This window comes from Dama dama, chromosome 19 (genome assembly GCF_033118175.1).
Source record: "Dama dama isolate Ldn47 chromosome 19, ASM3311817v1, whole genome shotgun sequence".
Taxonomy (NCBI): domain Eukaryota; kingdom Metazoa; phylum Chordata; class Mammalia; order Artiodactyla; family Cervidae; genus Dama; species Dama dama.
Genome location: NC_083699.1, coordinates 58,372,917 through 58,517,095, shown reverse-complemented (window position 1 = coordinate 58,517,095; position 144,179 = coordinate 58,372,917).

The following is a 144,179-nucleotide window of genomic DNA, read 5'->3' as shown; positions in this document are numbered from 1 at the left end:
ACAGTAAAATACTTACAAGGACATAGGAAAAGATGAAACAGTTCAACCACATACCAAGACTGATAAACACCTTAGCATTTCTGTGTTTAAATATTCTCTACCACCCTTAACACATATGGAACTGTTCTGAGGAAAACCAAGAGAAACACACACTAATCAACTAATAAAATGATGGCAGATCCAAGCTAGAGAAGACCTAAAGAAAGATATCCCCAAGCACCAGGATCTGTGCCTACCACAAATCTATTCTTCTGTCTACTGTAGAATGCTGATTTTTTGTGTTATCTTGACTGATACTACAATTTCCTAACAATCCATCTACATGCATTCTGAAAGAGCATACAGAAATCAATTGAACATCAGAGTAGGAAGAATATTTGCAGATGTGTGCACATGCATGTGAGTGTAGGCAAATATGCTACAGCACATTCCATCTTGGAAGACGTGCTCCTTAAATGAATGTAGGTAGCAGTATACACTGAAATATACAGAAATTTCCATTTCCCATGTATTTTCTGGATTCAGAGAATCAGAGACCAATATAGAAATGTGACAGATGCTGCCACCTTAATGGAAAGGAACTGCCCAGGTGAATGACTGCACAGAAATGAAGAATGAGACATTTTAGCCTTGACTTAGAGCTATAAGTCCATGTTTGTGTTTGTTTTCCAATTTTTTTTTAAATCAGGAAAATATATTAAAAATAATCAACTCTTATTGTCTCTATACTTTGTAATTTATGAAGATATATTCACCTCTTTTGATTCCTGAAATAATCCTGTAAATTAGGGGTGGTAGATGTTATTCTACAAGTGGAGATGGCAAAACCCTGGGAGATATTTGAAGTCTTACTTATTTTATAAGAAGGGAATATTATCAAACATTCTTGCACAAGCCCAGTTATCCTTCCATAAAATTTCAGACAAAAAAAACAACAACAACAAATACAAAGGGTTATACCAAGGCCCACCAGAAATATTTGAAGCCCAAACAGAGTGAAGAGTAGCAGATGGCTATCTTGTAATTATAGTCTGCATATTAAGGTAAAACAGTGCTGCAGGAAGAATGAACTAGGAAGGTTGAAGCGAGGGTAAAATGAAGAATTTGGAAAAGATGGTGTTGTGGAATAGTTTTTGCTGTTGTTATTGGTTGTGCCAACTCTGTTTTTAACTTTCAAAATCCATATAGACAAAAAATATTTATTGTTGAATTTTTGGCACATTTATTGTTTTTTGGATGTGGACTATTTTTTTTTAAAACTCTTTATTGAATTTGTTACAATATTGCTTCTGTTTTTGGTTTTGTGGTGGGCACATGGCATGTGGGATCTTAGGTCCCCAACCAGGGATTGAGCCTGTACCCTCTGCATTGGAAGGTGAAGTCTTAACCACTGCACCACCAGGGAAGTCCCCCTGGCACTCTTTTAGAATATTTATTTGTTGTCCCTCCTGTGGCTTTAAAATAACTAATCTTCCCTGGTGGCTCAGACCAGATATAAAGCATCTGCCTACAATGAGGGAGATCTGGGTTCGATCCCTGGGTCAGGAAGATCCCCTGGAGAAGGAACTGGCAACCCACTCCAGTACTCTTGCCTGGAAAATCCCATGGACAGAGGAGCCTGGTAGGTAACAGTCCATGGGGTCACAAAGAGTCGGACACGACTGAGTGACTTCACTTAAGTTTTCCTTGCTCCCAAGGCACCTCTCCATCTGTAATCAGAAACTCCCAAACTTCCCTATTAGTTTTGCTGAAACACCTATAATAACCTACCAACAATGTCTGCCCAATTTAAACTGCAAACCCATGGAGCAGGCACAAGGAATAATGCTCCATTGTTTGTAGTTTACCTTGAGCAGACTCGCGGAATACCAAGCCATATTCCACCCCCTTTATCCTGCCTGCTTTTGTGCTCTGGTCCCCTTGCTCGTCTAGCACTTTGCACCTTACTGGGAAAGTAAGGCTGTAGCCAAACAGGTGAACATGGAGCTTTATTTAGAGTTTATCTCTTCTGCCTGATTTCTCTTTCTACAAAGCTTGCAAACTTAGGTCTGAATGTATGCTCTCCTGAAACCAGAAATGTATGAAACTGATCAAGTCAAACCAGTGCTGTCACTGATCTCCACCCCAAACCTCAGGAAACAAAGCCAGTCATGATATCTTCAGCTTTTATCTTCCTTTCCTTGCCTGACCTACAGAGTTGCAGATAGGATGCATCTAAAATTGGAGTTTAAGAGGAATATTTTTTCAATGGGTTTTTACTGGGCAGGAAATGCTATATTTTAAAGAGTAGCCCTGTTCTTATAGCTGGTACAGAAATCTGAAATCATTTAAAACCAGCAAGAAAGATAACAAAAAACTGAAGTTTATAAATTCACAAGATAGAAAAAAGAGTTGGCAGTTATTTGGATCATATATTCAGTGCAAAGAACCAATTAAAACATAGATAATTCAGGATCTTTTGGACTTAGTGGGCCAACCAACAGCATAAATGGAAAACAAAAATCATTATTTATATTACTTAAAATATATCACTGCAGCTATAACTTCTGAAAAATTGAATGAATACATGAGGACCAAAGTTCTGGTCAGCACAGAGTAAACCTTGCAGCCGGCACTCGTGTGGTCCCAGTTTCTTTTCCTGGCACAGTGCTAAAATGGCACATACAACTTGCATCAGCACTAGCACGTTGCTCATTTAGCATTTAGGAAACAGTGAATAGCAATTATCAGTCGAATAGCTGGGAAGCGAAAATGACCTAGTAATCAGAGTAAATATACATTATGCTGTCATATTGTAATGTGTAAATATTGGAGAAAAATAGCAGAAGAACATGGACATTCAGAATCTTTCTTCTGAAGACTTGCATGAATGCAAGCGCCGTCTTGGCTCTCCCACATGCTTTTTGGATGATGGCTATTAAACACAGGGGTTTGGTAAATAGTAGTTCATCCTCATCATTTGCTCACTTAGAGGTATCATGACCAGAAAGGCATTGCCCTGTTTTTTATAAATCCTAAACTTGGCTCCCAAGGACCAGGGGACATATGGAGAGATGATAGCAGCTTGGTGGGAGTTTAGACATCATAAACCTTACACAGCCAGTTGCTGTAGCTGCTTATTCCAGTCTGACTCTCTGTTAATATTACAGAACCCTTCTTCCTTTGTGAAGCTTGGAAAATATTAAAAGCTGCCAATGTCATTTTGCTTATCATCATCTTCCAAGCAAATCAGGTGGGGATAGTATCAGTGTTAACAAAATTTTGCTAAACTGAGCACCTGGATTAGATGCTATGATTCATAAGGGCACAGAAGAATAGTCAGGATCTTTATTTTAGAAGCTTCTGTGACTACACTATACTGGAAAGATTAGGATAGCTGATGGGAGAAGTTCTTTAGCAAGGTTCTAAACAGCAGGCCCACACAGTTTCCCCACTTTTTCTATTAAGGGCTAACAGAATAGATCTAATAATGTCTCCACAACTGAAGAGAAAGGTGGGTGATGACTGTAGTAAATGTTTGTGGTTTTGGAGGCACCCAATATTCTTTTTCCATTGCTTAAAGCTTCTTGATATTTCAGGGAATAGAAGGGGGTGAATTCTCTACCTGTGTTGGGTGACACGTTTGTGAGTTGGTAGATTCAGGTGTCTGTCCTATCTCTGTGGATCATGGCCTTCCCTCGAGGTTCTCTCTGCCAGATTCTCTTTCTAAGACAGCCAAGCAATAAGCATGTACCCTAACTTTGCCAACATCTGCTGGATCATCGAAAAAACAAGAGAGTTCCATAAAAGCATCTATTTCTGCTTTATTGACTATGCCAAAGCCTTTGACTGTGTGGGTCACCAAAAACCTTGGAAAATTCTGAAAGAGATGGGAATACCAGACCACCTGAACTACCTCTTGAAAAATCTGTATGCAGGTCAGGAAGCAACAGTTAGAACATGGAACAATAAACTAGTTCCAAATAGGAAAAGGAGTACATCAAGGCTATATATTGTCACCCAGCTTATTTAACTTATATGCAGAGTACATCATGAGAAACTCTGGGCTGGAAGAAGCACAAGCTGGAATCAAGATTGCCAGGAGAAATATCAATAAGCTCAGATATGCAGATGACACCACCCTTATGGCAGAAAGTGAAGAAGAACTAAAGAGTCTCTTGATGAAAGTGAAAGAGGAGAGTGAAAAAGTTGGCTTAAAACTCAACATTCAGAAAACTTAGATCATGGCATCCGGTCCCATCACTTCATGGCAAACAGATGGGGAAACAGTGGAAACAGTGGCAGACTTTATTTTGGGGGCTCTAAAATCACTGCAGATGGTGACTGCAACCATGAAATCAAAAGATGCTTACTCCTTGGAAGGAAAGTTATGACCAACCTAGACAGCATATTAAAAAGCAGAGACATACTTTGCCAACAAAGGTCCATCTAGTGAAGGCTATGGTTTTTCCAGTAGGCATGTATGGATGTGAGAGTGGGACTATGAATAAAGCTGAATGCTGAAGAATTGATGCTTTTGAACTGTGGTGTTGGAGAAGACTCTTGAGAGTCTCTTGGACTGCAAGGAGATTCAACCAGTCCATCCTAAAGGAGATCAATCCTGAGTGTTCATTGGAAGGACTTATGTTGAAGTTGAAACTCCAATATTCTGACCACCTGATGGGAAGAACTGAGTCGTCTGAAAAGACCCTGATGCTGGGAAAGATTGAAGGTGGGAGGAGAATGGGACAACAGAGGATGAGATGGTTGGATGGTATCACCAACTCTATGGACATGAGTTTGGGTAAACTCTGGGAGTTGGTGATGGGCAGGGAGGCCTGGTGTGCTGCAGTCCATGGGGTCACAAAGAGTCGGCCATGACTGAGCAACTGAACTGAGCTGAACTAACTTTGACTAGTCACACACTGCTGAGAGACAAGAAAAGAGTCCACTCACTTCAGCAGACATGAGATTATGCTGAGAGCTTCAGAAACTACCTGCACCTGATTTTTCTAAGTTGGGTTCTAAGGCCTTCTATTCGGTCATTGTCCATTAACATTCTAATAATAAATTTTTGGTCAAATTAACTAGCTATTGGCCAGTTATTTCTATTGCTAGCGATCAAAGAGCCCTAAATAGTTTTTGGTTTTTTTTAACTTTAAATACTGAGAATAACTACTTATAAAAGCAGAGAGTCAGAAGGACCACAAAGTCTGGAGTGGATCTCTGGTAGTAATATAATTGGTTTGAATATGGAATCATAGCATTTAGATTATCTAAATCAAAAGGATAATCTTAATACCTCAAAATGGTGCTTCCTCCCATTTTTCTAGGTTCGTCTTTACTTTATCTTGTCACAGCTTGATTAATGAGGATGGAGTTGGGCCATCTGTGCCTTCTGACCCTAATAGACCTATAAACAATAAGACAAAGTTACTTAGAGTGATCTTGATTTAATGTACACCTCAGATACTGTCTATACTCAGTAGGCAGGGTTACAAAGAAAACTGCTGTGACTGTGACCAGATGGAATAGATTCCCTTGTCCATAACTCAGCAGCAGTTAGGAAGTGTTTTATTAATTTTTGAAAAGTCTTTACAGAATCCTGAAATCAAAACATTTGTTAACAAGGATATACAAGTTATTTGTCTTAGCTGCTATAAGGAAAACAAACAAAAGGTACAGTTTCTGCCCACAGAAAGCACACGACCTTTTTGAAAAGGTTGCCGAATAAACAGATTCGACAGTTCTTTGAGAAAGAAGGTACTTTTTTTTTTTTTTTTTTAAGCTGAAGGGCCAGGAAAAGCAGAATTCTATTCACTGTGAATTACTGCTGATTCTTAGCACCCAGCTGATTTCACAGAATTAACCCAGTCTAGGCTAGGCCTGGACAGTGTCACTGCTTTGTCAGGGCCATTGTTCAGCTGATTTAACTCATTAGATGGCCTCTATGAAGGACAGCTAAATGATTTTAGTTGTAGGGGTGTGTGTGCGTGTGTGTGTGTGCATGTATAAGGGGGTATCAAAGAGTGACTTAGTTTTCTGCCTTCCATGACCTTCCTTGACAGTAGAAATGGAAGGAAGAGTGTTATCTCAAAGCAGTGTATTTCATGTTTTAAATTCTTGTGAGGAGGAAATTTGTGAAAAATCACTGGTGATGCACAAATAATAAACAAATATTTGAACTGAGGCTCAGAGGATGAGCACCTTATCTACTTGTTCTCTCATTGGGCCCACACATGTCTGAATTCTTTTAGAATGTACTGTTTGCTAGAGGTTTAATCTCTGATACTTGCTAGGTCTATTCTCACATGGCTAAATCAGGCCAGATTGATTACATTTTCCTGCTCTTATTTGGTAGAATAAGGAAGCAATAGAAGCAGTTATTTACAGGTTCCCATTTTGAGACATGGGCTTCCCCTGTGGCTTAGCTGTAAAGAATCCACCTACAATGAGGGATACCTGGGTTCGATCCCTGGATTGGGAAGATCCCCTGAAGAAGGCAAAGGCTACCCACTCCAGTATTCTGGCCTGGAGAATATATATATATTCTCCATGGACTATATATAGTCCATGAGTTTGCAAAGAGTCAGACACGACTGAACGACTTTCACGTCACTATTTTGAGACAGCATGTGAGAGAATTAGAGTTCATTATAACATTTAACCCTTTTCCTCACATTATAATAAAACATAGGAGGCAGAAACTAGTCTCCATTTTTTTTTTTCAAGCAGGGAGAAACTGAGGAACTTTCCAAATATAACTCAATGACAGAGTCAGAATAGGAAGTCCAGGTTTCTGACCTCAGGCATCTTGTTTCACTAGGGCATGTTGCTTCCCTTTGAGCATAAAATAAAAATAGCCCAACTTAATCAAACTGTTTGCCAAGTTCCATTCTACAGGGAACTTTTATTTTTGTAGCCAAGAGAAACAAACACTTTAAAACGGCAATTTTAATGGCAGTATTGGGACAACCTATACTATAGCTTCACAAATGGAGTACTAAAAGCCCATGGGCATATTTACCTATTAAGAGTTGTGTTAGAGAAGGAGAGCAGTCCACAAAGGTAAATCTTGACCACTTCCACCCAGCTGAGGAAAGTCTGTTGTTTAATTCTGAAGCCGAAATATCATATACAGTGATTTCCCTCCTCTACTATTTTCTTCAATATTAGAAAATTATAGCTCCTACCAGGCAAGGCCTACATCTTGTCCCTGCTTCTCACAGATAAATGTTTTCTGAATGAATTTATGAATAAATGAATGAACCATCTTTAAGTCAAAAATATTTTATGTATATTTCTATCCAAATAGGAAGCAATGAGTAGACAAATTGAATCCAACAATAATGTAATAATAGTGTTTACTGAGAGGCAAGTACTGTACTAGGAGCTCTATGTATATTAGTTTAATCATTGAAACAATTCTATAAACTATGTATTATTGTTAAGAGAGTGAAAGTCGCTCAGTCATGTCCGACTCTTTGCAACCCCATGGACTATATAGTCCATGGAATTCTCCAGGCCTGGATACTGGAGTAGGTAGCCTTTCCCTTCTCCAGGGGATCTTCCCAATCCAGGAGTCGAACCCAGGTCTCCCTCATTGCAGGCAGATTCTTTACCAGATGAGCTGCAAGGGAAGCTCAAGAATACTGGAGTGAGTAGCCTATCCCTTCTCCAGAGGATCTTCCTGACCCAGGAATCGAACTGGGGTCTCCTGCATTGCAGGCGGATTCTTTACTAACTGAGCTATCAGGAAAGCCCTCTGTCATTGTTAGCGCTCTTTCAAAAAATGAGAGAAGATGAGATCAGTGTGATCAAGTTTGTACTCATTGTCTCACAGCTGTCAAGGTAAGGAAGAGGGATTTGAGTTCAAAGCTAGTGCTTCTGTGATTTACTGATACACAAATAGCCATGAAAACTTCCCATTAGAGTATGAATCTCCCAGCAAAAGCCCCTCTGCATTGACTAATATGTAGGTGACCCTTAACCTGACTATCCACACCATGGGACAAGGCAGGTTTCTTTTCTAGAAGGACATTGGCTCAATTTCATTTAGAACATGGAGGGGGAAAACATGGAAAAATCAACAGTTAAGCAGGCTGTAGACAAATTACAGCATTTCAGAGAAAAAAGTTGTAAATGAGAACATTTCTGGTGTCACTTACAGTTTCTGGAGAAAGTTTGGTTCCTATTTTCTTGGATAGACACGAGTCAGGGCAGCAATGAGATAGCCTCACTCAGAGGTGGGTGCATTATAAAATATAACCTTTTTCTGAACACCTGTTTACCCTAGACTACAGGTAGCCCTCAACTTTCAGTCTAATGGTCCCATGACCTTGGAGTCCTTCTAACCTCTCAAAAATAGGCTAGAGAGCCTTTCCTCAAGGACTTCCTATCACTTAATCACATTGGCTTAATAAGACACTTTGATTTTGCCCGCCTTTCTTCTTCAGTTTCCATTCTCATTTTTGCTCCAGTCTCCATTTGCTCATAATTATGAGCAAAAATACCCTGATATTCCCAGTGAAAAGAAGGATCATCTCCATTTCCCTTCTCTCATCACTAGTAAAGTTGTGTTCTCGGTACCCAAGTTCACTTGCTATGGAGCCTGTCTTCATTCTCCTGAGCTCTGAGGGAAGAAAGGGCACATGATAACAGAATATTTTGTTTTCACAGAACAAGATACTTGGAAAAGAAAAAGAGATCATTTTGATGTTTGGTATAATTTGGCTCTTAGTTAAGGAAAATTTGTTTTGTTTTTGTCTTCTTTGGGTCAATACACAAGAAAACCTATCCTGAAAGTTACCTGTCAACATTATCTGGCCTTAGTAACTCTGATCCAGACCAGAGATCCCAAGAAAATGTCATTGTGTGACATGACATGGTGTGATAAAGGCACCAGGATGAGGAGGTGAAAATGTACGCTGAGACATCTAGGAGGGAAGGTAATGTGAGAGCAAAGATGATACACTAGATCTTGAGACTAGAGCTGCTTTGTAATATTAAAGTATGATTCTTCTCCTGTGTCCAATCACTTGTAGAGGCTACACTCTGGATGAAAATCTGGACACTCCCCATTCTTACCATCTTGTGTTCAAGGAAGAAAGGAAGTAAGATGGCCCTGCAGCTCCATTGTGACCACTTCCCATGGAGTACCACACACTTTATTATTGATGTAATTCCAGAAATACGTGTGATTCTTTCTGCTGCTTCTAACTTGACAAGTGTGACCCACAAATCTCTAAAGAATTTTGCTCTGCTAAATATTCAGTTCAAGAGAGTGTTTGACAGGGGAGAAAAAAGGCAAATTAGCAGAGGCAGAAAAGAACTGCACAGAAGAAATAAAGCAGTTATGGGAATTTACAAAATAGGAAGGAACTTTTTATATACCAAAGATTTTACTGGATCCTACTGGAAGGAATGAATCTACCATATCTATTATTAACATTTAACCGTTATTTCCATTAACTTATAGTATTTCAGAAAAGAGGATAATCAGCTTGTGACAGTATTATTCCCTTATAATTCCTTTTGTTTTATTTTATTTAAAATATTTTAGGGGTAAGTTATTGGGAGAAAGTATCCTGTTTCTTAGTGAGAAGAAAGCCCCACCCATTTTTACATGGTGTGATGATTCTAGTCCAAATGCAATGAGTTTCTGGAAATGGCAAGTGAGACACTTGTTGCCATGGTGATTGTTAATAGTTCTGACTCAGATATAGTGTTGCTATAGCAACTGCATCTGAAGCCCTTGGGAGGTGGTGCAGTCTTTTTTTTTTTAAGAAAGAGGCCAGGAAGAACCATTTTAGTAGCTTCTTGCTGCACTGCAGTGACGAAGCTTTCAAGGCTATTTCATCCAGATGAAAGATTGCCTTGTTCCTGCACTGATGAAGCAGATATGTCACACTGCAGGATAAATATAGCTTCATATATCTTAGTAGCAAGTACAATATCTGCCTGTTAATGAATTCTAATTTTCTGACTGCAATGTTTCTAATAACATAGATAGGGTCAAGTGAATATCTTGGAAAATCTTTAAATGCCAACTGGCAATACAAGAAAGCCAAAGGTCAAAGATCAAATAGTGCAAAATCTTCGAGATGTAGACTGTTTCAGCTGAGACACATCCTTACAAGTGTGGGGCACATGGCTAAGAAAACATTCCAAAGATCCAATTTGGATGGTCTGGGTTTGGTTCTCAGTAGTGCATGTTTATATAACATCTTACACATATCCTGTTCTTAAAATAGTGATTGGCATACAGAAGGCCCTCAACAAATATTGTGAGTGAAATAATCAATTTGCAAGGCATGGACAGTAGTGTTACTTTTCCCTAAGACCACTCATATAATTTGTCATCATTCAGGGCCTTTGATACATTCTAGAACTTTAAAAGCAACCCTTCTGTGTAACCTCTTTTCCAGTCAGTAGATGAGAGCGATTCTCTAAAGACTGCACTGCTAAATCAGGATTTGAAAATGTTGGGATAGCATCACTGACTGGACCCTAAGACTGCCTTTTCCTAGTGTAATCCACTATCAACTGCCTCTTTTTGTTTGTTTGTTTCCTCCATGGACACTTGAACTATACATTTTCCCTCCTCCACTATAAAGCTCCCTTGAGGGCTCAAACTGTGCTCTGTTGTCTGTGCATATTTCACAATACCTACATGGGGGCTTCAGATAGTATGAGCCCAGTAAAACCAAATTAAATACAATAAAAGGAAATGTTTTCTCCTACTGCAGCTAACCTTTTGATTGGATTCCTTCTTCCTGCCTCTGAAGATAGCAACTAGTTGATTTGAGAAAAGCATAGGTGTTAATGCAAATAGTTATGCAAATAGCCGGCACTAATGGGAGCATTGCCTTTTAGGTGAGAAGAGAGGAAGGCCTCTGAATAATTTAAAGAAACATTGAAATTCTCTGTTATCACATACCCTGGAAGCAAACTGCTTGTTCTGCTCATTTGAGATCTAGACCTGGTTCTGTTTATACAGTAAATATTTGTGGTATGAGTGACAATCTTTTTCTGGAATCCATAAGCTTTATACACAAATTGTTGCTTCCACAGATAGTAGGCTGTCTTAGTTTTTTGTCTTCTTGGTGCTCTCTGCACAGCTGGAAGCCATAACAGAATGTTGGCTATATGCTAATGAACAATCTACGGCTCATTAGGCCAGTGTTGAAGACAGTTATTCCCTTAAATAAAAATAATTTTGCAATGAGCTTACCAGGATGGCTCTTTATAATTTTTTCTTTTCCCATGTTGTTAGACTGTACTTTAAATGTTTGAAAGTGCCTGGAACCTGCCATTTCCTATCTTGATAGTTCATGACTGCTTCTCCCTTTCTAATCTGTTTCTAAATCTTTCAGTGACTTGGTATTAGGCTGCTTTTTTCTTAGTTCAAAACTTTTAAACATGAATAGAGAGTTGACTTGAAATTTGTTTAATAAGCATTTTTGAAAAATGGGGCTTCTTGTGTAAGAGATCACCTGGATAGTGACTCCTAATTAAAGTTCTGTCATGTCTTCCTATGAATATGCCTATGAAGATGAGAAAAAGGTAGAAACTTGCAGTGGCACTGAAAATGGATGACTGATAATCAACTTATTGTTGGCATCTGAGGGAATGTCCATTCACTTACAAGGTGTCTGGATCTAGATTAAAAGACTCAACTGTTGACTTACCTTTATAATGAATAACCGAAGTACTTAGGAAGAACTTCATCTCTCCTTCCTCACCCTCAGGGTATGCCCCTTGGTTCACAAAAGCTCTGTTTCATATAAAAACTTGGCAACTGCCCCTCCATCACTTTTAGTGTAGCCATAATGCTGTCTTCCGTTTTTTCCCTTTTCTTTGTTCCAGACGAAGACCTTTCTCTCTCTTTAATTGTGATTAGAAAATAAAACAATATTAAATTTATCATCTAAACCATTTTTAAGATTACAATTCAGTAGTGTTAAGCATAATCAGTAGTGTTAAGCATATTCATCAGCTTCCCTGGTGGCTCAGACAGTAAAGAATCCACCCACAATGTGGGAGACTGGGGTTCAACATGTGGGTCAGGAAGATCCCCTAGAGAAGGGCACATCTACCCACACCAGTATTCTTGCCTGGAGAACTCCATGGACAGAGAAGCCTGGTGAGCTACAGTCTATGGAATCACAAAGAGTTGAACATGACTGAATAACTAACACTTTCACTTTCTTCAACCATTTTCATAATATTTGAAGACCTCTCTTTTCATATCCAACTAGAACCTGTAACACCAGAAAAAAGGGGGAAAATAACTAAGGTGGGAGAAGAGGAGATTGATAAAGCATTACATCATGGGAAGTATGGAAGTAAGTCTTCACAAGTAAAATATAGTTGAGAAAAGAGACAGAGAGAGTGTTGGCTATAGTATACATGAACCCCAACTGTTCCAAGTGTCAGAAAATGAGGAAGTGGGCCACTTCAGCTCCCTGTTGTAGAAGTCCCTGTTGCAGATATCAATCCAGATGACTTGTATATCAAAGAAGAGGACTCAGCAATACTTAACTATATAGGGACTAGGAACCAAAATGGTGGCATGAAGAAATATTGCAGAACAAGGAGAGTAAAGTTATTGTGGAAATTCAAAAGAAAAAGCATAACTATGAGGAGAATTTTCCAAGATCCAGAAGATGATTTTAGAAAATTGACTTTTTTAAAAGATTAGAATACATAAAATCTAGGAAAGGGAAGCAGGAATCTGAAAGCATCATAAGATAGAATGCAAAGACAAATGGATAACATATAATATTTATCTAACACTGTGCTCAGCTCTGTGGACTGGTATAAATCACCTGAACCTAAGAAGCTGTTGAACATTAACAGATTAAAGAATGCATAGAAATCTAGATGATATGCAATAACCTGTTAATTAAGGGCCAAAGTAAATGATATAGATCTTCTGTGCTCTGGGCAGTCAGGAGGAGACAAGATCAATTTTGGTTGGAATTATCAAAGACAACTAAAAAGACTTAGCTCAGTAGGAGAGAAGCCAGAGTAGAATTCCAGAAAGAGGCAGTAGCATGAGCAGAAGCTCTTATTGGTTTTGGGCAAATGCCATCCTCTTCAAACTGTCCTCAGATAGTCTTATACTCAGAATTTTTTTTGGTCAAATGTTTAACATTTTAATATCTGAAATATTAAAAAGACACCACTTTCTGGTCCATATCTTCTTACTCATGCTCCTTTTTAACTTTTTACATAAGGTTTAACTAACCTATCCATCTCTAGCTTATGAATTTCTTCTCTCAGACAAAACTGTAAAACATCAAGTATCTAACATACTAATTTTTTTAACTTCAGTCAGATCCAGAATTTTTCAGGCATTCTCTTCTCACAGTAATGTTGTGTCATAGTCAGGCTGATAATAACCATCCCATTTACAGGCAATAATAGTAAAAAGTTAAAGGAGTTTCCTTCTATAAAGCAGGAAAATAGTTAGTAGTTAAATCCAGATTTTTTATTCCTCATCTTATGTTGTCAAAGAGACAAGGAGGAGCAAGAATAAGGGAAGAGAAAGATGTTGAAAATGAGCAAGTAAAGATGTTTTTCTTAATTAATTTAAAAGATAGGAGTAGATCTGTGGGTGTTTGAAGAAAGAACTTGACTTTCCTCTCCAACCACAGGCATATATACCCCAATTATCTACTCAGCTGTGAAACTAAGGATGTTAGGATTAGAGTGTCATTTTTGAGGAAGAAAGGTTAAGGTACATAAGATATGGGCCTAGTGAGAAGGGGAAGTCCATCTGGATAGGAACTGGGACCATCAGGTTCAGCTCTTCACCAGGTTCTGGAAGAGCAGAAGTATAAAATGTAAAAATCACTTGATTTAGTAAGTGATTACAGTTAAGTAGAAGTGACTAAGAAGCAAAGAACAAGGAGTGAAAAACCGAAGAAAGGAGAAAAGCTAAGAGGAATGATGCTCCAGGGAAGAGCCTAGTGTCTATAGGGGATGTTTCAGATAAAAGAATATCACATACCCAGAATTGTGATGCAAGTTTGGTGACAGCTATTTGACAACTGACAGTTAAGAAATCATACTTACTTTCTTTTTTTTTTTTTTTTCTTTTATTTATTTATTTATTTATTTATTTATTTTTTCAGTGGGTTTTCTCATACATTGACATGAATCAGCAATAGATTTACACGTATTCCCCATCCCGATCCCTGCTCCCACCTCCCTCTCCACCTGATTCCTCTGGGTCTTCCCAGTGCACCAGGCCCGAGCACTTGTCTCATGCGTCCCACCTGGGCTGGTGACCTGTTTCACCATAGATAATATACATGCTGTTCTTTCGCAACATCCCACCCTCACCTTCTCCCACAGAGTTCAAAAGTCTATTCTGTATTTCTGTGTCTCTTTTTCTGTTTTGCATATAGGGTTGTCGTTACCATCTTTCTAAATTCCATATATATGTGTTAGTATGCTGTAATGTTCTTTATCTTTCTGGCTTACTTCACTCTGTATAATGGGCTCCAGTTTCATCCATCTCATTAGGACTGGTTCAAATGAATTCTTTTTAACGGCTGAGTAATATTCCATGGTGTATATGTACCACAGCTTCCTTATCCATTCATCTGCTGATGGGCATCTAGGTTGCTTCCATGTCCTGGCTATTATAAACAGTGCTGCGATGAACATTGGGGTGCACGTGTCTCTTTCAGATCTGGTTTCCTCAGTGAGTATGCCCAGAAGTGGGATTGCTGGGTCATATGGCAGTTCTATTTCCAGTTTTTTAAGAAATCTCCACACTGTTCTCCATAGCGGCTGTACTAGTTTGCATTCCCACCAACAGTGTAAGAGGGTTCCCTTTTCTCCACACCCTCTCCAGCATTTATTGCTTGTAGACTTTTGGATAGCAGCCATCCTGACTGGCGTGTAATGGTACCTCATTGTGGTTTTGATTTGCATTTCTCTGCTAATGAGTGATGTTGAGCATCTTTTCATGTGTTTGTTAGCCATCTGTATGTCTTCTTTGGAGAAATGTCTGTTTAGTTCTTTGGCCCATTTTTTGATTGGGTCATTTATTTTTCTGGAATTGAGCTTCAAGAGTTGCTTGTATATTTTTGAGATTAATCCTTTGTCTGTTTCTTCATTTGCTATTATTTTCTCCCAATCTGAGGGTTGTCTTTTCACCTTACTTATAGTTTCCTTTGTTGTGCAAAAGCTTTTAAGTTTCATTAGGTCCCATTTGTTTAGTTTTGCTTTTATTTCCAATATTCTGGGAGGTGGGTCATAGAGGATCTTGCTGTGGTTTATGTCGGAGAGTGTTTTGCCTATGTTCTCCTCTAGGAGTTTTATAGTTTCTGGTCTTACATTTAGATCTTTAATCCATTTTGAGTTTATTTTTGTGTATGGTGTTAGAAAGTGTTCTAGTTTCATTCTTTTACAAGTGGTTGACCAGTTTTCCCAGCACCACTTGTTAAAGAGGTTGTCTTTTTTCCATTGTATATCCTTGCCTCCTTTGTCAAAGATAAGGTGTCCATAAGTTCGTGGATTTATCTCTGGGCTTTCTATTCTGTTCCATTGATCTATATTTCTGTCTTTGTGCCAATACCATACTGTCTTGATGACTGTGGCTTTGTAGTATAAGAAATCATACTTACTTTCAACGCAAGATTGTATGCCTCTCTCTGCTTCTTTCCACAGTGGTTCTGACCATGGACATGAGGGAACAGTGTCCATAGTCATGCCTTAGTGACAGCAGAGAGCTGTTGTGGGGAAGCAGGATTCTGGAATGACTAGAGGGATAACTGGTGATATGACGTTTTCACATGACAATAAAGTAGCTTAGGGAAGTCAAACTGGTTTAACAGTCTGATGTAACTTTTGCTAATTTGTATCTTCTTTATCCTCCATGTACTCTTATGCACTTGATTTTTGTTTAACAATGTTAATTCCAGTGTGTCCCTTCTTCCCTGTTTAAAAGGTTTATGAGAAATCATATGCAGGGATATAACGGCCAGAGGCCCTATAAGGGAGAACAAACATGGTAACACTTTTCTTCACTACCCTTAAAACTTACAGAGCTGCACTTTGGCGTACTTTCAAGAGAATAGTTAAAAATTAGCATGCATTTTAATTTGTTTTGTTTCGCCCAGAGAATTAATTACCATTCAGGCTGCAGTCAGTCACATTCCCCACAGTATTTTAAACCTGGAGAAAACCAGGCTGCTGGAAGAGTCTGACTTTTCAGGCTTATCTCATACTCCACCTTGCCTGACCTGTTTGCTGCCAGAAATATAATTCTGAACCCTAGAAGCACTTGGTAACCCTTTCATTATTTTAATGTGTTTTGGATATACATCATAAAATATTTGATTTTCCTCCTTTCTTTTCCATTGAATTAACATTAATAGGCAGTCATTGTTTAGTTGTTGGTTCCTTGTCTGCCCTGCCCTGAATTCTTTCCAGTTTCTAGAACCTCAGCAGAGAAAGTCATTTACCTAACCCATGGATATGCCCATCTTCTTGAGAATTACTGCCACTGCCTTGGAATTATATTAGTTTTCTAGGGCTGTGATAACAAAGTACCACAAACTGGGTAGTTTAAACAGCAGAAATTAATTGTCTCCTAGTTCTGAAGGCTAAGTTAGTCCAAGGTCAATGTGTCAGCGCAGTTGGTTCCTTCTGAGGCTCTGAGGAAGAATCTGCTTCGTACCTCTCTCCTAGCTTCTGGTGGCTTGCTGGCTGTCTTGGTTTGCTTTGGTAGAAGCATCACCCCAATCTCTTTCTTCATCTTCACATGGTATTCTCTTGGTGGGCATATCTATTTACAAATTTCCCCTTTTTATAAAAAGAGCAATCAGACTGGATTAGAGTCTAGCTTAGTGGCTTCATTTCAACTTGATTGTTTGTAAAAACCCTAACTCCAAATAAGGTCACATTGTGAAGCCCTAGAGATTAGGCTTTCAAATCTTAATTTGGGGGGTACAAAATTCTATCTGTAACAGGAGTATAGACTTTCTATATCAGAAAATACCAGAAGACAAACATGCTTAAAGAGTTACTTTGGAATGCATTCCTCCTTGGTTTGGCTAATTTATCTGGCCTTTATCTTTCTCTATTTCTCTTCTTTAATCCTTTCTTGACCAGGACTCTCCCTTAGAAATCTATTTTCTTTCAATCTTAGTTATCTCTTTTAAAATATTTCTTTCTTTCTTTCTTTCTTTCTTTTTAATATTTATTTTCACTGCGGATACCTGCTTCTGCTCCCTTTATTCGAAAGAAAAGTTAATATCTCTCTGAACCAGTGATTATCAACCAGGGAGGTAAAAATACCCTGGGTTGAGTAAATCCCCAGGTTGTGAAATGTGAAATGTGTTCAGATAATTTATTCCTTATAGCTGTGTAAACATCCAATTCTGGAAATGACTTGCCTTTTTAAAAAATATGTTTCAGAATAAACCCTTAATAGTCTCCCATTTATTGATATTCTGATATGTTCTCTTGAAGAAGGAAGTAAGAGAAGTTATAGTCAACTTGCAGGAATTTGTATATAATGAATAGACCACTTTATTTATGTCCATGGGAGTGTGTAATACATGTGACTCTCATCCATCATGTGTGTCAAGGAAGAAAAAAGGATGAGACCCCAAAAGTTTTTTGATACAAGGTACCTCCCTTGGGGAAGTAGAGAATAATTTGTTTTTAGTCTAGCGATCTCCTATTAAGTCTAAATCATATATTTTGTGTAAATTCTCAGATAAGACAGAGCTAATTTTGCTATAAGTGGCAAAATTTAATTGACTGGCTTTATACTTTGATATTCAGTAAAGCTTTGTGTGTTAATAAGTTTAAATCAAATTATAAATATCAGTGATCAGATTCTCAGATGAACATCATCAACACTGGGCAGGAAATTGTGAAATCTTATTTTCATGGTGCAGATACTAACAATGTACTGTCATTTTGACATACAATTTCTTTACTTGTGAATTATGGTGTTTACATCAATAGCTGCCAATAATTATTTTTATAAGTTTTAAAGGATAATTTCTTCAAATGTAAAATTATAAATCTCATACTAACATAAAATGAACAAATGTCAAAGACTTTTATTTAACTTATTAATGAGGAAGCCAGTAAGATGCAACAATTAGTTCCCCCCAAATTTAAACACACACACATATAAGTAACAAGAAACAAATTTAGTAATGAATGCTAACTTGTCAGTATCCACAAGGCAATATTTCAGGCAAAAAACAAATCATTTGCCTTCCTATGGGCAAGAATCCTTTTCCATTACTGTATTTTATAACTTACAGAGCTGTGAAATACTTCAAAGGCAATGAAAGGTACAGGCTTCTTCAAATAAAATGACCTGGAAGGAGGTACTTGACAAGATATTCAGTAATCTATTTTTGTTCATTTTAAAATCTTTAACAATTTTTCTGAGATAAATATTGGAGTCCTTTGTTTCAAATGAAATGTTCTGTGGAATCAATCTCTAGTCATAGCTCATATGAAAAGGATAACTCTGTATGTGCTCTACACTCCAGTGCCATTTTGGCTAGTCTTTCCTGTCCTATCCTGTCCTTTAGCTTCCCAAATCTTCACCTGAGCTTCCTTTTCAGGTCTACTATATCATTCTACTTTTCTGTATATTCTTGTTGACTTTACAGTAGTCTCGCTCAATCCTGATCCTGGGCACAACATATGTGGGATTCTTAGTGGCAATGGTAATTTCATTTCTTAGGACCCAGGGTCATTGTTAGTAATTCCCTTCAAATGATCCACTGTCTTATTGTCCCAGCTCCTTATAGTGAAACTCAGATCCTCAATTAATTTTCTGATTCATGCTACTTGTTCTTGAAAGTACCCTTCATTTCACTGACCTATAATCAACTGTCTATTCAGCTGATCTCCTAGACTTGACCTTTTTGCCAAGGTGCCTTTCCATTTCCTTTTCCTTGACTCACCCAAGAATAACTCTGTACGTGCTCTACACTCCTGTGCCATTTTGGCTAGTCTTTCCTGTCCTATCCTGTCCTTTAGCTTCCCGAATCTTCACCTGAGCTTCCTTCTATATAATCCCAGAATTGTAACAGACCAATATATTAAACTTCACTGTTATCTAGTAAAATGCCAAAAGTTGTTTTTCTTGCCCTAAAGCTGTCATTCGCCCCCACTTCAAAATCCAACACAGTGATACAGAGTATTTTCATAAGAGATCAGTATTTATTAAAACAGCATCAAAAAAATCACTAGTTTTAATCTGTTAGGTCCACTGAAAAATTTTTATTCTTCCTTCCCTCCTCACCTAGTCTCTTGACTAGGGTAGAAGCATAGCCCAATGAGAAAACTTGTTAAGATAGGTAATTTTGCTAAGTAAAGGACTTAGCAGTCCTTTATTATTATTACCCACTCCAGCATTCTTGGGCTTCCCTTGTGGCTCAGCTGGTGAAGAATCTGCCTGCAATATATATGCCAATCCCAGTCTGTCAGTAAGAACTGGGAGTAAGGACTTTCTCAGCTGGTAAAGGACTCTCTCAGCTGGTAAACAATCTGCCTGAAATGTGGGAGACCTGGGTTCGATCCCTGGGTTGGGAAGATTCAGCTGGAGAATGGAAAGGCTACCCACTCCAGTATTCTGGCCTGGAGATTTCCATGGACTGTATAGTCTATGGGGTTGCAAAGCGTCAGACACAAATGAGCGACTTTCACTTTCACTTTCAAGGACTCTATACTAAATATGTTAAATGCTTTAAAAATCTTATTCTTCACAATATTCTCTAAAGGGAATACTATTACTAGCCTCATTTTATTGATGAGAAAAGGCTGAGTAAGTTGCCAGTGTCACCCAAATGATAACTTTTATAACCAGGACTCAAATTCAAGTCTTTCTGACTTCAGAGCTCACTAAACTCGACATCCTCCCAGGATAACACACTGATATCACAGTCTATTACTAAATGAGTGGCAACCTTGACTGATTTGCAGTTCAAAACATTTACATTCATTTGTGGTAGAAAAGTTCAGAGACAAATCGTTAACCAGAGGGAAATCTCAGAAAAAAGAAAAGCATCAAAAATAGTGGCAAGGGCACAGGTCAAAAGATAAGGAGGCCCAGATTCTAGTCCGAGATCTTGTGGCAGAAGCTCTCAGGTTTTCTGTTTTCTCATTTGTAAAGTCAGACTTTAAAAAAGTTTATTAGAGTATAGTTGCTTTACAATGTTATTTTCTGCTGTATAGCAAAGTGAACCAGCCATATATCCCCTGTTTTTTGCAAAGCAGAAATAGAGAACAAATGTATCGAGACCAAGGGAGCAAAGCAGGCAGGTAGAATGAACTGGGAGATTGGGATTGACATATATATTGCAGGTGGATTCTTTACCAACTGATCCATAAGGGAAACCCAAGAATACTGGAGTGGGTAGACTATCTCTTCTCCAGCAGATCGTCCCTACCCAGGAATCATACCCAGGGTGTCCTGCATTGCAGGCAGATTCATTTCAGGCAGATAGGAACTGAGCTATCAGGGAAGCCTACATATATACACTCCTATGCATAAAATAGATAAGTAATGGGAACCTACTGTATAGCACAGGAACTCTACTCAATGCTCTGTGATGACCTAAATGGGCAGGAAATCTAAAATGAGACTTTTGTACTAAATAGTCCCTAAGGTTTCTTCCAAAATGGAACTATTTACTTCCTGAGGGGGTTGAAAAAATCCACAGACAGTCTAATCAGTCTCTGAAGCTGAAAGAGAGCTATGACAGCACTGTACCTGGGTTGGGCTTGTGTATAGTGAGATTAATTATGCAAGTCAGTCTGGCTCACCTGTTGGTCTTCTCTTTTGCTCTGTATCAGGACAACTGCTGAGTGAGTCGATGAGAACCAGGCAAGTGTGAAAGCAGTGTTTCTTCCTAGGAGTGCTGTCATCAAAGTGGCAGGTCAGATCACCACCTGGAAGGTAGCTGTGCATTCTACCTTAAAGTCAGTCTCTCAGCATGGAAGAGCCATTCCAACTTGAAGACACTGGCATGGACTCATGTGAAAAAAGGGAGAAGTGTCCGTAGCAAATGATGTATTGTAAGTGAAAGCTTATAACTACAAGATGAAAATCTGGAAAACATGCTGTACAGTTTCCATGGAACACAGCTTGAGGGAGGAAGGCCTGGATGAGTATTGTTGAGCAACAACAGCAGCAGATAGATCACTGGTATGCGGTAATCACAAGTGAGGGTGTCAGAACATCTGTTATTGTGTCTGCCTGGCTACACTTTCTGTTGGAAACTGCTCCTCTACCACTTCAAGCAAATCTGATGTGGCCATATTTCCTGCCACCCAAGGGTGGGCAAATAACTCTAGGTGGCCAATCAGAGTATCTCGTTTCCCAGAGCTCAGATACTGATTGACCAGAAATGGGTATGAGGCCTAAGTAGGGCCAATTAGTGTCTTTTGGGAAGAATTTCCATTGTTATGGGAGGAGAGGAATTTGTTTTGAGTTAATGCTCTATAAAGATCATTGTAAGATGGAAGCAAACAGTGGGCCCCACCACTTGGAAAGAATAAGCCAACATGAAGGAAAGAAAGATAAGGGACATTGCCTAAATACCCAATGCCAAACATGCCTGAAACCAGAAAACACTTAGTATCTTAACTATATGAGCCTCTAAATTCTGCGCCCCCCCCTCTTTTGGACAGGTTTATTGGGGCACAACTTACATGCAATAAAATTCACCCTGTTTAAATGAGTAGTTCCATGAATTTTGATCAATGTGTAAAAATTATATAATCACCACCACAATCAAAATATAGATGATTGCTGTCACCCCAGAAAGTTTCATCATACCCCTGGGCAGTCTCCTACTTTTACCCTGCCCCTGGCAAACACTGACGTGTTTTTCTATCCCTATAATTTTGTCTTTTCCATGCATGCTTAGTCACCTCAGTTGTGTCTGACTCTTTGCGATCCTGTGGGCTGCAGGCCCCAGGGTCCTCTGTCTGTGGGATTCGCCTGGTAAGAATACTGGAGAATACCCTCCTCCAGGGGGTCTTCCCAACCCAGGGATTGAACCTGGGTCTCCTGCTTTGCAGGTGGATTCTTTACTGACTGAGCCACCAGGGAAGCCCATAGTATTGCATTGTATAGATATACCACAGTTTTGTTTATTCATGGGTTCACAAGTATATAGACTCTTTCGCTTTTGGTGAATATGAAGAAAGCCACAATAAATAATTGTTTTACAGGGTTTTGTATGGACACGTTTTCATTTCTCTGGGTAAATATACCCAAACATAGGATTGGCTGAGTACTATGGTAAATATATTTCTGATACTATAAGAATTTTCTGAACTATTTCCAAAGTGGCTGTACTGTTTCGCGTTTCAACCAGCAATGAAAATTTCTATTGTTCTTTTCTTACCAGCATTTCATGTTTTTTTTTTTTTTCCTCTTTTAATTTGAGCAATTCTAATAGGTATCTCTTGTAGTTTTAGAGAAAAATGATGCTAAGCGTCTTTTTAAAATATTTTTCCAGTATTTATTATGAATAAATTGGACCTCCTGGAATTTTTCTACAGAATCATAATTAAATAACCCTAGTGGTGCTACCCAGGCTATGTGAGGAACAGCTTGCTTTCAAATCAAAATCAAGCATCTTTTCATATGCTGATTTTTCATTCATATCTTTAGTGAAGTATCTGATCAAATCTTTTGCCCACTTTTAATTGTGTTTATTTTCTTATTATTATATGATTAGAATATAGATTCTGGATACAAGTCCTTCATCAAATTTAGTTTTGCAAATATTTATTCCCAGTCTGTGATATGTCTTTTCATTTTCTTTGCAGTGTTTTTCAAAAAACAAAAATTTTTACTTTTGAAGAATTTCAATTTGCCAATTGTTTTATTTTATGGGTTATGTTTTTAGTGTCCTATGTAAAAAAAAAAATATACTAAACCCAAGGCCATGACATTTTTTTCCTAAATTTTTTTCCCCAGACACTGTCTAGTTTTAGATTTTTCCATATAGAATTATGATCAATTTGGGTTTAATTCTTGCATATAGTGTTCCTCCCTTTTAAAGCTGACTTAATTTGAGTTTTTGCCTCTGATGTCTAGACTCTTGACTACTATAAATGGAGTTGTTCACAAATGTTGAATGAGAGGTATTTTAAGGAATTATTTAGTGGAAGAATAAAGGTATGAGAATAGCAATGAATTTTATAGAAATAAAGAGACCTGGGCTCTAGATATTAAAATATACAATAAACCACAAGAATTAAACCAGTAAGGTGCTGGTATAGGAAACAGTGTGCAAAAGAGACAACCTAGACAGTCCAGCATATATGATTTTATCAGTATAAAATTTTTTCCCAATAAATAGTGCAGGTAAAATTAGTTTTAAAAATGTAAGTTGTATTTTTACACTCATCATTTAAAAGTAGATATTTAATTTCTAAATACATGGGGTTTTAAAAGTATCTTTGGTATTAATTTCTCATTTTGATATTAATTTCTACTTTAAATGCTTTTTTCTCTGCAATCACCCTGTGTGTTTTCTTAGTCTTCTAATTTTATTGAGGCTTTCAATGGCTAAGTCAAAGATCTCTCTTGATAAATGTCACATTGCACTTGACAGTATGTGGGTTATTTTCAAATATCTTTTGATATTGATTTCTAACATAATTCCATAGTGATAAGAGAACAGACTCTGTATGATTTCAATACCTTTAGCCCATGAAAATTTTGCATTTGTTTTATGCCCCTGGATATGTTCCAGTGTCTCCTAGTTTATAGTCTATGGGAACTTGAATTTCTATCCTACCATTGTGTGAAAATTGTATAAATCTTAATTATGTTGAATTGGTTTATGTTGCTTTTCAGGTCTACTATATCCTTCTACTTTTCTGTATATTTATTATATTGAATTTTGAAAGATTGATATTGAAACTCCAACTAAAATCTTAATTTATCTACTTAAAAAAACTAATATATAATGGAATTATGTGTAACTTTGTTCTGAATTTTCCAAGTCTCCTGGGAAATGTGTTATCATACTTTCATAATTTAAAAAATAAAAAAGAGAAAAAATGAATTATATTCTTAAATAACATAAAAATTCCAGGTGATTAGAATGAAATATGAAAGATTAAAACATCTAGAGGAAAAACTTCTGAAATGACAATTCAGAGTTGACATCTTGGTTTTTTCAAAAATCTATATCTCATTTCATTATTACCCAGGTCACACAAGAATCTAGATTATATCGATCTTCTATGTTGAAAGTGTAAGCGCTCTCTTTTGATGCATAATTTTATTAATTTTTGTCTATTACTGTCAAAAGCATGGGTATTCAGGCAAGATTTGTGAAAATATTTTCCCCACCAAATTAGATATCACTTCTAATATATTCCAGAGGGAATGTTTTATAGTTAACTCTGTGGGTGTGGGGTCTGGGGGACAAAGTCGAGGGCCTGAATTGACTGCAGTGTTTCTGTGAGGTGAAGTCACGTTTTTCTTCTCTTCATAGATGCTTCAGCCTGGGGGATTAGTGTTTACCTTGATTTACTGTCTCATCAGAAGCATGACATCTGCAGCAGTCTGGCTGCAGCAGAATTAAATGAAGCATGGCTGTTTCTTCAAGAGAGACAGGGGAGGGGCAGGAGATGAAGAGAGAACAAAAAAATTTATTGAACTACAGAGTGAGAAGGAATGATTTAACCCCCTTTCACCACAGGCACAATGTAGGGGCAGAGAAGAGGTTTGTATTCAAGAAATCTAGGAGTTAAACTCAAGTTCTTGCCTGGAGAATCCCAGGGATGAGGTCGCACAGATCGGACACGACTGAAGTGACTTAGCAGTAGCAGTAACAAGGAGGCTTTAGACTTTCAGGGAAGCTGCTCCGGGAGTTCAGGGAGGGGCTTATCTGCTCTTGGACCACTCCTACCCTCAAACAGCACCATTCTATCTTTAAGGGAGAAAAAAAGGGAGATTATTTTGTGTTTGGAAATTAACTTCAGAGCCCTGTGAGGACAAATTTTGCCAGAGAAGCATATTACTTCTCCTAGAAGCAAGCAAGTGAGTATAAGAAATGCTAAACTAGGGCAAAGTTGAAGGTCAATCCACCCAGAATTCTGCCTCTGGCAGAGGATCAGGGAAGGGCTGTAGGAACTGAGCATTATTGGGTTCTTTTTGCACCCCCAACACCAAATCTTCTGAGTTCCTCCACTGAATCATTAAGGATCTGGTGCTCATGAAATTATTTAAGTGTTTCTTATAACTCTTGTATTTTTACTATTTAATGAGATAATGAGTTCTTAAATTCACTCAATGTTGTGTAAAGTGGTACTTCTAATTTGTCCTAAAGTTAACCACTTTGAGTTTTAGTGAATGAATCTACATTCATACATAGCAGAGTGTTAGGATTCTCACATTCATTCTCTCCATCTTTTTCATGACTTCATAGGCCTCTCTTCAGTTCAGTTCAGTTGCTCAGGTGTGTCCAACTCTTTGCGACTCCATGGACTGCAGCATGCCAGGCCTCCCTGTCCATCTCCAACTCCCAGAGTTTACTCAAACTCATGTCCACTGAGTTGGTGATGCCATCCAATCATCTCATCCTCTGTCATCCCTTTCTCCTCCGACCTTCAGTCTTTCCCAGCTTCAGGGTCTTTTCAAATGAGTCAGTTCATCACATCAGGTGGCCAAAGTGTTGGAGTTTCAGCTTCAACATCAGTCCTTCCAATGAATATTCAGGACTGATTTCCTTTAGGATGGACTGGTTGGATCTCCTTGAAGGTCAAAGGACTCTCAAGATGCTTTTGAACACCACAGTTCAAAAGCATCAATTCTTCGGTGCTCAGCTTTCTTTATAGTCCAACTCTCACATCCATGACTTCTTGGAAAACCATAGCTTTGACTAGACAGATGGACCTTTGTTGGCAATTTAATGTCTCTGCTTTTTAATTTGCTGTCTAGGTTGGTCATAACTTTTCTTCCAAGGAGCAAGTGTCTGTTAATTTCATTGCTGCAGTCACCATTTTCAGTGATTTTGGAGCCCCCCCAAAATAAGTCTGTCTCTGTTTCCATTGTTTCCCCATCTATTTGCCATGATGTGATGGGACCATATGCCATGATCTTCATTTTCTGAATGTTGAGTTTTAAGGCAATTTTTTCACTCTTTTCTTTCACTTTCATCAAGAGGCTCTTTAGTTCTTCTTCACTTTCTGCCATAAGGCTGGTATCATCTGCATATCTGAGATTATTGATATTTCTCCCTGAAATCTTGATTCCAACATGTGCTTCATCCAGCCCAGCATTTTGCATGATATAATCTTCATGTAAGTTAAATAAGCAGGTGACAATATACAGCCTTGATGTGCTCCTTTTCCAATTTGGAAACTGTCCATTGTTCCATGTCCAGTTCTAACTGTTGCTTCTTGACCTGCATACAGATTTTTCAGGAGGCAAGCAAGGTGGTCCAGTATTCCCATCTCTTGAAGAATTTTCCACAGTTTGTTGAGATCCACACAGTCAAAGGCTTTGGCATAGTCAATGAAGGAGAAGTGGATGTTTTTCTGGCACTCTCTTGCTTTTTTGATGATCCAGTGGATGTTGGCAATTTGATCTCTGGTTCCTCTGCCTTTTCTAAATACAGCTTAAACATCTGGAAGTTCACTGTTCATGTACTGTTGAAGCCTGGCTTGGAGATTTATGAGCGTTACTTTGCTAGTGTGTGAAATGAGTGCAATTGTGTGGTAGGCATTGCCTTTCTTCAGGATTGGAATGAAAACTGACCTTTTCCTGTACTGTGGCCACCGCTGACTTTTCCAAATTTGCTGGCATATTGAGCACAGCACTTCCACAGCATCATAGTTTAGGATTGGAAATAGCTCAACTGAAATTCCATCACCTCCACTAGCTTTGTATGTAGTGAGGCTTCCTAAGGCTCATTGACGTCTCATTCCAGGATGTCTGGCTCTAGGTGAGTGATCATACCATCATGATTATTTGGGTCGTGAAGATCTTTTTTGTATAGTCCTTCTGTGTATTTTCCTACCTCTTCTTAATATCTTCTGCTTCTGTTAGGTCCATACCATTTCTCTCCTTTTTTGTGCCCATCTTTGCATGAAATGTTCTCTTGGTATCTCTAATTTTCTTGAAGAGATCTCTAGTCTTTCCTGTTCTATTGTTTTCCTCTATTTCTTTGCACTGATCCCTGAGGAAGGCTTTCTTATCTCTTCTTGCTATTCTTTGGAATTCTGCATTCAAATGGGTATACCTTTCCTTTTCGCCTTTGCTTTTTGCTTCTCTTCTTTTCACAGCTATTTTTAAGGCCTCTTCAGACAACCATTTTGCCTCTTTGCATTTCTTTTTCTTGGGGATGGTCTTGATCCCTGCCTCTTGTACAATCCCTGCCTCTGTCCATAGTTCTTCAGGCATTCTGTCTATCAGTTCTAATCCCTTAAATCTATTTCTCATTTCCACTGTATGATCATAAGGGATTTGATTTAGGTCATACCTGAATGGTCTAATGGTTTTCCCTACTTTCTTCAATTTAAGGAGTCATGATGTGAGCCACAGTCAGCTCCCAGTCTTGTTTTTGCTGACTCTATAGAGCGTCTCCATCTTTGCCTGCAGAGAATATAATCAATCTGATTTTGGTATTGACCATCTGGTGATGTCCATGTGTAGAGTCTTCTCTTGTGTTGTTGGAAGAGGGTGTTTGCTATGACCAGTGCATCCTCTTGGCAAAGCTGAATTAGCCTTTTCCCTGCTTCATTCTGTACTCCAAGCCCAAATTTGCCTGTTACTCCAGGTATTTCTTAACTCCCTACTTTTGCATTCCGGTGCCCTATAATGAAAAGGACATCTTTTGGGGGTGTCAGTTCTAGAAGGTCTTGTAGGTCTTCATAGAACCATTCAACTTTAGCTTCTTCAGCATTACTGGTTGGGGCATAGACTTGGATTACTGTGATATTGAATGGTTTGCCTTGGAAATGAACAGAGATCATTCTGTCGTTTTTGAGGTTGCATCCAGTTATTGCATTTCAAACTCTTATTGACTATGATGGCTACTCCATTTCTTCTAAGGGATTCTTGCACACAGTAGTAGATATAATGGTCATCTGAGTTAAATTCACCCATTCCCATCCATTTTAGTTCGCTGATTCCTAAAATGTTGATGTTCACTATTGCCATCTCCTGTTTGACCACTTCCAGTTTGCCTTGATTCATGGACCTAACATTCCAGCTTCCTATGTAATATTGCTCTTTACAGCATCAGACTTTACTTCCATGACCAGTCACATCTGCAACTGGGTGTTGTTTTTGCTTTGGCTCTGTCTTTTCATTCTTTCTGGAGTTATTTCTCCACTGATCTCCAGTACCATAATGGGCACCTACCAACCTGGGGAGTTCTTCTTTCAAAGTCCTATCTTTTGCTTTTTCATACTGTTCATGGGTTTCTCAAGGCAAGAATACTGAAGTGGTTTGCCATTCCCTTCTCTAGTGGATCACGTTTTGTCAGAACTCTCCACCAGGACCCATCTGTCTTGGTGTTACAAGGCATGGCTCATAGTTTTATTGAGTTAGACAAGGCTGTGGTCCATGTGATCAGCTTTGTTAGTTTTCTGTGACTGTGGTTTTCAGTCTGTCTGCCCTCTGATGGAGAAAGATAAGAGGCTTATGGAAGATTCCTGATGGGAGAGACTGACTGAGGGGGAAACTGGGTCTTGTTCTGATGGGCGGGGCCATGCACAGTAAATCTTTAATCCAATTTTCTGTTGATGGGTGGGGCTGTGTTCCCTCCCTGTTATTTACCTGGGGTCAAACAATGGTGACCCTAGGTAAATATGGGCTTCCCTGGTGGCTCAACTGGCATAAGAATCTGCCTGCAATGTGGAAGACCTGGATTCAGTCCCTGGGTTGGGAAGATCCCCTGGAGAAGGCTACCCAATCCAGTATACTGGCCTGGAGAATTCCATGGACTGTATAGTCCATGGGGTCACAAAAAGCTGGACACGACTGAGCGACTTGAACTTCACTTCACTTTAAATTATGTGGAGGTAATGAAGACAGTAGCAATCTTCTTTGAAAGGTCACATGCTGGCACTGCTACACTCAGTGTCCCCAACCCTGCACCAGGCCACCGCTGACCCATGCCTCCGCTGTAGACTCCTGGACACTCCTGGGCAAGTCTGGGTCAGTCTATTGTGGGGTCACTGGTCCTTTCTCTTGAGTCCTGGTGCACACAAGGTTCTATTTGTGCCCTCCAAGAGTCTATTTCCCCAGTCCTGTGTAAATTCTGGCAGCTTTATGATGGAGTTACTGGCGACTTCCTCCAAGAGGGCTTATGCCATACCCAAGTCTGCTGCACCCTGAGCTCCCGCCCCTGCAGCAGTCCACTGCTGACCCGTACCTCCACAGGAGACACTCAAACACAGTTCTGTCTCAGTCTCTGTGGGATCTTTGGGTCCTGGTGCACACAAGGTTTGTTTGAGCCCTGTGAGCATCTCTGGTAGGTATGGGGCTTGATTCTAAATGCAATTTCGCCCCTCCTACTGTCTTTCTGGGGCTTCTCCTTTGCCCTTGGATGTGGGGTATCTCCTCACAGTCGCTCCAGCACTGTGTGGCCACAGCTCCAGCGCCTACTGTCTTGCTGAGGAGATGCGGTCTTTCTCAAGTTTCCCAAACATACCATCAAAAGGGCTTGTATATGGTATATCACTTGATTCAGTAGTGAAGGAGAGGGACTTTGGAACTCCCTGAATCCAGAAGCTGGGTGATCTAGGGAAGTTCATTTCTCTCTCTGAGCCTCAGGATCATCAACTCCACAGGAGACACTCAAACATATTTCTGTCTCTCTCTGTGGGTCTCTGGGTCCAGGTGCACACAAGATTTGTTTGAGCCCTCTGAGTGTCTCTGGCAGGTATGGGGTTGATTCTAAACGTGATTTCGCCCCTCCTACTGTCTTGCTGGGGCTTCTCTTTTGCCCTTGTACGTGGGGAATCCCCTCAAAGTCATTCCAGTGCCACGCAGCTGCTGCTCCTGTTGGGCTTCTAATAGGTCTTTCCTATTGTGGTCACTTCCCTCCCCTTCCAACTCCTTCCTTCTTCCCTCTCTTTCTCTCTCTCTCTCTTTTTTTTTCTCCTTGCCTTTCTGCCATATTCTCTGTCTCTGCCTCTCTCTTTCTCTTAGTAATGAATGCTAAGGAGAATTATTCACTGTAGGCCTTTGAGCCATGCTCTTTCTTCCATCATGTTGCACTTCTATTTAAGTCAATGCTTAGTTCTATAAGAGGCAGTGAACTTGCAGATAGAACATGGGCTAAAGAGTCAGACAGAAGTAGGTTCAAATCCTTCCCATATTATTTACTACTTTCATGACATTGAGTTTTTTTTTTAAGCTTTGTTTTTTGTGTGTGTGTGTTTTTTTTTTATTTGAGAATAAATATGCATATCCTGGTGAATCATTTTGAAGATTAAGTGATTTGAAAAATTTTAAATGGTTTGAAAAATATATAGTTCAATATTATTATGATAAAACTTATTTAATTTATTAAATGAATACAAGTCTCAAGACAGGGTCTGACTTGTTATCAAATCTTCCCTGTACTTTGGAAAACAAAGTTTCCCAGGTAAATAGTGAAAACTTCCTCCTTTGCCTAACTGGCAAGAACATGGCAGTCATTGACCAGTAAGTAGAGAAATAGTTCATCAGTTCCCCATTACACCTGGTAGTATCAGTCTTGAAGGAACAAAATGAGGGAACTTTTATCATAGTAAACCTAGAAGCTTATCATGTATGAGCTAATGCTTGCCACTATACTCTACAACCACTTGGAAACTGCCCCTAGTACAAACATTCTCACAAAATATTTAAAAGCCTTGGACAACCCAGTGGGGAGTTCTTGGGCAAGAACTGTCCATGAGCATTTCACCTTTTGGACTGAAATTGCTGGTACTTTGTAGTCCCACCTCACTAAATCACTGAATGTGGGCTTTCCTAGTAAAAGCATGACCTTAGGAGAGGTATTTCTCAGTAGCTGAGGTAAGCCCTGAAGGACCCTGAAGACAGATGCTGTCTGCTAACTGCATTCCTACATATGGGTAGCAAGCTCTTCCCTGAAGGAGGGTTTGGACATCATATATGGTCTTGTCTGTCACAATAAGATATTATCTTCAAAATATGTTCCAGTGCTTTTTATGTCTTTATTACTGCTTCTTTAGTAAAAATCTCTGTCTTTATTCCTACTTCTTTAATGAAATAACAAGTAATATTGCATCTTGCATTATTGATATGTAGTAAAACACTCCAATATTTAGTGACTAAAAGTAACAACGACTTAGTATTTCTCAAAATTTTTTGTGTTGTCTGGGACCAACTGTATAGTTCTGCAGTCTTGGCTGAAGTGACTCATGCACCTCCAGTCATTTTCCTTCTCTGTCATGGATAAAGGATATAATGGGATCTTACTCACATGTCTTGGGCCTTGGTGTTGGCTGGGTCTCTCTCCATGTGATCTCTCACTCAGTAGTTTAGCCTATTTCCCTATGTGGGAGTAGAGTATTCCCAACATGGAAGCTATGGGACAGTCACCAGAATTGGTTGCATTCTATTGGTCAAAGTAAGTCATAAGACTACTCAGATCCAAAGAGTAGAAACATAGATTCTGTTTCTTGATAGGAAGAGTTGTAAAATATTGCTGCTCCATTTTTTCAATCTACCACATTCTATTCTCTGGCTCTCAAGTACAAAATGTACTTACTCTCTCCCCACGAAGCTGTTCAGTGCAGCACCATTATCAAGTTTGAAGTCCACAATTTCAATGTAACTTGGAACAAAACTTGATCATTTTCATTGCCATAGATTGTGTTGTGCTAAAGAGACCTGCCATCTAAGAAATGCAATTTTTAAAAGAGAAACATTTGATATCCTTTGTGATGCAAGTTACTCCCCAATTTCTACCTTAGGTTTAGCTGATTTTTCTGGGTGACTTAATTAAAAACCTTTAGATCTGCCATAATGACTGTAAGCATCCTATGTTATTAAATACTAGGGCTTACCATTGTAGAAAATCAGTTCAGTTAATTTCTAATCAAATTGTGATCTTGATCAGTCTGTGTGGTAAATAGGTCTTTCAGATGGCTCATTCCATCATAAATCTTATTTGAGACAAAAAGTGGAAAAGAGTTGTAAAGGATTATTTGTCAAAAATACCTTGAAAACTGTAGCACTTCAAGAAAAAGTCATAGATGGGGGTTCATTTTCTTAATCTCATTTTTAAAATCTTTTTTTTAATCTACAATTTCTGTAGATAAATAATACTTATATACTTTGCTTGGAAAAAAGTCATCTCAAAATTTCTTTTGGCTCCATGAACCTATTGAAAAATCTATTAATAGCTATGAAAAGTGATCATACACACAGGATTTGGGGGTTTGTGGCTTCTATGAAATCTTTTATGATAATGCTTGAGTTCTCGAAATTTAGAATGCTTATAAATCAGTTGAGGTGTTTGTCAAAGGTTGAGTTCCAGGCTCTAGGAGTCGCGATTTGTGACTGGATCAGGCCAGATGAGGATCAAAGATGTCCATTTTCTTTACAAAAATGCCAGATTAGTCTGATGCAGGTTAGTTTTGAGTTTGATTTCATTTGAGAAACCCAGGAGTTCATAAACCTTCCAATTAAACTCTTTGCTCTTTCCAGAGATAGATATACAACTAAAAATAATAGATGAATCATTTTTTTTTCCTTTCCTCTGGTCCCAGAATACTTAACAAGAATTGTCATCTGTTACATCTGGTTCAGCTAATGATGACAGTGGAGTGGACTTCAGTTGTATGGTTGTCTCATTGTACAAATAAAAATAGGATATGGCTTTGATTACTTAGTTGCAATTTTAAAATTCTAATTCCTTGAACATACCCTAAACTGCCCTTGAAAACTAAACACCAGAGATTAACATTCTTCAATTGCTGTTAATATGTTTGTATTCATTTTCACATAGCTGGAATCAGCATGGTAATCTTCTTTCTTGTAACATTTTCCATATACAAGGTTGCATTTAATTCCCTTTATCAAAATCATCTACATACTTTTATTTTGTCTAGCTATAATATTCCACTGTGACACGTGTCAGAATCTGTTTATTTCTTATTGGTAAGCTTTGGCTTGTAGATTCAACTCAACATCAACTTTATGCAATGGTATCTCTTTTTTAAAATAGGTATTGTGAAGGAATTATCATGTGAAGATATTGTGTAAACTGATCTTGACAGGGCCTTATATTGATACATAATTAGTCCACAAAAAATGGGTAATAAATTGAACCCAAAATGTTGTCAAGGAGGTAAACACAATTTTAAGCATCACTAAGCATGATGCTAATAGATTCTAGACAGGAATATGGCAAGTGGAAATCAATCAAAAAGAAGAGGTGGGAAGAAGCTCCTCCCAGAAAAAAATATACCAACTGTATGCAAATTTATAAACTTGAGTTTGTAAGCATGGCAGAGGGCAGCTGGATGATAGAGCGTTAATTGAAAGGGTATTGTGTGAAGTTTCACAAGCCTCCTCAACAGACAAAATATGCTTCCTTATGGCAGATTATGAAGATATATATTGGTGTTTCAGGAGACTTCAACTCTTTTGAAATCTGTTAGAACTCTAAACTTGGCTAAAAGGAGGACATCTGATAAATTTTTGACTACCTGAAAAAGTAAGAGATTAAAAGCAGGCAAATTCATCCTGGACTTGATTTTGACTAAGAAGGAAAGACTGATTGTTAATGTAACAGTAAATGCTTAATACCAAAGAAAAGGAACACTGGGCTTAGTTATTCATGTGCCCTAGACTTTCAAAGCCAGTTGTTAAAATGCTTCCTTGAGACTTCGAAAGGAAAAATAGATGATGAAGGGCAGAAAGTTCTATAAATGTAATTCAGGCTGTATAAAAGTTTTTAAAAGTTCAATGAGAAAGACAAAAGGAAAGACATCTAAGGAAAATAATGTGGTTGCTTAGGTATTTCACTCTAAGTCCAGATTCATAAAAGACTTTTACAAAAGACATAAAGAGAGACATAATGATGAATATAAAAGAATGACTGGAATATAAGAAATGCACCATGAAGCCTAAGGCACAAGTGAAGTGAATGAGGTAAACTTTAGAGAGACAAAACATTGACAAAAATGGTTCTAACTATGCAGAGTAAGAAGAACCTTAGGTCCATGGCAGGAGAGAGGTACTAAAAAACTACAGACTTGCATATGCTATTCCAGTTTTTAAAGGGAGACATGTTCATGACAGAAGGTATGAACTGAACAACTGAATTTTAGTTTTAATCTGCAACTGAGATTGAATTTTTAAATATAAAATTTGTGAACCTTTAGAAAAGAATACAGGGATCACCAAGAACCAATATGCACTCATCAAGCATGGGTGAAACCATATTGGTTTCATATCATTTTAAGGTGATGATTGACTGCTAATTCAAGAAAAGTGTCATTGACTTAGTACCTACTTATTTCATTGAAGGGTTTGATTATTTTTCCTTCATGTTACTTGGGATAAAATGGTAAAACACTTCATGGATCATTAAATGAATTAATAACTTATAGCTACTGTTTAATACTTAAGGAAAATAGGTCTTTATTTGACTAGAAAATGTTCTATTCTTAGCAGTTCAAGATTTACACCAGTGACTTGAATGAAGGAATATATTGTGTACCATATAGTCCACATGAGTTCTAGATAAAATATATCTCACTAAAACAATTTTATGTAGGTTCTTGTTTTGCCACTCACACTGTTCACTGAATCCAGGGTAGATAAGGTACAACCAGAAAGCTGGAAGAAGACTTGAAGAGCCATAGTGACTGTAGACATGTTTATTCTCTCAGGGCACCAGCAGCAGCATTAGAATTTTCAAAGGCTACCGATATACTAAAACAGACAAAAGTGGCCCATGGCCAAGTGGGTGCACAGGCACAGTGCTACCAAGATCAGCAATATTGTTGTTTACAGAACATAAGGTATGAGGCCATGAGAGAGTGGGGCAGAAGAGCTTGACTGATGCCATGTTGTCAGTTACTTTCTCCACAGATGTTGTTTACTCAGGTTTGAATCTTGAACACCACAAGTGAATCTGAGTCAACTAGAGCCACATTGGACTATACAGATTATAAGAAGGATTTATTGACTATTATTATCTAACCCTCCATCTTTGAAAAAAATTGTTGAGAGTTCACCCCACTGTAGTCGGCTGAATGATGGCCTCTCAAAGGTATCTAAGTCTCAGTCCTTGAAACCTGTGAATCCATTACCTTACCTGGTGAAAGACATTTTGCAGATGTGATTAAGTTAAGAATCTTGAAATTGGGAGATTGTCTTGCACTGTTCAAGTGTAGCCAATATGATCACAAATGTCCTTATGAGAGAGACCCAAGAGGGTCAGAATCAGAGAGAAACACAGAAGAAGAGGTTGGACTATGTGAGCAGCCTCTGGAAGCTGGAGAAGAAGGAACTGAAATCTCTCCTGGAGCTCCCAGAGGGGATTCAGCTCCTGACATCTGACCTCCAGAATTGTTAGATAATAAAGTTGTGCTGTTTTAAGCCACCAATTGGCTCCAGCTAGGGGCTCCAGGTTGTTGGAGGTGAGGTGCAGGAGGAGAGACTAGAGAAGAACTCAGGTGGTTGGTATCAGCAAGTGTGAATATCCTTGGGGCAAAGCTTGGAGAAATCTGCAGGCGGTCTTCAACAGCTGTGCTGACCCTTAGTTTCTTCAGTTGTGGAATGTACCAGAGCCATCTGAAGAGATGGTCACTGGGAACTGCTGTTGCTTCCACTGCATAGAGGATATTGGTAGCTCCTGCTTTTCTTCCTTGTTCCTAACTATCTCTATTCATCTCAGCTATACCTGTTCCTGTCAGGAGTGGTGGTGGTGGTGGTAAAATGAATCTGGTTCTTTGCATCATGCTTGGAAAGGCTGGGAAACCTGGTCACTCACCCTGCACTGAGTTTGAGTGAGGGAAGCTTTTTCTAGCTTGGGAGTTCTGTTTTATTGCGGAGCCGTGCTGGCCTAGGAGATGGGGTCATACAAACAAAATGAAGCTGTTCATCTTTCCTTTGTTGTGTGACTATTCTTAAGTTTTTTTGTTTTGTTTTGTTTTTCAGCAACCCACAGTGTTGCTGAAGTTTCCTTAGTGAACTCCAGAGCTCTCCCAGAAATGTCTTTGTGTATGTGTCCACTGTCTAACTGTGGAGCTTTGTGAAGGGACAGACGCTGATCTCTTACTCCACCATCTTTGTGACATCGCTGTAGAAATAGCTTTTCAATACCAGCTCTTCATTAGGCTTTGTTTCCTTCAAATGCTGCTGCTGTCTATAGAGTACTGTAGCTCTCCATTGGTCCAGTCCCTGTGTCCTGCACTGGTGTTCTTTTCTGTTCTGATAAGTGCCCTCTGCTCTGGCACCATGATTCTTAGTGCACTGTATCAAGAAGAGGGGCGTTTTTAAGCCTAGAATGCATTCAGTCAAGAAAGAAACCTAGTCATTGTGATTTCAGGGGATGTCTGGATAGAACAAATTACATCCATAACACATGGAGGTGTCAGGTCAATTCGTGCCAGAGGAGAAGAGAGTAGTAAGAACTAATTCTTCTTATGATAAATCATACAAACAATTAAGGCCATTCTTAATACCTCAAACAAAAGATGACAGTCACCTCCATAGAGAGATAAAGGGGGAGGGATCTTTTCTGTCTTAGAACCACCCTTCTTATTGAATACTTTATGGGGTTAATAATTTATTACTGGACTCAGTGCCAATTTAACTAGCTTAATCTAACCCTTCAAGTTTGAATCAAAAGACAACACCTTCACAAAAGCCAGAAGTCATAATAAAGGCATGTTTTATATTCGGGCAACAAACCAATGAGTAATCACTACCTATGTTCCAATTAAAAAATGGGATAATGCTATCTTAGTAAGGAAAGAAATAAAACCATCAGATTTCTACCAGGAAGAGAATCAACTCATCGGATTTCTACCAACACCAATCTCTTGATTGTCTTCACTACAACATGAACAGGCCATGAAGGGGCAATAGAACCATACACCATCATAAAAAAGATTTAGCTTTGAGAGCAACCATTGAACAGAAAACCCAGACATAATGAAGGATATATTTGGGTCATATAGAACTTTGGTCATCCTATAGTCAATTTTACAACACCATCTGGCTTTTGGCAACATGAAATATATGTCTAGTCCAAGATGAAGAGTCAAAATGATTTTTTAAAAGTATTCAAAAATAAAATTGGGGCTAAAATACAAGAATATTGAGCCCAGTTAATGGCTAGCACTAAAGATACAAGGTTAATCAGTAGCTTTTCAAGTAATAAGGTGAACTGGCTAAACTGGAAATAAAAAACACTTGATCAGTGAATGGCTTTAGAGTTGTCCTAGTCCTTACCACTACCAAATCCCACAGCTGAATCTGTTTAGTCTCTATCAGAATTCTTAGCACTGCTCCAGTTTGGTTTCCATTGTTAACCAAGGAAAATTATGAGAAATGATAGACCAATCACTCAGAGGTATGTGTTAAGACAAATGTCAAAGACTTTTGTTCTATTGTGAAAAACCTGCCTGCCAAGCAATGATAGTGTCAAAAAGTTCTTTATGATCCAGCCAGTTGAGAATATTTTGACTCCCCATTCACTTAGAAAGAACATAAAGAAGACCTTTACTTAGCATATCAACTAATAGGCATCAAATACTGATAAAAATAATTTTAAAAATGAGACTTCTAAGTACTTTATTATTCAGGAGGATGGGAAGGAGAAACCTTCCAAATTGATAGATTATGCTATTTGAATGTCCTATAATTGAGCAGCGTCATGTCTCAATGTTCTCATCTGCAGCTGCTCAAATGCCTGCATTAACTATTTAACATGATGTTAGTTATCTGCCAGAATGTCTATCCAACCTCTCCCTTACTAACCCAGTTAGTTCTTCAAGACACAGCTGTGATGTTATCACCTCTGAGAAGATGAGACTTCCTGACTTGGGCTGGGTGCTCTCTCTTAGGAGCTCTTATAGGATGCTGCACTCTTTCTCTGTTTCTAGCAGTTTGTGCTTTGTGTTCAGTCTCTCAGTCACATCTGACACTTTGCGACCCCATGGACTGTAACCTGTCAGGCTCCTCTGTCCATGCAATTTTTCAGGCAAGAATGCTGGAATGGGTTGCCATTTACTCCTCCAGGAGGATCTTCCTGACCCAAGGATCGAACCCATGTCTCTTGCATCTCCTGCATTGCAGCTAGATTCTTTATCGCTGAGCCACCAGGGAAGCTCTTCTAGTAGCATTGCCAATTTATTATTTCACCTGTGGGATTAAGTTATTCAAAGGAATGGATTGTCATTTTTATGAATGCTTCTATAGGAAATTCTGATACATTGCAGATGCACAATAATGTATTGAGTCAATGAAAAATAAGTGCATGCATGACTTCTCCATAAACCAGAATAGAACAGATATCTAAAAGGGCATATTTCTTAGCAAAAGTCTCTAAAGATAGGATTTAAGAGCTTAACAATCTCTATTAGAATATAAGTGCCATGAAGGCAATGACTTAGTTGGTTTTATTCACTCTCCAGAACCAAGAACATTGTTTAACAGACAGTAGGTACTCAGTGAAAGTGTTAAATGAAAAAGTGGAAATTAAAGAACAGAGGCTCATTTGAACTAAAACCTTGTTTAAAATGCATCTATAAGAGAGTCTCAAAGGTAACTGTAATTATAACTCAAAGGGTATTTTACAGTTCACAGAACATACTTCATTTAATTCTCTTAACAACATTGCTCTGTAGATTTTATTGTAACCTACCTCCATTATGCAGAGGAGAAAACTTGAGCTGAGAAAATGGCACAATCAGAACTGAAAGCTTAGATCTCTGACTATAAATTCTGGGATTTTTCTGCTGCACTGAACCTTTTCAATCCCTGGCATTAAATGTAATTGTTAGGTGGGAATAAAGCAGCCCCTCTACAGAGGGAACACAGCTTTGTTTCCAAAATAAGCATTTAAAAGATCTGATCATAAAATGGGACAACAACAACAACAATGATTCCCTGAATAACATTAAAAGAAAGGTATAAGATACAGTGTCTAGGGTGCAATTCTCCTTTTTGAAAAGAGAAGAAAAGCAGTCCTTTGATAAAGTGTGACAGTCCTTTGATAAAGAAAATGGATTTGATTTTTTAGCTCACTGAGTGAACTGTCAATATGCATACCTTCAGTGACAAGAAGCTGACAAGTCTTGGAATAATTCAGAAAAAATAATTACTTGCAGGAATTAATATAAGAACTGATTATTTGTAACTGTGTTCTAGGTAATAATAAAAACAAAAAATTGGGAAAACATTAAAAAGGATTCTACTCTATAGTACCTAGGGAAGAAGACATAAATTCAACTTTTAGAGATACAAAGTTGATTGCAGTTGGATTTTTAAATAAACTCAAGGTCTCTGCATTCTATCAGCAGTATGTTTAAGGACCTTGCCCGAAATACATATACAAATGTGATAGTCTTAAGAATGTCCTCTCTGCAAAAATATCTATATCCTAAACCTTCTACAAGGGAATTTTATCTTATATGGCAATATATATATATATATACATATATATATATACACACACACATATATAAATATATATGTATATATTTTGCAGGTGTGATTAAATTGAGAATTTTGAGATGGGGAGATTATCTTGGATCATCCTGGTGGACCCTAAATGCCCATGGATTCTTATAAAAGGGCACAGAGAAACTCCATCAAACAGATGAAGATTTGACACAGATGGAAACAGGGAAGGTAGTGTGACCGTGGAAGCAGAGCTTGGAGTGCATATCCACAAACCAAGGATTGCTGGCAGCCACTGGAGCTGAAAGAGGCAAGGAGTGGATTCTTCCCTACAGTATCTGGAGGGAGAGTAGTCTTGCTAGTACCAGTGAAACTGACTTCAGACTTCTGGCCTCCAGAATTGCAAAAAAAATAAAGGTCTATTTTTTAAGCCACTACTGTGTGGATCACAATAAACTGTGGAAAAATTCTGAAGGAGATAGGAATACCAGAAAACCTGACCTGCCTCTTAAGAAACCTATATGCAGGTCAGGAAGCAATGGTTAGAACTGGACATGGAACAACAGACTGGTTCCAAATAGGAAAAGGAGTGTATCAAGGTTGTATACTGTCACCCTGCTTATTTAACTTATATGCAGAGTACATCATGAGAAACACTGGGCTGGAAGAAGCACAAGCTGGAATCAAGATTGCCTGGAGAAATATCAATAACCTCAGATATGCAGATGACACCATACTCGTGGAAGAAAGCGAAGAACTAAAGAGCCTCTTGATGAAAATAAAAGAGGAGAGTGAAAATCTGGCCATCAGGGGCCCATGATGATGACACTGATGCAGATCAAGTACATCCTATTTATAATGGGCAGTATAACATGGATAACAATCCCTGTAACACAAAATTAAAATGCTAATAAATGGTCCCTGTCTGGCCCCAGCAATTTGGAGCCATTTGGTAAAGGTATACATTCCAGACTGAATATTAATAGGGCAATTCTGAGCTATCTGTCTGGATGGCACTTCCAATGCAGTGTCTTCAATTCAAAAAAAAAAAAAAAAAATCTGACTTAAAACTCAACATTCAGAAAACTTAGATCATGGCATCCGGTCCCATCACTTCATGGCAAATAGATGGGGAAACAGTGGAAACAGGCTTTATTTTTGGGGGCTCCAGAATCACTGCAGATGGTGACTGCAGCCATGAAATTAAAAGACACTTACTCCTTGGAAGGAAAGTGATGACCAACCTAGACAGAATATTAAAAAGCAGAAACATTACTTTGTCAACAAAGGTCTGTCTAGTCAAGGCTATTGTTTTTCCAGTGGTCATGTATGGATGTGAGAGTTGGACTACAGAGAAAGCTGAGCACAGAAGAATTGATGTTTTTGAACTGTGGTGTTGGAGAAGACTGTTGAGAGTCCCTTGGACTGCAAGGAGATCCAACCGGTCCATCCTAAAGGAGATCAGTCCTGGGTGTTCACTGGAAGGATTGATGTTGAAGCTGAAACTCCAATACTTTGGCCACCTGATACAAAGAGCTGACTCATTTGAAAAGACGCTGATGCTGGGAAAGATTGAGGGCAGGAGGAGAAAGGAATGACAGAGGGTGAAATGGTTGGATGGCATCACAGACTCAATGGACATGAGTTTGAATAAGCTCCGGGAGTTGGTGATGCACAGAGAGGCCTGGCGTGCTGCGGTTCATGGGGTCACAAAGAGTCAGACACGACTGAGTGATTGAACTGAACTGAACTGAACTGAAGTTTGGGGTAATCTCTTACACTTATCATAGGAAAGAAATGCACCCACTGCAGGTAGAGCAGCACTGGCAGGTTGTTTTGCTGAAGTGCTACCTTGATTTTGCTGAGGAGGCTTCGTAAAATGAACACAAGCGACAAGTGATTTTGAACTTATCTCTGATCCTTAAAATGGAAAACCTGCTTGATACTAGAAGAGGACTGTTGTTTCTCTTCACTAAGCAATTCAAATTGGATTTGAATTTTGCAGAGAGAAATATGGAGAGAATCATGTTTCGTTGAATGATCCCACTGGAAAGTTGAGGAATGTCAGTTTTTTAGCTAACTCCATAAGGAGTTAGAGGAACCAGTTGGGATAGTATGGGCAGAAGTAGAAATCTTTTTGACACATTAAATTTAGGCCCTTTGTTAAACACCTAAATATACACATCAAATAGGCAATTGAATATATGAAATTGAAGCTCAGGGGAGAGGTGAAGGCAAGAGACAAACATTTGGAAATAATCAGCACAGAGTTAAAGAGAGAGTAAATGTTACTAATATAAATCTGACATGCTTTTTTTCTGAGTAGCTAAAATATTGATGTTTATTTTATTGTTTAGAGATTTGTTTTTAAACAGCATTACTATTTCTTGCCATTTTTCAACCCTCTCTTTGTTAATTAGGGTAATATACACTATCATTGATCCCCATATCAATTATTCTTTAAAAACTATGATGCTCAATGAAGTCATTTCCCCACACACAAGTAAAATGTGATAAAATCTGTCCATACTAGGTAGCTTTATCTCATTAGGGGTGACAGAGATCGGCAGACTTAGTTGTTAGCAGGTTTATTTTTATCAGAAACGAGAACAAGCTGATCTCTTGCTAAAATAATCACAGAAATCAGAAAAGGAATATCATTAAATGCAGCATAGTACTACATGTAATTATGTGTGTGTGTGTGTGTGTGTGTGTGTGTGTGTGCTTTACTGTAGAAAGTTAAATGCTTTTCAGAGCTAACTCTTGTAAGAATAACTTGCTGTGCAAACTACTAGGGATGTTGTAGAATATTTTTTGTAAATTGAATGTTTTTGAAAATTATATATTCTCTGAGAAACTATGATAATATCACTCCAGATACTCAAATCTATAGCTAATATGAAATGTATTATTGTTGTGATACACAAATATGTTCATGTAATTTTATATTTTGAATCAACCTCTTGAGTTTCCACCTTTGCTTTTAGCAGCATATCCAGACTTCTTGAAATGTCCAAGAATGACAAGTTCGTAGGTTGGTTCAAAATATAAAATTATATGAACATATTTGTGTATCACAACTATAATGCATTGCATATTAACTATAGACTTGAGTATGTGGAGTGACATTATCATAAAGAGTTTCTCAGAGAATGTATAATTCTCAACATTCAGGAAACTAAGATCATGGCATCTGGTCCCATCACTTCATGGCAAATAGATGGGGAAACAGTGGAAACAGTGACAGACTTTATTTTTTTAGGCTCCAAAATCACTGCAGATGGTGACTGTAGCCATGAAATTAAAAGACACTTATTCCTTGGAAGAAAAGTTATGACCAACCTAGACAGCATATTAAAAAGCAGAGACATTACTTTGTCAACAAAGGTCTGTCTAGTCAAAGCTATGGTTTTTCCAGTAGTCATGTATGGATGTGAGAGTTGGACTATAAAGAAAGCTGAGTGCTGAAGAAGTGATGCTTTTGAACTGTGGTGTTGGAGAAGACTTTTGAGAGTCCCTTGGACTGCAAGGAGATCCAACCAGTCTATCCTAAAGGAAATCAGTCCTGAATATTAATTGGAAGGACTGATGCTGAAGCTGAAACTCCAACACTTTGGCCACCTGATGTGAAGAACTGACTCATTTGAAAAGACCCTGATGCTGGAAAAGATTGAAGGCAGGAGGAGAAGGGGACAACAGAGGATGAGATGGTTGGATGGCATCACTGACTCAATGGACATGAGTTTGAGTAAATTCTGGGAGTTGGCGATGGACAGGGAGGCCTGGCATGCTGCAGTCCATGAGGTCGCAAAGAGCCAGACACAAATGAGTGACTGAACTGAACTGAATCTACTTACATAGTACAGAGATGGAACTTGCCTACTACTCTCTCATTGAGAGAGAATTGGAGTCTGATTAGTCCACTAGCAGTGTTGTTTCTTACTGTCAAACAGTTCCACAGATGAAGAGTGGTCCTACACAGCCAATTTGACTATGCTTATCCAAGGCTCATAGTATGTGCTCTATGCCCGGGGTACTGAAACTTTAGCCTCAGCCCTCAGCTTAACATCACTTACCAAGGATTAGCTGGTGCTGAGATTCCTTTTCTGGTACCTATCCTTGTATCAGAATGATTTTCTTTCTAAGCCTTTCAGACAACACCTTCTGAAGGTGGCTATTATCAGAGAGTCAAAAGTGCATTATCCTTCCAAAGAAGACTTTATAAGCAATTTTGAAGGAATGTGGCAGGGGCTCCTTATCAACAATAAGAAAGAATCACGATTTAATTCATTTGGGCTCATTCCATTTAATAAAATATAAATAATTCCAAATAAATTCTAGCTTGAAAAAATAAATGTGCTCTCCCACTGTTATCCAACAGATAACTGGAAATAAGAATATAGGGCTATGTTTCCTACACAAGGGAAACAAATAAGATGAGCCCTATGATAGTCCCAGATTGCACCCTCGAGGTATCTTCTAGACCATAAGGTAGGAAGAGAAAATGAAAGCAAAGCCTGGTGTGCTCACTGAACCAAGGAGACAGAGATTAGGGATAGAGAGGTAGAGATGGTATCTGGAACTTGTGGAGCAGAGAATTAGATAAAGGCAAACTGTATATAAAAACAGCTCCAGAAACTTTCATAGGGGTTCCTTATATATGTTGATGAATATGAAGCTATGCATAACAGAAAGCTCAGCGCCACATGGTCATATTAGTACTGTTGGGGATATATAAACTGAACAATTCCAAGAGATACCAGGAACTGAAACATTTTCAAGATCTAATCAGCCAGATTAAAGACTCTTTGTTAAATACCTGGGGTATTCAGTAGAGATCCCAAAAAAGTTGTGCCACATTAGTAGGGGTAAACAAGCCCTAGAGAAATGGATACTCTAGACCTCACCATTCTTGAAAGTGAAAGTGTTAGTTGCTCAGTTGTGTCTGACTCTTTATGACCCCATGGACTGTGGCCCACCAGGCTACTCTGTCCATGGAATTCTCCAGGCAAGAATACTTGCCTGGAGTGGGTTGCTTGCCCTTCGCCAGGGTATCTTCCTGACTCAGGGATGAAAACTGGGTCTCCCACATTGCAGGCTGGTTCTTTACCATCTGAGCCACCAGATGAGCCAGGTACAATGATCAACACAATCTAATTTCAGAACATTTTTGTTACCCTGAAAAGAAACCCTGTCCCCATGAGTAATCGGTCATTAGTCACTCTTTCCTCTAGCCCCCAGCAAACACTCATCTACCTCTGTCCATATGATTTGCCTTTTCAGGAAATTTTATGTAAATGGAACCATATAGTATTTTGTGACTGATTTCTTTCACTTAGCATAATGTTTTCAGGGATCATTCATGTTGTAGCATGTTGCAGTAGTCCACTACATTTTATGGCTGAATAGGATTCCACTCTATGAATATACTACATTTTGTTTATTCATTTATCACTTGATGGGTATTTGAACTGAACTGATGGTAACTTTATGTTTCATTTTTTGAGAAACTGCTACAGTGTTTTCCAAAGTGGCTGCACCATTTTATATTCCTATCAGAATGTACGAGGGTTCCAATTTCTCCACATCCTTGGCAACACTTGTTATTGTTTTTTAAAAATCTTAGTTATTTTAGTGAGTGTGAAGTGGTATTTTATTGTGGTTTGATTTGCATTTCCCTGATGACAGATTCTGAGCTTTGCATGTGCTAATTGGTCACTTACATGTCATTAGTGTACCTATTTAAGTTCTTTCCCATTTGTATTAGTTTGTGAGGGCTACCATAACAAAATGCCACACAATGGTTGGCTTAAACAACAGAAATTTATTTTCTTACTGTCTGGCAGGTGGAAGTATAAAATTAGGGTGTCTGCAAATTTTGTTTCTCCTATGGCCTCTCTTTTTAGATTATAGATGACTTCCTTATCACTGTGTCTTCACATGACATTTTTTTTCTGTCAGAAAACCTCAGAACTCTTCTTATAAGGGCACTAGCCATACTGGATTAGGGTCTCAACCTTATGACTTTATTTAACCACAATTACTTCCATAAAGGCTTCTCTCCCAGTCACATTGGAATTAGCACATCCACATACAAATTATGAGGGGAGACCCAGTTCAGTCTGCAACAACACTTTTAAACTGGGTTGTATTACTTAATTGTTGAGATGTAGAAGTTCTTCATGTATTCTGAATACAAATATCCTGTAAGACGTAAAGATTTGTGAATATTTTATCCCATTTCATGATTTGGTTTTTACTTTCTTGATGGTGTTCCTATAAGCATAAAGGTTTTCAATTTTGATGAAATCCAATTTATCTATTTTTGTCTTTCATCATCTGTGCACTAGGTGCCATATCTAAGAAATTGCCTAAACTAAGGTCACAAATATTTACTCCTATGTTTTCTTCTGTGAATTTTATGACTTTAGATTTTCTGTTTAGTTATTTGATCTATTTTGAGTTAGTTTTTGTATATGGAATATAGTAGGGCTCCAACATCATTCTTTTGCATGTAGATATCCAGTTCTCCCAGTATCATTTGTTAAAGACTATTCTTTCCCTATTAAATTATCTTATCACCCTTGTTGAAGATAAACTGACCATAATGCAAAGGCTTGTTTCTGGGATATGAGTTATATTCCATTGATTTATATATTGAACCTATACCAATGCTACATTCTCTTCATTATTATAGCTTTGTAGAAAGTTTTGGAATTGGAACATACGAACCTTCCAACTTTGCATTTTCATATAAGTTTTAGGATCATCTGTACATCTGCATTTTTATAAGCATTATGTTAAATCTGTAGATCAGGTTTGGAAGTATTGCTATCTTAATATCATTGTCTTCTAACTCATGAACATGGAATTTCTATACATTTATTTGGTTCTTTAATTTTTTTTGACAATGTTATGACTTCTAGTGTGCAAATCTTACACTTCCCAGGTTAAATTTATTCCCAGGTATTTTATTCTTTTTGATACCATTGTAAAAAATGGTTTTCTTAGTTTCACTTTCAGGTGGTTCATTACTAGTATACACAAAATGATTTATTTTCATGTATTGATCTTTATCTTGCAACACTGTTTAAATTATTTATTGGTTCTAATAGCTTTTTGATGAATATTGAAGACTTTCTATATATTAGATCATGTCATCTATACATAGAGATAGTTTTACTTCTTCATTTCCAATTTGTATCCCTCTTATTTCCTTTTCTTGCCTATTTTTCCTGATAGAACCTCCAGTACAATGTTGACTAACAGTAGCAAGAGCGTACAGTCTTGTTTTATCCCTTAGAGAAGAAGGCTGAAAACATTCACTCTTTCACCATTAAGTATGATATTAGCTGTGGGTTTTTTATAGCTGTCTTTTATCAGGTTGAGAAAGTTCCCTTGTATTCCTAGTTTAAGTATTTTTATTATGAAAAGTTGTTGAATTTTGTCAAATTGTATGTATTTTTGATCATACGGTTTTTGCCATTTGTTCTGTTAATGTGGTATATTGATTTATTTTCATATGTTATAGCAACTTTGGCTTCTCAGGTGCCTCTAGTGGTAAAGAACCTGCCTGCCAATGCAGGAGACATAAGAGACGTGGGTTTGATCCTTAGGTTGGAAGATTCCCTGGAAGCGTGAATGGCAATCCACTCCAGTATTCTTGCCTGGAGAATCCCATGGACAGAAGAGCCTAGGCATTTTTAGGATAAATGTAACTTATTTATGGTATGCAATACTATTTACACATTATTGGATTCAGTTTATTAGTTATTGTTAAGGAATTTTGTGTCTATATTTGTATGGGATATCAGTCTGTACATACTTTTCTTGTGATATCTTTAGTTTCAGTGTCAAGGTAACACTGGCCTCATAGAAGACGTTGAGGTATTTTAAGCAAGTGAATGGTGGTAAGACTTAAGTTAGTCAGGAGTAACGTAATTTTTCAGGAAGGTCACTCCAGAACATGGTGAATGGATTAGAAGATGTGAGGATGGGAGGGGTAGAATTTGGAGTCTTGGAGACTAGTGAGAAGATAATGAAATGATGCAAATTGGAAATGATAAGGTTCTGAATTGAGATTGTTGGCATGAGGATTGAAAAGAAGTGCTAAAAGCAAAATATATTGAGGCCATATATGAGAAATCTCATTTTTATATTTTCTAACCTGTATTTTCTTGGTGTTCAGAGGATAGCTATACATGCCCTTGGGGTTCTTTAATTTTATTTCTGCTGACACTGCTGCTCTCCCTTTCTTTATCATGCAAGCATTGGGAAAACTATTCTCTGACTTTATGTAGCTGAGATCAGATGAATTTTAGAAAAGGAATTTTGCTAAAAGGCCCATGGATAAACAAAAGAAAAATAAGAAAAGAAAGCATGCAATACACACAAATGTGCCTCAAAGCAACATCAAACAAACATAATATAGGTTTCTGACATTCCAATAGCTGATTCTTGCCAAGTAAACAAGCCCAGTTCTAATTTGTACCATATACAAAGACCAAACTTGGAGAATTATCTTTTTGTTTCCCTCCCATGCCCCCTTTACTACAGTCCATGTTCAAACAGAAGAGGTAACTGTAAAATTCAATGGTAAAAATCAGTGGTATTAAAGGTACTTTAGTTAGCCTTGGTAAAACAAACTTTCCTTAAGAATCCATCATTATAGAAATAAATTGTCTGGGAAGAGGGATTCACTTTTTCACCTCCCTTAAAGGATAAGGTCATTAAGAAAGTTTTTGCTTTCTTCTGTGTCAGAGTTCATTCTCAGACATTCAGTAATTTGGTAGAGGTATCAGTTGCCCATGTCTCCCAGAGGGTAGAAAGGAGCATCTACTCATCCATTCATTTAACTTTTTCTGATAGCTCCCTGTGCATCTGTCAGTAACTTACCAGGCCCTATATTCACAACAATAAAAAAAAACCTATCCACTGTTCCCAAGGGAAAGGAGTTGAGGGCAACAGGGAACACACCTAAAGAACCATTTCAGTACAACATGATGAGAACTGTACATGTTAGCAGAGAGAGCACGTAAGAACATCTCATTTGAGCCTGATATAAGGAAAGGGTATCTGAGAAGACTTCTTGGGAGTAGTGATTTGTGTTTGAACAATGAGTTTTGATTAGCCAAGAGGAAAAAAAAAAAGATATTTGTGTCAAAGAAAAGCATTAAAGCAAAAAATAAAAAACTATCTGGATTTTGTTTGTATCTGCTTTCAGGACACTGTAAAGTTTCCCAAATAGTTAGGGTTGCAATAATTAGGTTGCTGCAAAAGTAATTGTGGTTTCAGGCCATGAATTTTAAATCATTATAACTATGCTCAAACACATCTTTATTCGTCAAAATAGGAACCATTACAATAAACACATTTTTGTCAATGAGAAATAAGTTTGTTTATTACTCTAGCATAAAAATTTGTGCTTTGGGATTTGACAAATTCTTGAAAAGCATTTTCTGCCTTCTGCTGGTTGTGGAAGCATTTTCCCTGCAAAAAGCAGCTGAGATACTTGAAGAAGTGGTAATCAGTTGGCGAGAGGTCAGGTGAATATGGCAGATGAAGCAAAATTTCGTGACCCAATTTGTTCAACTTTTAAAGCGTTGGTTGTACAACGTGCAGTCGGGTGTGGTCATGGAGAAGAACTGGAACCATTCTGTTGACCAATGCCAGCTGCAGGCATTGCAGTTTTCAGTGCATCTCATCAATTTGCTGAGTATACTTCTCAGATGTAATGTTTTTGCTGGGATCCAGAAAGCTGTAGTGGTTCAGACGGGCAGCAGACCACCAAACAGTGACCATGACCTTTTTTTTTTGTTGTTGCAAGTTTGGCTTTGGGAAGTGCTTTAGAGCTTCTTCTCGGTCCAACCACTGAACTTGTTTTCATATAAAAATCCACTTTAGATCACATGTCATAATCCAATTGAGAAATGCCACGTTGCTGTTGCATAGAATAAGAGAAGACGACACTTCAAAACAATGATTTTTTTTTTATTTTCAGTCAGCTCATGAGGCAACCACTTAAGGAGATTTTTAAACTTCACAATTTGCTTCAAATACCTAATGACCACAGAATGATCAGCATTGAGTTCTTTGGCAACTTCTTGTGTAGTTCTAAGAGGATCAGATTCAATGATTGCTGCCATTTGTTCATTGTCAACATCTGATGGCCAGCTACACACTACTCGTCTTCAAGGCTCTCATCTTTTTACAAAACTTCTTGAACCACCACTGCCCTGTACATTTGTTGGCAGTTCCTGGGCCAAATATGCTGTTTGTTGATTTTGAGAGATGTCTCTGCTGCTTTATGACCAACTTTGAACTCAAGAAAATCGCTTGAATTAGCTTTTTGTCTAACATCATCTCCATAGTCTAAAATAAATATAAAATGAACATCAAGTAATGTCATTAACAAAAAAAACATAAAGTGAGAAATACACATTAAAATGATGTATAACATAACCACATTTATTTAAGAATGTATTCCAATATCAAATGGCAAATTTCAACAATGCAAAAATCACAATTACATTTGCACCAACCTAAATCCAAACCGGTCATCTGATAGAACACTGGAATGAGGCTCACAGATGGCTTCTAAACTCTTACACAAGTTGCTTTATCTGTCTAAGCCTTATTTTACTTTTAAAAGAAAATATCTGTACTCTTATGAACTTTATTATTCTAACACTGTATGCTCTCCTCAGAAGAATATTTTTTGGTCTCTAAATAGGTAGTAGAGATGTCCAGAAGCGACTTCTTGTAGTGTAATTGGAATCCTGGGATGGTTGGAGAGATTTTTGGTGTGGGGCAGCTGAAGGGACTGGAATAGCAGGTAGACTGTGAGGGAGGTAGATTGGAAGTAGGTAGATTGCTGAAGCTTCATTTGGAAGTAGATCAGAGGAGGGCAAGAATGTAGCAATGGTCGTAATGCACTTGGGTTATGGAAGACTGAGAAAGGATCCTCTTCTATTTGCCATACACATAGCTGTGTGTGTGTGTGTATCATTCTGAAATTCATAAACTGTGGCCCAGTATAGCAGCAGTGTGGTTTGTGCATGTACTCAAAAGACTTACAGCCCAGGAATGAATGAATGAATTTCTACCTTTCTTTCTCTTCCTCCCTTCCCCTCTTTTTGGCTTGTTCAGGAGGAATTCTTAATCTTGTCACTTTTCCAGAAAGTGCTAAAAGTACTAACTGAAGAAATGTCATTAATGAGGAAGATCCCTTTATTAAAGTGTACTACATATCAGAAACACAAGCTAGTGTTCTCTGGGCTGAATACTATACATGTTTGGTCCATAAAATATGTTTAAGGATCACAAGCCATAATTCAAAACTAAGATTTCACATACACATTTGAATTTTAGCTTCTTTTATAAAATCACAAGTCTTGATAGCATTGAAACACTAGTCTTAATGATAACAATTTGTGGGGCTTGAAGGCAGGAGGAGAAGGGGACAACAGAGGATGAGATGATTAGATGGCATCACCAACTTGATGGACATGAATTTGAGCAAGTTCCAGGAATTGGTAATGAACAGGGAAGCCTGGCGTGCTGCAGTCCATGGGGTCACAAAAAGTTGGACATGACTGAGCAGCTGAACTGGACTGAACTGAACTGAGTAGTATTTGCCTCCTTTACGTGGGATATGTGCTTCTAACCTAAGTGCTTTGTGTTCCAGTTTTCCTACCTTTACCTTGGGAGATAACAAGGGAACCTCATGGTTTGGAGGGTTAAATAAATGAGTATGTGTCAAGCTCTTCAACCCTTGCCTGGTAGAGAGTAACTGCCATATCAGTGTTTGCTGTGATTGTGATTATTATTCCTTCTCAATTAAACATAGGCTTTACCACTTGCTATTGTTTTCCAACCGTCTCGAGTTACTCATTTATGTTTCCAGCCTATTTCCTGTAAACATTTGTGTTTTGATCCCTGCTGTATGTAGGCTTTTAACATCTGTGGATTTGACATTTGTGATTTTCACCATTCTGAAGCCACCCAAATATCTACAACTCATTGAGAGTGGTGATTTTCTTGAAGCAAAGATTAGAATCACTCATCTTGAAAGCCTGGTTGGTGGAAGTAAACCATTTAGTTTCTGAGTGGGCTTGGCTCAGCATCCACTTCTCAAGGGGTGTTGTTGTACTCCTGTTCTGTGCAGTAACTCTCCTGAGGGGCCATGTAAAGGGGAACATCTACTGCAGTGCTCATTTGACTATCAACATATGCCCTCTTTGTACCTCAGGATCTATGGTATTTTTCACTGTGATACAAGGTTATCCCTGCTTCTATATTAAAAAAAACCCAAAACTCTAACTAAACATAATTCTATGGCTCAAAGGGTTGAAACACATGAAAAAGTTGTGGATACAATTGTGAATAATTTGTATGAGAAGGAAAAGAAGGGATCTAGTTAGAAACTAAGGGGCTGCACAGAGAACCTGCCAGTTTGGCATTTTTAATGGACCCAAGCTCAAGGTGGCAAGGTAAACATCAAAAATGAATTGAAAAGGGTGCCAGGTACTTGGATAAATAGTCAAGGAAAGCAAAAATCTAGTGGGAGCTTACTTTTGGAAAAAAAAAAGGCAACTAATAATAATAAAGGATCTTGGGTGGAAAGTAGAAAACGTATAGGCAAGGCTGGCTGTTGCGGAAAAATAAATGTGATTCTAAGAGATAATGAAGAGATAAATAGAAGGCAGAACTTTCTGACTCAGGTCTTGTGACCATCTTTTCTGGTAAGTGGAGGTGTTCAACAATGGAATAGCTTGCCTGGCAAAGTTGTACTTTTTTTTAGACATGGAAAGTGTTCAAGCAATGGCTGGAAAATCACTGGTCAAGTGCAAAGCCACCAGGCTCTTGCTCGCAGAGGCCCCTCTGCTCATGTGGACTAGGGACATGGGTTCTCTAGTGAGCCCCTGAATCCCTGTCCTGCACTGAGGAAGTACCACAGGACAGACCTACTCTCTCAGTTCATCCCTTACTATCTTGTTTCTGCTGTTCTTCCCAGCTCCTTTGGATTGTGTTTTATTTGACTGACTCTTTAGTTTGATTCCATTTTCTGTCCAAAGTCTCTAAGGAATATTTTACCCATCTAGAGGTCGGCCCAGTCTCCTGACCCTTTTCTGTAGCTTGAAACTGCTAGTCTAGGAGAAAAATTAGAGACTATGTTATCATAAACCTGGTGGCCAAGTGGGGGAAATCTCATTTTTCTCTTCACTTTTATGGGCCTATTTTTCTTTTCTATTTGATGAGATTCCACTGTAAGTAGAATATTTGGCTAAATCACCAAACTGATCTAAAGGTTGTAGATCAGTTCATGTATTTGGAACATGATTGTATGATTTTACAGCTTTTGGAGAAACAGATCATCACATTTTCCTAATAAGAAGCAAGGGAGAAGCGAAGCTGACTATGGAAGTTGCAAAAAGAGGAGGGAAAAGATTTTTCTGATGTCCCGCTATCCTTCCGGTGCTCAGTGTTCGCAGTCGCTTCCAACTCTGCAGCCCGACGGACTGTGGCCCGCCAGGCTCCTCTGCCCATGGAATCTTCCAGGCAAGAGCACTGGAGTGGGATGCCATTTCCTACTCCAAGGGGTCTTCCAAACCCAGGGATCAAACCCACATCTCTTGTGTCTCCTGCATTGGCAGGTAGATTCTTTACAACTAGCACCACATGGGAAGCCCTGTTGTACTAGAGTTATATATGGTAGTAGGACGGCACGCTGCTCTGCCTCCATATTCATGACAGGCTAGAAAAAAAAAAAAGGGCCCTTACGTCTGACCATAGCATTATGCTATAGCTGCATTCGGGGGTCCTCACAGTGCTGCTGTTACATTCCTCTTTGGCTTTACAGGTTAAACTAGAGTGCAAAGTAGAAACTGACCCGTAGCTAAATATAACTGCAGATATCACTTGCCCAGTTCTTGGCTATCCTAGTAGGGTTTGTTGCTGGATCACAAGAGTATAATTAATGTGCCTCTCTTTCCAGCTGACAGAAGTTACCTTTAAAGAATTGGTGAAACATGGTTCTTCTGTAAGTTCCAATTCCCCCATCAGAAAATTATGAAATTCATTAAAAATGTTGCAATGATTATAATAGGTTACTTGCTATATGTGTGCTTTCAAGATACAGAGAAATAATGCTGAAATCACACAATGAGGAAGAAGGGTGGCAGGATAGATGGAGGAGGAGAAAACACTGTGAAAAGTTCTTCCTTGTCCTTAAAAAAATAGAAAATATTTCTAGGGCATAGTGTTCCATAGAACATGCTGAATGGACAGTCTTGTGAAACCCAGAGGCAAACTGGAGTTTGCCTCCACTGACCTGCCATTATGAATAATACCTTCTCTCTCTCTTTCCCCACCCCCACTTTCCACCCTTCCTCTCTCTCCCCCTAGTATCCTTGTCTGTTTTTGAACCTCTGCTACCATCTACTTCTTGGACTCTGCTTGTTTCTCTTTTTCTTCCTTCCTCCTGTATCCTCTAACTTAACTTCTATGCTTCAGTTCATCTCTCTTTCATTCATTTATATAATACGGACCACTTCCTGTGTCCTGCCTGTGTGTATGGGCACCCCCACCTATCCTCAGTCACTGACTCATCGTGTTGACATCCTTTCCTACACACCTATGCCCACACACTTCCTGTTCTACATGCTTCAATTGTTCCTGTGTTGGTGTCCTCCTTTGCCAGCACTGACTCAGTGGTGCTTCCTCTGCAACTGTGTGTTGATATCTGATCAACGCCATTTTAGTCTGACATGCAGACAAAGTACCATTCCAAGTTGTTCCTATGGAGAAGAGAGCATGGAAAATGTACTGGGGAAAGAGAGACAATGCCACCTGACTCTAAACTCAGTAACATGACTCTTGACCTTCACTGTTCTTAATGAATCCTTGCATGCACATGTAATCTTTTTAATGAGCTCTAGGTCATTCCCCACATTAAATGATTTAGTTCAAGAATTTTTAGTTTGTGTTTACTATTTGGTATCATTTATAAAATTTTAATTTTATTTAATGATCTATTCATTTACTTTTTAAAATGATTTTATTTTTTTAAAGAGCAGTTTTATGTTCACAACAAAGTTAAGAGAAAGGTCCTGAGGTTTCCCGTATACCCCTGCTCCCACACATGTATAGATTCCTCCATTATCAGCATCCTCCATCAAATATCTAACTTTTTAAGTTTCAAGTCGTATGTTTTTTTCCAATTTGTTATGGGATTTATCTTCCAACCTAAAACCTTCTCCAGAAGGAGTTAGTTCCCTTTGTCTCTATTCTACAGTAGCAATTTGTGCCAGTAGCAATATGTTTCCATTGTGTCAGTTTTAATGCTGCATCATAGTTATATGTTTACATGCATCACTTTCTCTTGAGGAAGAATTTTTATTTTGTTTCAGTCAGTTCCAAGAAGATTGTATAACAACTACAGAACTGACCTTTCTACACATGTGGCAGAATTAGTCATCCCTGTTCTCAGGAAGCACCTAAATAAACAGAAATAGAAAAATCTTAGGTTCTACAGTGCACAGTCACATAATGAAAATTGCATAATCTGAGGTGGAGGTTCAGAAATAGAAGGATCACACAAGCAAAAATTTAAGTACCCAGAACCCTTAAAATGAGTCTGTGCAATGTCCCTTTGCTAAGGAGCATACTTTTGCTCTATATGGAAACATAAGTTTTATCTGGACACCTTCATGGCCACTCCCACAGAGGGTAGGAAAAAAATCTTGGGAAACTCCTTTTCGGATTCTCTGATCTAGTTGGTTCCTTTCTCCATGCTGACTGCCTACCAGCAGCACCACTGTAGATACCCTACCTCCAATAAACAGAAAGGGACCCAAGTTGCTTTGTTCACTCTGATGTAACTTTTTGTGGTTCTCCTATCATTTTGATGTTTGAGGAAGTTTGGACATGGGATTGGCCAGTGTCCATGAGTTTCTTCCTCAGTTCCTCAGATCCAGTCTTTATCTTTTTAGACCAGGGCCTAAGATAGAATTTAATGAAGAAATTGGCCACAAAATCTCAGTTTGATATTTTAAGTCCCATCATAGTCACAGGTTCTGCCCACACTAAAGGAAAGGGAATTATAAAGGGAGTGTACACCAGGGGAGTAGAAATCCGTCCTCATCAAATTTTTAGTTAATGTTATAGTGTGTGGCCCCCCATAACCAATAAAGGCTTAGTGATTTGTACTTGAGGCTATAGAAATGTATAAAATATCATTCATTCCCTGAAGGAATTAGTTGTAACCATGTAAGAAAAGAGAACATTAGATTGAGGAAGGGAATTAAGATAATTTATACAAGTTGTATAATGCATACACATACGGTAAAAGGTAAGTATGGGAAATGTCAGTGCAGACTGGAGTAGTATAGAAAGTTTTCTGGCAAAGATAAGTCTAAATTATGGACAGAAGCAGACATTGATGCATGTAGCAACATTATTCCTCTATCGGTTACTGTCTGTAGGTATTCTCTACAGATACCATGAAATAGGAAGAGTATAGAGAGAATAACAGAATTCATTTTCTTGAGGGAGCTATGGCTGGGTAGTCTGGTGGAGAGCACAGGTATGGAGGAAGGGATTGGCAGGCAGTACAGGGACTGCTCTCCAACGTTCTAAACCATAGTTTATTAATTCTCCTAATCTTGACTGGGGCTTCCCTGGTGGCTCAGTCAGTAAAGAAGCCACCTGCAATGCAAAAGATGGGTTCGATTTCTGGGTTGGGAAGATCCCCCAGAGAAGGAAATGGCAACCCATTCCAGTACTCTTGCCTAAGAAGTCCCATGGACAGAGAAGCCTAGTGGGCTACCCCTATGGAGTCACAAGAGGTGGACAGGACTTAGCAGCTAAACCACCACCCACCTAACCTTGGCTGATTGGTTCAAACTCTCAGGAATGCTGAACCACATATGGGCAGAAGTGTGGAAGGGGAAGAAGAGAAGGAGTAGAAAGTAAGACAGTGTCCCAGTGGTATAACCATGGGAAACTGGGAATTTCCAAATAATTGCAGAGAGAGAAAAGAGTCAAAGATCATCTCAGGCAAAATAATGGATAACTGTTTAGTTTCTATTGCTATGTAATAAATTCCAACAAATTTAGTGGCTTATAAACAAAATAATTTATTATCTCTCAGTTTCTGTGGGTCAGCAGTCTAGGCATAGGTTAGTTAGGTCTTTTGTCAGTCTTATGAGGCAAAGATCAGGGTGTTAATTTTTGCATTCCTTCCTGGAGGTAAGAGTGTTCTTTCAAGCTCGTGTGGTTGTTGGCAGGATTCAACTTTATGGTTCCTTATGGTTGTAAGACTGAGATCCTCACACTGTTGTTGACTCTTAGCCAGGGTACACCTTAAGATCTTAGAGGCCACCTACAGTTACTTGTTACACAATCTCTTTCATAAGTGCTTAAAATCTCTGTAACTTCAAAAAGGACCCACTCTCCTTTAAGAGTTCACCTAATTGGGTCAGGCCCACCCATAATCTCCTTTTTGATTAAAGTCCTCTTATTATTAACTTAGGGCTTCCCTGATAGCCCAGTTGGTAAAGAATCAGCCTGCAATGCAGGAGACCCCGGTTTGATTCCTGGGTTGGGAAGATCCCCTGGAGAAGGGATAGGCTACCCTATCCCTTCTTGTATTCTTGGGCTTCCCTTGTGGCTCAACTGGTGAAGAATCTGTCTGCAGTGCAGGAGACCTGAGTTTGATCCCTGGGTTGGGAAGATCCCTTGGAGAAGGGAAAGGCTACCCACTCTGGTATGCTGGCCTGGAGAATTCCATGAACTGTCTAGTCCATGGAGTTGCAAAGAGTTGGACACAATTGAGCAACTTTCACTCACTCAATCATTAGTAACTTAATTATAGGAGTGGTATCTTGTCATATTCATAGGTTCTGCATCCACTCAAGGGGAAGGAATTATACAGGAGTACACACCAGGTTGTGGAATTTGGGGGGCCATTTTAGACTTCTGCCTACTACAGTAAACAAAGGAAAGATAAACTTGTATAACAGCTTCTATATTAAAATTCTTTTAACTGCAAATAGTTGTATGAATTCTAAATAACTTAGGCTAAAAAATAATTAGACACATACTAGGCTGTCTTACTGGAGAAGGAAGTGACAACCCACTCCAGTGTTCTTGCCTGGAGAATCCCAGGGACAGAGGAGCCTGGTGGGCTGCTGTCTATGGGGTCGCACAGAGTCGGACGAGACTGAAGCAACTTAGCAGCCGCAGCAGGCTATATCTTACAGATTCCAAGGAAGAATTGGGCAACCAGGCATTAGTAACAGGCTCTGGGAAAGTCTTAGAGAACTCAGTTAGTGGACCAGTTCTTCAAATGAACCAAAGTAATTGTGCCTTTTAGTACAAAAGTATAGTAAAATCCTAGGAGAAAATATGGGGATAAGTGTCCACCATAAATCAGTCAAATACAACCAGGGATAGGGTCTCATAGTATAAATATAGTTTATGAAACCCACTCCTCTGTATTGGAAATAGATAACAGAGAAATACTGATCACTGTGAACTATGCAGCTACCCCAATGGGAATTTATGCCACTAGTGAGGCAAAATGATGCAATGTTGCCAGTTATCAATGAATTTTGTGTAGACAGCATGAAAAATGTCACCCAAATATAAATAAAGTGATTAAAATATTATGTTGTTTAAGTTACATTAAAATATTCAAATTTTCAGTGTTACAGATTTTTGTTTGGATTAAACTGTTGCATTTTAATTCATGCAATTTAAAGAGCATTTAACCACAGTCTATATAGTTTTATCTATTTTCAAAAGTTTTGAAATGTTTCCTGTAAGTTGGATATGTATCTTTCCTGTCTTAGAAGTTTGGAAGTGGATGGGAAATAGTCCCTGTTCCCCAGGTAATCTCACACTATTTCTGACTTGTGAGATGAACAGTAAGGGTTAGACTGGGTGGAGGTAATTTGAGAAAAGTTTTGGCATTGTATGCTAACCATACCTGTCATTAGAAATACCCCATCTGTGTGTCAAAGGATGAAACATACTTCAGCCTTTGGCATAGGTGGGTTTGACACTGCAGTTTCTGATGTTCATAAGCAATACTGAAAAATTATATATGTTTTACGTTTGCTAAGACATAAATTGGAGTCATGTATTGAGGAGATTGAGGTAGAACAGTGAGATGCTTTGCTAGTGAGTGAGCACTACTGACCACCCAGTCCCTGAAACATTGTTTAAACATTTATTTTGTCCCTACTACTGTTGTACATTTTGTAAGATGAGAGGAATTATTTGCAATAGTAGTATTCACCTTGATTTCATTAAATTTCCAAGGTGTGTTTGTCTTTTAATATAATGATCTTATGTGCAGTTTAGTATATATTTATATAATACTTAGCAGATTATCAAGTGCTTTTCTATATATTATCTCTCTTGATTCTTACATAACCCTTTAAGGCTGTCAGGAAAACCCTCTTCAGAGGGAAGAACTCAGAGGGCATTGAAAGGGAATGTTTTCAGATTCTCCACCAGAATCCCTTGTCTTTCCACTTCTACTCCTGTGCCTTTTCAATAAAAAGATGCCTTTGCTACTGCCTGAAATTGTGACTGGCATTAACATACCTGTGAGTGCTCAATAAATATTCATTGTGATGTTTAGGCCATTTTTTTTTTTTTTTTTCCTCAACTGAGAGTCCAAGAATCTCTTAGTTAAATGTAAAATCATCCTGGTAACATTCTTTCTCTTTGGGCTCTGTTCCTGTTAGCTCTTTGAAGCACAAACAAAATAGACTCATCAATTATAATTATTTTAAAATTTATTTCCAATATGGGCATCAGAGAGAAAAGACACTGAACTGTAAAAAAGAAGTGATACAGAATTAGTGACAGGTTGGGCCTTGGGGAATCCCTAGGAGTCCAACGATGCAAGACACTAGTCTTAATTAACAGAAGTGAATCATACACAGGCATACACAGAGTTTAGTTATGCCTTCCAATCCCTTGTTAAGTTAAACATCACTGGACATGAGTATGTGTGTGTGGGAGTGATGCTGGTGGCACAGTGGGCTGGAAGGGGCAATGATAGATGACCATTCTTATATTGCTCTTTTGGCCTCAGTAATCTTTCTGGACTGGTAGTTAGTCTTTTGACTCACAGCTGTATTCTGCTGGTTGGTTATGCCAGGTATCTTTTTTGTAAGTGAAAAACAAAATGAAAAATAAATGCAGCATATCTGTTTGGTATTGTTTAAAGATACAGTCATGACTTTTTAAATGTAATGGTGTCCTCAGGCTCTGCATGGTCCCAAAAGTCTGCTGTGTTGAAGATGTGTATAAAACCTGAAGGTGATATTGCAGATTGAAAAAATATTTTTGCCAAGGCAATAAACATATGATGCTTTAGTGTCCTTCACATTATCAGTCCTTTCTGTTAAAGTCCATTCCTTCACCTCCTGTCTTTACTCCTGTGATATACGTTTTGAATCACTTCTTCTCTCAAGGTGCTTTTTGTGATTTTTGGGGTAGTGATTTGGTATTTTTCCACTTCTCTCTTCAATATTCATTCTTCCAATTTTTGAGTCTCTTTTTTTTTTTTCTTCTTTTTTTAACCATAACAACCATTATCTCAAGGTCTATTGAAGAGAAAAATTATCTTGGTAACTAAATAGCAATAAAGTGGTAGTAATTTCAGAGGAATTTGTGTTTAAAGAGGAAGTTTAAACAACTTTTGAATAAGGGAACTTCCTTGATCAATCAGTAGGTTTCACAGATGAGGAAGTGGGCTCAAAAGTGGTCAGGAATTAACCCAGTTAGTAGAAGATGCAGGTGAGATTTGTCTTCCTCCAAAATCTGATCCAATTTTACTGCCTAGCAATGCTGACCACAAAGGAAAGAGTTTCTTTCCTTTGAGGGAATTCCTGATAATGAGAATAATGAAATTACAGAGTTGTGAGGTCTTGCAGAAAACCCCCAGAATTCACTGTGTTCACTTATTCTGCTCAAGGAAAACCTTACTGCCCAGAAAAAACTTTGGTAAGAAGGAAACCCTGCTTTCTTCTCTTTGTTAAGGTGGGCTCATTGAGGGGGAAAAAAGTATAGCAGCGAGTGGGAAGCAGAGGAGCATCAGTTCTGTGCTATCCTCAGGTCTTCAGTTTCTCCCTTGTGCAGGTCTGTCTTTACCACAGCCTGGACAGAGTATGTCTGGTCATGCTCAGAATGGGGGAGCATAAAATAACTTACCATGTAGTTCTTTGAGGGATGTAGAATCACTCTTAACCTGCCCACAGTGTGTGGTTAGGGGTGAGTAGGTATTTGGGGAATGAAGCTATATGAAAAGTGAAAGTGAAAGTTGCTTAGTCATTCCTACTCTTTGCAACCCCATGGACTGTAGCCTGCCAGGCTCCTCTGTCCATGGAATTCTCCATGCAAGAATACTGGAACGGGTTGCCATGCCCTCCTCCGGGGGATCTTCCCAACCCAGGGATCGAACCCAGGTCTCCCGCATTGCAGGCAGATTCTTTACCAGCTAAGTCACTAGGGAAGCCCTTCACACAATTAGTGCTATGACTGAAAGGAACAATTACATGGAGCTCATGTAGGAGTTATTTAAATTAGCGATTTTAAATTTGCTAACATTTATTGAACACATCCTCTATGTCAGACATGCTATGTTGATTATGTCATTTGATCCACTCAAAAGCCCATGATGTAGGCCCTGATGCTATCACATGTTATAAGTAAAGATGGTAATTAACATGTGTGAAGTCCCATAGTTAATAAACAGCAAAATCAGTCCTCAAGCCTGGGTCTGACTGATACCAGGCTCCCATCTTAAGCATTGTACACAGAGCTTCATGAGGCTTCCCTGGTGGCTCAGATGGTAAACAAATTCCCTGCAATGCAGGAGACCTGGGTTTGATCCCTGGGTTGGGAAGATCCCCCGGAGGAGGGCATGGCAACCCGTTCCAGTATTCTTGCATGGAGAATTCCATGGACAGAGGAGCCTGGCAGGCTACAGTCCATGGGGTTGCAAAGAGTAGGAATGACTAAGCAACTTTCACTTTCACTTTTCATATAGCTTCATTCCCCAAATACCTACTCACCCCTAACCACACACTGTGGGCAGGTTAAGAGTGATTCTACATCCCTCAAAGAACTACATGGTAAGTTATTTTATGCTCCCCCATTCTGAGCATGACCAGACATACTCTGTCCAGGCTGTGGTAAAGACAGACCTGCACAAGGGAGAAACTGAAGACCTGAGGATAGCACAGAACTGATGCTCCTCTGCTTCCCACTCGCTGCTATACTTTTTTCCCCCTCAATGAGCCCACCTTAACAAAGAGAAGAAAGCAGGGTTTCCTTCTTACCAAAGTTTTTTCTGAGCAGTAAGGTTTTCCTTGAGCAGAATAAGTGAACACAGTGAATTCTGGGGGTTTTCTGCAAGACCTCACAACTCTGTAATTTCATTATTCTCATTATCAGGAATTCCCTCAAAGGAAAGAAACTCTTTCCTTTGTGGTCAGCATTGCTAGGCAGTAAAATTGGATCAGATTTTGGAGGAAGACAAATCTCACCTGCATCTTCTACTAACTGGGTTAATTCCTGACCACTTTTGAGCCCACTTCCTCATCTGTGAAACCTACTGATTGATCAAGGAAGTTCCCTTATTCAAAAGTTGCTTAAACTTCCTCTTTAAACACAAATTCCTCTGAAATTATTACCACTTTATTGCTATTTAGTTACCAAGATAATTTTTCTCTTCAATAGACCTTGAGATAATGGTTGTTATGGTAAAAAAAAAAAAAAAAACCTAATTGTGTGGCCTGCTACTAAATGACATGCCCTGATGAAAGAGAGAAAAGAAGAAGGGATGTGTGTGAGGGAGAGAGGTAAACCTGGCCAAATGACCCAAAATGCTACTATAATCAGTAGCCTAGGAAGAGCCCTAGCTATCCTCTTGGAATATAACCTGTGAAACAAGGCCTCCTCAACTCTGTTCTGGGAAGGTGAATGTGCCATTTCTTGCAGTCCTGGATATGTAGGCTCCCCACTTTGCTTGTCTTTGCAGGGCTGTCATTGTGTGATTCATAACTCAGTATTAACTGCCCATGAGGGAGGAGTGAATAGGGGAATTTTTTTTCATGTGACATAAAGTAACCGGGATCAGGGCTTTTCCACAGAAGCATTAATTACCCTTGTCAGTCTAACCAAGAACAAATTTTACTTCAGCCAAGGATCATGGTATTTCATTGGCACCCAGTGAATGTGCAAAGAAGGCTTTGCCATTTATCCATGAGTCTAATAAGGTTAAAGTCTCTTGTGATTTATGATTTTCCCCCTTTCTCTTTAAACTAGTATGGTACCTATTAATAATAAGCACACAATTCCAGAATGTGAGACAGACAGATGGAAGGTTATTGGTGACAAGACCAGGTTAGCAGTGTGGAAATTAAGTTTTTTCAGACTTTTCTATTCTTTGGTTTTCTTACCCTTTTTCTTATTCTATTACTCCCTTTACTGATTGTGGAAACTAATTGAATATTAGAATTAGAAAGAGCCCAAGAGATCATCTAATCTATTTTAAGGAAAAATTGTGAAAGACTAAAATTTGATGAGTGTCCTGTTTGATTCTTATCTTTGATGAGAATATTTTACAACTCTACCAAGATAAAAGTTAATTTATAAAAAACTGATAGTAGTACAAATAATAGCTATTTATAGAAACGCATCTGGTAGAGTGCAGTTAATTTTCACTCTATGGATATAGATTAATTTTACTAGTTTTGCATTTGTAAATTCAGCATTCCTTACCTGACTACAATTACGTGGCACTTGGCATTCTGTTTTGAACCAGTTGTGGTATCTTCTTGGTTCCCTCATCAGAATCTTGGCCTGTGTTCATTTTACATCTGTACAAGGAATATGATGTTGTCCTTTTTATAATGATACCTTAACATTACAGGTAATGGAAAAAAAAGAGTGAGAGAAAGTAAATTACAGAAACTTTTTGTCATTGTTGGACTCAAATCCTTGTCTCTTGACCTTGATTCCAGAAACTGAAATTGACATCATGAACTCTTCCCCAATCTAATTGCCTGTGTTCTATACTTCTTCACGTTTTCTTGACCCTTTGAAATCAGACCACATCTCCAAAGCACAATAATTGATAGCTTTGATATCTACTTGGTATGTATCATTCTCTCCCCTTCCCCCATCAGATATGTAGCAATTACTTTTCAAAAGGTAGGGAAGACGTTAACTATGGTGTATGCTCTGAGGAGCTACTGAGATCCTCTCTGCTTCCTTCTCCACACCCCTTTTCCCTGACTATTCAGAATGCATCCCCTCGTCTGACCCTCACTGACACTTGGGTGAGTACTAACAGCATCATTGATTTGACCAGAAGGAACTGATTCTAAATAAAACCCAAATATACTTAGAGGAGTAAATACTGTATTTCACACAAACGAGTTGATTGAATTATTTCCAGTTTGCACTCTAGATGGACCGTTGACAGAAAGAAGACTGGTTTAAAGGATGTGGACATTTGGTGTTTGGTGGGGAGAGGCTTATTCTGTCACACTCATCATTGATCTGTTTCTGTAGTTCTGGTATTTGAAGGAACTGATTTCTACTCTTAAGTGCTTGACTCCTGAGTCATTGTCCCCTCCTTTATGTGTTCTTCCTTCACACAGGCTAAACTTAGTGGCGAGAAGTTTCCTGTGACTGAAGGTGATGACTGTGGGAACCTCTGAAATCTGTATTGGAGAATTCCAAATTAGTTTGCAAAGTCATATTTTTCCACAGCTTCCAAGAGTTATACATTTTATACCTTTCTCTCTTTTAACCTACTCAGCATTAATGCCTTCTTAAACTGATTTGTTTACCTCTGGTGCCCTCCTTTAAAGCTATCTTCTCCTATAAACTTTCCTGATGGGCCTCATGATAATAAATCACCATTCCTCTAGACCCCAGGTTTTTATCTAGTCACTAGAGATAGGTGTCTATCAGGTTACTTAAACTCAGTTATAATCATCTCTTTTCATGTATAGGCAAGTACTAATGAAGCTTCACATACTGTGGTATTATACAATATGTTATGGAGGTTCATAATTTGTTCAGACCCTTGATCTCTGGATATTGTTATATTCTAGTGAATACCCACTTTTCTATAGTATAGGGGCATCCTTAAATTTCTTACTTAACTTCCTCCCACCTCTTCTTTCTTCCTTATTTCCCTTTTCTTTTTTTTCCCCCTTTTCTCCTCTCTCCTTTCTTCCCTCACTAAGTACTTACTAAGTTCCCAATATGTGTCTAGTACTTTGCTAGACACTATGGAATATGCTGTATCATCCAAATTAAACATTTTTCAAGTCAAAGTTTTAGAGGTTATATGAACTTAGAATTTATAAAAGCCATTTTGCTTGGAGATGATTTTCTTTTGTTTTTGTAGGGAGACATGAAGAATATCTTTTCAAATTTTTACCATTTAGAAAATGTAGATAGAAAGGCCAACTTTAGGTTGAGTCATGACAAAATTTAAACTTTCATCATGGTTAATGAGTACTTGTTTTGGTATATATTTTTAAAATATCAATAACTATGAGGATAGTAACACTTACATACCTTCTGAGCATTTTTTATCTCAGTCCTTTATAAATGATTGGCATGATCAAACTTTGTCTGGGACCCAGAGCTAAAGTCCTTAACTAAGCAAAAAGAAATCATATGCAATGATTGAAGCAAGAAATTCAATTGATTAGGTACTTCTAATTGATTAGATTCTAGACTTGAGAAAGAACCTCTAAAATAGTTATTTTATTAAATGAGGTATTTTTCAAGCCAGGACTCAAATTGACCAATATTAACTCTATTGAACTCTTCCTTTTTCATTCTGGGTAATTCAATAGTACTACAGATTAATCTTTGGAAAAGCATCCTTGAATTTTATGTTTGTGCGAAATTCCCCTTTATTAAACTGTTTCATGTGATAAGATGTAAAGATGAATCCTGCTGGATATGGAGAAATTGGAAACCTCACACATTGCTGGTGTGAGTGTAAAATAGCACATTTGGGAAATAGCTTTGGCAGTTCCTTAAAATGTTAAACACAGATTTACCATATGACTCAGCAATTCTACACCAGATTTACCATATGACTCAACAATTCTATGCCTAAGTCTAAACCCAGAGAAATGAAAATATATGCTCACACAAAATTCTTATACATGAATGTTCATAGTGGCTTATTTATAATAGCCCCAAAGTGGACACAACCCAAATATCCATCTACTGATTATTGGGTAAATAAAATGGAGTATGTTCATGTAATGGAATATTGACAGTCAGAAAGGAATGAATCTTTGTTACATGCTACAGTATGAATAAACCTTGAAAATATTATACTAAGTGAAAGAAGCCAGTCACAAAAGACTGCATATTGTATGATTCCATTTATATGAAATTTCCCAAGGAGGCAAATCTGTAGAAAAAGAAAATAAATTAGTGGTTGCCAAGGACTGGAGTTGGGGGTAAATGGGTGATTGCTAACTGGTAAGAAGTTTCTTTGGGGGCTAAAGAAAATGTTCTGGGATTAGATTGTGTGTGGTGAGGGTTGCATAGTTCTGTGACTATAATAAAACCACAAGAATTTTGTACTTTAAGTGTTTAAATGGTGAATTTTATGATATGTGAATTATATCTCCACAGAACTGTTTTTAAAAAAAAGTAACTTTCAGGATAATATGCGTGAATATAAAAAAAAAATCTACAGTACATAGATTTCCTTCTGTACCAAGAATAGTACCAATATATGTGGGGAAACTGAATAAATATTATTTATCTGGCTAGCTGGAAGTCTGGAAGTTTGAAGTCTTCTGAATTCTAGGCAGTTATTTCAAGAAGAGATTGGGAGAGTCGGTAAAGGCTGTAGAGGTTACTTCTACCACTAAAGGTTACTGGCTGTGGCTGCTGAATTCTGTTTTCTGTTCTTTGAGAAATGACAGTAATGATGTCCCATGGTGGGGCATGGGGTGTGCGTGTGAGGGAGAGACAGAGAGAGTAAGGAAGAGAGACAGCTTGACACATAGGGTTACATTATTATTTTATTACGAATGTTATCATTACCTTTATCTAGGAGAACACAGCTTCTGTGCCTGGGTAACGTCTAGGACTTGGATTTAGCATAGGGAATATGTTAAAATAGACACAGAGACACTTGTCCCTCAGCTCTTGCATATCTAAAAATAATTTTCTTGTTTGTCTCAGAAAATTATCATTTTAGTGAAATAATTTTTTTCTTTCTGAATTTTCAAAGTGTACATTTTTACCCTACAATACTTTCTATGAAAGGAATTTTTAAGGATTACCTATTTTTAAAAATTTAGGGCTACTGAGGTGAAGTGGAAAATTAATTAGAAGCTATGTGAGTTTAAAATCTACTGGATTTTGTTAATTTTAAGAGTGAAAGAATTATCAGTTTAAAGACAAAGAACAAGGCTCTAATTAGTTGATGAATCAATGGTAAAAGTATCTCTCTGAGGTGAAGAGATTTTAAGGACTCAGTGAAGGAGCCAGGTGTAAAAAGAGAGAGAAATTTGAGGTTAAAAATTACAGAGAGAAAGGCAAAAAATAACACTAATGCTCCCCAAAATTCAGTGTTAAAAAGCTAGCACATTTAATGAAACTTTTAATTAGCTTAAAGTTTAAAAAGCACTAATATTTGAGGCATAAATGGGTTTAAAAACTTTGTTTTTCAAAGAGAAATCAAATCTTTATTCAAGAATATGCTATGTATTGTAACATATTTTTAGAAACAACTGTAGTCACAAGTGGAATTATTGTGTGTTTTCTACATCAGAAGTCTAAATAATTCTACTTTAAAATTGTAAGATAAACATATTTTTGTATTATAATATTCCTGAAATTTAAAAAAATGTTGTTTTGAGAAATGGTAGAATTTTTTTTTTCTTTTTTCTTTGTTTTCTGAGTCTTAGTTGTGTCTGACTCTTTGCAACCCCATGGACTATATGCTGTCAGTCTCCTCTGTCCATGGAGTTCTCCAGGCAAGAATACTGGAGTGGGTTGCCATTCCCTTCTCCAGGGGATCTTCTTGCCTCAGAGAAGCTGCTATCAAATCAGGATGCTATTCAGTGACATCAGACAATGAGGAAAATTGGTAAATGTTGTGTTACATTATGGCTACAGAATAGAAGTTTTCTATAATAAATCTAGACTTCGTTAGACAAAGAAGTGTACTAGAAATATGGACCTTTACAAGTCAGGGAATTAAATTGTGTTACCACCTATGGCAGCACATTGGTATGCATTTAATAGCAAAACACTGAAGTCCATTAATATTCTGAACCATGTAGAATTGTCTAATAAATGTGGTTATTTAATTTAATCGCAATTAAATAAAATAAAACATGTAGTTCCCCAGTCATATCAGCCATGCATGGCTAGCGGCTATTGGATTTTACTGTTTGGATACAGAATATTTATATCATCTCAGAAGGATAGTTGGATAGTTCTAATAAACAAAGCTACCAAAAAGATATTTGTCTTTGTTAATGGACTGGCTTTATATCTAAGCTGATTGATTGAGGTTACTCATAAGGCACAATTTTGACACCAACCTAGGGCTTTAATTTCACATAGAATTTTCTCTTTAGAGGCTATAGAAATGTCCTTAAGCATCACAGACATGTTAGTAGATCCAGATACTAGAAGAGAGAGTATAAAATAATTATTCAATTATTCATTTATTCATCAAGTACTCATTGAGCACCTGCTATGTTCTGAGCATATGTTCACTCATGCTAGATCCATTGGTACAAAGAGGAAGATATTGCCCTTGGCCTAAAGAAACTATATCATAGCAGACAGAATTAAGTTAGGCTATTGTGGAGAGCTCAGAGAGTAAAGAATCTACCTGCAATGTTGGAGGCCTGGGTTCAATCCCTGGATTGGGAAGATCCTCTGGAGGAGGGCATGGCAGCCCACTCCAGTATTCCTGTCTGGAGAATTCCCGTGGAGAGAGCAGTCTGGCGGGCCACAGTCCAGGAGGCCTCAGAGTCCGTCAGCGCTGAACAACAAAGCACACAGCACATATTATGGGGCTGGCAATAAAAGTGGGTTCTGCGGGGACACTGAAAGGAATTGGGTAACAAAGGGAAATTACTGTGAGTCCTACTTTTTTTTTAAAGTGGTTTGTGACACTTAAAAAGAAGGTTGGTTCCATGGCAGTGAGAGAAAAGGATTGTATGGACTATTTTTCTTTTATCCCTTACAGAATCTAACATAATCTTAAATTCACAAGAGTTGATCAGTACATCAACTGAATAATTTAGCAAGTACCAATCACTTAACATTTTTAGAGGACTTTTCTTAAAGTAGCTGTCTCTTAAAAATAAATTTCCAAAAAAAAAAAAGACAACCAAAGAGTCAAAGGGAGAACATGTCAGGATGAATCCTAAAAATGTGGGTTAGTTATGTGAGGAGCAATTAAGAAAAATATAATTTTCTTAAACATCAATGTATTTTAAATTTACCCATATTTAATATCAACCAAAAGGGCCTTATAGACATCAATTACAGAGGTTTCTTTTTTTCCCCCTAATTTATGATGTACTATAGATGATTGACAGGGACTATAATAAGAGGTCTGAGCACTACCTACTGGGTTGGAAGTAGTCTGGACTTGATAATACTGAGACCCTGCTAAGAGAGGTTAATAGTCAGGAACCAGGAAGATGTGCTGTAGATTAACCAGTTGTGGTGAACAGTAGGGTGGGCATCAGCTCTCCTGAACATATTTATGGTTTGGGCAGTTCCAAACAATCATTTTATTCTTATAGTTACCACCAGATGGACTGTCCAGTTCCTCCTACTTGATATTAAACAATATGTCTAATAAATATTCAACACTTAGCACATGCAAACTGCACTTGTTGAGCCTCCCTAACAGCCACTAATGAGGACATTAGCTTTCAATTAACTGTGTAAAGCTTTGGGTTTGGACTAGAACATTCATTCAGCACAGGCATCAATTTGTAGATCATTATAGGATATTAGCTGGTTGCTTGACAACCACATGGCCTAGCAGATTTTAGGCTGAGCTCCAATGATAAGCAAGGATTTCAACTCTTAAATTGGGTCTTATTATCTCTTCCACCTGGACTATTATAAAAACTCTTCAAGTCTTACCTGGCAAAGATTTAGGGGAAGCAGCTGCTAAATTCAAAAATGAAATAAAGTATGAAAAAGTAGAATATTTATCTTGAATGCACAGGTAGAAATGTTATAATAGCTTGAGACTGGTGACAATTTCAGCCAAACTGCTAAGAGGACTGCCACAGGATATAAGATACAATTTCACAGTTTAATTTTAGTGTCTTCTTTGGATTTACTAGAGTTTAATAATTATTATTATAATAAAATTTTTCTATGAAAAATGATTTACAAATATTTTCTATAGTTTTGTCTCATTATATACAAGTATTTTCTATTTATATGTCTGTGTGATTGTAAAGCAAACAATATGAAAAATAGAATATAATGTAAATATTACTTTGCAAAAGCAAATTGCTCTTAATGACCTACTATTTAGTTAAGTGTTCCACAAGTGAGGCTTCCCCAGTGGCTCAATGGTAAAGAATCCACCTGCAATGCAGGAGACTTAGGAGAAGGGGGTTCGATTCCTGGGTTGAGAAGATCATCTGGAAAAGAAAATGGCAATCTACTCCAGTATTCTTGCCTGGAAAATCCCATGGACAGAGGAGCCTGGAAGGATGCAGTCCATAGGGTTGCAAACAGTGAGACACAACTGAACAAAAGCATGTTCTACAAGTAAACCTGAATAAGCAGATCTCCCAGATTGTGTAAAATGGCCACAAGACAGTGTTGCCAAGTTGGGAAAGGTAAATAACTTGATTTGTATCTTTTACACTTTTGAGTCATGTTTGCAAATTTTGTGAGCCTTGTCTGTGGAGTCCAGTCATCATTGTGGCCTCTGAGATTACTCTACGGTTTATATTGCATTATATTCATTCCATGAAGCAAGATATTGTTGTTGTTGTTCAGTCACCCAGTCATGTCTGACTATTTATAACACCATGGACTGCAGCATGCCAGGTTTCCCCATCCTTCTCCATCTTCCAGAGTTTGCTCAAACTCATGTCCATTGAGTCAGTGATGCCACCCAGCATCTCATCCTCTGTTTCCCCTTCTTCTCCTGCCTTCAATCTTTCCCAGAATCATGGTCTTTTCTAATAAGTCAGCTCTTTGCATCAGGTGGCCACAGTATTGGAACTTCAGCTTCAGCATCAGTCCTTCCAATGAATATTCAGGGTTGATTTCCTTAGGATTGCCTGGTTTGATCTCCTTGTAGACCAAGGGACTCTCAGGAATCTTCTCCAACACCACTGTTCAAGAGCATCAGTTCTTCAGCGCTCAGCCTTCTTTATGGTCCAACTCACACAGCCATACATGACTACTGGAAAAACCATAGCTTTGACTATACAGACCTTTGTAGGCAAAGTAATGTCTCTGCTTTTTAATATGCTGTCTAGGTTTGTCATAGCTTTTCTTTTTAATTTCATGACTGCAGTCACCATCTGCAGTGATTTTGGAACCCAGAAAGTAAAGTCTGCCATGATTTCCATTGTTTCCCCACATATTTCTCATGAAGTGATGCCACCAGATGCCACGATCTTAGAAACAGGATATAGGTTCTGCCTACTCCTTCCCTATCATTAAAGGTTGAATCAAGTGTATAGTATAGCATACACAGTCACTCAGTCATGTCCAACTCTTTATGACTCTATGGACTGGAGTCTGCCAGGCTCCTCTGTCCATGGGATTTTCTGGGTAAGAATACTGTAGTTGGCTGCCATTTCCTCCTCCAGGAGATCTTCTGGACACAGGGATTGAAGTCACATTTCTTGCATCTCTTGCATTGCTGGCAGATTCTTTCCTGCCTGATCCATCATTGTTGTTCAAATCTATAAATCGTGTCCGACTCTGCAATCCCATGAACTTTAGCAAGCCGGGCTTCCTTGTCCCTCCCTACCTCCTGGAGTTTGTTCTGATTCATGTCCACTGAGTCAGTGGTGCTATCTAACCCCACCTCAGTCTCTGCCACCCCTTTCTCCTTTTGCCTTCAATTTTTTCCCAGCACCAGGGTCTTTTCCAATGAGTTGGTTGTTCACATCAAGTGGCCAAAGCATTGGAGCTTCAGCATCAGTCCTTCCAAGGAATATTCAAGATTGATTTCCACTAGGATTGACTGCTTTGATCTCCTTGCTGTCCAAGGGACTCTCAAGAGTCTTCTCCAGCACCACAATTTGAAAGCATCCATTCTTCAGTACTCAGCTTTCTTTATGGTTCAACTCTCACATCCACACATGACTACCAGAAAACCCATAGCTTTGACTATATGGACCTTTGTCAGCAGAATGATGTCTCTGCTTTTAATTACGCTATATAGGTTTGTCATAGCTTTTCTTCCCAGGAGCAAGCATCTTTTAATATCATGACTGCAGTCACCATCCACAGTGATTTTAGAGCCCAAATAAAATCTGTTACTTCCTCTGCCTTTTCCCCTTCTAATTGCCATGAAGAGATGCTATGGGACCAGATGCTATGATCTTAGTTTTTTGAATGTTGCATTTTAAGCCAACCTTTTCACTCTTGTCTTTCATCCTCTTCAAGAGGCTCTTTAATTCCTCTTCACTTTCTGCCGTTAGAGTGGTATCATCTGCATATCTGAGGTTGTTGATATTTCTTCCCACAATCTTGATTCCAGCTTGTGATTCACCCAACCTGGCACTTCTCATGATGTGCTCTGCACAGGGGGCTTCCCTGGTAGCTCAGCTGGTAAAGAATCTGCCTGCAATGCAGGAGACCCCAGTTTGATTCCTGGGGTGAGAAGATATGCTGGAGAAAGGGATAGGCTACCCACTCCAGTATTCTTGGGCTTCCCTGGTGGCTCAGACAATAAAGAATCTGCCTGCAATGTAGGAGACCTGTTATCAATTCCTGGGTTGGGAAGATCCCCTAGAGAAGGGAACAGCTACCCACTCCAGTATTCTGACCTGGAGAATTCCATGGACATGGAGATGGAGAATTCCTATAGCCTGGCAGGCTACAGTCCATGGGGTTGAAAAGAGTCAGACACAACTGAGTGACTTTTGTATACACTCTGCATAGAAGTTAAATAAACAGTGTGACAATATACAGCCTTGACTTACTCCTTTCCCAATTGTGAACCACTAGTTCCATGTGTGGTTCTAACTGTTTCTTCTTGACCCACATACAGGTTTCAGGAGACAGGTAAAGATGTCTGGTATTCCCATCTCTTTAGGAATGTTCCACAGTTTGTGGTGATCAACACAGTCAAAGGCTTTAGCATAGTCAGTGAAGCAGAAGTAGATGTTTTCCTGGAATTCCCTTGCTTTCTCTATGATCCAACATATGTTGGCAATTTGATCTCTGGTTGCTCTGCCTTTTCTAAACACAGCTTGTACATCTAGAAGTTCTCATTTCAAATACTGTTGAAGCCTTGCAGCATTTTGAGCATTACCTTGCTAGCATGTGAAATGAGTATAATTGTGTGACAGTTTGAACATTCTTTGGCATTGCCTTTCTTTGGGATCGGGATGAAAACTGACCTTTTCTAGTCCTGTGGCCACTGCTGAGTTTTCCAAATTTGCTGGCATATTGAGTGCAGCACTTTAACAGCATCATTTTTAGAATTTGAAATAGCTTAGCTGGAATTCCATCACCTCCATTAGCTTTGTTCATAGTAATGCTTCCTAAAGCCCATTTGACTTCAGACTCTAGGATGTCTGGCTCTAGGTGAGTGGACACACCATTGTTGCCATCAGGGAACCTCTAAAGTTTGAATTATATTTCTCTAAAATTTATATGTTGATGTTGTAACCCCTTGCACCTCAGAACATGACCTTATTTGGAAACAGAGTTGTTGCATATGTAAATTAATTAAGATGAGGTCATGTTGGAGTAGGGTGGAGCTTCTAGATATGCACACCAAGAGAATACCATGTGAAGATGAAGGCAGAGATCAGAGTGATGCTACCCTAAACCAAGGTATACCAAACCTTGCCACAAAATCACTGGAACAAATTTAGAGGCGTAAAACAGTTCCATAACCCTCAGAAGGAAACAATTCTGTTAACACTGTGATCTCCTTCTAGACTCCAGAAAGGCCATGATAAATTTCTGTTGTTTAAGCCACCCAGTTTTAGGTGTTTTCTTGTGGCAGACCTAGCAAACTAATATACCTGTAGTAGTAAAGTGAGCAGATATGTATTCATTTTCTGAGGTAGTCAGTTCTACCAAATATCCTGCCCTATGGTAAAGCTTCAGGCTTCTGGCCATACAACACTTTCAAAATATAGAGGAGATAGAATCAATAGACTTAGATATTGCTGAAAATTCATTTGTGTCATCCATCAATAATACAGTCCTTGTGGCTGATCCATATCAGCTTGATTCCAGCAAGCAATTTTCAATGGTATCAAAAGAAGTCACCCCCTCTATTCATTTTCAAAAGCATGTGTCAGTACTCCCTAAAACTCGCAGTGATCTCTTTCCAATAGCCTCCCCTGCTTTGAGGACACAGAGAAGGACCTAATAAAAGGCAATTTAAAAAGATTTGCCATTGACTGGGGCACTTTTCTGGAGGTAACTGAAAGCATCTCATACATCTTCAGTCCATTAGGGTAAGCCAAACCTGCCAGAGGCTCATTGGCAATTAAAAGTTACAAGACAATGAAGGTCCCCAGTGAGTCCTGTAAGGTGAGAGATAAACACACATTGAACTGGAAAAGTGCAGTGCATTATGACGCTCTTTATATCTGATTCAAGGCCATGATTGAACTCCATGGCCATTAATATAAGTATTATTTCTACCTGGGACTAGTCTCTTTTGAAGCAGTTCCTAAAACTGTTCATCATACATAGTACACACTTGGAAAAACCTGATTGAATCATTGGAGGGATAAATAAAACCAATTCCCTAGAGGTGGTTTCTGGATTCACCTCTAAGTTGTAAGAGCCTTTTTTAAGAACCCTTGACTGGGTGTTAGCACTGTGTGATCACAATGTCTTACACACTAACAAAATAAAGTTCCTATATCTCCTTACCACAGGCTGCCCTCTTGCTATACCTCTTTATCTATTATTTGGCATCAAGTTGTACCTCATTCCGCAAACTATGTCAAAATCCACCTAGCTCATGGTCTGTTTCACAGATATTGCTGACGATGTGTTCACTCAGCTGTAAAAAATAAGTTTTATATATTGATCAAATTTAGTGAACACATAAGCTGCAGCACAGACGGAAGACAACTAATTTATTGTTTGTTGGGATTTAGATTCATTTACTCTCTCCTGGAGGAGCCCTAGAACCCCTTCAGTGTATGTTATTAATTAACCACTCTAATCATTGCCATATGTGTATTCAGGTATCAGCATAAACATACACACTCAGCATCATTCTCTACACTAAAGCAGTAGTAATGGAGACTGGAGTTCAGAACTCACAACTGAGATCCCCAGTAAAAGGACAGTAGTGGATGAGCAGACATGTAAGGTCAGCAATTTTTGGCTGGTTATTCTACTAAGAAGAGAACTGAAAGGCAAAAGAGAAAAGGAAGGACATACCCGACTGAATGCAGAGTCGCAAAGAATAGCAAGGAAAGATAAGAAAAACCTCTTAAGTGAAAAATGCAAAGAAATAGAGAAAAAAATAGAATGGGAAAGACTAGAAATCTCTTCAAAAAAATTAGAGATACCAACATTTCATGCAAAGATGGGCACGATAAAGGACAGAAATGGTATTAACCTAACAGAAGCAGAAGATATTAAGAAGAGGTGGCAAGAATACACAGAAGAACTACACAAAATGGATCTTCACGACCCAGATAATCACAATGGTGTGCTCACTCACCTAGAGCCAGACATCCTGGAATGTGAAGTCAAGTGGGCGTTAGGAAGCATCACTAGTGGGAGTGATAGAATTCCAGCTGAGCTATTTCAAACTCTAAAAGATGATGCTTTAGTGCTTCACTCAATATACCAGCAAATTTGGAAAACTGAGCAGTGGCCACAGGATGAGAAAAGGTCAGTCTTCAGTCTGATCCCAAAGAAAGGCAATGCCAAAGAATATTCAAACTACCACACAATTGTATTCATTTTCTATAATAGCAAAGTAATGCTCAAATTCCTTCAAGCTAGGCTTCAACAGTATATGAATCAAAAACTTCCATATGTATAAGCTAGATTTAGAAAGGCAGAGGAACCAGAGATCAAATTGCCAACATCTGCTGGATCACAGAGAAAGTAAGAGAATTCCAAGAAAACATCTACTTCATTGACTATGGTAAAGCCTGTGACAGTGTGGATCACAACAAAGTGCAAAAAATTCTTAAAGAGGTATCAGTACCAGATCACTTTACCTGCCTCCTGAGAAACCTGTATGCAGGCCAAGAAGCAACAATTAGAACCTTACATGGAACAACTGACTGGTTCAAAATTGGGAAAGGAGTATGTCAAGACTGTATATTGTCACCCTGCTTATTTAACTTATATGCAGAGTACATAATGAGAAATGCCAGGTTGGAATGAAGCACAAGCTGGAATCAAGATTGCTGGGAGAAATGTTAATAACCTCAGATATACAGATGAACCACCCTTATGGCAGAAAGTGAAGAGGAACTAAAGAGCCTCTTGTTGAAAGTGAAAGAAAAGAGTGAAAAAACTGGCTTAAAATTCAGCATTCAAAAACCAAGATCATGGCATCTGATCCCATCACTTCATGACAAGTAGGTGAGAAACAATGGAAATAGTGACAGCCTTTATTTTCTTGGGCCCCAAATCACTGTGAATGGTGACCACAGCCATGAAATTAAAAGATGCTTGCTCTTTGGCAGAAAAGTTGTGACCAACCTAGACAGTGTATTCAAAAGCAGAGACATCACTTTGCCAACAAAGGTCTGTATAGTCAAAGCTATGGTTTTTCCAGTAGTCATGTGTGGCTGTGAGAGTTGGACCATAAAGAAGCTTGAGAGCTGAAGAAAACTGTGGTGCTGGAGAAGACTCTTGAGAGTCTCTTGGACTGCAAGGAGATCAAACCAGTCAATCCTAAAGGAAATCAACCCTAAATATTAATTGGAAGGGCTGATGCTGTAGCTCCAATACTTTGGCCACTGGACACAAAGAGCTGACTCATTGAAAAAGACCCTGATACTGGGAAAGATTGAAAGCAGGAGGAGAAGGGGATGACAGAGGACAAGATGGTTGGATGGCATCACGGACTCAATAAACATGAATTTGAGCAAACTCTGGGAGATGGTGAAGGACAAGGAAGCCTGGAGTGCTGTAGTCCATGGGGTTGCAAGGAGTAGGACATAACTGAATGACTGAACAACCAAATAATCAATTCTACTAAGAAGGCTATGATTAATCAAAATGCATATGGCTATTTCCTTTCCTAATCTAGACTGCTGGAATCTTTATAATTGCCTTCTTTGACATTGTGAATGACAATACCCTATCATTTAAAGGACAGAAAGTAACTTAGATTTATAGAAAGACAAAGGTCAAGTGCTGTTAGCCTTTGGGCACAACAAAAATGGCACTGATGACTCATCATCAATATATATGTTTACCCTTTTTTATCAAGGGCTCAGGATGGGTTTCTTCTCATCTAGCTTATACATTCTTATTTGATGTCTTTTTGTACCACACTTTGGATACATAAGGCTCTGGCCTGAATTTGGACAGTGGAAGAGAGTAGGCTTTGGCTCAAAGTTAAGCCAACACAAGGTAAGGATCATCCTTATGGCTTCATCAACATGATATTCTCATCTGAGAGAAACATAAAGAGTAGAGAAACCATGGTTCTTAGAGCCAGACATACCTGGAATTGTATGTCTGCTACTCATAAGCTATGCTCACTGAAAACTTATTTAAATTCTCTCAGAAACTCAATTCCCTTTTATTTAAACTCAAGAGAGTAATAGTACCTTCCTCCTATATTTGTGTATATATGTGTGTGTATCATGAGATGGCATATGTTAATAGAATAATATATTGGAAAGTATCTGCCACAGTGCCTGGCATCAAGCAGGTGTTCAATTGCTTATCCCCTTTTCTTCTTTCTTTTCAACCAAACCTGGATGCTGGAAATGTTTTCTCTGGCTCCTATATCCCTGCTTGCAAAACACTGCCCCCTTTTAAATCAGAAACTCAAATAAACAAATACCCAATTTGGACAAATTCTTTTTAAATCAATAAACTTCACCTTTATGATCAACAAAAAAAACCCAGTTGTTCCTTTTTTAGCCAGTGTGTAATTGTTACTGTGTGATCTGGAAAAGAGGTAGGTATTTTGCTGAAATACAAATGTTGTAGGTGCTTTGAGTGCATGAATAATACATATCCTGTTACTACCTGTCTGCTAGAAAAATGTCATTTTTAAGATTTGGGGAATAATCAAAAGGTACAGGTATTGATAATGAATAAACCTCTTCCCAATTTGATGTATATTATATTATGTTTCCGTTTACTTGTTGTTATACATTTTCTTTGTTTGAAAAATAGAGATCATTTCATAGGTAGTGACACTTTGGCACAGGTGTTTGTCAAAAGAAGGGGCTTGTTTTTGTCTCTTTTGTCTGTATTTAGACAGAAGGCCCTCAAGGATCTTGGGCTATTTTGTAATCTTTCCTCTTACTTAGCATAGTGCTGGTTACAAAGGAAGTAAATTTTCAGTGATTAGAACTGAATGAGTCAGAACACAGAATTATGACCAAGAATAAAAGAGCAGGATGAGTCAGAGAGGAGTGACAGGAGCCAGAGTTTGATTGGGAAAGTAGGAGGAAGAAAAAGGAGAGACTAATGTGTAGAGACTGCAACTGCTCTGGGGGTGGCCGCTGTTTGGAGAAACAGACATACTAGAATCCAACAATCCATGTCTGAAATATCAGCCAAAAAAAATCCTGTCTTACACTGTGTTGTGAAAGTAGAGGAGGTCCTCATCCTATACATTTGGCTCCTCATATTAGTCTCCTCACCTCCTTCTGGGCTTTGTTCAAGTATCAAATTACCAATTAGTTCTTCTGTGACAGCCCCACCCCTCAATCTATCCTTGGATTCCCCATAACTTTCATTATTTTTATGTTTTTCTCCATGGCACTTATCATCATCCACCACATTACATGTTACTTATTTGTTGGTGTTGTTCCAAGTTACTCAGTTGTGTCCAACTCTTTGCGACCCCATGGACTGCAGCACACCAGGTTTCCCTGTCCTTCACCATCTCACGGAGCTTGCTCAAACTCATGTCCATTGAGTTGGTGATGCCATCCGCCATCTCATCCTCTGTTGTCCCCTTCTTCTGTCTTCAATCTTTCCTAGCATCAGGATCTTTTCTAATGAGTCAGCTCTTCACATCAGATGGCAAGTATTGGAGGTGTTACTAATACCTCCTTTATAACGTTCACTCTATAATCACAGGAATTTCCTCCCCTAAAGTGTTAAGCATACAGAACAGTATCTGGCACATAGTTGAGGCTCAACACATGTTGAGTAAGTGAAAGAATGAACTATTGAATGGATGGATGGATTGAGTGTCTACTGTATCCCTGGTACTGTGCCAAGTGGATACAGGGGTGGGAGGGGCATGGCATAAGACAGTAAGGTGGTCTCCTTGCCCTCAAAGTGTTTATAAAGGTAGACAGTGGAAGTGATAGTCTCCAAAAATTATGATCTATGGCCTGAACATTTTGGTAGAGGTAAGTGTGGGTTTCTGTGGGAACAGAGAGAAGAGACCTGTATCCCTGGTTTCATCAGTACTGGAGAGGCTCCAGGAAGTGTTCCCTGAATAAATGAAATTTGAATTGGAACCTGAAGAATGGGTAGAAGTTAGCTGGATGCTAAGGAAAGAAAAGGCCCTAATCGAGCTATATATGTTTTGAGTATGTACAGCTGCACTTTAAAAGGTTAAATATAGTGATCGATTAACAAAAACTATTAACATAACTGGTTTATGCATACTTCTGACCATGCAGACCCCAATAGGCAAGGTGAGACTGGCCATCAGAACTGTGATAAAATAATACCTTCTGAAGCTGAACATTATAGATGAAGCCTTAGATTAGGTGCCCCCAAAATAAGGCAGAGGCTAAATGGCAGTGATAAGGAATCAAAGAAGATCACAGGTATCCTGACTTCCCTGGTGGCTCAGTTGTTAAAGAATCCAGCTGCAATGCAGGAGACCTGGGTTTGATCTCTGCGTCAGGTAGATCTCCTAGAGAAGGAAATGGAAACCCACTCCAGTATTCTTGCCTGGGAAATCCCATGGACAGACGAGCTTCAGTTCAGTTCAGTTCAGTCACTCAGTCATGTCCAACTCTTTGTGACCCCATGAACTGCAGCATACCAGGCCTCCTGTCCATCACCAACTCCCAGAGTCCACCCAAACCTATGTCCATTGAGTCGGTGATGCCATCCAACCATCTCATCCTCTCTTGTTCCCTTCTCCTCCTGCCCTCAATCTTTCCCATCATCAGGGTCTTTTCAAATGAGTCAGCTCTTCACATCAGGTGGCCAAAGTGTTGGAGTTTCAGCTTCAGCATCAATCCTTCCAATGAACACCCAGGACTGATCTCCTTTAGGATGGACTGGTTGGATCTCCTTGCAGTCCAAGGGACTCTCAAGAGTCTTCTCCAACACCACAGTTCAAAAGCATCAAAATCTTCAGGGATCAGCTTTCTTTATAGTCCAACTCTCACATCTATACATGACTACTGGAAAAACCATAGACTTGACCAGTTGGACCTTTGTTGACAAAGTAATGTCTCTGCTTTTTAATATGCTGTCTAGGTTGGTCATAACTTTCCTTCCAAGGAGTAAGTGTCTTTTAATTTCATGGCTCTAATCACCATCTGCAGTGATTTTGGAGCCCCCCAAAATAAAGTCAGCTAGTGTTTCCAGTTTCCCCATCTATTTGCCACGAATTGATGGGACTGGATGCCATGATCTTAGTTTTCTGAGTGTTGAACTTTAAGCCAACTTTTTCACTCTCCTCTTTCACTTTCATCAAGAGGCTCTTTAGTTCTTCACTTTCTGCCATAAGGGTGGTGTCATCTGCATATCTGAGGTTATTGATATTTCTTCTGGCAGTTTTGATTCCAGCTTGTGCTTCATTCAGCCCAGTGTTTCTCAGGATGTACTCTGCATATAAGTTAAATAAGAAGGGTGACAATATACAGCCTTGATGTACTCCTTTTCCTATTTGGGACCAGTCTGTTGTTCCATGTCTAGTTCTAACTGTTGCTTCCTGACCTGAATACAGGTTTCTCAAGAGGCAGGTCAGGTGGTCTGGTATTCCCATCTCCTTCAGAATTTTCCACAGTTTATTGTGATCCACACAGTCAAAGGCTTTGGCATAGTCAATAAAGCAGAAATAGATGTTTTCCTGGAACTCTTTTGCTTTTTCAATGATCCAGCGAATGTTGGCAATTTGATCTCTGGTTCCTCTGCCTTTTCTAAAACCAGCTTGTGTCAATGTATGGCAAAAACCACTGCAATATTGTAAAGTAATTAGCCTCCAACTAATAAAAATAAAGGAATAAAAATAAAATAAAATAAAATGTTTCATTAAAAAAATAAAATAAAATAAAACCAGCTTGAACATCTGGAAGTTCACAGTTCACGTATTGCTGAAGCCTGGCTTGGGGAATTTTGAACATTACTTTACTAGCGTGTGAGATGAGTGAAATTGTGTGGTAGTTTGAGCATTCTTTGGCATTGACTTTCTTTGGGATTGGGATGAAAACTGACCTTTTCCAGTCCTGTGGCCACTGCTGAGTTTTCCAAATTTGCTGGCATATTGAGTGTAGCACTTTCACAGCATCATCTTTCAGGACTAGCGGGCTACAGTTTGTGGGGTCGCAAGAGTTGGACATGACTAAAAAGACAGCATGCATGCATGCATGCTGTAAAGATACCAGCTATGTAGAAAAAATCATCTACTTTGAGCCCATGGTGTATCGGAGTCAGAAGTTCAGCTCAAAAGAGCCAATTCTTAAACTTTCAGAAATCCTGAGCCAGTTGTTAAACATCCATTATTAAAAATGAAATTATACAAACTTTCCATTAAATATATTGAAACAAAGATGATAAGGATTCCAAACATGATTTACTGCATTTTGCTATTAGCTCTATTCTTGCACAGATTTGTATTTATTATCTCTGTACTGTGGAAATACTTTGGAATCAAGTCATGCACAATCTCTTCCCCAAACCCTGGATTCAATGATGACGTGTTGATAGCTAAATGTCAGCCATGTTTGGAGTATTTACTGCATGGAAACTGGTGGGCACTAGGAGTCATGTGGGCTTTCCTGGTGGCTTAGATGGTAGAGAATCCACCTGCAACGTGGGAGACCTGGGTTCAATCCCTGGATTGGGAAGATCCCCTGGAGGAGGGCATGGCAACCCACTCCAGTATTCATGCCTGGAGAATCCCTATGGACAGAGGAGCCTGGTGGGCTACAGTCCCTGGGGTCACAAACAGTTGGACATGACTGAGCACAGCACAGCACAGCACAGGAATCATGTGCCACCTGTCCAGAAAGCTAGTCATTAAATATTTTCTTGCATATCACTGCTTTGAACCCAGAGACCTAATAATTTGAGGGTCTGAAGGCTGAGTTTGTCAGATTTGGCACACAAAGTAGACCTTTGTCATAACTATAGTTACTCAACACATTTTAAATGCTTTTCTTATATTTTGGTAAGTCCCTTAGGTGTATTAGAGTCCAAAATGGCTCTCCCACCTCCCATGCCACTAGGCACAGGTGTGTGACCTAAGAAGCGGGTGCTGCCTGGAATCTCTCTTGCTTACAGTGTTGGCAGAGTGTGAGGGAGGCGTGTGGAAAGCCAGGGGCAGTGGTGGAGCTGCTCCTATGATACGCTTCTGGGTCTCCTAGGCTGTGAAAACTGTGCTGTCTGTTGTGCCTTGTGATGGGCAGATCACACATACAGGAAACTAAATGGGTGATCTGGTTCTTATTCAGGGCTAATCAACCTCAGAGCTGAACCTCAGACTCATTTTCTGGCTGTGTGCTTCTGGAGATTTCGTGATCTTTCTCTTTCATCCATTTATCTTCAGCATGAAATAACTACATGGTTTCTGAGGTTTGAAACAAAGGACCCATTAATGTAGCAGCTTATTTCTGTTTTAGCACATCATAAATGAAACTATAATTGTTTAAACTTTGACATTATAGAACAAAAATTATGTGGCATAGATTAAAATGTTTATTACCAATTTATTGATATTTTTATAAAAATGTTGAAAAGTGTAAATGTACTTATTACCCATTACTCATCACTACTAACACAAAATTTCTTCCTTTCTCTTTCTGTACACCATATACATTCTTAAGAGCAAGCTCACACTGTTTATGTTGTATTGCATTACACTACATTGGTGGCATTAGTCATATGTATTTAATAAGCATTACCTGCATTTGTCTTTCTAAATCAAAATTTTGTTATGGACATTCTTTTGAATCTGTTTCTTCTGAAGCTTTGCTAAGTTTTTTATTTGGGGAAAGACAATCATATTCTGGAACAAGCATGGCCTTTGGAATTCATTTATTCATTCATTCATGTATTTAATAAATGATTGTTGAGTATACACCATGTACAAGGCACTGTTAGTAAGTGACAGAAAAAAAAAATCCTTGCCCTCAAAGAGAGTATATTTTTATGGGGAGATAGATAATACAGCTAATGAGCATGTACATTAGCAAGTGTGGTAAAGGTAATAAGGTACTATGGTGAAAAATAAAACTGAGCATGGAAGGTGGGAAATGCTGGGAGTAGGAAAAATATGTTTAATTCTAAGTGGGGTAGTTAAAGTAGGACTCAGTTTTTTGCAACTCTACTCCTGGACATATGTCTGGGCATAATTCAAAAAGATACACACACCCCAGTGTTCACTGAGGCAGTATTTACAATAGCTATGACATGAGGCAACCTAAATGTCCAGCAACAGATGAATGGATAAAGAAAAAATGGTACACATATACAATGAAGTATTACTCAACCATGAAATAGAATGAAATGCCATTTGCAGCAACATGGATGGACCTAGAGATTATCATACCAAGTGAAATAAGTCAAACAGAGAAAGACAAATATCATATGATATCACTTGTATGTGAAATTAAAAAAAAAATGATACAGGGGAACTTATCTACAAAACAGAAACAGACTCAGGGACCTAGAAAACAAAGTTGTGGTTACCAAGGGGAAACATGAGGGTGGAGGGGAAGGATAAATTAGTAGGTTGGGATCAGCATACAAGGGCTATATATAAAATAGATAATCAACACAGATCTACTGTATAGCGTAGGAAACTCTACTCAATACTCTGTGTGTGTTCATCGCTGAGTTGTGTTTGACTCTTTGTGATCCCCATGAACCCAGGAGCCCACTAGGCTCCTCTGTCAATGGGATTCTCCAAGCGAAAATCCTGGAGTGGATTTCCATGCCCTCCTCCAGGGGATCTTCCCAACTCAGGGATCGAACCCAAGTCTCTTACATCTCCTGCATTGGCAGACAGGTTCTTTACCACTAGTGCCACCTGGGAAGCCCACTCAATACTCTGTAATAACCTATAAGGGAAAAGAATCTGAAAAAGAATGGATACATGTATATGTATAGCTGAATCACTTTTTTGTATACCTGAAATTACCACAACATCATAAATTAATTGTAGTCCAACTTAAGATAAAAATATTTTAAATAATAAAATAGGACTTGCTGATAATGTGACAGTTGAGCCAGGACTTAAAAGAGTTGCTGAGGAAGAGCCTTCCAGGCAGAGAGAAGCTGGTAGAAAGGCCTGGGGTAGGATCTTGTTTGTAGTGCTTGAGGAACACTGAGAACGCCAGTGTGACTGAAGTAGAATGGGCAAAGGAGAGAACAGGAGTAAATGAAGGTGAAAGACAGGACTCAGAGAGTTTGGATCATTTGGGATTCTTGGCCTCTAAAAGGAGTACAGCTTTTACACTGAGTGAATTGGAAAAACAGTCGGATTATTTTGAGCAAGAAGAGAAACATGATTTCAACTATGTTTTAAAAGCACCACTCTGACTTCTGCTAATTCAAAGTGCTGTCTATGAACCAGGAACATGGTCATCACTTGGAGCATGTCAGAAATGAAAACTGTCAGGCCCCACCCCAGATCTTCTAACCAGACTCTGTCTTTAACAAGATCCCCAGGTGATGTGTATGCACAATACAGCTTGAGAAACAGTAATGCAGACTGAGGGGGAGGGTAAGAGAAATATCCAGTGGCCAGTAAGAGGCTCTTGATAAACTTGTGGAAGAAGATGATAATAGCATGGGCCAGGATAGTGTCAGTGGAGGGGGAGAGAAGAAAAACTGAATGTGAATTGTAAGAGAAAGGACAAACCAAGACTGACTTCATAGTTTTTGGCTGATGCAAGTGGAAGGATGGAGTTCTCATTACCTGAGTTGAGGAAAGAAAACAAGTGGAGATTTGTCAAATTATGTTTGAGATGTGTGAAGGTTAACTACAAGTGCTTACTTGGAGAATGTTTTGGACAAGATTAACATTTAAATTGGTAAACTGGATAAAGCAGATTGCCCTCCATAATGTGTGGGCTTCATCCAATCAGTTGAAGGGAATAAAACAAAAGCACTGATTTCCCCGAGCAAGAGGGAATTCTCCAGTAGACTGCCTTCAGACTTTATCTGAACAATTGACTCTGGATATCTGCCTATCAGCCCACACTGCATATTTGAATTTGCCAGCCTCCATAATCACGTAAGCCAATTCACCAATTCCTTATAATAAATTTCCTTTTGGTTCTGTTACTCTGGAGAGCCCTAACTAGTACAAGATGTTAAATGGTTATGTAAGTTTAAATTTTAGAGAAAGAAAAGGTCTCTGAACATTAAAAAAAAGTTGAGAATCACCAGCATAATGTAAAGTCATTGGATTAAATAAAATTACCAAGGAAGTGAGGTAGATAGAAAAGGGAAGAAGTCAAAAGGACTAAATTCTGGGGCCCTTCAATATTAAGAGGTCATAGAGGAAAGAAGAAATCAGCAAAAGCTGAAAAGGAGAGGTCAAGGAAGAGAAAAAACAAAAACAAAAAGCAAATATATGAATGTGATGCCTGGAAGAAAAGTGAAGTGTTTCAACAAAGAAGTTGTGATTAATGTGTCTGATGTTATTCATAAGTGAAGTAAGATGAACATTGAGGATTACACACGTGGATATGGAGGTCTCAGATAACCTTGATGTGCTCAGTGTCCATGCAGAGGTGGAACCATGGAAAACCAGACTGGAGTGAGTTTAGGGGAAAGTGTGAGAAGGAATGATTAGGTAATGTGTGTGTGTGTGAATATTTTATTTATTTTAAAATTATTTTTAAAATCAATGACTTTTTATAGCAATAGTGGGTTTTACAGAAAAATTGAGAAATACAGAAAATTCTATTACTTATCTTTCATAATTTCTCCTAATATTAACTTCTTGAATTCATGTGATATATTTGTTACAATTTATGAACCAATATTGATACATTATTTTTTATAGCATTTTATTTATTTATTTATTTTTGACTGCACTGGGTCTTCGTTGCTGCACATGGGATTTTCTTTAGTTGCAATGAGCAGGAGTTACTCTTCTGTTGATTTGCTCAGGCTTCTCATTGCAGTGGTTTCTTTTATGGGGGAGCACAGGCTCTAGGGTGTGTGGGCTTCAGTAGTTGCTGCATGCAGGCTCAGGAGTTGTGGCTCACAGGCTTAGTTGCCTTAAAGTAAGTGGGATCTTCCCCGACCAGAGATAGAACTTGAGTCCCCTCCATTGCAAGGCAGATTCTTAACCTCTGAATCACCATGGAAGCCTCAAAACATTATTATGTCCATACTTAACATAGAGGAGAGTGAAAAAGTTGGCTTAAAGCTCAACATTCAGAAAACTAAGATCATGGCATCCAGTCCCATCACTTCATGGCAAATAGATCGGGAAACAGTGGAAACAGTGGCTGACTTTATTTTTTGGGGCTCCAAAATCACTGCAGATGGTGACTGCAGCCATGAAATTAAAAGACACTTACTCCTTGGAAGGAAATTTATGACCAACCTAGACAGCATATTAAAAAGCAGAGACATTACTTTGTCAACAAAGGTCCAACTAGTCAAGGCTATGGTTTTTCCAGTAGTCGTATATGCATGTGAGAGTTGGATTATAAAGAAAGTTGAGTGCTGAAGAATTGATGCTTTTGAACCGTGGTGTTGGAGAAGACTCTTGAGAGTCCCTTAGACTGCAAGGAGATCCAACCAGTCCATCCTAAAGGAGATAAGTCCTGGGTGTTCATTGGAAGGACTGATGTTGAAGCTGAGACTACAATACTTTGGCCACCTGATGCGAAGAGCTGACTCATTTGAAAAGACCCTGATGATGGGAAAGATTGAGGGCAGGAGAAGAAGGGGACGACAGAGGATGAGATGGTTGGATGGCATCACCGACTCGATGGACATGAGTTTGGGTGGAGTCCGGGAGTTGGTGATGGACAGGGAGGCCTGCTATGGTTCATGGGGTCGCAAAGATTCAGACGAGACTGAGCGACTGAACTGAACTGAACTGAAATTTAGGGTTCACTCTGTATAGTATAGTTCCATGAGTTCTGACAAGTGTCAGATCCACAGTTACAGTGAAACTTTTGAATCACAGATTAACTGCTTACTAAGCTATGTGACCTTGAGTGAGTGACTTCACACATTGAATCTCTATAAATTATTATGCTTAAATAAGGAAAAATAGATGAAAATGCCTATAATAATTACTGGCACCATTAAGTGTTAATATCCTTCCACTCTCTTTTGAATGGAAACCAGGAGATCTTGCCAAATACTTGCAGTTTTGTTAAAATGCAATGTTGCAGTTTTGTAATAATTTAAGTGTTTCCATCTTAATGTGACTGTTTTTTTTTTTTTTTCCATCTCAGGGCATCTAATTTCCCATATAGCTGTTTAATTACCATAATTGTTAGTATTTGGTCCAGATAAGTGTTGGTTCCAAGTGATGAAGAAGTCAAATCAGCAGTTCATCTTTATATGGGTCAGTTAGTTCTGCAATAAGAAACATGGTTACATTGCCACAGATAACACATCTCACCAACCCTGGCCATCCATCTCTTATGGACTGACCAGCCTCAGCCTGAGCATGCAGATATCCCAGTGCAATCTTAATCACTTTTAGAAAAACAAGTAATGCCATAAGACTTTCAGGTGGTTTAATACATTTTTAAGTGAAAACTATTTCCCATTAAAGTTTTTAGTAGGAGGAGTTTTAACATTGCATGCAAGGTTAATTAGACAAACTTTTAGGACCCTTTCAGCCTGATTCTTAAATTTATTTAAGAGCTAGTAAAATAAGTATGAGATTCTGGAGTCAAAGAACAGTACTCTTGTGGGAGAAAAGAACATAGACTGTTGAAAGGAAATCTGTTTGAAAACTTGACATTTTGATGGACTTCATGGAGCAGAAGGAAGGTGAGCATTTCTCTAAGCTCTACTAGAAAGAGTATTTTCCTGGAAGGTATAATGATCATTCCATAGAATCAAATTTTTTATAAGATAGTGTTTTAGGAAAATATCTAGTTTGTGAAACTAATGACTAAGCTGAGCTGAAATGGATTAGTTCAGTAAGAACATAGAAACATTTTTTTCCTCAGTTTTTCTGAAAAGTGCATTAATTATAACCTCTCCTTTTGAATTTTTGGTGGAAGTCTGATAATACTTCTTGGGTCTCAGACTGACAATGAGTTCTGGTATGGAGGTGGAGTTCACTAAGAGTAGTGAGTATGTTAGTAAAGGTGATGGTAGAGGTTCAAAATGAGACATCTACCACGTAGAATAAGCCGTCAGCAGCAGTTATTATAGCTTCCCAGAGTTGCACAAGGGAGGAGTAAAGTGGGCATAATTTCAGCACTATGGATTAGAGCTTCAGATAAAGAATAGGTAAGATTTAGGGTCAGGTTAACCAGATCAAGGTAATGGAAGTTAGGAAAAGCAAAGCCAAAGACATGCCAAAGAGAACGCAAAGATGAGACCAAACCTTCTAGTTAAACTAGGTTGTTTCATTTTGAGTGACTGTCCTGGTTTCAGATATAGAGCCATTGATCAGATAACTCTTTATGGCCCTCACATAATTGTTTCCATTTACTCAATCATTCATGTACCATCTTCATCAGTTTTAGTGTATTCAAGTAACACTATATGATTAGCTACTTAGTATATTTTTTATATAGATTTAAAAAACCTTGAACTTTATGTCTGTCTTCTTTAAAAGGAATTTTTTTTATCACTATTTAAAATGTGGAAACTTTTTATTATAAAAAGAAAAATAACTATAACTATAAATATAATGGAAACAAAGAAATGTTAATTAAATTATAACTAATTATTCTTTCCTGCATTTTTCCAGACTCTGATATTGATATCCATTATCTCTTTATTAAATGGAAGATTACCTTAGTATTGGATCACTGATTGAGTAGTATCAAATTGAGTCTTCCTCTCTAGTTGGAAGGGCTGAAGGAAAACAGAAAAATGCATGATAACTTTTTCACTATTTGATTTAATGATATTTATTGCCTGTTCTAGGCATGATAGGAAACCTTCTCACACAGCACCCCAAACCATCACATTTACAACTCCAATTTATTTTAAATGTCATACTTGGGGAGATACTGTGTGTGTGTGTGTGTTAGTCACTCAGTCATGTCTGACTCTCTGTGACCCGATGGACTGCAGCCCACCAGGCTCCTTTGTCCGCGGAATTCTCCAGACAAGAACACTGGAGTGGGTTGCCATTTCCTTCTCCAGGGGAGATACTACTCTAGAATAAAATTTCTAGAATCTGGAGAATAATTTCCAAGCCTTCTGTTGATCTATCAAAGGATTGATGATGGTCCATACTGAAGTAAATTTTAAAAATAGGGTGATACGTGAATTTTTTCTTAATGTTAAAATTATTCAACTTATGATTGCTATGGGATTAATCTTATTTTTTAATTGTAAAATGTTTATTGATATGAAATGACAATAATGATAGAGGATTAATTTTATTCTGTTTTTATGTTAAAACATATATAGATAAAGGCTTATCCTTTCCAATTTTGAGAAAAAAATGTTTCTGATTGGTCAAGACCTTAGTTTGGAAGCCTCGGGTCTAGACTTTTACCTTTAAAAGACTGCAGATTCTTAGTCTTGTGCCCCCTTTGCTCCATCATCTCAGAATGTGGATCTTATCCTCAAAGTTATCTTTTTGGTTCAAAATGGCAGCTACTTCTCAACTGTCATGTTAACGTTTCAGGTTAGACAGAGGAAAAAAGGAGAACACATAAAATTGATGCCTAGTGATTTATGTCCTTTTAAGCAGCCTTTCCAGTTGTCCATGCAACACTTTAGCTTACACATCATTGGCCAGAACCTAATCACACGGTTACAGCCAGGTGTATAGTACACCTGGAGATGTCTTTTGACTTGATTTCCATACAAATAGAGTTAGGTTTCTTTTACTAAGGATAAAGAGGAAGATAGATGTTGAGTGGCAGCTGGTGTCTGTACCACACTGTCTTTCAATTCTAGCTCAAGTCATGTGGTTCTTTTTCTGAAACACACTGTCTCTTGTAGATTCTCTCACCTGAAATAGAATCTTTGCAGGATTCTTTTTTTTTTTTTTTTTTTTTAATCACATTCCACTTTCCTTGCCTTCTTGTCTTTTCTACCCAACTATATAATAAGCTCTTTGCATGCAGGAGTTATTTTTATACCTCTTTAGAGTTACATGAAGTATATAGCTGGTCTTATGTATGCTTGATGCTTAATAAATTTTTGTCAATTATTTTATTAGGGTATCAAGAATGAGTAAAGAGGTATAATGGCTGGGCTGGAAGGATAACAAGTAAATCTCAACTGTTTGCACCAACATACCTACCCTCTCCCCAAAGTTTTTTCTAGGATTGACCCAGTCTGTACTTCTCAAAATCATCTGGTAGGTCATCTCTCCTATCCATGTAATTGTTACCTTTTCCCAGGGCTTCTTCACCACATGTAAAACTTCCTTTCAGACTTCATTTGTTTATGTGTGTGATTCATGACCAAGAGAAAACTTTTTAGGAGTATAGATGGTCCTCTGTGAAGCAGGAGTTGGTAGCCATCCAGCTTCCCTGGGCAGAAATCCACACTACAATCTGTGAGTGTCCAGATTGGCAAGAATTCTCTGGATTCAGCAGAAAGGACACTACCTGGACAGACAGCGGAATTTGAAGTCCATTGCCTTTTCTGGCTTGAGTGACTCCCTAAAGCTCATTGCCAGCAGGGAGGAGCTTTGCGTGTTCCACTGACTCTAGACTCTTTATGTCCTGAGCCCTCCAGTCAAGAAAGGATTAACCTGGATCTTTCTCCCAGGGCTATATTTTGAAAAAAGAAGAAGAAAAATGAGAAGAGAGCCTTTGTTTCTCAATCACCTGCAAGTATATCATTATAGTCTAAGAGAAGTAAAACATGAATAGTTTCCTATAATTATCACCATATATTTACAAATATTAAAGATGAATGCTAAATAGTGAGGCTCTGTGTGTGTGTGTGTGTGTGTGTGTGTGTGTGTGTGTATGTACAAATCAGTATGTTAAATATATCTGGTAAATTTTTTATATTTTTGAGGCAGTGTGTCTGTGCGTGCTAAATCACTTCGGTCATGTCCAACTCTTTGTGACCCTATAGACTGACTATAGCTCACCAGGCTCCTCTGTCCATGGTATTATCTAGGCAAGAATACTGGAGTGGGTTGCCATGCCCTCCTTCAGGGGAACTTCCCGACCCAAGGATTGAACCCAAGTCTCTTAGGTCTCATGCATTTGCAGCAGGTTCTTTACCACTAGAACCACCTGGGAAGCCCCTTTGAGGCAGTGTGTGTGTGTGTGTGTGTGTGTGTGTGTGTTAGTTGCTCAGTCTTTCTGACTCTTTGCAATCCCAGGGACTATAGCCCACCAGTCTCCTTTGTCCATGGAATTCTCCAGGCAAGAATACTGGAGTGGGTTGCCACTTCCTTCTGCAGGGGATCTTCCTGACCCAGTATTTACCTCTAAATGTTTTGACCTAGTTAGTCTTTGTTACTTGGAAAGAACAGCTGAAAAAAAGGAGTATGTCAGATAAATACATGAATCTGTGAAGGTCACAGTGAAATAAAATCATGAAATAAAATATTCAGGGCAACCAAATAAAACCTTTTACAGACCTTCTAAGAGACAGCTGAAATTTCCAAAGAAAATACACTGGGATCAGAAATCAGTGATGCAACTATTAAAAACAATCTCAGCCATGTTCTTCTGCTTTTTTTTTTTTTTTTAGCAACTTGAAAATGTAGCCTTTATGGTGTGGACAGAGAAATCAGTGATTCCTGACCCGACAGGTTTAGTGAATTGTGCTATCCTGATGACCTCAACTAAGATTAGAGCATTTGAACTGTAAGGAGGTAATTTTTGCTCACCCAGACCACTGAAGGAGGACATACAAAGTAATTTTCAGATACTTACTTTCTTAATCTCTTTAGGCTTTGATTTCTTCACCTGTAAAGTGAAAGTACTGGACCAGACTATGTCAGAGGCTTGTTTCAGCTCCATGTTTTACGATTCTACAGAATCCACTGGGTAGAATCAAGATGGTGCACTAAGTTCATGCTAAGTTTGATGAAATTTCTGACACCTTTAGTAAGGTTTTGCTGTCTGAACCAACACAATAACATTGAACACTGATTACATTATGCTTCCTAGCCCTTCCCATTTCCTCATAAACATGGGTTGTTGCAAACAGTTTTCCTCAGGCTTAGACTGTGGCTCGGTTGAATTCTTACTGACTCATTTGGGTACTGTATCATTATCTAATTTTGCTCATTGCTCACTTAATCAGGTGCTTCTATGGAATGCAGTCTCCAGAATGTAAAAAGCAAATTGTTAGGCAGATCAAGAAGTGGAAAACAGGTGCACTATGCTCAGCACTGCTAATTTAATATAGCAGAAAACTATAATCTGGTTTCTGGGGGGGCACCCAGCCCTACCTATTAAAACCTGGGTCAAGTTATTGCTTCTCCCTCATAGCTTAATCACTCACCTTCATTCTCAATATAGATGAAGCAATAACAACATCAATACCATCTCCCCCTCAGGCTATTACAGTACCCATAGCTTGTGTTTTCTGATTGCTTCAGACTTCAGTGAAAATAAGGCATATATTACTTTCTTAGTCCTCTCCTTTTCCATTTCTTTCACTAGAAAGTTGTGATTTTCTTTTTAATTAAAACAGAAAACTGATGTTAAATGGCTTCACTGCCTTCATCTACTTTTGTTCATTTCTCCCACTGATCTCAAACTATCCCTGAAAATAGTATATTTCCTTTTAAACATTGAATGCAGAGCTAGGCATGTAGTAGGCCTCTGAGGAGTTTTTTGTTTTTGTTGTTGTTGAATGAATGAAATGTGTTGAGATAAGAATAAATGCAGATATAGATACATCTGGACCAGGGAGTCTTGGCAAAAGACTGTAATAATGATTTAAAATAATAATGCTGAAGATTGGGAGAAGAGTATGTATTTGAAAACTATTAAGGAAGTTTAATTGATGGAAATTGGTGATTTTTTTATATAGGTTGGCAAAAGGCAAATGAATTCAAAATGACAACCAAGTTTATGATTTAGAGAACTGGGTTGAGAAGGCTATGACATTCAAATTTGGACAAGTTGGATTTGAGATATAGTACAAATTGAAACATTCATTTGGATGTTTAAATCAGGAACTCAAGAGATAAGCTGAACATATATAGTTATCAGTGAATAAGTAATAGTTAAAATCATGGAGCCTAAGTGAAATAGAGTAACATGAGGACCTAAGATAAAGCTGGGAAAAAGATGGAGACTTGAGAATGCCAATCATTTTGATGGATTTTTCTGCTTCCCCGTTAGTTGTGAATTGCTCTCCCATTCATTGAGTTAGCTGGAACATACTGATGAAAATTTGGGTTTCTAAATGTGAAATTTATGAGCTTGACCAGCAACAAAACATAACAGAAAAACAGTGAATGAAAATAATAACAATCTGTACAGATAAGTAGGAAGATAATTAACTGTGGTGGGCATTTTAAGTAAGAAAATTGATTTGAGGGAGAGTTGTTAAAAGATTTCTGGGAATGAAACCCAGGGGCGCTCAGTTGTTGCCAAAAACTAGAATTACATCTAGAGTATAACAAGATGCAGTATCCTTAAGAACTCAGGCTAAGAACTGGCTGACTGGCCTGAGAATGAAAGTGATTGGATTTATAAAATTCACTTTTCTGAATTATACTGTGGTAAGCTGGATGCAATAAGTTAGCTGGATGTTATCGTTAGTTTAACTGTATGAATTCCTCATCCTAGAGGAAGGCAAACTCTATATAACATGGCTAAATAAAAAAGCTACATGCTGACATTCTACCTCAGAGGCTGTAGAATATGAAATTAGACTGTGACCCAAAAGTAAGTTTGTTTCCTTGAATAGCAGAATCCAACAGAAGGTCTCCCAGAGGGTTTGGTATAGTAATATGGTCTAGGGTTTCACTAACCTTTGAGTTAAAAGATTCTTTTAAATTTAATCATTTTGGTTGATAATAAAACACTTGTTCTTCCCTTAATAGGAACAGAAAACAATCACCCACTATCAGTCCTACAATATCCAGTAATATCTTAAAGATTAACCAACACTTCCTACATTTTTTTTCTTTAAGACATGTAATCTCAGCTCCTTTGGGGTTTCAAACTGGTACTCGTGTCACTAATCTGGAATCATTTTTGTTTCTGTCATCTTGAATTCCTCCAAGGACCCCATATCACACTTCATTTCTGTCACCAAAATTTCAACAGTTTTCTCATTAAAGATAGACAAATATTAAAAGTAGAAAGGAAATTCAAATCCAGTCTAATATACTGTGCTTCAGTCTTTTAAAGGCTAGTAGCGTTTGTTCACAGCATTCCATTGCTGAATGGTATTTAGCTCGTGCTGAATACAGCATTCTAACCTAGTCAGTCAGGCTTGGGAAACAAAACTTGTGTTTTCCATGTCACCAAGGTCAGCCTATTTAATATCAGTTTTATGTTAAGAATACGAAAATAATCAAAGGAATTGGGAGGTGAAGATATTGACATTTAAAGGATACTAGTGTATTCAGATTTTTTTTTTTAATAGAAGCTTACAATGGAGATTTTTTTTTTTTCTTTTAATGAACATAAAAGAGACAGGGAAATTTGGAGATGTTGCTAAGTGGAGTGAACTAGCATGGCTCAATCCATGGGTGGAAGAATGTTGAGAGAGAAATTTTAATCACCCTTAGTTCATTCTCTTCACCAATTCTTCCTCAGGAACCCTGTCCAAAGCTTCAGTTCCCTTTCCTTCCCTACTCTCCTTTGTCTCTCTCTCCTCCATCTTTTTTCTCCCTTCTGCTTTCATCCTACCTCTTCCTTTTCTTTTCTTCTTTCCTTTATTACTGAGGTTTGTGACAGGAAACATAGAAAACATGTCAGTCTACACACAAGTGTAAGAAATAAATAATAACAGGGGTAAATAGTAGATAGAATAACTGGGAAACATGCCAAATAAATTCCACTATTCAATGCAATTAATCCACTTCAACAATAATTTATAAAGCACCTCCTACATATAAAGCACCACAGTAAGCACTAGGGACATAAAGGTGGAAGCTATCATGTCATGTTATTAAAGGATGTTCTAGTATATTAAATTCAGAAATTCATTGTTTTCTTTCGACTGAAGAGAATTGTCATTTTTCCACTTTTCATCTACTGTTTTCTAGGGAGTTACCGAATATAGCAGCATCTGAAGACTTGACAACAAAGTTCTGGGAAGGATGATGGTTTGCTGTTGTGTTGCCTGGCACAAGTGTTCATCAGAGGAATTCTTTATGTGCACAAGCAGCACAGCCTTGATATTTAAGACTCTAGCATTATGCCATTATTTAATTTTATCCACTTGGAATCAAGAACAGAAAAATAAAATGAAGTCATAGGCATCCATTCTTGTTTTTATTGTAAATGTGTTAAAAATATTTCATAGTGAAGCTTCTAAGCTGAAAGCTCCAGGCTGGCTTTGCTGTGTTTGGACACCTTTCCGATGCACAGGGGGATGAGCTTGTGATGGTGGCTGTACTAATCAGAGGTTTCTCTCCTCAGCCCTCTGTTCTTTTCTTCCCTCTCCATTTCTTTCTTAAACATCTCTTGACTCTGTACTACTACAAGCTAGGTACTATGCTCTAGTAGTATTCCCTGACTCTGCTCTTTCTAACCTAAGCTCAGACATCTCAAGGACACCTATGGCATCTGAAAGCATAAGCTATATGAATCATGGAAGTTATACAGCATTTGTTAATTTCCACATACAACTTTAACATTTAATTATTTCTAATCAAAGTTTAAAATGAACTTTATTTAAGGAATCAAAGAATCAGTTGAGTTCAGTCGCTCAGTCGTGTCCGACTCTTTGCAACCCCGTGAATTGCAGCACTCCAGGCCTCCCTGTCCATCACCAACTCCCAAAGTTTACTCAAACTCATGTCCATCGAGTCTGTGATGCCATCCAGCCATCTCATCCTCTGTCGCCCCCTTCTCCTCCTGCCCCCAATCCCTCCCAGCATCAGGGTCTTTTCCAATGAGTCAACTCTTCGCATGAGGTGGCCAAAGTAATGGAGTTTCAGCTTCAGCATCAGTAGAATATATGACATTAAAAAAAACTAACAGTGCTCTGTATCCCCATTTCCTGCTCTGCCGCGGAAAATTCTTCTGACACTAAAACTGTTTCCTTTGAAATATACCTCTGTATTGCTAATACACCTAAATTGCTGCTACTTATTTCTTTTTGTTTGTTTTAGGCATTATCTATTAATTGAATGCTTTGGAAGATAAGCCTACAGCTCTCTGTTTGTTGCTTCTCCTTAGCACCTTTACAGTTCTTAGATGGGTCAGGTATAATTCTTCACAGTGAAAATGGAAGAAAAGTCCACTGGGAAGTGTACTAGACATCATTATGGGACCTGGCTCACTTTCAGCTCACCTCTCTGCTCTGGCCAACGCTGCAACAAGCAGGCATTTATCTCAGTATAACTCACAGCACTTTATCTCAATTTCTCATTTTCTGCCTTGGACCATCAGGATTAACTTCTTGGGTCAACCCTTGTCTAATGGGGGACAGGAGCTGAGAGATAAGGGTTCCCTTCTTCTATGTCTTGAACGGACAATCCTGAAGGATGGCCTACATGATTTTTCAGAGGCCTCTGAAGACACAATTGTCTATGACAGTAGCCAGCTTAATAATACTTAATAATATACCTTGACTTTCCCTCTTCTCTTGTTTCAGTCATCCTAGCACTTCTCCCCACAAAAACTACCTCTGTGCATCTCTTATTCTAGGCTGTGTGTTTTGGGGAAACTCAGACTAGTATGCAGGCTTTGGGGAAAGATGATCCTCCCTGATTAAAAAGGAAGAGATCCATATGGAGAAAGATTTGCCCTTTAATTTCACTTTTGGACATTGCATTGAGAACATGATGCTTGGAGTTATGAAAAGAGAGGTCAGAGAATCACAGAAGATTGAATTTGGAAAAAAAAACAAACCCAACAATGTAAAAGAGGAGCTCTGATATTGTTAAACTGCTTAATTAGCCAATTCTGGAAATACCTTCTGTTGGATTTCCTGTTATGTGAAACAATAATGCTTTTAAAATGTTGCTATCTAATAATTTTTAAATTCTAGCTAAAAGTGTACAATACAAATTGTGATCTGTTTGGCTTTATGCTCATGTTGGTAGGTACTGAAAGCAAATTCCCATGTCTTCACATTTGCACATGCTATTCCTTCTACTTGGAATGACCTCCCATTTTCTTCTTTTTATTCCTATTTTCTCTCTTCTCAGTTACCTAATTCTCATTCTTCTTTCAAGATTCAACTCAAGATCCACATTTAGTTTGGATTAAACACCCCTCCTCCATGCTTCCCTAACACATTGTGTGTTCCTCCTTCAGAATACCTAAAAGAGTATTCTATAATCTTCTACTTGTCTTTATGTCTCCCTTATAGATTATAGTATCCTGAATACAGGAAATCCACTCCAGGTCTTAGGACAATGCCAAACATTTAGTTATATACTTAATGAAAGATAGGCCTTGGTTGGTGGAGAAAGTATTGGCAGAGATGGACAAACTCATATTGGACACAGAATCAAGGTCAGTTGGTCCAAGACTCCTATTTCATAGAAAGCAAAAACAGGTTGCATATAGCTAGCCAAGAATTCCTACTGTAAAAAAAATAAATAAGATACTATGCAAAACAAATGAATAATATTAGATGGCCCTTATGATACCTTACAAAAGGCAACAAAAAATTATATTAATTTTTCCTTAAATTAAAAAAATGCCAGATAATGGCAGAGCAAGTTCAGAAGTCTTTTTGACATTTAATCTTTTAAAAAAAATCTCCCTTGTCACTATTTCAATGGATACATGAATAGATATCATTATTGAAGTTGACCCAAGACAACTGTGAGCAGAATTTATTGGTAAATAACAAATGATTAAAAACAAAATAATGTGCTGGTTATCAAGGTACTGACTTTAAGATTCAAACTTAATCTTCTATACTCTTGTCTTGCTATGTCTGGGACTCCACAGACTGCATTGCTGCTTTGCCAGCTGGTTATCACAAGGTTTTGTCAACAGAGAATACTAGAGGGATACTAGAAGGCAGGAGGAGGGAAAGAAAATGGTCACTCTTCTTCCTGTTAGCTTCCTGTTCTCACCTGAGCCATGGTTCTTAGGCCCAGCAGCAATGGCTTATAGCAGTTTGTTTCTGTTTTCAGTTTTTTCCCCATTCTCCCGTACTCAGCCTTCTTCCTCACATATGTGTGTACCAGCTGAGTCCAACTCCCTGGGAACTCTTCTCTGAGCATCAAAGTTATCAGCATCCACCAGGCAGTGCTTTTTCTTCAGGATTCTGGGTCTCAGTGTTGTAGGGCCATTCTCCAAACTTCTTTATTCTAATAACTCATTTCCCTCCCTGACCTAGGGGGTCAGGGAGAGAATTCTGCATGTACTAAACATGTTGTATATATTTGCTCTAATTCTTCCATAAAATCTTATTAGTTATATATTTTTCATTTTACAAATTAAGAGACAGACTCTTAGAGTCTAAGTAAATTTCCCAAGATTACATAGCTAGTTAATAGCTCTATGATTTACACCCCCCCCTTTTTTTTTAATTCTAATGACCATTGTCTATTATGATGTCATTCCAGGGCCTAAGATTTGGACTTGTTAAACTGAGATTAGAAAAAATATTTAGTGTTTTTATATCAAGAGCAATGTGCTCTAATAAGCACTTGAAATTATTGTGGGCCTGTATGACAGAGAAGAGTTTTTTAAAAACTTAAAAGTTTGAAGTTTTTTCCTTCAAGATAATACTTTTCTTATACTTTCCTAATGATCATTAATATAGTTAAATCTACCACTGAGCCAGTGATAGGCTTTAGTCAGACTATTCCCCTGAATCTGAATCCAATTCCCTGTTGAAATTTGAGATTTAGTTTTGATTATCTTGTATCAAAATCCTTGGGGACTTTCTCTTGTAAGGGTTAGTGGTTTTACCTTCTCTGTCTCTCTAAGATGATAAACTCTGTGTCATCATTAGAGAGTTATCTCTATTAGCCATTGGTCTTATTTTCAATCACTGATCTTAGTTTTTCTGTTTTTATTTTTCTCTCCTCATCAGTTCAGTTCAGTTCAGTTGCTCAGTTGTGTCCAACCCTTTGTGACCCCATGGATTGCAGCACACCAGGCTTCCCTGTCCATCCCCAACTCCTGGAGTCTACCCAAACCCTTGTCCATTGAGTGGGTGATGCCATCCAACCATCTCATCCTCTGTCATCCCCTTTTCCTCCCACCTTCAATCTTTCCCAGCATCAGGGTCTTTTTAAATGAGTCAGTTGTGTGCATCAGGTGGCCAAAGTATTGGGGTTTCAGCTTCAGCATCAGTCCTTTCAGTGAATATTCAGAAATGATTTCCTTTAGGATGGACTGGTTGAATCTCCTTGCAGTCCAAGGGACTCTCAAGAGTCTTCTCCAACACCACAGTTAAGAAACATCAATTCTTTGGTGCTCAGCTTTCTTTATAATCCTACTCTCACATCTATACATGACTACTGGAAAAACCATAGCTTTCACGAGACGGACCTTTGTTGGCAAAGTAATGATGTCTCTGCTTTTTAATATGCTGTCTAGGTTGATCATAACTTTTCTTCATGGCAAAGACCAATTCTGTACTAGAGATAAGTAAGATAAAACTACTGACCTTGTCAGAACTAAATCCCCAGTTTGACCAACACTAGAGGAATTTCCCAGTGTGCATTTCTGCTGAATTTATTTCTCATCCTTTCTCACCCTTTAGAAGAACAGAACAACCCCTTTAGCTAGAACATGTATAAATTGATTCACAGATATTAGTAGAAAAGCCCTTAGCCTAGCAGATTGTTGCTACCAGCAGGTGGTTTCACATTTATACTACCTCATCTCAAGGGCCCTTTATATCTTACACAAAATATTCTGAACAAAAAAATTAAACAGAATTTCTGAAATAAGATTTCCATAGATGGAAGAGAATTAAGTGTTGACAACACTGTAGGTGGGGGAATACATGTTGAGCATAGGCCCAGAGCTAGTTTAAGTGAGTTAACGTTAGAGAGACTTTAGGAAGCAAAGGAAACTATAACACCTCCCCTAGGAATTCTCTGAGGGATGGTATTGGAGGGGAAGTGAGTTTGCTGTTCAAGGCAGGATTTATTGACCTCCTAATGTTTTCTTAGGACTGACCCTGTTAGTAATCTGCATTTCCTAGAAAAGTGCTAAGTGAAGAAGATTTTCTGGTTTCAAAATTAAGAATGCAAAGTGACATGTCACCCATGTATATAGTCCATTTCTTCTAATTTGAAAAGGGAAAGGGGTGCTAGTGATTTATGGAGAAATTTCAAAGCAAGAAAAAAGATTAAATATAGGAATTGCTACAAAAATTAAAAGAACCCTAATGAAGAAGGTACTATGATCCAGAAGACAGTTATTATAATTTAGTGCACATTCTCTTACTGCTTAATTGCTGTTTTTCAAACCAGTCTGCAGAGATGTGGGAATGTAACACTAATTTAACCTTTGTCTGAGAGATATATTTATGGATGCAAACTGCAGAGTACCTTTAAGAATTTATGTTAAAGAATACAGGGAATCTACTATGTCTCAGATATTGCACTAGGTATTTAAAAAAAGAAAATCTTTTAATTTTGAAGTAATTATAGAATCACATGCAGTTGTAAGATAAAAATGCAGAAAGATTCTATGCATTGTTTACCCAGTTTCTTTCCTCGAATGGTAACATCTTACAAGAGTATAATATAATATGAAAGCTTGTTTACTCTAAAAATGCAATTCTATCCCATTTGAAGTAACAAAATTTGGGGGAGGGGGAGAACTTAAAATAATGCTGAACTTCACCTGGAAAAATAAATCAAAGATTAAAATTGAATTTGTTATAGATTCACATTTTAGCTATTCACCCAAAAGCAAAAGATATTTGTGGAAAATAAGGTAAAAAATAAACATTGCTAATAAACATGAGTGAATAGCCTGGGAGATTCTAAAGAAAGAAGATAAAAGGAGTTAAAAATTAGAAGGTTTAGTTCCTATGAGCTATTAAAAGATGATAAATCTACAATAATAAAGAAGTTTGGTATCCATGTAGGGTACCAAAGTAGATCAGTAAAACAGAATACAAAGTTTAGAAACAGAACCAAATAAATACATAGTTTGAGTTTATTATAAAAGAAAAATTTAGAATTAGCACAGAAGAGATGGAATATTTAGAGACCATGAGGATAATTTGTCAAAAGAAAAAAAGCTGAAATTCTACTTCATTATATCAAAATTGCAGATGAAACCCAAATTTTAAAGAAAAAAATATAAAAACATTATAACTAGATAAGGACTTTTTTTGGAAAATATTACTAGAGCTGAGAAGAGCTTTATAACCATGACACAAAACCCAGAAGGTATATTGGAAAAAGGATAAATTTGACTTCATGCAAATTAAGACTATTGAATAAGGAAAATGCAATTAAGATTTTAAAAATCAAACCACAAACAAGAACAAGTATTTGCAATATTTATGGGAAAGAGTTAATTTCTTTTACAAAACACTCCAGCAAGTCAGTAAGAAAAATACCAACAACCTGGTATTAAAAAGGCAAAGAACATAAAGAGGAAGCTCAGAGATAAATACAAATGATCAGTAAGATATAGAGTAATTCTGAATATACTCATAATGATGAAGTTGCAAAATAAAGCATTAGTATAATGCTATTTTTTCTATTGGATTGGTACAAATTAAAAATTAGATATTCAACATTATTAGATAGAAGGTAGAGAAAAACAGGTACCCATACATATATATTTAGGGATGATAATTGCTGCATTGTTGTTAATAGCAAAACAAAGCAAAAAAAAGCAGATGTAACTCAGATGTAACTTAAATGTGCCTTAGAGAAGTGTCAGTTTAGTAGAAATGGGTAGGCCTTGTACCATAGTTTAGCTCAGTCACTGATGGAACCACACTGTTGGCTCAAAAGTTGAGGTCACCCTTAAAAGAAGGAGGCCAGAGGCGTCAGTTCACTGCATCCCTTGGAACTAGGCAAGAAGTTCTTTCTTGAACAGGGTCTGAGTGGTTCAAAAGAGTATGATACCACTTGTATATAAATGTTACTCATATACATGAATTTACATATACAAAGTTAGGAGTTTTTTAGAATACACAAGATAATAATATTATTACAATGTAATAATATTATTACATTATATTAATAATATTAATATTGCCCTGAATAGTAGGATTGAGAGGAGGATATTGGGCTTTTTATATCCTGTTGTTGTTGTTCAGTCACCTAGTCATGTCCAACTCTTTGTGACCCCATGAACTGTAGCATACAAGGTCTCCCTGTCCCTCACCATCTCCCAAAGTTTGCCCAAATACATGTCCATATTCTACTATGCTCTAAAAATGTTTTGGTAAGTGCATGTATTGCCTTTATACTAGTATCAAAAATCCTTGATGAATTTAGAAATAGTTTCCAAGCTTCACTGAGACCCTCTTTAGTTAAAGGCTATGTCCAACATGCTTAGAGTTTCTTATACCCTCACCTGCTCAGAGATGCTCCTAAGATATTTCCCCTGCCCTATCTCAATCATTTCCTATTCACTTATCCTGCTTTAATTTTCTTTAGGGTTTGTATACTTCATTCCAATATGGGGTTTGTGTTCCCCTCCACCCCATTACAGTTGCCATTTGCAAGCCCAGGTTGTAACCTCTGCATCTGACCAACCGGCTTCATAGTAGAGGTTCCCATGGCCTCCTTCTGGGTTTTCACTAATTTGCCAGAGTGGCTCACAGGAATTAGAGAGACATTTTACTTATTAGATCACAGGTGTATTATAACAGGTTATAACTCAGGAACAGCCAGATGGAAGAGATGCATAGGGCAAGGAGTGGGGAAGGGGATGGAACTTCCATGCCTCCTTGGAGCATGCCATTCTCCCCACACCTCCACATGTTTATCAACCCCTGCAGCTCTCCAAACTCATCCTTTGTGGCTGTTAGGCTTCATTATCATAGACATGATTGATTAAATTCTTGGCCATTGATGAATTCACTCAGTCTCCAGCCTCTCTCCCATCCTGGAGGTCAGGAGGTAGGACTGTAAGTTCTAACCCTCTAATCACAAGGGTGGCTCCACTGGCACCAGCCCCCATCTTTAGGTGCTTTTAAAAAGTGATCTCATTTTTAAAAAGTGACAAAAGAGACCTTTATCACTTTTGCAACACTTAAAAAATTTGAACTGTGGAGGAAGAACAAATATATATGAGAAGTATTAATATCTTGTGGTCATCTGAATAATCAAATATGTATTTTTTGTAACAAATTACAATATCAAAATTTTATTCATAGCAATTCTCATTATCTGAATTCCTATTTGTTTACATTTTCACTCCATGCCTCCACCAATATGTACTCAACTCCAAGAGCATAGGACTTTCTACATGACTTGTTTACTGCCTCAGCTTCTAATAGAGTGCCTGATACATAAGTAAGCTCTATTCAATAAATATTTTTTGAATGATTTAATGAATTACAGGCAATAGAAGAACGGGCTACATGTTATCTCATTTTACCTAGAAGGTAAGTTGAATTTCTCCACCTTGGAAACTTGGCTTCATTCTCTATTCTTCAATTAATACAATATACAGTTAGAACCTTCTGTCTAGAAGAGCCATGAGCTGTGAGGCATAACAAAGTAACGTCTGTCTTGTCGTCATAAACCTTTAAATTGATAGGTCATTTCTATCCGGCAACCATCAGCAAAGGGGTCCCTGAAGCAGAAAACACCAGGCAGCGGCGAGAATGAGAAGTGACTCTTGTCTTATTGACTGGTGGGCTACAGAGGAGTTTTTGCTTCCCAACACCAGAAGATAGGGGCTAGAAACCACTATCACATCAAAGCTCCTGGGATTTACCCCATGTGGAGACAATTCTGACATACTATCCCTCCTCTGCCAGTGTTTCCCACACATATGGTTTCTATGGTTCCCCTGAATCTCTGATGCCTGGGAGGGACCCCTGCCATGTATGCCAGCTGGCTTGTGGGCCCTGTGTTCTCACCTCATTTCTGCCAATCGTGTTTCAGAGAGCTGGGCCTTGTTCCCAATTTATCCAGCCTATCTCTGAGAGTGTTTTTCTGAACACAGTTGTCTTCAGAACAGGAAAAGAAATGTAATCAGGATACAGCAGCATTTCAATACTCTTTGGATTTTCTGTCTGGAAATTTTCGCTGTTAGAGACTTCTTGGAGTTAATGCATTAGCCTCTTTTGGAACTCAGATGCCTTTGGGAATAAAGAGGGGCACCTTCAAATATTAAAGCAATAAAGAAGCAAACAAAACTACTGTAACCTTAGTGTGAAAATGTAAATTAGGCATTTGGATTATATCAATAGTGAAAGATTATATCTTTCACATATATATGTGTGTGTGAGTGTGTGTGTATATGTATATATACTTTTAAAAATGTTTTTCTTCCCTCTTGTTTTCACAGCATGAGGACGCAATCCTAGGAAAGCACAGAGGCTTGGCTAAGTTCACAAAAAAGTTTCCTGAATCCCTGCCCTTTTAAGAATCTGAGGGGAAGAGCTTGTCAGCTGTTAAGTGGAAATCCCTAGGACAGCCGTCAACAGACTGTGACACTGAGCACCTGGGTTAGTATCATAAAAAACCATGTTTCTGGAAGCCCTTTTCAGTTATGTAACAGTTAAGGGCTTGGGTTCTGGTTACAGCAACATAGATTTAGCTCTTGCTTCACTTTGCAAATTAGACAAGTAATACCATCTGTAAGTTGCAGTGTATTCACCTGTAAAAGACAGATGGTGATAGTATCTGCTTCATAAATGTGGTATAAAAATTAAATGAGCTGAAGAAGGAAAAGCATGGAGAAAAGTCTTTGGCTCATAGTAGGTAGTTGATAAACACTGGCTGTTCAAAGTAAATGATTAAAGACAAGGTTTAACTACTTCACAGTGTTGTGAAGGGCTTTCTCAACTAGCCTCTCATCCACACTGCTTCTCTGCATCTCAATTTTCATAGCTGCAAAATGGAGTTGATGATTAATTTCCCCTACCTTCCTCCCAAGAATATCTCATTTTTAAATAAAACTGTTAACTTTAGATGAGACAGTGTGCCCTTGGGCATCTTCAAATCCATACTGGAGAATATGGAAGGACTAAGGAGTGTGGAAGAAGCAATGGAAATGGCAGAGTTTTGAGATACTTAAAGTTGCCATCCACCCATTTCCTCTGTTACCCACTGACAAAAATGTAGTACGGATGGAAACTTGAGCATTTGGAAGGCCACTGTTCCCTGGAAACTCTGCTATGAGGTTTAGAAGTTAGGGGAAAGCTCTGTGTGGTTCTAGTATGCTCCATCCAACTCTGATTCATCTCAAAGATCCAAGAGGAATACAGAGTTTATCTAGCTAGCTTAATTCAGTAATGGAGATGGGCTCAGACCTTACTCCAAAAGAAACCAACTTCTTCTTAAAAACAAAAACCAAAAAACATGCTCTTATAGGAAAAGCAGCCTTAGGCCTTAAACACTCAAGTTGAAAAGACAAGAGTCTTTTTCTTATTCTTCTCATAATAGCCTAAGCTTCTCTGAAGGTCCATGGAATCACCTATTAGTTTGAAAATGCAGATTCCTGACCTCTAACCTACAGAGAATTTGATTTGGTAGATTTGGAGTGGGGCTTGGAAATAAGAATTTTTAGTGAGCGCCCTTACCTGATTATGACTTCAGGGACCATGTAAAGCACACTTAGAAATATATTAAGTGAAATACTTGCACATAAATTCCTGTGCCAGTTAGAAAATTAACACAATCCTCATCTCTTTCTTGTTCTTAACTTCTTTCTTCAGGAACCACTCATTTTACCTGGAGCCAAGATACAATTTCATTACCTGAGAAGTTGGATAGAACAGAACGAAGGAATTTAGAAAAGATGTGTCTAAATTCAAAATTTCATATTGAAAGGAAAAAGAAAAAGGTAAAAATGGTCTGCTACCATTTTTCTAACAAAAGAAAATCTGAACACACATACATATAAACATCTTCAAAGGGAAACACAAGATAGTTAACACAGAAACTAAGGTAATAAGTTGTCTATTGGAGATGGTTGAAAACAAAGTGATAGTAGAGGGATTGATATCTTCTAAGTTTACATTTCAATTTATTTTTGACTTTTAAACCACATTAATGTTTTGTATATTAAGAAAACATTATTAATTTTTCAGTTCAGTTCAGTTCAGTCGCTCAGTCATGTCTGACTCTTTGTGACCCCATGAATCGCAGCACTCCAGGCCTCCCTGTCCATCACCAACTCCCGGAGTTTACTCAAACTCATGTCCATCGAGTTGGTGATGCCATCCAGCCATCTCATCCTCTGTCATCCCCTCCCTCTCCTGCCCCCAATCCCTCCCAGCATCAGGGTCTTTTCCAATGAGTCAACTCTTCGCATGAGGTGGCCAAAGTATTGGAGTTTCAGCTTCAGCATCAGTCCTTCCAATAAACACCCAGGACTGATCTCCTTTAGGATGTACTGGTTGGATCTCCTTGCAGTCTAAAGAACTCTCAACAGTCTTCTCCAACACCACAGTTCAAAAGCATCAATTCTTTGGCGCTCAGCTTTCTTCACAGTCCAACTCTCACATCCATACATGACCACTGGAAAAACCATAGCCTTGACTAGACGGACCTTTGTTGGCAATGTCTCTGCTTTTTAATATGCTGTGTAGGTTGGTCATAACTTTCCTCCCAAGGAGTAAGCGTCTTTTAATTTCATGGCTTCAGTCACCATCTGCAGTAATTTTGGAGCCCAAGAAAATAAAGTCTGCTACTGTTTCCACTGTTTCCCATCTATTTGCCATGAAGTGATGGGACCAGATGCCATGATCTTAGTTTTCTGAATGTTGAGCTTTAAGCCAACTTTTTCACTCTCCTCTTTCACTTTCATCAAGAGGCTTTTTAGCTCCTCTTCACTTTCTGCCATAAGGGTGGTGTCATCTGCATATCTTAGTTTATTGATATTTTTCCTGGCAATCTTGATTCCAGCTTGTGCTTCTTCCAGCCCAGCATTTCTCATGATGTACTCTGCATATAAGATAAATAAGCAGGGTGACAATATACAGCTTTGACGTACTCCTTTTCATATTTGGAACCAGTCTGTTGTTCCATGTCCAGTTCTAACTGTTGCTTCCTGACCTGCATATAGGTTTCTCAAGAGGCAGGTCAGATGGTCTGGTATTCCCATCTCTTTCAGAATTTTCCACAGTTAGCATATAGTAAAATCTAGAAATTGAATACAAACACATGAATTGAACTCTGTGTCAAGGAAGAAGCAAAGCCAGAATTAATTCCAGTAAGCTTTGAACCTTACTCTGACTGCATCCCACCTTCAGTGGTATGTTTTCTAAAGATGAAAAGAAACTATTGGTAGTTGAATAGTTTGAAACAATTCTGTGGGTATTGCAGACTTGAGCAAATGAGCAAATATATTGGTATTTGGGGGGCATGGGATTCTCATGGTAGGAGAGTGGCAAAAAATGTGGAAAGAGGGAAGGAAAACTGTTGTATTGGATTAGACTTGGAAGTATCAGTACAAACTCAAAGAAAGAGCTTAAATGTAATTATACTTAAGTAGCAATGAATGTATTTATCACATTATTTTGGTTTCTAACTGCCAACTTCCATTCAAAGGAACCAGAACTCCCTGGAAAACTGACAAACCCTAAATCTGGGCCAGGGTGAGCCAGGAGCATTGAACTGAATCAAAAAGTAAAGAAGTGCTCAAACACTGATAAGACAATGTCAAAAAATCATTGATGCCAGATTAAAGAGGCTTACACTGAACAAATTTGTGACAACTAGAATATTATTATAAATATTGGCTAGAATGGATTACAGTAAACCTCTCTGAGGCCATAGTGGTAGCAAAAATAATGGAGGTGACTGGAGAAAATAAAAAGAAACATTTATTTCTACAAAAGAATAATAACTCTTAAACGTAGAAAGAATGTAAAATGATGATTTTCTAAGGCTATCAATGACTACTGTAATAGTTGATTCAAACCAAAATCATCAAAACATGCTAAAACTATTATGTAAAACTTTGGTCTTACAATCACCCAGTTTCAGAATTATTTATTAGTAACAGAAGGAACAGGCTCTGTTTACAATGGAGAAATTTGATGGCATCACCTTAACCAAATGGTGAAACTTACCATCACCAAGTTTGACAAACTGGCAGCATATGCCTCCTGAAGTGATGTACTATGAGTGACACATCCTGCCAGAAATGTTTAACCTTATTCTAATCGCGAGGAAGCAATCAGAAAAATCTAAATTGAGAAATGGTCTGCAAAACAACTAGTCTGGACACTTCAAAATGTCAGTGTCTTAACAGTTAAAAAGAAAAGCTAGGCACAGTTCTAGAATATAAATTATTAAAGAGATATGATGACTAAACAATACTTTTTTTTTTTTTTTTTTACTGAATCCTGGATTTTTAATAAAGCTATAAAACAACTTGGGAAATTTGAGCATAGATTGTATGTTGCATAATATTACTTATGAAAGCTAAAATTTCCTGAAAATGATCAATTCCATTGTGAATATGTAGGAGAATGACCTAGTTTGCAGAAAATACATACCTCTGCAGCATTTCGGTGTCTACCACTTAATAGTTCACCAAAAAGAGAGAAGGAAAATGAAAGACAAAGCAAATGTGGCAAAATATTAACAACTGGTGAGCCCTGCATAATATTATCAGGTGCTCATTTTATTACTAGGGCAACTTGTCAATGGGCTTCCCTGGTGACTCAGCAGTTAAGAATCTACCTGCAATGCTGGAGACTAGGTTTCTATCCCTGGGTCAGGAAGATCCTCCAGAGGAGGGCATGACAACCCACTCTACTACTCTTGCCTAGAGAATCCCACGGACAGAGGAGCCTGGCAGGCTGCAGTCCATAGGGTCGCACAGAGTCGGACACGACTGAAACAACCGAGCAGCAGCAGCAACTCGTCAGTAGGTTTGAAAATTTTCAAAATAAAAAGCTGGAGGGTCTGGAAGGGGCAAATAAAGAGGGAAATATTGGTTGCAACCAGCACTGGTTGCCAGAATGGTGTGGTGTATATACTTCTGTTTATCTCTTATCATGTGGGGCATGCACCTGCTAACCCATTCATTAATTCATTTCCCTCTGCTGTCTGGCTATGTCCCTTCCCCCTCCCCTCACCAGGATGTGCTTAGGTACAATAGTGAGGGGAGGAGGCGTATGGAGAGCTTTCTCTGTATTACCATCTCAGAGGGATATTCCCACTTCCAGCACCTCTCCGAAGGGCTAATGGTCTATAGAGCCTTATTACCATCCTGGGATAAGTTCAATTTTTTTTTTTTATGATAGCAATTTGTTACACTAGTTTGCCACTTGCCTGCTGCTTCCTTGTTAATCCAATAATCTATATGAGAAAAGCAATTTGACGTACCTCCTTCCCATCTGCCACCCATCATCCAATCTATATCTTAACTATCAGTGATTTATTAATGGTGTCTACATTAAGCACATCTCCGCTCTGTTGGCGCCCTCCTTCTCAGTCTCTCACTTGGATACCCTCTCTGGGTGTGTTAGGAGGCAAACTCAACATGGAGATTAAAAACAACAACAGAATCATAACCTGAGCCTCAGTTCCAGGAGTTGCTCCTTTCAGATAATTAGCATTTATGCACATCCATGAGCTTATCAGATCCATTTCAGAGCCAGTCATAAAAAATGTGAGAATCTAGGATATTTCTCATCATGTTTGGCACTCTGTCTTCAAACTTCATTTTTTAAAACTGGTTGAAGTTAGCCATTGGAACCTGCAAATAAACACGGTTAGCATTGCCCCTGTGCTGTAACTGAATGTTTCATTCCTCATCCCCAACTTCCTGGATGTCCATTCACTTGAATTAAGGGCCCACGTGAGCCCTGGAATCTGCAGTGACCAAAGGGGCAGGTAGCTATGGGCTAGATGTATTGAAGCAGCTCTGAGAAAGGGCCTTTTTTCTTGAAGGTATGAGCCTGGTTCTATTGCACATTAGGGCATTACTTGCAATTGTCAAGCTTCATTTTTCTCTGTGTACTCTGGCCTACCCAGAAGAACAAAGGCTCCAGGCTGAAACTTCCAGAGGAGGGACATAATGGAGTCATATGGTGGAAAATGGCACATATAGCAATGTCTGCGGTCTGAGGTGGGCTGAAGATGCCATTCACTTTGACTTTGTGCTATTCTTTACCTATAGAAGCTAGATGCACATGGCCCAACCCAAAGCCTATGATAAGAGAAGAAACATGGGCATTGGATGGAAATTTCCAGAATCCACTGCTATTGGTATCTACTTGCAGTTTCCAGAGTCCAGTGGAACTGAGAGTCCAGATGCTGTAGTGGTTAGCTCATCAGCTGATATGTTAATTCTGGCTCTGCGGATTCCTGTCTCTGCTCAATAGCAAGTTTCTGAATATGGAAAATGGGACTATCACTACTTAATAAGGTGGTGATTATGAGTAACAATGATTAATCAGTAAATTGTTTTTATTGTCCCTTTTCATCAAATGTGATCTGAATTTTAATTCTGTAATGACTCCTCTCCCTCCTTTTTTTTTTTGTAAGCAACTTTTTTCTATTAAGTCCCTCAGGAGTCCTACTTGCATTTGCCTTCTGTCCTTGATTCTGTTTGCACTGGTCTAACTTTTACCTGTGTTGTTTGGCTGCTCTTGGGCTTGCATCACTTACCATTCCTGTTTCCTCCATTCTAGGCAGTGACTTTGAACTCTCTGCTGGGTAAATAACATGTAGCTTGTGGTGGGGGTGAGCTGCTAATAAGTAGAGGGGTATTTTCTTGAGTTGATGGATTTTAAGAAAAGAAAAATGAAAAAAAGACAGTCAACTTAGCTCTACAACCAACATTTAACATTCATGTTCTTCCAAAGTAAATGGTGGCATCTTAAGTTGTCATCCTTTTAAATTCATCCTAGCGATGTGCTTATAAGGCAACAGTTCTAAACAGCTGGTATGTTCCATCTCATAAGTGACCAAAACTTGTAATTTTGCATAGCAGTTGTTGGTATAAAATTTTTATCCTTGCAAATAAATGCCAATTGCTGAAGAATATAAACTGTCTAATTTCATTTCTTTTCCACTCATGAAATTCATCATTTCTCACTAAGTGCTGGATAAATGCTTGAGGAACAAGTAACTGTGGTTTCACCTTGCAGAGTGATAACATATTTTACTTTGATTTATTTTCCTTTGAGTCACTGTCTTTCAAAACTCTCTATTAAACTTTTTTCCTCTGTTCAGGAGTTGTATTGCTTTCTAAAAACACACCCCCCTCTATCTTTTCTTAATTATCAGGCTTTTCCAGGACCTTTTTCTTTCTCTGTGACAGTTTCCCCCTATTGTCTGTTTGCAGCTGTTACATGGTTCAGAAGCTGAGGAGACATGCTAATGAGTGCCTGGTGTGTGGGAGGAACACCTCTAAATTCTCCTGGACTGGCCTTGCAGCCTGTTCCTACTTACTTTTCCTAAAATAAGCCTCTAGTTGGCAGCCAGGGGATGGGTTATTTGCAGTTTCTTTCTGTGGAGGAAGTTCTTGCTTGGACTAGCTATCTGTGTTTCTATTTATGCACAAATAAACATATTGCTGTTCCCACACTCCTTAGGGCCACACCACACTCCAAATTGTCACAGCTAGCTCTCCTCACAAACTCCGCCAGATGACTGGAAACCAGCTGTGGTTTCTATGTTTATTTCAATTAATCAGTAAATTTAGCAAATTTTGTGTATATTTTTCTTTTGTTCACATCCAGTTTCTTCCTACATTGGTCTTAGATACATTCTCTAGAAAATTCTTTGGATTTGGTCCTTGTGATTGTCTTTGGAACTCTTGTGGCTGAAAGTGAACTCCATCGAGGAATTTTGAGCACTTCATTGGTTCTTCTCTCCAGGAGCCTTGAGGAAATAATCCTGATAGTTCCTTTTCTAAGAGGGGTTACATAGGTGTCTGAATTTCCTTGCATCTGGGATGACAATCCATAATATTAATCTGAGATTCTCATTCTGAGTCATGTATTTCAGGCAGTAGGCTGGAATCAAGCTAGTTAATCCCCCTTCAAAATGTTTTGCAGCTGTTAGGATTCCATGACCTTTACGCAAAGACACAGAGAATCTCACTGATCAGAGAGCAAGCTGGAGGGGATGAGTTGGAAGCCTGCAGAGATGGCAGGCTTTGAACAAGGCACAAGGTGATTGCCAGCCATCCTGTTAATGCAGTCAGGGTCTGAATCACAAAGATGCTTTTAGCTTTCCAGTCTGTCCTACGACTATTCTTCTTTTCTCATGGAGCTTCTAAGGTGGCTTTTCTTTTGAAAATGAAAGTCTGAAGTGACCATGCCTAGAGAAGTGGCCCTCATTAAAGACTTAAGACAGCAGGTCAAGTTCTTTCTATTTTTAGGGGTTCTTTGGAACATAACCACAGTGTCCATTAAAAACCAAGAAGCCATGTAGAAGCTGGAACTATGAGGTTTCTTTGACAAATCTTTTACCCTACTGCCCACTGAACATAGAAGGGAACTATGGAAAAACAAAATCACCTCTGAGTTTTTTTCTCAGAGGAAGAAAAACTTTCTCTGAGGAGATAGGAATAAGGGCTAGACAAATTTAGATTGTACATTCTTGTGAAGGGGACTTGTCTTACTCATTTTCATTTCCTACTTCTTTGCCAATTTGTTCTTACTCTTACCTTCCAGGACATAAGTGAATAAATCTTGGGAATGTTCCCAAAGTAACCTCCTCTGTTTTCATAGATTCATATATATCGCCTGCAGTAGTAATGAGATTCAATTGAAATTAGCACCAGTTTTATTTACATGTGCCAAGAGCTGTGGACTTCCTCACTGCCTCAAAATACAGCACCACAATTCATACCCTGAGTTCTATCACATGGCTCAGTTGTACCACTTATGCTGCTCTAAATAAGTAGTCAGGATAAATTGCTGGTAGACATTATCACTTTACTCCTCATTTGTCTCAGCTGGGGGAGTTTTTTTATTGAAAGTGTCAGTATAAAAAGTAACTCTCACAGCTGGAGAAGTTGAAAATATGTGATGAGATAATCAGACTAATTGTCCAGGTCTGCTAATCAGTAGGTAACCCAATAATTTTGACATAGAAAACAAACAAGAGATTGAGTGGAGTATGTCCAATTTTCCAACTATGAAGAAAACAGCCTCCCTTTAAGGTGGGGAGACTATTCTGACTGGAAACACTAGGATATTTTAATGTCTTTGTATTACATATTGATTTCACTCACACCCTGTGAAACTCAGTACTGATGGTTAGCTGAATAAGCACTGCAGTTTGGTTAGGATTCCTCCTAACATGGAGAAAATGTAGAGGGAGAAAACTTGTCTATAAATCAGGCCAGCTGATAGTGGGCATTTGTTTTTAATCCAGTGAGAGTGTCAATATAATGGCACTGCTATCACCAACAATAAAATGAAGGCAGAAATATCAACAAACCCTGCTCCCCTCTTGATGCCATGCCTCTCTGTCATCCAGTGTCTCAACCATCTATCATCAAAAGAAGTCATATCAGTAGTTCTTCCTGTGTGGTCCCACCCACCAGCAGCATCTGCATCCCATGGAGTCTTCTAAGAAATGCAAATTCCCAGGCTCCACTTTGGCCTACTGAATCAGAAACTCTGAGGGTGGGGCCCAGAAATCTGTTTTATCACATCTAGCAGGTGATCCTGATGCACAGTAATGTTTGAGAACCACTGGTCCACAACTTTACTACTCAGAATATGGTTTACAGATGAGCAGCCAGGCACTCACTAAGAATTTGTATGTAATAAAGAATCTTGAGCCCCTGCTCATAGTTAGCAATTTTAAGCAAATCCCCACGTGATTAGGATGGCCATTAACATATGTGAAGTTCTGGTCATTATCCCAACTTGAAATAAAAATTATTTTTGAGCCTAACTTGCAAGTAGGTTTAGCAATGTGTTGATGAGTTTGGGCTACTGAAATGTAGGCAGGAGTCTGCTAGGAAGACTTCCTGTCTTTCAAGACAGAAAGCATGAACCATTTAGTCCCTCCTCCACTTTTCTGCCTGTAACATGGAGGTGTTGGTGCAGGCTCCAGCAGCCAGCTTTGATCATGAGAAATAAAACTTAGCCATTCATGTGTGTGAGTGTGTGTGTGTGTGTGTGTGTGTGTGTGTATTAGTCGGTCTGACTCTTTGCAACCCCATGGACTGTAGCTTGCCAAGCTTCTTTGTCCATGAAATTCTCCAGGCAAGAAGACTGGAGTGGGTTGCCATTCCCTTCTTCAGAGTATCTTCCTGACCCAGGGATCAAGCCTGGGTCTCCCACATTGCAGGCAGATTTTTTACTGTCTGAGCCAATAGTCAAGCCCCATGTGGTTGGTTGTTGTTGTTCAGTTGCTCAGTCATGTCTGACTCTTTGAAACCCTATGGGTGGCAGTACGTGAGGCTTCCTTGTCCTTCACCATCTCCCAGAGCTTACTCAAACTCATGTCCATTGAGTCAGTGATGCCATCCAACCATTTTATCCTCTGTCGTCCCCTTCTCCTCCTGCCTTCAATCTTTCCCAGCAACAGGGTCTTTTCCAATGAGTCAGCTCTTTGCATCAGGTGACCAAACTATTGGAGCTTCAGCATCAGTCCTTCCAATGAATATTCAGTACTGATTTCCTTTAGGATTGACTGGTTTGATCTCCTTGGAGTCCAAGGGACTCTCAAGAGTCTTGTCCAACACCACAGTTTGAAAGTATCAATTATTCAGTGCTCAGACTTCTTTATAGTCCAACTCTTACATCCATTCATGACTACTGGAAAAACCATAGCTTTGACTATATGGACCTTTGTCGGTAAAGTAATGTGGTTGTACTTTATTAATAAATAATTCTTTAACTCCTTCAGTTCTTGTTACCTCACTCAAAATGGCCCCACACTCATGATCTCAAGCTCTAGCTTCCCTTCTCTGATGACAGCTTTTGTTCCTTCCATTTCTTCTCTTCATTTCTTTGACCAGCTCTTTGTCCTTATGACCTTCAGACCCTCGACTCCTTTTTCAAGCTTTGCTCTAGCCTCATACACCTTCTTCTCCAGCCTGTACTGTATTCTAGGTTGTTTCAATTATAAAGCTGCTACCATTATAGAAACTCTTATCTCCTATGCTTCATGACATTTCCAATTTCTTTTCTTCTTTTTTTTCTTCAGTCACTCACAGCAGATGACTTCCGCTTTAGTATGTATTTTACCACCCCTCTCTTCTTTTGTTTCCATTTCCGAGGGAGGAGGTTCTGGTCTTCTTCCTTGCCGAACCCACTGAACCTAGTCCTAGGCCTCCTGCCTCAAGATGGCGATATGGTGTCATAGAGAAAGCATGGCCTTTGGCCCCTGCCACACAATGACTAGAATTTCAGAGCTATTGTGGATATAGATGTATGTCCTGGAGCATCTTGTTTAACCTCCTTGCACCTTGTATTTTCATCTATAGTAGAAAATAATAATAACATCTTTCACACAGTGCTGATATGAGTACCAAATAAGAAAACATAAATGTACCTTGCATAGTAGGGCTTTCCTGATGGCTCAGCAGGTAAAGATCTTCCTGCAATGCAGGAGATACAGGAGACACAAGTTCAATCCCTGGGTTGTGAAGAGGAAATGGCAACCCATTCTAGTATTCTTGCCTGAACAATCCCATGGACAGAGGAAACTGGCAGGCTACAGTCCAAAGGATAGCATAGAGTCGGACATGACTGAGTGACTGAGCATAACTGGCACAGTGTTGGGACAAAGTAAGCACAGAATGAATGTTAGTTTATCCCTTTTCCCTGTGCCGAGTCAATAATTCTTATCCTGTTTTGGGTTTTTACGTAAGCTCTCTAGCTCCTTGTCCTTTGTGTACACATGTGCTTATATACAACCTACTTGAACAAGCTTTCCTTCATCACTAAGAAATAAATGCCATGATCTTTTGTTAGTTCTAGGAAAGTTAGTTCCTTTTCTTAGTTTCTTGGTCCCAAGGATATATCTGATACTATTGACTACACTTTTTTCCTTGTAACTGTTAATTCCCTTGGTTTCCATAAGTAAGTTGCTCTCCTACCTCTTACTGCTCCTTATTTCTTAACATTTCTGGTTCTTTTTCCTGCTGCTACTAACCAAAAAATAAAAAAGTACCTCTAAAATTAGACCCCTGCTTTCTGCCCCTTTCTTGCTACAGTTATTTCCCCAGTGTTGTGATTCCCTTCCATGGCCACAATTCTCACCTTTGAAATGATTTCTACTAGCAAATCTCCCACAAGGCCCAATCCCAGATTTCCATCTACTCATCTCCACCTGCCTGTCCTAGCGATACCTTAATATTTATAAAACTGAACTCTGCATTTGCTTTTCTTAATAACTCATCCCAAGAGGTGCCATTATTATTAAAAAATAATCTTTACATTTTTCTCTACCTTGCCTCACGTCTAATCAATTGCCAAGATCCCTTAAGGATACCATCACAAGTTTGTGTTTCTTTTCAGAAATTATGGTTCCTAGTGCTGTTGCTCTACATCTCAGACATTCATGATCTCTCCTCTGTACCTTAGAAGCACATTCCAAGCCAGTCTCCCACCTATGTCTACTTCCTCCATCAATGCTAGATATACTTAGCGACATTTCCCAACTCAAAACCCTTTAGGAAATCCCACTGCTTTCCAGCATTCCAGTTTCTTTGTAATGTTGACCTGGCCTATTTGACACCATCTAACTACTTAGCACTCTTTACCCCTGTGACCTGCATTTCAACCAATCTGGAGTATCTGTCCTCCAAACCTGCCTTACCTCTTTTTGTCTTCATTTACTTATTTTTAGTGTACCTTCGGTCTGAAATGCCTTCTGGGTCTCTTTTTATAGTTTGCAATCCTACCTTGCTTTTAAGACTCATTTCAAATCATTCCTCCTTCTTGAAGTAATTTATGTTCCTCATCTAATGTCTCTCAATTTTATGAAATTTTTTTTTTGAGAAAGAAATTCATTTCTTCCTCATATTATTATTATTTGTACACTTATCTACTATACACATAGTATGTTGTCTAAGAGCTAAACAGTGTTTGCTCATCTTTTTCTCTCATTTTGTGCTAAAAACATTATCTTGCTAATAATATTTAGGCCACAAATATCTATTGAATTGATTTAATTGGAAGTGCACACTGGTTTATTATGTGCAAACCAAAACTCTGATTTAAAGAAAAAAGACAGGCTAAATTATTGATTGTTAGGCTTTTTGCCCAAGACAACATAGAAGTCCACAAAACAGTCTATAAACACAGAAAAAATAAATAGCTGACTAAGAGTGGATAACCAGGTAACAAGTAATACAGCAAGAGAAAGAGAATGACTATTTAAGACTTGGCTTTAAATGATTGCTATAGGAGCAAAAAAAAAAAAAAAGAAAAAAGAAAGCATTCAATTTGGTAAGCTGGCTTCATTTTGTAGAGGATTCAGTTTAGCATTTGGGAGACAATTATTTGCTTGGCTCTTAACAGTCATTTCCAGGGTAGGTGACAGCTATAAAAATAGTAACCTTTAAAGTCTGCTACTAAACATATACACAAAGGTTAAACAAATGTCATTACCGTCTATGCCTCCATGGATTTGGAAGTGTGTGCTACATGCTTGTACCTCAATTCATTCATTTTTCAAATGTCACCTCTTTAGAGAGGCCCTCCTTGTCCCCTCTACCTAAGTAGCATTTATCTATCACATGACCATCAGTCCCTTTACCTTTTGTTCTTCGTAGCATCTGTGTGACCTGTATGTCTTCCTCACCGGAATGTAACCACCGTCAGGGCAGTGGCTCAACTATTTTGTTCTTGGCAGCCTCTCTACTCTAGAACAACCTGCTATGTGGTGAGAATTCAATATAGAAATATATTTTGTATGAATAGAAGTGCCAAAAATAATTGACCCTTCTATTATATGTTTATTACAACCCCCAGTTTTTTGACAAGACAATGCTTTATTTTCTATCACTCAGGTTTTGCTCACCTAGGCAATATAATTGTAAAGCTCTCTAATCCTTTCTAGAATTACTCTTTCATAAATCGGCCAACCTACTCTTTCACTTTCCATGATTTATTTTGCTTATTACATGAGAGAAGTTGGCTCAAATTTTCCCAGTAAGTGAAAATGGGTCTCTAATTTGGGCTTTCACTCCTTATCCTTTCCTTTTAATTCATGGTCCTTCTTGCTCCTAGCTAGTCCCTGTTGACCTACTCAGAATCATTACTGGGAACCAGAAGATGGTATGTAATTGAATTGGTATCGCTGCTGTCACCATCAATTTGTATAGGAAAAAAGGCTGAAGAAACACAAAGGCCGAAACTATAATTGAATTTGGTTGCTCCAAAGGTAAAAACATAGTTGCAATTTTCAGAGAGCATGGCAGGTCAGATGGTGAATGTATAGGGGCTGAGTGAGATGGATTATCCCTAGGGGATATGAAAACCAAAGAAATGGACTTCAGCCAAAATGGATGGTCAGACGTCACTAAACCCACAGCTTTCACAAGGTCAATTCTTTTTCTAGGCACTCAAGTACAATGCACTGGATTATGAGGTAAATAGGGGATACCTGGGGATATGGGTTCTAGTTCCAATTTCTTCAGTGAAGGTAAAACAATAAGCAAATTATTTAATTGCCCTGGGCCACAGTCATCTCACTTATAATATTGGGACAATAAGATAATTCCTGGCTCTCGGGGCTGCTGAAAGGACCCAATAACATGGTATCTTTGATTGCTTTTGAATAGGGCTTCATGCTGTTTGAAAGCTAAATCATCTTATTATATAATCAATACCTTATTTCTACAGTGACTAATCATTTCAGTTAGCTTTTTATCCATTACAAAAAGCATACCACAGAGAATTGACTTGCTCAAATTATGTTTATTTAACTTCCAACCTCCCATTAATATGTATTATCATGACTAGGAATTTAACAGCCTGCAAGCCAGGAAATATGGAAGTGATATTTGCATAGCATAGTTACATTTCAGTACTTCTCTTGTCACAGTGAGGGATTATATTTACCCTGAATGTATTTTATCAATGTCATCCACTTATTCTGATGCCTAAACTACTATTTTTGTGACTTTGTTATAAATACTTTTTGGAGGGGACCATGTGACTAGACAGTATGCCCATTATGGATCAGTCCTTTATCCTCTCTTCTTCCCAGAAGTTTTACCTACCATTGTTTCACTTCTTGAAAACTTACTGCATTTGGTAATTCTAGAACTCATTCATTGCCTTATTATAAGCCTGGCCCCAATCAGTCATTAAACAAAACAAGTGCAAGCTGCTGAAATTTTGCTTCCCTATTTCAAATGTCACTAAAACTGTTTAAAAGTTACCAACAGGCTAAATCTTATTTCCTTTTGTATCACCTATTACTCTCAAAAGCACTGGCAACTAGATATAAAGTCAAAAGTTTGAAATCACAGTAAGGGTCTGGAAAGTGGTTGTCAATTAAGGACGGGTCACCATAAAACCCAGTGTACCTAGGAGGATTCTGGTTTATACCTGATGTCTAGGAATAATTACTAATTGTACTTCTTTGCCAATCATAAAATATCTTATTTTAATCCATAAATAACATGACCACCCAGTTGAGGACAGTATTTCCACCGAGGACAGTGTGGCTACAGGTGTGATCGGAGGAAGATGTGTCACTGTCACAGCAGTGGATGACATGGATGTGTGTGCTCCTTACAACGTTTGTGTGCCTTATGGCTCTGCCATTCCTAATCCAGTGAATATACATACCCCCTTGCATCTTAGTTCAGCTAGACTTTATGGCTTGATGGGTCAAAAAGATAGGCATAGGATGGGCAGTCTTGGCTCCAGTCAACTGACTTCCCATGATTTTCCTCTATCAGGTTCTAGGAGCATAGCAAGACTTATTTTGCAAATGCTATCTTGATCTCTAGCAGTTTATTGCAGTTGTTATAGCCTTACTCTAAAATATTAGAAGTCCACATTAAAATTTGCCTACTGGGACTAATCACAAACTTCAAATATCTTTTCCCATCATAGATAACTATTAAATACCATTAGTGTTACAGTACTGGAGGACCATATATGTTAGCCATTCAGGCTACAGAGCCCTATCTGACCTGGGTCTTAATCAAAGCTAGTAGTCTTGTGTCACATTGGTGAATGGGATGAAGCAAATTTCTGAATATTAAATATGTCACTCTAGAACCCAAAGAAGACTTAAAAGTGTCAAGCTTTTTCTTAGGGGTTGTTGTAGTTGTTCAGTCACTCAGTTCAGTTGAGTTCAGTCGCTCAGTCATGTCCGACTGTTTGCGACCCCATGAATTGCAGCACGCCAGGCCTCCCTGTCCATCACCAACTCCTGGAGTCTACACAAATCCATGTCCATTGAGTCAGTGATGCCATCCAGCAATCTCATCCTCTGTCGTCCCCTTCCCCTCCTGCCCCCAATCCTTCCCAGCATCAGGGTCTTTTCCAATGAGTCAACTCTTCGCATGAGGTGGCTAAAGTATTGGAGTTTCAGCTTCAGCATCAGTCCTTCCAATGAACACCCAGGACTGATCTTTAGGATGGTCTGGTTAGATCTCCTTGCAGTCCAAGGGACTCTCAAGACTCTTCTCCAACACCACAGTTCAAAAGCATCAATTTTTCGGCACTCAGCTTTCTTCACAATCCAACTCTCACATCCATACATGACCACTGGAAAAACCATAGCCTTGACCAGACAGACCTTTGTTGACATGACCGAGCAACTAACTGTACTGAATAGCTTTCCCCAAGCTTCTAAGGACCATTCAAGCAGCATGTAAGCACTGTCTCCCGGGTCGCTGACAGGGTGTTAAATCCTGCATCAGAGGATCATGTTCCCATATAAATAAATTCTCTCTTATCCAAATTTGTTTTGCCTTCACTCCCCTCCCCTACTACCTGGACCCAGGATCAGGCTCAAGTCCCATACATTCTTTCCTTCCTGTTGACACATGTTGGCTGGGGCCTGCAGCTTTCTGGGTGCATAGTTCCTTCCTTCTGCTAGTAGACAGACCAAACACTTTGCAAGCCAGTTATGTTGTGACCCTAGCTATTGTTCTGGTGGCCAAGAGGGAAAGTGGTGAAGTGAAGGGGAAGGGAAAGGAGGTGTAGTCGTGTATCTTATCTTGATATCTTGCAGAAAAAAGGATGTGATGGCTTTTAACCTGAAGAACTACAGCATTTCTAGGGGTTTAGAGGAGACTAGAGATTCAAGATATTCAAGGGTATCAACCCAAATAACCCCATCCCAAGCCTCAGAGCCTTACTCCTTTTCAGTTAAGGCTCTAACCTTGGTGAAGCAGATTTTCCAGGTTAACAAATCAATATTCTCTGAAATCTACTACACTTTAAATCACATTCTGGGTTTGGTCCTCTGCCTTTCTGCCCTCAGGCCCTCTGGCTTTTTAATTTTGTCCTGAATTTGAGATTAATTGCTCTCAGTCCTTCATTGTCTTTCACTAATGCCTTGGTAGCACCCAGCCAAACCCATCTGATTCCATGGCTTTTATAATCATTACTTTCCTAGAACCTCTCGATTATCTGAGACAGTGCACCTGCAGTATATTCTCTTTTAGTTTCTATTCCAATTTACCATCAATGAAAGATGTAACTTTTGCATTGTTACAGTATTCTAGGATTTACCCAAATTCCATTCGATGTACCACCAGTAACAGGGCTCTCATCGTCAGCTATTCAAAGACTAATATAGCTCCAAAATCATACTTTAAAACTTCAGAGACAAGTCTTGGTACCAACTGTTTCCCAGGAAACAGACTGTGAAGCAGAGATATGAATGCACTATTATGGAGAGGGAGAGGGCTCTTAGGAAAGAAAATACTTATAAAAGAGTAAGGAGAGCAGGATTAGGCAGAGGGGGAAGCTGAACAGCAACGTGGTACCAACAGAGGACTCAGCCCATCCTATGGGGAAGCACTGAGTTGAAATGGCATTCAGAGGTCTCCCATTTTGAGTACTGGGCTTTATACACCTCCACTGACCAGTCATGGGGTATATGCTGCTTCTGGATTGGGGTGCAACTTTGTGCATGGCATCTTGCTTTGATGTAAGGCAGTTCCTTCAGAAATTCTCAGCTATGTGTTGGCAACAGCCAGTACTTCTAGGAGTTGTGGAAATGTATGTCTTGATCCCAAAGGAAAGATGCATGTGGGATAACACAGGAGCCGTTACAGTATGTACTTTTGTTTTTGCTGAACTGCAAGTAGTTCAGAGGGCTCAGATATAGAGTATGAGAGAGAGGGATAAGTGATAAGGCCTGATGGATAAGCAGTTTTCAGATCAGGAAGAGTCTTTGCCTTGCAGTGTCAATCTCCAAAGGGTAGTAATGCCCAACAGGTACTTAGACATACATTCTGGAGCTCAAGAGAAAAATCTTGATAGAGAATTATCTTATATCTGAAATATAGAGTTGAGGGTCATTAGGGGAAGCCAGTTCACCTAAGTTTGAATTCTAGCTCCACCCACGTCACTTCAAGTCCTCTGAATCTCAGTTTTCCCTTCTGTAAAGGCCTGACAGGGTTATTGGAAAAAGCAGGTGGGATGATTCATACAAAGCACTTTGCAAATGTTAAGCCTTTATATGGCACATTAAACCATCCAACTTTGTTCTCAAGTCAACCCAAAGATTAATCCTGAACTGACAAAACTTCTGTCCCCATTTTTCCTTTAAAACATTTATGAAATAAGTGTGTGTATAGTGGGAGGGGAGTTTTTATGATGTTATTATTTGTCTTTCATAGCTGGAAAAAATTGAAGGCTGAGCTGTTAAGCTCTTTGGTTGTTATATCACAGCAGGATGAGTCAGGATAAACAATTTTGATCCTTAAACTCCTTGTGCTACTTGGCTCTGTAACCACCCAACTCATAACCTACTGGGAAAAGAAAAGGACATTGATGTATAACCTAATCCTATAACCAATGAAAGGAACTTTAGGGTCATCTTTTTGAGATCATTGCTCCGAGGTTAGGCCCCAGGTGTTGAGAAGAATAGACATTATAAGGTCTATTGAGAAGATTCTGACAGGGCTTCATTAGGTGACAGGGTGATGAGGTGGGTGGTAAGATTGCACCTCAACTCAGAGGTCAGCCTCAGGTTGAAGAAGGCAATGTATTTGACTCTGTGGTAGGGGAGGTGAATTTTCAGTGACTTCTCTCTCGAGTGAAGAGATGAGAGCTAATGAACTTCTAGTCTTAGATAGCAGACTTCCTCTCCTAGGTCTGATCAGTTCTTTAAGTTTCTTACTTTCTTACAGCCCCTTTTTATGTACATATCATTTCAAGAACGGAAGGCAGAGAAGCAGCCCTGGAAATCCCAGTTTTGTTAGTCATGTTGAAAAGAAAGCTACAAATACAATATAGGGGGAAAAGAGTGAGCATCCACCTAGTGCTGTGGAAGGAAGGGATACATACTCTGCAAAGAGATGGATTAGCTGGAGGGAGAAGGGGAGAAACAGAGGAAGAAAGATGTGACTGGCAGCGACTATCAAACAGGAAGATTTATCTGTTTTCTGAGAAGAGAGGAGGCAAGGTGAAAGCAGAGCTTGCTAAATATAAATGTCAGCTGCAAGTCTGATCTATAGAGTAGTGAAAATAGTCCTTGATAAAAAATAAAATCACCAAACTCCCCTTTATTGTCATCAGATTTGTTAAATAATTCTTCTAATTTCCCTATTTGGAGTGGAAGAGGAGGAATTGGTAAATAATGTAAATCAGTGCTGCTTCTTTCAGTTCAGTTCAGTTCAGTCACTCAGTAGTGTCCGACTCTTTGTGACCCCATGAATCGCAGCACGCCAGACCTCCCTGTCCATCACCAACTCCCAGAGTTTATTCATGTCCATCGAGTCGGTGATGCCATCCAGACATCTCATCCTCTGTCGTCCCCTTCTCCTCCTGCCCCCAATCCCTCCCAGCATCTTTACCCACCCCCAACTCAAGAGGCAATAGGGTAAACATTTAGGAGTATACTACTGATAAGAATCATCTGAAAAAATGTGTTGAATATCCACACAATATTCACAAAAATGAGTAATGTGGGCCCATCTACAAAGACTTTTAGCCAACTCCATAGTAATGCTGATGTGAGTGGTCTAAGAATCAGACTGTAAAAAACACTACTTTTCTACGTGACCAGTGCCCATCCCAATTTTAACCCAACAATCATGGACATCTACAGCAGATAAATAAACATTTGCTTGACCAACCCAAATAAGAAAACAGGGTAAGAACATTACTATTAGTGTAGATACTTCTTCTCTCTGGCGGGTGGCAGTGGGGGCTCTTCTAACGTAGAGGTTCTTCTAACGTAGAGGATAGCTCTTTCCAAAACAAAGGATATTCTGCCTCAAAGTTAATTCCCACTTCTTCTTAGAAGGCAGAAATTGCTGGTAACTTTTAATTTATTTTTTTGTTTGCTTTTAACCTTCAAAAATACTGAAACCTAGTCTATATTCTGTTATAGGTAAAATATCAAGTCTTAGCCCCAGACCGCTTCCCTCATTTCCCAGAAGCACCTGAAAGTGCCATATCCCTTAACAACAAGAAAGGGTAAACTATTTTTACACCAAAATAATGGGAAATGGAAAGATAAATAGGATTGCTTCAGCAGGGATTACTTGTTTTCATTGTTATTTTTCTTTTTCTATTCATTTTTCTGTTAAAATATTAATATTAGGCTAAATTTAATTTCTGCCTTTTCCATTTATAACTACCCAGGAGAATTCTTCTTTGATTTGATGACTAAAACTAATGCTGAATTAGCAGTTTGATAAGGGAACTGATTCAGAATTGGCTTCTTAATATCTGACAGTTGTAAAAGTCAGGCAACAACAAACCAAAATATAATGATCTACTGGGGCACATGATTGAGGCTGCAATATTTGAGCCCTGCACAGGTTCTCAGAGAGTACTTATCTTTTTTCATCCAAGCCCATTGAATTTGGGACAGGAAATTGGAAGTCTCATGCTAAATCATTGATTTCATATTCAAAAATGCTCTATTATCTCCAACCTTTGGAAGTAGAGGAAACCTCTTGAACTCAAATCTTTTTCAAATACTACACCATTATTTTCTTTTTTTCAGCCAAACTTCTTGAAAGAATTGTCCTTGGTCGATGTCTCTCCTTATTGCTACCTATTTAGTCTTCAACTCTCTTCAGCCTTGCTTCCAGCCTACCATGGCTTTGAAACTCCTCTTGGTAAGGGAACCAATGTTACCAAATCTAACAGTTACGTGTCTGTACGTGTCGAACTTGACATCTCAGCAACAGTCAATGCAGCTTACTCTTCCCTTCTCTGATTGTTTGACACTATACTCTTGTTTTTCTCCAACTTTATGGATTTTCATTACCAGATTCTAATTGGCATCTCCTCCTCTGCTTGCTTATCCTCTTTTATATGTGGGAATTCTCTGGCCCTCTGCATGTTTCCATCCACACTGTCCCCAGGTGATTTCATTTAGTCTTTAATTAAACTACTATCTATAGCCCAATTAATCCTAAATTTACATCTCCATCTCTAACCTCTCTCCTGTATTACAACCTAATGTATTCAACCTGCTACTTAAACATAATATATCTAAATAAAGCTCTTGATTGCCTCTAATATTATACTTTCATGTCTTCCTTCAGTACCATATCCCTGTTTTTTTTCCAAACTCTTAAGTTCATTCCCTCCTGAAGGTTTACAGACTTTGTTTTTTCTGTCTAGAAGCATCTCCCCACCATGTCTTCATACAGTCTACTCCTTTTCATCATTTAGGTCTTGGTTCAACTGTCACTTCCTCCAAGAAGCCTCTTGGCCACACTAGCTAAGGTTGATCTCAGACATCCCAGATAAGTTCCATCACATCACCCAGTTTTGTATCTGTGTAGCAAGTCTTGTTCACTTGTTTATTATTTACTCACTCCCTAAGCCCACTAGATTGTAAGTTCCATGAAGGCAGTAACTACTCTTTAGATTAGTGCCTAGCAGATAACAGGGGTATAAAAATTATTAAGTTATAAACTTTAGGGTTATATATAAATCATGAATTATTCAAAACCATAGAATGTTGACAATGATTGAGCCCTGTAGAATTTCTTATATTTTGCTTAGAGTAGTGGGTCCTGAAACTGAGTTATGTCTGAAGGACTGTAATAAGTTGGTGGGTGAGAAGCTTCTTGGTATCTGTTTTACTGATTTGTGTTCATTGATGATATCCTTAAGAAGGGAGTTTGTGAGACAATCCAAAGAATCCAGGAGCATCTATGTAATGGGGGTAAAGATGTAAAAGAGAGAAAAACTCTTTCTCAGTCAAATCCCAAGTACTAGAGACCACATCTATGTGGAAGGAAGTTTCCAGAAGAAGCAAACAGAGTCACTTAAAATTAATCTGGTAAGAGACAAGCAATGTTGATTCAATTATCAGGTAGAAAAGTAAGACACTGTATTGGGAAAAAGGCATCTCCTCTGCACACCTGTGACTCCAGTGCAGCATGGAAACTGGTGAAGCTGATCCCTGTGACCTTGCAGGGATGGGCCACTTTGGGAGACCTTGGGAACAGTCCTCTGGGAGGAGAGTTCGAGTTCTCACTTCTTGACTCTGCTTTGTTAGCATTCAGTTCAGTTCAGTTCAATCACTCAGTCGTGTCTCTTTGTGACTCCATGAATAGCAGCACGCCAGGCCTCCCTGTCCATCACCAACTCCCGGAGTTTACCCAAACTCATGTCCATCAAGTCGGTGATACCATCCAGCCACCTCATCTTCTGTCGTCCCCTTCTCCTCCTGCTCCCAATCCCTCCCAGCATCAGGGTCTTTTCCAATGAGTCAACTCTTCGCATGAGGTGGCTAAAGTATTGGAGTTTCAGCTTCAGCATCAGTCCTTCCAATGAACACCCAGGACTGATCTCCTTTAGGAGGGACTGGTTGGATCTCCTTGCAGTCCAAGGGACTCTCAAGAGTCTTCTCCAACACCACAGTTCAAAAGCATCAATTTTTTGGCACTCAGCTTTCTTCACAGTCCAACTCTCACATCCATACTCTTGTCTTATGCCACCATGATGGCAAATTGCTGAGGCAGAAGCGGGTGCTATGTATTCTCTCATTCACATCCAGTGGGAAGACAGTGAAAGTTTCTTGCTAGAAATTCTAAGAAAAATTCCCACTCTGTCCCATTATCTCTGACTCATCCTAGACCCATTTTTTAATCAATCTGCCTGATGAGAGAGGAGGTACTCTAATAAAGAGCTGAATCCTGGGTATTTGTAGAGGTCAGGGCTGGGATCTAAACTAAACTTGGCCCTAAATAAAATTGGAAATGGTAAGATGACCTGGCCCAGGAAGTTGAAGTGATTTCTTTTTTTTCATTCATCAGCATTTAACTGAGCTCCGACCGGTTCTTATTGCCCATCTAGGTGCTGACGATACCACGGTGAACAAAGCACACAAAACCCCTTCAATTAATTGTAGCAAAATGCCTAAGGTGTCAAGGCCACCTAATTACTTTTGGCACTACCTTGGGTGACCCACTCATTTTCTAGAAACGGGGGATGAAGCCAGGGTAACTCTTCTCTATACCGCAGGAGAGGTGAATGTTCATCAGGGCTAGCAGTTCTTTTCAATTGTAAGTTTTACATAATATGACTCCCAGGCTACCAAAAGCTACAATCACCCAGGGCAACCATCACCTGTTCCCTGAACTCAGAAGTTGTCAGATGCTGAAATTGTCTTCACACAATAGCCAAGCATAGGCATGGATGGAAGCTGTGAGGGCAGAAGCATGGATGATGGGGTCGTGGTCTCCCTTAGACACTGGAGAAACTTCACCTGTGTCCTCCTGACAGGGAGCATTCATTGCATTTTAATATAATGTTATTCTTTGCAGTAATTTTACTTTCAGACTAGTGGAGAAATGAGGCCTCAGAAGAAAGAATGCAGATAGGGGGTTGTTAAGGGACAGAGAGCTAAATAAACATTTCTTTTCCAACCCAATATGAAAACACCCACATTTAAGGATACATAGTTTGCATGAGAAAACTCAAAATGAATTATGAATTATTGATTTTTAGTAAATCAGGAACTAACATTCTACCGTTACCCCTACTCCATGCTCTCTCATTTTGGTAGCAATCAATGGAAGACTGCCCTTCAAATTGGAGAAGAAAATGGCAACCCACTCTAGTATTCTTGCCTAGAGAATCCCATAGACAGAGGAGCCTGGTGGGCTGCTGTCCATAGGGTCGCACAGAGTCAGACACGACTAAAGTGACTCAGCAGCAGCAGCAGCAGCAGCCCTTCAAATACCATCCGATATTTTCATTTTACCCTCCTTTTTCATTTTCATTCTCATTGTCTTTCTTATTTTTTTTTCTCTCTCTTTCTCCCCCTTCCATTCTCATATCTCTCATTCTCTTGCTCCCCCTCTTTTCTCTTCTTTTTTGCTTTAGGGTGTATCCTAGCAACAGCTATTTCAATTAAAAAAGGATGGGAAGGGCCACCAGTGTTGCCAAGGTTACCAGTATTTCCTGCTGTCACCAGAGGAAGTTAACCTGTGCATCCATCATAAGGAAATCAGATGCCTCGGCACTTTTCTACTCTGCCTTTCTCCTCAAGATAATCTCTTTCTCATTCAGAGATAATGAGGGTTCTCCACATCAAAGTTTTACCAAGTGTCTCACAGTGTCATGGATGTTATTATTTAGTAAGAAATTACTCTATGTCCCAGATGTTTATAGAAAAGTTTGGGGAAACATAAAATGCCAATAATAACACTAATTAGATTTTGACATCATTTAAGGGAGCAACAATTCTATTCATTTGATATTCCCTCAGATTTCCAATAAGATAACAGTTTTGATGGCCAACAGAGCCATACTGTAATAATGCCTCAAAATCAGATACTTTTGATTTTGGTTGGGGGGGAGCCTTTATTGAGAGGCTTCAGTGGGCTGAGAGGACAATGAGACCTGACATCCTTCTCCCAGCTGGGATCTCCCCAGCTTCACAGTTGTTGAAATGTACTTGTGCTTTTAAAAATAAAATAACCATAGGACTTTGTCCCTACATACCATTATGTAAGTGCTATACTCAATTTTTTAAAATGACAACATTTAAAAACATCTCTCCAAATTACTCTTAACATCATAAAAATTTATTCAGCAGTATCTTTTCTGCTTGTCATAGTGTCCAAAGACTGTCTGAAATGAGGCCAAGAGCATACGCTCAGGGCCCAGGAGACCTAAGGAGCAGCCCCCATGCGTGGTCCTAGTTCTGAACTCATATTCTCCAGACTAGTCAGGTTAAAATGTTTACAATTTTCCTACATCAGATCACCTGACATTAGCATACCCTCTCACAAAGCCCTTCCTTATTCTTCCTTATTTCATGCCCACAATGGCTCTGAAAAGATACATTTTCCCTACCTTATAGATGATCAAACTAAAAATAAGAGATATTCATGATTTACATGGCAGAGTACCTGGCACCATACCTTTTGACTCCCTTTCACCTTTAACTCATTGTGCAGCATCTTTCTTCCACCATATGCTGGGGAAATAGTGTCTATGCACATTTTTCTCCCCTACTTCCTTACCAAGTGCCCCTGGAAACATTTTCTGAATAAATTAATTACATAGTAATTCTCCTCTGGGGTCATTTTTTGGAGGACCTGCCCTAAATAAGGTTTCAACTCCTATCGGGTGCTCCAGCTCTTACTATTTTGTTCCTTCCACCCCTCATGCCTGGGGTTGGTAACCATTCCTACTGTTGCTAGTCCCAGAGTACTCTAACAGTCTTGGTGGTTCCCTTAACCCTACTCACACTTTTTAGTTCTTTAATTGAAGTCTCATGAAAGAACTTTAGTTCGTTTTTGTTTAATGCAGATAACATAGTTGAAAAAGCCAACTCACTCATCTCCTTTCATCCTTCCCTCCCTTTAATCCATTCTTCATAGAATGGCTGGAGTGACATTTTAAAAATCTTAATTAGATCACATCACTCCCTACTGAAAACCATCAATGTATCCCCACCATGCACAGATAATGTCCAAGCTTACTGCCAACATGCAGGAGGTCTTTCATGCTTCAGCTAGTGTCTTCAGCTTCAACTCTGACTACTTGCTTCCTAATATGATGCAGCATAGCAAGCTATGTGTAATTCCAAACACAGACCAGGCTGTATCTCACCTTTGTGCTCTGGTTCACTCATGCTGCTCCCAAAGTGTGGCACGCTCTCTTCTCCAAACATCACTAATTGATGCTTCCCATTCAAGCAAGTGTCATTTCTCCAGGGAGACTGAGAGTTCCTAGAAGATGTGGATTCAGTTCAGTTCAGTTCAGTTCAGTCGCTCAGTCATGTCCGACTCTTTGTGACCCCATAAATCGCAGCACGCCAGGCCTCCCTGTCCATCACCAACTCCTGGAGTCCACCCAAACCCATGTCCATTGAGTCGGTGATGCCATTAAACCGTTTCATCCTCTGTTGTCCCCTTCTCTTCCTGCCCTCAATCTTTCCCAGCATCAGGGTCTTTTCAAATGAGTCAGCTCTTCGCATCAGGTGGCCAAAGTATTGGAGTTTCAGCTTCAACATCAGTCCTTCCAATAAACACCCAGGACTTATCTCCTTTAGGATGGGCTGGTTGGATCTCCTTGCAGTCCAAGGGACTCTCAAGAGTCTTCTCCAACACCATGGTTCAAAAACATCAGTTCTTTGACACCCAGCTTTCTTTATAGTCCACCTCTCACATCCATACCTGACCACTAGAAAAACCATAGCCTTGACTAGACGGACTTTTGTTGGCAAAGTAATGTCTCTGCTTTTTAATATGCTGTCTAGGTTGGTCATAACTTTCCTTCTAAGGAGGAATTGTGGATTACTCATTTATTAATTTTATCCCCTCCGTTTCAGCCTGACACAGAATAGAAAGCATGTTAAATGAATGGCCTTTCAGGGAGTGAAAATAGTTACGACTATGCTAAACACCCTTGACAAACCCTCAATTATTACTGGAGATGCCTTTGAAAAGTGAACCAATAATGTTAGTGATCACTGTTTATTTTTAGCAGCTCTGCACCAGACACTTCATACTTACTTCATGTATGTTATTATTAACTTTCACAACAAATATATCCTGGTGGCTCAGCAGTAAATAATTCACCTGCCAATGCAGGAGATGCAGATTCAATCCGTGGGTTGGGAAGATCCCTTGGAGAAGGAAATGACAACCCACTCCAGTATTCTTGCCTGGAGAATCCCCATGGACAGAGGAGCCTGGCAGGTTACAATCTATGGGGTTGCAAAGAGTTGGACATGACTTAGTGACCAAAAAACAACAAATACAACATTATTAACTTTCACACAAATATAAGGTATTATTATTTTTTAAATATGAGAAAAATTAAGATCAAAAAGATGAGAAATGTCCCTTAGCTCACATAGTGAATAAGGGAAAGATTTGGCATCTGAGTCCTTCCATGTCAATCTTCATTATAAGGACTATGCTCTCTCCTTAAAGAAAAGGGTCAGTATCATAATGTAGAGTAGGACAGCACCTATGACCTCCCAGGGGCAAAACCTTCAACCACTTCCACCCCCAGTCTCCTGGTTAACATGAAGAGGAACAGTTGTTGGTTTCATCTACCCATGTTTATATTAAATTCACAAAGCTTCAGCAGCATAATCACTACTTTATATGTGCATTTATTTCCATACACTTTAGAAGGCATTTTCTTTGGAGGTGTTTCACCTGAAGAAATGGTAGAACTAGAGACAGTCAGATATTTACAGAGAATAAATAAATCCTTACTATGTGCTCTATACAATAAAATACTCATGGAACATTACTTCCCTGCAAGAGCTACCACTACAGCCTGCACTTCTGCTAATATGTTTTCCCAGTTCTCTTCAGGGCTCAGCAAGGCCCTGATCACATGCTGATCACACACACAGAGCCAGATTCAGACAATTAAAGTCATGATTTGTTTTTGTTCCCCTCAAAACTTGATAACTAAATGGCAGCAGTAGTTAATGTAGCATTTTATAAGCAACAGTGAATTACCCGTGGTTAGCGACTAACAATAAATTAGTGTGGTTATACTCAACACACACACAAAATCCACAAATGGGAGATCATGTCACAAGCATGAAAAAGAGGAAGTTTGATCAGGTTGCACAAAATTACAGAATAGGCAATTCAGGAAAACCGACCTGCCTCCTTTTGACTTTTGTCTGACTTCAGAGCTTGCTTTTAGTTTTTTTCACTGCAGCATGATGTGGCCACTCCCACAGCAATAAAGCTCTTCTCTACCCTCTACCACCCAATTAAGGGACCAACTTGTCCTGGTTGGACTTTACTGGTTTCAATACTGAAAATTCCCACATCCCAGACTTCCAGTCATGGTAACCGTGGTAGGCAGAATATTGGCTCCCAAATGATATTCTAATCCAGGAATTCTAATTCCTGGAACCTATAAATATGCTACCTGTCATGGCAAGAAGGACTTTACAAATGTGAGAAAAGTAAGGATCTTAAGAGGGAAAGATTATCTTTGATTATTCTATCTAATCACATGGGTCCTTCCTCAAAATCAAAGAACCTTTCATAGCTATGGTCAGAAGAAGATATGACTACAGGATACTAGTTAGAGAAAAATAGCATTGCTGGCTTTGAAGTGAGCAAGGGGACCTCTAGAAACTAAAAAAAAAAAAAAAAAAAAAAGTATTCTTTCTATACCTTCAGAAAGAAACACAGCCTTGCTAACACTGATTGTAGCCCAGTAACACTCATGTTGGAATTCTAATCTACAGAACTATAAAAATAACAAATTTTTGTTACTTACTACAAGCTATAAGTTTGTAGTAATTTGTTATGACAGTAATAAAAACTAATGTAATAACTAAGTCATTTTGCTTTGTTCAGGACTGTTCTGGTTTTAAAACTAAAAACTCCACATCCTGGAAAACACTTCAGTCCTGAAAAAACAGGACAACTGGTCACTCTACCCCCATTTCTCCATTGATACCTAGGTATCCTTCAGTTGAAATTGCTTCTGAAAAGATACCCTGAAGCAGTGATTCTCAAACACTGGTATGAATCAGGATCATCTGGAGGACTTAAAACAGAGTTTTGCCCTCCCCCGCCATCCCCAGGTTTCTGATTCAGTAGGTCAAAAATGGAGCCTGAGAATCTGCATTTTAATATGTCCTTAGGATTAGTTGTCATGTTGGTCTGAGGATTATACTTTTAAACCACTGTCCTAAGACACAAAAACTGGGAAAACCACAAACAGAGTTTAATTTCTTCATCCACATGCCAGGCACGGATAAAAATGAGATGGATTTGTGGGCATATACCAATTATTAAATCTCATCAAACACACAACTCTGAAATCTCCTCCTTGATCTGCTACAGCAGAGGTTCCCAACCTCCAGGCCAAGGACCAGGAGTTCCTTTCAGATCAGCGGCAGCATCAGATTACAGATAAAGTGCACAATAAATGTAATGCACTTGAATCATCCCCAAACCATCCTCTCCACTCCCGGTCCCTGGAAAAATGGTTTTCCATGAAATTCATTTCTGGTGCTAAAAGGGTTGGAGACTGCTGTGCTAGAGTACTTGTGAAAACACTTACTCTGTGATGGAATGGAAGGGGTTCTTATCCCATTCCTGCCTTGAATAAACATTTGGACCTGGGCAAATTACCTACTGGGGCTTCCCTGGTGGCTCAGTGGTAAAGAATCTGCCTGCCAATTCAGGAGATGCAGGTTTGGACTCTGGGTAGGGAAGATTCCCTGGAGAAGGAAATGGTTACCCATTCCAGTATTCTTGCCTGGAGAATCCCCATGGACAGAGGAGTCTGATGGGCTAGAGTCTATGGGGGCAGCAAAGAGTCAGACACGACTTAGTGACTAAACAACAAATTACTTACAGTTTTGGTTCTCAGAGTTGGAGCTAATGCATGTAAAGTACCTGACATGATGTCTGGTATATGAGATATACTCAGTAAAATGACCGCTATGCAAGAAGCCAGACCTTTCCAAAATATCACTCTCACACAGCTCATATAATCTGATAAGAATGTAGAAAGGAAAAGTGGATGTTTGCTGTTCAACCTTTGTGTGAGGATTTGAACTCTTAATTATATCATTCTAATTCAGCAATATTTCTAACACATTCCAATAATATAGGTTTTCTGGATTCTTCTATTTTTAATTAATTCAAAAACACAATTGAAGCACCTCTTATATATAAATCTTCATGTTAAATGCTGTAGTCCCTTCTAAGGCTAGGATTCATTCATTCTACTATTTATTTAACAAAAATATGTTAAGGGCCTACACAGTATGCCAGACTACTGTAGGTGCGGGCATTATGAGGGACCAGAAGACAGAAAAGATCTCTGCTCCCATACAACTTTTTTTTTTTTTTAGGGAATTGAGACAGAACAGAAAAGGAATGAGGACAGGAGAAAAGAGAATAAGAATATCAGTGGTGTTAAGCACTATAATGTGATAAAAATGGTAAAGGATTGCTTTGTCATAAAAAGGTAGTCAGGGGACTTACCTGGTGGTCTGGTGGTTAAGACTCCACTCTTCCACTGCAAAGGCTGCAGTTTTGATTCCTGGTTGGGGAACTAACATTCTGCATGCTGTGTGGTGCAGCCAAAAAATAATAAAAAAAGTTAAATGTGCTTAAGGTAGTCAGGGGTGTCCTCTATAAAGAGGTGATAATTGATTTGAGATCTGAATTAGGGGAAAATCACTTCAGAGAAACAGCTAGCATAATCTAAGAAAGAATGAGTTTGTGTATAACAAATAGCCAAAGGAATAACAATATGTATGAATCATGGAAAGCAATGGTTTGAGATGCAAGGATTCTCAGATCCTCTGATGTTGCAGATCTTAGATTGGTGTGGATTAGCATGTGGCAGCAGGAAGGCTTATAAGGTAGGGAAAAAAAAAATCTTATTTTAAGGTGTATTTTCCATACATAATTAGCTTCTGATAGCTAATCTGGTTTCAACTTATAGTAAACATTTGTTATTAATTTGCTATTATTTTCAGTTCAACATCTCTTTTTAAAAAAATTGAAGTATAGTTGATTTACAATATTATATTAGTTCAGATGTATAGCAATGTGATTTAATATTTTTATAGTTTATAAAGATAATCGCTATAATTCTCTGTGCTATGCAACTTACCCTTGTTGCTTATGTATTTTATACATACTAGGTTGTGAATCCCATAGCCCTAATTTGGTCCATCCCCTCACTTTCAGTTTGTGCGTGCCTCAAACCCTGAAGTGAATTTCTTGTAGGTAGCATATCAAAGAGTCTTATTTCTTTTATCCAATAAGCCATCCTATGTCATTTTTCCCCAAAGCATTTAGTCCACTGACATTTAAAGTAATTATTAATAAGTATGTACTTATTTGCATTTTAAATCCTGTTTTCAGGTTGTTTTTTTAGTTCATCTCTGTTCATTTCTTCTTTTTGTTTCTTCCTTTGTAATTTGATGATTTTCTTTAGTAGCTTGCTTGGATTCATTTCTTTTTTGTCTTTGTTATCTATCATAGGTTTTTGATTTGTGGTTACTATGGGGTTCATATACATTGCCCTATAATTGTATATACTTTTTAAAACTGGTATTCATTTAAGTTCAAGCACATTTTATTTCTCTCTCCCACATTTTATTTACATCTTCTTCTTTTCCCTCAAATGTTTATTGTAACTAAAGCTGCTTTTACATTTTTTTTTTTTTTTTTTGGTATTTTAGTCAAAGTACTGGCTTATTTACATTGTTGATCTTCAGTTCTTCCTATCTATTTGCCTTTCCAAGTAAAACCTTTCCCTTTCCTATATATTCTTACCTCTTTTCCATTAAGAGAAGATCCTTCAACATGTCTTTAAGGTTAGGGTTAGCCAATATGACTCATGAGTGGAGTCCAGGCTTTCACAGCCCTTCTATTTTTGAGTAGGACCCTAGGACTGGGACCTCCCGGTCTGTGGCTTGACCCACTCACTCCCCAAGACGGGTGTCCACCTGCGTAATCTCCTCCCTGAGTCCACTCCCAGGGGCATATGTCCCGACTAGATGGCTTTTCTTCCCTTCCCAGCTGATATGATAATTTTTTTTTTTTTTTTAAATTCAGTTGTGGTTGTACAGGATTCTTTCTGCCAGTTTCCAGTTAGTTTTCAGTGAGAATTGTTCCACACGTTGATGTATTTCTGATGGGCTCATTGGGGGAGATGAGCTCCATATCCTCTTACTCTTGATTTCCTCGATCATCTTGATCTCCTCCCCCCATATTTCTTTTTCTTCTTTTTCTACAAGAGGAAACAATTTTACTCCTACCTTCTTATTGATGGGAATGTTCCAATCAAAGTGCTACCCTAGGCACAGGGAGGTAAACAATTGCTAGGTAAAACCAATCAGAAATTTTCTAGGGATTTTTCTAACTGAATCTTATGAGGGACAGTTCTTTCTTCCTCATAGGACTTGAAGTTTTAAAGATAGAATTCTGAGGCAGCTGATAGATGTGGTTTCAGCCTCATGGGGTGAGCTGGTGTTGAAGAAAGGAAACAGACAAGCAGAACTGCAGTATGGGGGAACAGAGACAGACAGACTTGAAGCCTTTGTTTCCCTAGTTGAATACCACTGGATCCACTTGTCCCCCACTTTTGCCATAGTTTGCTTTTCTGAGACAAAAACTTCCTCAATAATTTATGATAGCTTGAGTTGGGCTTCAGTCCTTTCAAACAAGAGTTCTTACTGTTACATGCTTCTTGGTCTCACCTTAAACCTGGATGCTTCCCAAGTTCTGTTTTTCTGGTTCTTTCCCACAGACTCCTCAGACATCCAGGCTTTAAATACATGCAGCTTTTCTCGAATCTCCCAATCTCAGGAAAGGGTGTGGCATAGTCATTAGGACCTGAGCTTTAAAGAATCAGATTTGTGGTTGAATTCCAGCTCACTCCAGACTCACTTCCTGGCTGAAATCAAGTTACTTAACCAAACTGAATCTCAGTTCCTTTGCTTGTAAGGAAATGGCAATAATAAGAGTGTTTAACCAAAAGTAAGTACAACTATCTTAAACTTGTGTGTGTGTTAGATGATGAAAGTAAGGCCCTCAGCACTATGCCCAGCACACAGTCAGTCTTCCATCAGGGTAGCCTTCACTATAACTCAGCATTCAGATGCTACCAGTACCTCTTAACTTCCTTCGTGGTCTTGCCTTCTACTGCTGGCCAAATGGAATACAATTGCTTCATTAGTTTTATTTATCCCCTAATTATTGACTGAGTGTACACAGGTGCTAAGTCACTTCAGTCGTGTCCAACTCTTTGCGACCCCATGAACTTTGCGACCCCACCAGGCTCCTCTGTCCATGGGATTCTCCAGGCAAGAATACTGGAGTGGGTTGCCATACCCTCCTTGAGGGGAGCTTCTTGACCCAGAGATTGAACCCACATCTCTTATGTCTCCTGCATTGGCAGGCTGGTTCTTTACCACTATTGTTACCTGGGAAGTCCAATTACTGCCCCACTGACTGGTTTATCAGTTCCTATTATTTGAAAGAAAAAAGGGACTATGTGCCCATACAAATCTAAATAAACTGAGATGTGTGACCCTTAGCGCTGGTGCTGTTTACTTGAGATTACTGATGCTAATTTGCAAGACACTGTGTCACTGTTCTGAATGACATGAGAAAGTGAGATTGGCTGCACACAGTTTTACAAGGTGACAGGTTTTTGGAACTGAACTATGAAGCTGTTGTACCTTTGGAAGGGTTGACAAAATAATATATGCAAAACATTTGGTTTCCTTGGAAGACAAATATGAGTAAAATCCAAAGTAGGATTAATTATTGATTATCTGTGGGAAGGAGAAATGGGGAAGCAAAGAGACATATTTCGCTTTTGGCATCTTTTACATTCTACCTTTTATTGCAATTATTTCTTCTATCAGGTTGCAAGCTCTGGGAGGTGAGGGGCTTTGTCTTATGAATTGTTCATCCTCTATCAGTCAGTTCACTTCAGTCACTCAGTTGTGTCCAACTCTGCAACCCCATGGACTGCAGCATGCCAGGCTTCCCTGAGCTTCCCTGAGCAATTCCCGGAGCTTGCTTAAACTCATGTCCATTGAGTCAGTGATGGTATCCAACCATCTCATCCTCTGCCATCCCCTTCTCCTCCTGCCTTCAATCTTTCCCAGCATCAGGGTCTTTTCCAATGAGTCAGTTCTTTGTATCAGGTGGCCAAAGTATTGGAGTTTCAGCTTCAGCATCTGTCCTTCCAATGAATATTCAGGACTGATTTCCTTTAGGATTGACTGGTTTGATCTCCTTGCAGTCCAAGGGACTCTCAAGAGTCTTCTCTAACACCACAGTTCAAAAGCATCAATTATTTAGCACTCAGCATTCTTTATGGTCCAATTTTTACATCCATACATGACTACTGAAAAAACCATAGTTTTGACTATATGGACCTTTGTCAGTACAGTAATGTCTCTGCTTTTTAATATTCTGTCTAGGTTGGTCATAACTTTCCTTCCAAAGAGCAAGCGTCTTTTAATTTTATGGCCACAGTCACCATCTACAGTGATTTTGGAGTCCAAGAAAATAAAGTCTCTCACTGTTTCCATTGTTTCCCCACCTATTTGCCATGAAGTGATGGGACTGGATGCCATGATCTTTGTTTTTTGAATATTGAATTTTAAGCCAGCTTTTTCACTCTCCTCTTTCACTTTCATCAAAAGGCTCTTTAGTTCCTCTTCACTTTCTGCCATAAGGGTGGTGTCATCTGCATATCTGAGGTTGTTGCTATTTCTCCCTGAAATCTTGATTTCAGCTTGTGCTTCATCCAGTCTGGCATTTCGCCTGATGTACTCTGTATATAAGTTAAATAAGCAGGGTGACAATATACAGCCTTGACATACTCCTCTATACTCCCTGGCAAATAAGAGGTTTCCAACAAATACTGGTTAAATGAATATTGAATGAATTCCTGGAATATGTGTTTAATCGCAAAACAACACTTACCTTGTGTCGTTAAAGAATAAGTTGGTGAATTTCTAAACTGTGTGCTAACTGCAGTAAATTATATGAACTGAGGAAAAAAAAAAAGAATAAGTAATGAGGCAGTATGATACAAGAGGGGAGAATGGGCTTTGGAATCAGGTACAAGCTCTTTCATTCTTCAGTTTTATAAACTTTGGTCGATACTTGATACGCAGTATTTTTGGAATTTCAATGCCCACCTAGTACTGCTGTGATGAAGGATGCTTCTCATAGCTAGAAGTTCTGTGGTCTGATTCACCATAGTCCCCAACACCAGCATCATGTGTACAACTAGCACACTTTAATGATGGGCATCTGTTTCCAATCTAGTCTGTGGGCACCGCTCACTGTCCCCAACACTCTTCTCTCTTTGTCTTATACCGTGAAACCTCACCAATTCTTTCTAAGGTGAAAGCCAATTAAACCAATAAACTGGGTGCATTATTTTCCCCAGGGGTGTATTCATATTTCAGCATGTGGTTTATGGAAAAATATCCTGTAAATATTTTAATATTTATATTAAATACTAGTTGATAAACATTTAAATATTTTAATAATAAATATATCCCATTTATTGTGCATCTAATACATATTTGTCATCAAGAGTCACTTTACACCCATTATTTCCATTTCATGCCACAGTTACAAAGGGGACAGATTATATTTGCAGTTTTATAGAATGAGATAACTAAAGTAATTTGCCTGAAGCCACAGATCCAACAGTGATCAAAGCTAGAAAAGGATTTTGGATTTACCTGGTTCAATCTGATTGTAATCTCTAATACAGGACTTTAGGTGTTAAAAATAATAAACAATAATCACTAAGCCCTTTCAATACTATAATAGTAAAGTGATCTGGGATAAACAGGACTCTCTATGACATTTATATCATTGTAGCTTCCCTCCTCCATCTCAGCATGTAGGCAGCTCTTATGTATCAATGGTTAAGAATCTGCCTCTCGTTGCTGAGGACACAGAAGATATGGGTTAGATCCCTGAGTCAGGAAGATCCTTTGGAGAAAGAAATGGCAACCCACTCCAGTATTCTTGCCTGGAGAATCTCCTGGACAGAGGAGCCTGGTGGTCTACAGTTTATGGGATCACAAAGAGTTAACCACGACTGAAGTGACTTAGCACTTGACATTCTGGGACCAGGTACCCTCCTGACCATTTCACATGCATTCTTTACTCTAACCCTCACAGAGTTCCTCTAACAGACGTATGATTATTCCTCCTTCACATATAAGAAAATTAAGGCCTAGAAAGGTTAATCAGTGGCAAGGCTGAACAATTCAGGGAAATCTGACTTCAAAGCTCATGCTAATATCTGTTTTACTCTACTGCCTCCAACTTGCTTTATACCAAAATGTGATTAAAGCTGGTGTGTCAGATCATTTTAAAACCAGGGTGTATAACTGATACCCAGGGCTCCCCCTGAAATCACAGTAGGTAGAAGGACAGGCTGGGCAACCTCCCCTTATATCACTATGGGAAATTTTGATCTTTAAAAAAAAAATAAACCTCATGAGAATAAAAACCAAGGATATGGCTCAGAATTACAAAGTGGGTGGGGATGATCTATTTTCTACAGACAATAGTCAAATGGGTCCTAAGGCAGATAGGGTTGCCATGTGAAGGTGATATAGCGTGTAGTATATGTACATGCTCAGTCATGTCTGACTCTTTGCGACCCCTGGGCTGTAAGCCATCAGGCTCCTCTGTTCATGGGATTTCCCAGGCAAGAATACTAGAGCGGATTGCCATCCCCTCCTCCAAGGGATCTTCTTCACCCAGGGATGGACCCATCTCCTCAGTCTCCTGCCCTGCAGGTGGATTCTTTATTGCCAAGCCATGGAAGAACTCATTTCTGGAGAGCTGTCATAATATAGTTATAATATATAAGGCACATTTAATTGAGTCCCAGACCTGCCACTTACTAATTGTGTGACCTTGGACAAATCACAGCCTCTCAGATTCTCAGTCTCCTTATTCACAAAGAAACAACAATCACAGTGCCCACCTTGGTCCTCTTTTGGAATCCAATATAATAACAACACGCAAATCAATTATAAAACTGCAACCATTCTCGTAAAATAGACTTTTCAGTTTTCAGTTATTTTCAGTTCCATGGAGATTTCCTTTAAGTAAAATAACACGTCCCTGCTCTATCTCCCTGCTTCTCTGTGTGCCATTTTTCCTTAGAAAGGCACAGCAGTTTTCAGTGTTTAGGGATAGAATGTGATTTCTTGGTGATAAATCATTCAAACAAGTGGGTAAAAAAGAGTTCTCTGAGAAAGAGACCAGGATGCTCAAACCAACAGTGAGTGGCACTGGTGACAGATGCTCAGGGAACCTCTCACCAGGGGCCTCAGGAACCCTGGGGGCGAGGGCAGGGGGCAGGGAATCCTGCTGTTTCCTCCTGGTTTTCATCTCTGCAGGCTGGTGTTTAAGAAAAGCAAACTCCTTCCCCATTTGCCTGAGTGGGGAAATGCCTAATTACCATGCTTCTGATTTCCCTCTGGAAGGCTGGCGCCAGGGCCTGAACTCAGCTCCACCCCAAAGTCTCCAGAGACACATGCTCCTGGAAAGCCTTGCGGTCACCCTCCCCCACCCCACACACACCCTTCCCCCCACCCCCCTGCCCCCCACACACCCTTGAAGACACAGACAGACAAAGGCTGTCATGTCAGCACCAACCCTGGCCTGTTCAACACACTCCCACCCTGAGACTGGGATGGAGAGTCAGGAAGATACTGGTCTGCACAGAATACCTCTTGGAGCTTTGACCAAGCCTGTTTTAAATATTCCATTCACATGTATATTCCACCATCACATTGACAGTTTTTCCCTGGTGAACAGGCCCAGATTTTCAAATTTCTTCTCCTTGCTTTTAGAGAGCTTGCTTCATAGAAAAAAATCTCCCCTCCCCCCAACTCTGCCGGGTAATACCCCAGAGAACATTCCTGACTAAGGCTGTTTCCAGCCTCCATTCCCTGCCCCCTCCTTCTATTGCTTGGAGAAACTATATGGCAAAAACTCAGAAAATATTTCATCCCCCTTAGGAAAAGGCAATTTGAATGTTTTAGGGGGAAAAAATCACTTCAAAAGCATTTGTTTCTACCCACCCCCGCTCCATCAGCCCCAGAAGCCCGGAAATGAAGCCATGTTCTCCAGTACAGACGCCATCAAGGAGCAAACCAACACCCCAGGGACTGCGGCGAGGGGTGCTCTGCTACACAAACACCCAGCCACAGCCCATTAACTGGAGCTGGTTTAACAGGATCATCGGGCTTTCCACTGGGCTTCTAACCCCAAGGACTCCCTTACTTACCAGAGGGAAAGATGCTGCAGACAAGCATCTTTCCTTCTGGCGTCTGCAGGTTTTATTCATATGGTTGCCTCTTCTCTTTCACAAAATGGGTAATGTTGATCCTGATTAAGAAGAGGCTCCAGGGGCACTTGTTATTAGAAACACAGAAATCTATTGCTCAGTTGGTTCTGACCACATGCTATGTTCCCAATTCAGTTTTCTTTTTTCTTTCCTTCTCTCTTATTTTCTTCCCTTTCTCCCTTCTCTGCTACCATCTTTTCCTCCTTTTTCCCTTAGAAAGCACAGGAGGTTAGGAAGAAGTGGTAAGAGATAAGAAACTACAACTACAATAAAATTATGACTTATTTCTTTCAGATTATCAGCTTCAGTTATCCTTTAAAGCCAGTACCAGTCTTGGGCTTCTTTTGTGAAAGATTGCGGGTTTCTGTGATTGGGAGAGAAGGAAACCATGGTCCCTGAGCCAGCAATATCAGCATCACCTGTGTACATGCTTAAAATGAAGGCCCTCAGTTCCTACCCCAGATCTACTGAACCAGAATCTGCGCTTTAACAAGATTGCCAGGTGGCTCAAATGCAGGTTAAGGTTTGAGAAGCACTGTCTATCAGATGATGACACATTTTATCTTCCTGCCTGGACTTTTCCTCATTATAAATTCACACTAAGTCACAGGAAACAGTTTCTACTGTGTGACATTACCAAGCTTAATGGGTCCACTGACAATATACATATAAGATTCTGCACAGGCTCAGAGCCGCAGGAGGCTGAAATGTAGGGAACTGAAACACTGGGAAGGGGCCTGTGGGCTCCCTGCCTACCTGGAAGTTAGTGCTGCCCAGTAACACTCCTCTGCTGAGAAAAGACTCCCCAGGGAGACAGGCTACCCCAGGCCTGGGTCTCATCAGCTGCTTCATAGCCTGTGAAGCCCTGCTGATTCCGGCATCACAGAAACAATCCTGGACCAGAAATCAGCAGGCCTGGATTCAACAGTTCCTTTCATTTCATCCTAGTTTGGGACAAGTTACTAGATTTGTCCTCAACTTCCTTATTTCTATAGTGAGACTATTAATACTAGCTTATCCTGGCACATTAGTTAGTTGTGAGGATCAAATAAAATAGCATCTTTCAAAAACTCTGCAAATCATAGCAGTAGTCAATTGTTATTATTAATTAGTATAG